The sequence below is a fragment of the Phaseolus vulgaris genome, chromosome 3, assembly GCF_051622355.1.
Source record: "Phaseolus vulgaris cultivar YP4 chromosome 3, ASM5162235v1, whole genome shotgun sequence".
In the NCBI taxonomy this organism is placed as follows: Eukaryota; Viridiplantae; Streptophyta; class Magnoliopsida; order Fabales; family Fabaceae; genus Phaseolus; species Phaseolus vulgaris.
The window spans coordinates 6892971-7036002 of NC_143500.1; the positions used below are offsets into that span (position 1 = coordinate 6892971).

At 30.4% G+C, this 143032-nt stretch overlaps 12 protein-coding genes, 6 non-coding genes and 1 pseudogene across 45 annotated transcripts; 6 read left to right on the top strand and 13 right to left on the bottom strand.

Annotated features, from left to right (window-relative positions):
• Positions 1–3874: 3874 nt before the first annotated feature.
• AFP1 (ABI five binding protein) lies at positions 3875–8454 on the bottom strand. Its single transcript, XM_068606432.1, has 2 exons — positions 7034–8454; positions 3875–4477 (listed from the first exon to the last, which is right to left on the bottom strand). Exons 1-2 carry the CDS (start codon positions 7836–7838, stop codon positions 4062–4064), a joined length of 1221 nt encoding a protein of 406 aa, XP_068462533.1. The 5' UTR covers positions 7839–8454; the 3' UTR covers positions 3875–4061.
• Positions 8455–25989: 17535 nt separating this feature from the next.
• LOC137806369 (uncharacterized) lies at positions 25990–29732 on the bottom strand. 2 transcript variants are annotated; one of them, XM_068606434.2, is made up of 4 exons: positions 29456–29732; positions 27189–28127; positions 26616–26765; positions 25990–26343 (listed from the first exon to the last, which is right to left on the bottom strand). In XM_068606434.2, the coding sequence occupies exons 2-4, from the start codon at positions 28070–28072 to the stop codon at positions 26121–26123; spliced, it is 1257 nt and encodes a 418-aa protein (XP_068462535.1). In that variant the 5' UTR covers positions 28073–28127; positions 29456–29732; the 3' UTR covers positions 25990–26120. The 2 variants fall into 2 exon arrangements, with proteins under 2 accessions (XP_068462535.1, XP_068462534.1); XM_068606433.2 differs by lacking the exon at positions 29456–29732 and having other exon boundaries at positions 27189–29361.
• A 5664-nt stretch (positions 29733–35396) lies between these two features.
• Positions 35397–40551, top strand: MGT3 (magnesium transporter 3). 3 transcript variants are annotated; one of them, XR_016519392.1, is made up of 7 exons: positions 35397–35710; positions 36494–37094; positions 37408–37478; positions 38702–38840; positions 38923–39258; positions 39553–39600; positions 39707–40551. XR_016519392.1 is itself a non-coding variant. In XM_068606440.2 (7 exons), exons 2-7 carry the CDS (start codon positions 36668–36670, stop codon positions 39935–39937), a joined length of 1242 nt encoding a protein of 413 aa, XP_068462541.1. In that variant the 5' UTR covers positions 35397–35710; positions 36494–36667; the 3' UTR covers positions 39938–40551. The 3 variants fall into 3 exon arrangements, 1 of the variants encoding a protein (XP_068462541.1); XR_016519391.1 differs by having other exon boundaries at positions 38702–38830; positions 38923–39349; positions 39707–39860; XM_068606440.2 differs by having other exon boundaries at positions 38702–38830.
• Positions 39612–46565, bottom strand: LOC137806371 (putative inactive purple acid phosphatase 1). 3 transcript variants are annotated; one of them, XM_068606438.1, is made up of 13 exons: positions 45962–46565; positions 45507–45686; positions 45274–45365; positions 44902–44968; positions 44643–44765; positions 43584–43676; positions 43225–43354; positions 43041–43122; positions 42490–42622; positions 41812–42017; positions 41592–41717; positions 40661–40970; positions 39612–40406 (listed from the first exon to the last, which is right to left on the bottom strand). In XM_068606438.1, the coding sequence occupies exons 2-13, from the start codon at positions 45675–45677 to the stop codon at positions 40101–40103; spliced, it is 1839 nt and encodes a 612-aa protein (XP_068462539.1). In that variant the 5' UTR covers positions 45678–45686; positions 45962–46565; the 3' UTR covers positions 39612–40100. The 3 variants fall into 3 exon arrangements, with proteins under 3 accessions (XP_068462539.1, XP_068462540.1, XP_090156109.1); XM_068606439.1 differs by lacking the exon at positions 45962–46565 and having other exon boundaries at positions 45507–45948; XM_090299983.1 differs by lacking the exons at positions 44643–44765; positions 44902–44968; positions 45274–45365; positions 45507–45686; positions 45962–46565 and adding an exon at positions 44103–44215.
• Positions 46566–48028: 1463 nt separating this feature from the next.
• LOC137806370 (Pentatricopeptide repeat (PPR) superfamily protein) lies at positions 48029–52333 on the bottom strand. Of its 3 annotated transcripts, none has more exons than XM_068606436.2 (4): positions 51969–52333; positions 49014–51233; positions 48682–48750; positions 48029–48436 (listed from the first exon to the last, which is right to left on the bottom strand). In XM_068606436.2, exon 2 carries the CDS (start codon positions 51089–51091, stop codon positions 49124–49126), a length of 1968 nt encoding a protein of 655 aa, XP_068462537.1. In that variant the 5' UTR covers positions 51092–51233; positions 51969–52333; the 3' UTR covers positions 48029–48436; positions 48682–48750; positions 49014–49123. The 3 variants fall into 3 exon arrangements, with proteins under 3 accessions (XP_068462537.1, XP_068462536.1, XP_068462538.1); XM_068606435.2 differs by having other exon boundaries at positions 48919–51233; positions 51969–52332; XM_068606437.2 differs by lacking the exon at positions 48682–48750 and having other exon boundaries at positions 51969–52321.
• A 71-nt stretch (positions 52334–52404) lies between these two features.
• TRNAN-GUU (transfer RNA asparagine (anticodon GUU)) lies at positions 52405–52478 on the top strand. The gene has a single exon. It is a non-coding gene; the product is annotated as a tRNA-Asn (tRNA).
• A 3370-nt stretch (positions 52479–55848) lies between these two features.
• On the top strand, positions 55849–61822 carry RUS3 (root UVB sensitive protein (Protein of unknown function, DUF647)). 6 transcript variants are annotated; one of them, XR_011080337.2, is made up of 15 exons: positions 55849–56191; positions 56272–56329; positions 56480–56539; positions 56817–56855; positions 56942–57004; positions 57187–57243; positions 57414–57477; positions 58652–58735; positions 59015–59097; positions 59212–59341; positions 59945–60037; positions 60376–60497; positions 60911–60951; positions 61044–61231; positions 61429–61822. XR_011080337.2 is itself a non-coding variant. In XM_068606441.2 (15 exons), exons 1-15 carry the CDS (start codon positions 55959–55961, stop codon positions 61522–61524), a joined length of 1428 nt encoding a protein of 475 aa, XP_068462542.1. In that variant the 5' UTR covers positions 55849–55958; the 3' UTR covers positions 61525–61822. The 6 variants fall into 6 exon arrangements, 3 of the variants coding, with proteins under 3 accessions (XP_068462542.1, XP_090156569.1, XP_090156570.1); XR_016519564.1 differs by having other exon boundaries at positions 59212–59336; positions 60359–60497; XR_016519565.1 differs by having other exon boundaries at positions 59212–59336.
• Positions 61823–63093: 1271 nt separating this feature from the next.
• On the bottom strand, positions 63094–67041 carry LOC137806374 (pentatricopeptide repeat-containing protein At5g50280, chloroplastic). Its single transcript, XM_068606442.2, has 2 exons — positions 65757–67041; positions 63094–64488 (listed from the first exon to the last, which is right to left on the bottom strand). Exons 1-2 carry the CDS (start codon positions 66548–66550, stop codon positions 63180–63182), a joined length of 2103 nt encoding a protein of 700 aa, XP_068462543.1. The 5' UTR covers positions 66551–67041; the 3' UTR covers positions 63094–63179.
• Positions 66709–67669, bottom strand: LOC137806376 (7-deoxyloganetin glucosyltransferase pseudogene; annotated as a pseudogene).
• Positions 67670–75142: 7473 nt separating this feature from the next.
• On the bottom strand, positions 75143–78662 carry LOC137806377 (ureide permease 1). The gene is made up of 7 exons (XM_068606444.2): positions 78101–78662; positions 77594–77732; positions 77191–77365; positions 76734–76771; positions 76536–76639; positions 75775–76149; positions 75143–75494 (listed from the first exon to the last, which is right to left on the bottom strand). The coding sequence occupies exons 1-7, from the start codon at positions 78326–78328 to the stop codon at positions 75342–75344; spliced, it is 1212 nt and encodes a 403-aa protein (XP_068462545.1). The 5' UTR covers positions 78329–78662; the 3' UTR covers positions 75143–75341.
• A 6557-nt stretch (positions 78663–85219) lies between these two features.
• LOC137806378 (putative ureide permease A3) lies at positions 85220–90140 on the top strand. Of its 12 annotated transcripts, none has more exons than XM_068606451.1 (8): positions 85220–85502; positions 86504–86809; positions 87610–87748; positions 88198–88372; positions 88707–88732; positions 88829–88929; positions 89073–89447; positions 89715–90140. In XM_068606451.1, exons 2-8 carry the CDS (start codon positions 86573–86575, stop codon positions 89886–89888), a joined length of 1227 nt encoding a protein of 408 aa, XP_068462552.1. In that variant the 5' UTR covers positions 85220–85502; positions 86504–86572; the 3' UTR covers positions 89889–90140. The 12 variants fall into 12 exon arrangements, with proteins under 12 accessions (XP_068462552.1, XP_068462551.1, XP_068462555.1 ...); XM_068606450.1 differs by having other exon boundaries at positions 85395–85623; XM_068606454.1 differs by having other exon boundaries at positions 85395–85623; positions 88710–88732.
• A 9174-nt stretch (positions 90141–99314) lies between these two features.
• On the top strand, positions 99315–105831 carry LOC137806379 (alpha/beta hydrolase domain-containing protein VTE7). Of its 2 annotated transcripts, none has more exons than XM_068606456.2 (10): positions 99315–99882; positions 101038–101132; positions 101209–101306; positions 101415–101464; positions 101802–101897; positions 102016–102105; positions 102472–102564; positions 103711–103806; positions 105189–105254; positions 105453–105831. In XM_068606456.2, the coding sequence occupies exons 1-10, from the start codon at positions 99694–99696 to the stop codon at positions 105609–105611; spliced, it is 1032 nt and encodes a 343-aa protein (XP_068462557.1). In that variant the 5' UTR covers positions 99315–99693; the 3' UTR covers positions 105612–105831. The 2 variants fall into 2 exon arrangements, 1 of the variants encoding a protein (XP_068462557.1); XR_016519669.1 differs by having other exon boundaries at positions 99316–99882; positions 102003–102105.
• A 6150-nt stretch (positions 105832–111981) lies between these two features.
• Positions 111982–114330, bottom strand: LOC137806381 (PLASMODESMATA CALLOSE-BINDING PROTEIN 2). The gene is made up of 4 exons (XM_068606457.2): positions 113871–114330; positions 113327–113566; positions 113175–113211; positions 111982–112545 (listed from the first exon to the last, which is right to left on the bottom strand). The coding sequence occupies exons 1-4, from the start codon at positions 113920–113922 to the stop codon at positions 112275–112277; spliced, it is 600 nt and encodes a 199-aa protein (XP_068462558.1). The 5' UTR covers positions 113923–114330; the 3' UTR covers positions 111982–112274.
• An 11470-nt stretch (positions 114331–125800) lies between these two features.
• Positions 125801–131577, top strand: LOC137806382 (Tetratricopeptide repeat (TPR)-like superfamily protein). Of its 4 annotated transcripts, none has more exons than XM_068606458.2 (7): positions 125801–126475; positions 128019–128241; positions 128635–129114; positions 129388–129594; positions 130349–130486; positions 130566–130754; positions 131114–131577. In XM_068606458.2, exons 1-6 carry the CDS (start codon positions 125904–125906, stop codon positions 130749–130751), a joined length of 1806 nt encoding a protein of 601 aa, XP_068462559.1. In that variant the 5' UTR covers positions 125801–125903; the 3' UTR covers positions 130752–130754; positions 131114–131577. The 4 variants fall into 4 exon arrangements, with proteins under 4 accessions (XP_068462559.1, XP_068462560.1, XP_090156381.1 ...); XM_068606459.2 differs by having other exon boundaries at positions 125809–126475; positions 131100–131577; XM_090300255.1 differs by having other exon boundaries at positions 125825–126475; positions 127114–128241; positions 131100–131577.
• A 1726-nt stretch (positions 131578–133303) lies between these two features.
• Positions 133304–133418, bottom strand: LOC137808859 (U5 spliceosomal RNA). Its single transcript, XR_011080757.1, has one exon. It is a non-coding gene; the product is annotated as a U5 spliceosomal RNA (small nuclear RNA).
• A 2650-nt stretch (positions 133419–136068) lies between these two features.
• LOC137808861 (U5 spliceosomal RNA) lies at positions 136069–136184 on the bottom strand. Its single transcript, XR_011080759.1, has one exon. It is a non-coding gene; the product is annotated as a U5 spliceosomal RNA (small nuclear RNA).
• A 1828-nt stretch (positions 136185–138012) lies between these two features.
• On the bottom strand, positions 138013–138127 carry LOC137808860 (U5 spliceosomal RNA). The gene has a single exon (XR_011080758.1). It is a non-coding gene; the product is annotated as a U5 spliceosomal RNA (small nuclear RNA).
• Positions 138128–140349: 2222 nt separating this feature from the next.
• On the bottom strand, positions 140350–140464 carry LOC137808857 (U5 spliceosomal RNA). The gene has a single exon (XR_011080755.1). It is a non-coding gene; the product is annotated as a U5 spliceosomal RNA (small nuclear RNA).
• Positions 140465–142479: 2015 nt separating this feature from the next.
• Positions 142480–142594, bottom strand: LOC137808858 (U5 spliceosomal RNA). Its single transcript, XR_011080756.1, has one exon. It is a non-coding gene; the product is annotated as a U5 spliceosomal RNA (small nuclear RNA).
• Between the last annotated feature and the right edge of the window lie 438 nt (positions 142595–143032).

Sequence of the window (143032 nt, forward strand, 5' to 3'; positions counted from 1 at the left end):
TATATCTATACTCATATATCTATCTATTATACCTATATATAAAGAGGATTCTCCTCTCTAACTTTCCTCAATTTTGTTTTCTATTTTATCCTTACATCAATATTGGATTTTATTTCATTATTATGGACATTGCGTCATTTTCTATTTTGTCAAAAATTTTAAATTTTTAAAGCCTTTTCAACCCTATAACAACCAGATAATAGGTTTTTTGGGAGAGTGGATGGACACACGAGGATATATCGATTTATACACAATGTTCAGAGAAGGTAGATATCTTTGTAAAACCATTAAGATCAGGTATCTTCTGGTTAATGCAAATACTTCTTATAATATATTGCTCGATCGATAGTCTATTAATCACCTCAATCGTTTCATGTTGACCAAAAAATAGCTCAGAGTGCTATGTAACAAGTTTGAAAGTCAAACCAACCAATTGACTTCATAGAGCATCACCACGCGGTTGGTTAAGCGGGAGAAGAAGACACTCACCAAGGTCGAGAGGGTCGACCAGATATCAGTCTCGAGATATGAGATCTCCAAGAAGAGAGCATATGGTGGCATTAGTTGACTTTGATCCTTCACTAAGTGAACTCGCATTGAACCAGATGAAGATCTCCGCCCATTACTCGTACGTAATGAGGAACATACGTAACATATAGGGACTTCTTCTTTAAAATCGATCGAGAAAAATTAATAAATCAACATTAATTGACAATATCGATTTATTTAATTAAACAAACTCATATATACCTGGATGAGTCAGAATATTAATTGTGAGATTTGATTTGTTGAAAATAGAATTTTCCATTTCAATTCAGAATTTCCAATATGACCCACCATGTAATCAACAATAAATTTGAAACAACAAATAAATTATTAATTTAAATTAAAAATGGTTAACTTGACAAGAGTGTTATGTTGAGTCAAAGCTCAAAAGCAATGCTCATAGTGCACAACCTTCTATAAGAGCAACTTTTATCTTTGAATTAATTAATTGGTTTCCTTCAATGTTCTTCTATTCGACATTCATGCACAAACACCAACCCACCTGAACCTTCCTTTTAAAGTTTCTTAAAATTGTATCATCCTATGTTAACCTGAAAATTAGGTAGCATCCATGGTAAAGGAAAAGTTTCCTTTAAAAAGCTGTCTCTATCTTACAAATATTCTACTAAAAAAAAAACCCCAATGATGGTGATGATGACATTAGGGAATTAAAGCAAGAAGCACAACAACATGATGCATGATGTTGAGTCACCACTTTAGAAAGTTCATTTTGGTATCTCATAGTTTAATAAAAAAAATACATATAATATAGTCATATCTAGAAAATGGTGCAAGAAATAGAGAACAAAGAAAATGCATATGCCAACTTTAGATTTTCCAAACCCATGATTGAGATATTATTTGGGTATGTGAAGGTGAATAATATCATGAGGAGATCTAAGTGAAGATAGGAGAGATGAATATTTGTGTAACCTCTTGTCAACTTCAGTGTGAAGCCAAAGGATGAGTAATAATTAATTACACTGCCAAAGTTTAAAAGTTTGGTCCCAGCTACCACAACTTGATCAAAAATAGCTTTATATCATTTAAAAAATTAATGGATAGGAGTATAGGGAAAATGACACAAAGTGTATATAACTTTTTCATATTTTTTTTAAGAAAAAAACTAGATAGGTTTGAGATGGATCAATAGTCTTATAGTTAATATTGTTGCATTGGAATATTTTTTAAAATAGGCTTAATTATCACTTTAATTTTTATATTAAAGATTAAAAGTTAATTTAATTTTTTAATTTCTTAAAAAAATTAATATAATTTTTATTTTTTAAAAACAATTCAGCGTGTTTATTTCTGTTATATATATCTTTATTAAAAAAATTATTTTAATAATTTTCTACTGTATATTAAATATTGAATGAATTATTTACATTTATTATCATATTGAATCCTCTTCAAAAAAATGAACCACTATGTTGAATTGTTTTATATTTAATATTGAATTATATATTTTATTATTATATTAAATCATTTTAAAAAAATTTGGAATATCATGTTGAGTTATTTTAAACAATTTGATACTACCACCTTTAATTGTTTTAAACAAATTAGGATTATATTGAATTTTTAAAAAATAAATGTGATCAAATTCATCCTTAAAATTTTTTGAACAAGTTTGAACTTTGTAAAATTTAAAATATAAAATTAATTGATAACTCTTAATATAATAAGAACTAAGGAATAATAAGATTATTAAGCCTTTAAAATATTTTAGAATTAACCATTTTTACATTTTCGATAAAACACGTAATTTAAACTTACTGTTTAGCTTTAATTATTATATATGACCTTTATAATAATCAAACTTATACCCTTACTTTTTAAGATAATTTTTCTTAATATCCCTTCAAATATAATTTATTGAAAATCAGTTCATTGAAAAATCATTAAGTTTAATATTGAAAAGTAAAGTTTTTGTCACTGTATATGATGTCACACATATAAATGTAGCATGTTGAGATACACATATAAATGTAGCATGTTAACATATAAATTTTAAGTGATTACTTACTAACACAGAACAAGTTGAGATACACTACATGACATAATAAAAAATCATTTTAAACAATAAATCATAAAAAAAATAAAGACTAAAACCAAGATTAATCTTGTTTATAAAAACTTAAAAAGTATTTAAACATTTTATATATTCTTCCTGTTTCATTATAATTATAATATTCGTTTAAAGCTTTTTCGCCTTATCAAGAAATTATTTAATATTTTATTTTTAATATGATTTTCTAAGCAAGTAACTAAATTCTAACTACAAAAAATACTTATAATTTATAAGAAAAAAAGCCTTTTAATTACTCACTTTTAAAAGTAAGTTAATTAGAGTGTTAACTATACTATTTACTGAAAAATAAATAAAACTTTCCTATGGGTTATTAACATATTATCAATTAAAAAAATTGTTTCAGAAAATTAATTTCAAATATTTAACAAAGTCAATTAGGTCTTAAAAAGATGGAATGATAAAAATTTAGAAATAAACAACCCTTAAAAGAATCTGATAGATGAAGATGCAAAAGTAAAATAAAAACAGGATAAAAAACAAAAAAATATTAATTTTTTCACTGATGTGTACAATGATAAGAAGAATAATAATAATGATTGTAAAAATGATCTTAAAGATGGAAATAGAAATCTACCCTAAGATATTAAAGGAATGAATAACAAAAGTACTCTTTAATAAAAATTAAATAATTTCTTTATTTATTTAATTAATTAAGTAATTAAACAACCTCTCTTTTACTAAAAAATAACTACATAACTTCTTTAAAAAGAATCATCACATATATTTTTAATATTATTTTTACAAAATCATATACATATATTTCTAAACTCTATTATTTCATAACTTTTTAATAATATTCTTATAAAATTAAATATTTTTGAAACTGTATTACTTTAATAAAACAAAAAAAAAACACTGCATAAGAGGACAGATCTACATGTAGATAATAACAATGACTATGATGGTGAAAATCAAAGTATGAAAGTGATGATGTCTAAGACAATAAAGGTATAACAGTGATGATTATTCATTATAGTTACTACAATGAAAATCAAATGAAAATGGTAATGACAATGATGAGAATAAAGAAATCAAACCTTGCCTATCACTAAATAATTGACACATGGTTTAACAAGAAAGAAAGATGTCAAACCATGGTTTTTTATAAACATGTTCCAACTAAGGTTTAATTCCAAGTGTGTGAAATTAAAGATAACTTCCTTCAATTATCTATACCTCAAAAAATGTTAGCCTTTAACAATAAACTTGACACACAATGAAAAAAACCAGATAAAGATGGGAAATTTAATGCCACTTCACTTCCTGAAGGGAGACATGTCTATATTTAATATTGTTTCATTCAAGAACTAAGCAAAAATGGAGAAAAAGAAAAAAGAAGCTGCTGCCAAACTAATGTTTGTTCCCTCAATGTAAACTATATTACAGCCCTACAGTTGAAGGGAAAGAGGGAAGTCCATGACTAAAAGGGTGCAGCAGAAGGGTTGACAACAATGTGCCTAAGGGGGTGAGCAACATCCCCACCACCAGCATGCTTAACAAACTCAGCTGGAGAGAGGAAGTTTCCATGGCACACACACATGATTCTCACTTCCTCTCCTTTACCATATTTGTACAAGATTCCCTCAATCCTTCTTCCATTAGGACCATCCCCTTTTGTAAACACACAAGGCATGTCTTCAATTGAGTTTGTCCCAATTTGCTTTCCCATTATGTTTTGGGAAGGATGGAATTTCTTAGATGGATTCTCCACCTCAGCTTTGGAAGTTCTAGCCACATTCTCAATTGTCTTAGCCCCTAATCCCACAGCTTCCTGGCTGATTCGTTCTTGTGCTGAATGATTACTGCCAGGGCTTGCTTCACCACAACTACTCGATCCTGTCATTTCAGCAAACTACATAATCAAATCTTGCTTTTCTTAACTTTGGTGTTATCATTTTCAGTTATGTTATAGAATATATACAACCACAAATTCCATCATTCAAAGAATAGGCACACTTGCTCTAATATCATGAAGTAACAAATTCCAATTGCATAACACAACTGATGCTTCAAACAAAAGGTCAGTTCAGAAACAAATCTACCTAGAAATCAAATGCAAGAAAAAGTATATTTGCTCCTTTTGATCCTTTGTTGTTCTTAAATTTTGTTTTGTTTTATTCTGCAATAAGTGGTGATGAATCATGAACATCCTTTTAATACCATGGAAGGGTTTAAACATCAATCAGTGCATATTTAGAAAGTAAATGAATGAACTTGAGAAACAGTCCAGAGAAAGGTTAAGTTCATCTCTGATCATTCCAGACAAATTATTTATTGTATATCTGACACACAAATCCAGCAAAAATAAATTATTCTAACAGAACCAGATGCATGCACACATTGGATTCAAAACAAATGCAGTGTCTAGCCACAAACATGTCATTTATCCTGAATGATATTTTGTTTTCTTAACACGTCAAAATAGTCCACTAACATTAGCTAGTTAGTTGATATATGTTAAACCATAATGAATCTGAACAGTGTTTTGGTGAATGAAGCTATTATCACATGTTATACCAAATATATTTTGTTCATAAATGAAGTCAATCAAACCTGACAAGACATACTTAATTTGCAACTATCACACCACCGAGAATAATCTATTGTATTTATTTAAACAAAGTGAAATAGATCAATAGAATTGTAACAGTAAGATTCAGAAAAAAAATCAGAGAACAACACAGGAAAAAGAAAATTCCTACAATATCCAATGCAATGGTTCTGATTTCTATTCCAGTCAATGGCTCCCGCATATTGCATCACAGGAAGAACAAATGAGGAAGAATATAGGGAAAAAGGACAAAGTAATCTTTTTCAAACAAGGCCAGCAATTTAATATTGAAGTGAGCTAGCAATATCATGGACATGCACAAACACAAACCATCTAGTACAAACTAACATGACATTCAAACTGTTCTCTTGATGCTCAACAGCAAAAAATAGTGCAAGAAGTAGTGTCATTGTTAATAGAAATGTTCTTGCCACACAGATATACAAAAATTTAAGAATTAAGTATAAGTTTCATGAATTTAGTCAAACTTCAGATTCCAACACATCATCCAATCATTCCAATATAGTTTTTTTAACTTTCATGAGTGAGCATTGTAAGGGCATTTGACATCTAGAAACCAGGTCAGGATGTAGAGTCCAAACCTCAGTAAAACTCACATAAGAAGATATTATCAAAAATACAAAGTGTACTGAATTACTATTTTTCCCACCCAAGTATAATAAATAGTTCACTCTTATATTAGGTATCTTGAATAAGTTTTTAAAAGATAACCATTTACTCCTTGAAAAATAAACAACAAATTCCAAATATCTTAACAATAAGAGGAAAGTTAATCAATAACTCAATATTTAACTGCTTATCTTAAAATACCAGAGCTTAAAATGGAAAAAAAATAAGATTAAGAGGTCATGACTTCAATATAATTGATTATCAATTATCTGTCCAGCAACCAGTGATGACACAATTCAGTTCAATGCTACTATAAAAAGATGAGCATATTATCAACTTGAAAACCCGTAAAATCATACCATTGCAAACAACATTTACAGTGACAATTGATCTCAACTAACATCCAATATATTCAAGAGCTTTATTTAGTAAAGCTAGCTAGCATCTTCACTTCCATTTTGGTATCATAGTTAATTCAAATATGAAGCTTCAAAAAATGGTATCATGTGCAAGAGAAACTCCCTAGTAACAAAATAAAAGTGACGGTTTCACTGTGCAAGAATGGTGAAAAAGAAAACCTCACAATCACATACAAAAAATAATTCCTTTCAGTGTGTTGTGGCTTCTAGTTGATTACTAGAATACAGAAAGGGACTAATGCATTAAATGAGAGACTAAAGGGGAGAACTGAAGGGAATCGCCCCCAAGTTTATGATCATTCCAAATTTCCAAACATACAGTAACCAAATAAAATGAAAAACCACACAAAAGGAAGAGATTAACAAGTTAACAGCTTCAGTAAGTAAAATTCAATCAAGTAAAGACACTCCTCATGGTTGAATCTTCAAAACATTAAGTCCCCTTACAAGTAGCAAATAATAATAGTACTTTGGTCACATACGTACTCATCAAAGAAGGAACAAATGACAACAAAATGAAATATTTTGTGCTCTTTCCATCCTCATTCTTGTAAGCAACCATTAACAGAATCAATTAAAACTTTAAAACAAGCAAGTCACATATAAAAGGATACACAAATCACAAATACACATAAGAACAAGCCCTCATGAACCATCACACAGTCAAACATAATCACCATCAGAACCACATAAAGCAGCACAATGACAAACTTCAACAGGCCACACCAAAAGTTGACATTCTATTCTAAACAAGACAAAACTCAACTCATATATACAGTAATCAAAATTTACCTAAAAAAGCCTTGCTATCCATTTCGGACAACGATGAAGAGCTTCCACCTTGTGAATCGGCCGATCCCTGAGAAGATGGTTGCCCAAACAGACCTTGAAAACCTTTTCCCTTCCCCAACACATCACCAAGAACAACCTGCTTCGGCGCCGCCACACCCCACCCCAGTGGGGGTGGAGCCAACGTGGCAGAACCAAATCTGGTCAACCCCATTGTCGCCATACTGCCACCCTCAGTCTCTTCGGGGGCGGCGCTGCCGCCACCGACTACGCCTTCCCGGGAGCCCTTCTGCTTCTCAGACCGGCGTCTCTTGGCCTCCATCCGGCGCAGAGTCTGCATCTCCTTCCTCCTCCGCCACTCCTCCTCCGTCTCGGTGGGCAGTGAGGACGTCCTCATCAGGGAAGGGAACGCTGCGAGCGGCGGAGCCACCGCATCGTCCTCCCTGAACAGAGGCATTGTCCCCACCACAGAAGAAGAACGCATAAGTTTCTTCTTTTTTGCGTTCTTGTCCACTCCGAATCTTCCTCCGAGAGATAGACCAAGGTTCAACTCAAGTTCTTCATCCTCTTCCTGGTGTTGGGGTGGTTGTTGCTCATGCTGATGGTGATGATTATGCTGGGATGTGATAACGTTATTCATGTTATCATCCCTAACGGTAACACCTCTCATGACAAATCCCTGAAGCAAATCCCTCGGGTACCTATCCATCCTCTCAGAGTTGTGGTTCTGATTCAGCTGTTGGTGTTGCTGAAGATGGTTTTGTTGATACTGCTGCTGGAGGTGACGGTTTTTATAGTCCTCCATCATGAATGCCCGTTACAAAAAGACAACAACATAGAACATCGTGAAGTAGTAACACCTGTTCTAACGCATGTTCTTCACACAACCCGCGTGTGCAGCAGAAAAGAACAAACCTTGGTGGGGTGCCGAGTAGCAGTGATTCAAATCAGCAGTAAAACCCATGACACGAAACATGCCTCCTCATCAAATGAGGCCAAAAACAGCACACAGAACACACCTGGATTGCAAAAACACTTTCTTTTCTCTCAAAAACAGTCGAAATTTAATGCAATTAATTGAGAAAGAATCCTCTTTAATTCTTCCAGCCAGCAATCAATCCCCACCCAAAACAAAAATCAACAAAAATCAGTTTCCTTTTACCCTCTTTCCTTACACGTGTGAAACCGATCAAAGAAAGAAAGAACCAACTAATTATGAATGATTCAAGAAGAAAAGTGAGGAAAAAAAATGGAGAAGAAAGGAGAGAAGGAAAAGGTGTTGTTTTGTTGGAAGAGAGAAAAAGAAGATAGAAAGTGAAAGAGGAGGAATAATATTTATTTGAGGACAAAAGTACCCCTGGGATGTGATGGATTGAGTGAGGAGGGGGAGACAAGTGGGTAGGGTGAGAGAAGGGCGCGTGGGTGCCATGTGGCGACAACGACATGATTTTTTTAATGTAAGATGAGATTGCTGTCGAGAAGGACACATGTTAAAAGGAGGATGGAAACAGACCAATTGCCACGTGTCGGTGAAGATCCCGGCAAAGGAGGATGAGACACGTGGCTCCAACATTAATAATGATTTATTCTAGTTTGATTGTCGTGGTTGTTGCAGTCTCGGGTTATGTTGTGTTGTGTGTGCATTAAGTCGTGTCGTGTTCTCTTAGGATAGGTCTTTTGCGGTTCCACTTTTCTTCAATTTGTCAACCTCTTTCTGTTTAGTCACTCACTGCCACCCATGTGCAAACCTCAACTTAACTCACCATCGTTTTTTTCTTCTTTTAGCTGTACTCCATCATTATTTAATAATTTTCCAATAAATCTCTTATTTAATAACTTGTCAAAATTTATACACGTGGTTACTTAAGGGTGTATTAAAATAATAACACTATTTTCTACTACAATTCTTGTTAATAATGGACATGTGTATTCAGTTTCTTTCTATTGTTGTTCTTCCTTAAATTACAATTATTTGTGTGGGTATGTAATTTATAAAGTCAACTTTATTGTATTTGGTAATGTGTAATCAAATTATAATTTTCTATTTTGTTCATTTTTATACATTATTAGTTAAAGATAATTTTTAAAATAATTATTATAATATTTGCAGGTAAAAAAAAAAGGATAGTTAGAGAATATTCAAAATTGTTAGTAAGGTTTTCTAGTGGATGAATATTTTGTATTAGTAATATAATTATAAAAATGATAATTCTAAAACTAATTTTGTGATATACGACAATGTAATTAAATTATATTTTTTTTAATTTTTATACATTTTCAATAAAATAAAATTATTTATATGTTTTTTAAAATGATTATCATAAAAATAAACTTTATTATATATAGTATTTTAGTTAAATGATTTCTTAATTTTTATACATTTTCAGTCAGTTAAAAATATTTATGAATATTTTTTAAAGTTGATTATAGTTTAATTTAATTTTATTATATATGGCCGTTTGTGATTTAATCATAATATTTTATTTTGGTTTTAGATGTTAATAATTAATAAAAAATTATTAATTATGAATGTATTTAAGAATTTTGTAAATATTGAATTTTAGTTTAATGATTAGAAAAGTCAACTTTATTATTTATTATATATGGTAATGTAATTAAATGTTTTATTACTGTCATAACAATTTAAGGAAAAATTAATGGAATTTTTTAAAGTAATTATTATAAAATTTAATTTTATTATATATGGTCATTCTTATTAAAGGATAATATAACTTCTTAAGTACGTTTAATGAATTTAAAATAATTATTGATAATTTTTAAAAATAATTATTACAGAAGTCAACTCTGTTACCTATAGCCATTTGTAAGTAAAAGACAGTCTAGAAAAACACTTACATTCTCAATACATATGGAGTTTTCTTTTGTTTGTTAGGAAAAGCCAAATAAATTTCAGAAATAAAACATCCATTTTTATTTTCTTCTAATTCTTGTTTCAATTTTTTTTATCTCAAGCTCTTTTTCACATCCATTAGTATTGAGTCTCATTGAAAAAAAGAAATTTAACAATGTTTAAGTTTATCAATTAATAAGTGTGGCATAAATCTATCAAAGATTTATTAGAATGTATATGATTATGGGTCTAAAAAAAACACAACATCTATTTTTTATTTAATCATTTTAAAGACAGTTGTTCATTAATTAAAACATTAAAGACAATTTATTTATTTTAATCTCTCTTCTATAAATATTTAATCAAAATTACTAGAGATGATTTTCTCATTAATGTTTTATTATTATTTTAATATATATATAAATTTGTTTTTAAGGAATTCATTGAACCTAATATACTTATTTTATTTTATTTTTTACTGTTTTATCATTGAAATTAATCATTTTTATTCCATCTAACATAATTGTAATATAATAATTTTATTTATTCATATTCAAAAAATATAAAGGTTGCTTCAATTTTTTTTTTTCATAATATAATTTTATTTGTGATGTTATAACTAAGAAAGTATGGATGTAACTTTAGTTTAATGTTTCGTACAAGCATGAATATGTGCATCTTTGTGCATGTGATGTAATCACAAATGTCATCATATTTTTTTTTTTAATGTGTTAAACTCTAATAAATAATTGTTTGAATAATAAGTTAAACTCTACTAAACAACTGTTAAATATGTAATGAATTTGTGTGATTGTAACAATTAAATTTAATAAATATTTTATTTGAAAGTTTTATCCAAAATTTAAATTTATGCTACAATCCTATCCAACATCACAAATATAATTAATAAATAAGTGTTAGATATAAATGATTTATCACAAATATAATTAATAAATATTTGTTAGATATAAATGATTTATATATGGATATTTAATTATAATTTTAATAATAATAAATAATATTAAGTAAGTTTTGATTATGGTTAGAGTAAAACAATAAATAAACAAATAAAGCTTAATTATATATCTTTTTAAACATTGAGAGGTAGGATACAAATTCAAGACATATTTTAAAAATATAACTCTAAGTTAGTTCTAGTTAAGTTCAGGATGTTTTTGTCCGAATAAGATAAAATTTAAACATGAACTTCAGTTACATGGAAGATTGTTTTATCCAAAAGAGAAATCTCATTGTCATTAAAGAAGATTTTGACAATCACATAATTTATTCATGATTATGTATGTTTAGTGTGGTGTGGTTAGAATAGTAAAGTATCTACAAAGAAAGATAGGTTTTCTTTCAATAAACAAAAGGTGTCAAATAGTAAAAGTATTAAAAGAGAAACACCTTCTAAAAAGACTTTTACTCAGAGGGACAAACAAAGACATTTAATCACAATATTTTTTTAAGGTCAATAAATACAAGTAAGGCTATGCAAAAAAAAAGTAATGAAAGAGGTATCTTTGTAAATCCTTCATTGTTGTAAAGTATTATGAAGTGAACTTTGAGCTTAACTCAAACTCATAAAACCGACTTATGAGGTGAGGTTTGCACCCACTTATATACAATGAAATGTCCTAATAACATATTATGGGTGGTCCGATAACGGTCCGATAGCGGATGACCTGATAAACCCAACAAACACTCATTATAATAGACTCAAAATTACTCTGATACCATATTACAAATGGACTTTAAGCCTAACTCAACCCTATAAAACCGGCTCATGAGATGAGGTTTGCACCCACTTATATACAATGAAATGTCTCTAGTCGATGTGGGATCTCCAACATAAAGTTAAGTTCATGTGACAAGAAATGTGCTAAAGTCTTTGCTACAACTATACTAAACTAAGATAACACTTTTATTGCTTCATTCATGTAGCATCAGTACTCAATATAGAGGAATTGCTTTTGGGTCAAAAGCGGGTCATGTGCTATTAAACGAAAATACATGCAAACTAAAAGTCCATTACATAATATGCCACTAGCTCATCACATGATAAAGTCTTTCATTTATGTAGATTTGTTCGATTGCGTGTGAGCCTAAAGTCTTTCATTTATGTAGGTTTGTTCAATTGCGTGTGAGCCTACTGGTTCATGTTGTAACATCACCTTTTAAGTTGATTTTGACTATGTAGTCAGTCAATGATGGTAAGTGAGTGATGAAGTCCATAGATAGGTCTTCCCATAATTGAGTTAGATTGGGAGCGTTTTGAATTAATCCTTAGGATTTTTGTGGCAGTATTTGTTACGTTGACATGTGGAACATTGCTGAATGAAATTTTAACATCTCTAATCCAGTCGAGCCAGTAAAAAGAGGTTGCAACCCTTGCAAGAGTGAGTTTAAGACTCGATGACCCGCTGTGAGTGATTCATGCAATTCGCGAAGGACGCAGTGGTGAAAGTCTTGGGTAGGTATAAGAAAAAATTGGTGGTGGAAAAACAACAGGTCGTGGTGCTTGGAGAAGAGATTGTGCAACAGTTGGTCATGGGTGCAAACTCGGATTAATTGGTATCCTTCACTTGTGGACAAAAATTGTTGTAATTCTTTGAAGATGGTTGGCAAGGAGAGGAAATGGTGAGCAACAATGAAAGAGTTGTGGATCCTTGGGGGGACAGCGAATCGGCTACAACATTGTATTTTCCAAGTTTGTACATTATCTGAAAGTCATAGCCTTGTAATTTTTCCATCCATTTTTTGCTTTTCTGGTGTCTGAATCGTTGGGAAAGGAGAGTGTTGAGACTCTTTTGATCTGTAAATTTTTTAAAATGATTTGATTTCCAACAAATACCGACGACATTTCTATACTACTTTTGTAATTGCATACATTTCACGGACATACACTGATGATGCTTGCAAAGCCACATTTTTTTACTGGGAATGACTTTCTTGCTTGAGCATTGCACCCACGTTTTAAATAATAATAATAACAATAGTAATAATAATAATAATAATAAATAAGAAAACTTTGGTATGTATAATAAAGTTCCCAAGTACGAAATATGTATTAGACCTTCAATAAATGTCTTCAGTTTTGTTAGATTTTGTCCTCGATCAACTTTAAACGTGACATGCAATAAATGACACAAGTTTGGTAATGCAAAGCATGCTCGGTTGGAAGTAGCTACTTTTGGTTGGATGCAACAGGCACAACAAAACAACAATCTAAAGTTTAGGGCAACTAATAGGATGTTTGTTATCAATGGAGTTGAGACTTCACAATCTAAGAGTTTGGTTAGAAGTATATGATCTATAACAAAAGCACAATCATCATTTTTGTTTGATTATGAGACAACCAATTCTTTAAATATTCTATGAGTTGAAAGACTTAAGTTGTCTATTTATGAGTTAGAGTTTGATTTGTTGGTGTTTACACTAACTTATGGTGTTATAGTAACATCATTTATATTGCGGAATGTCTGGTGGTGGTGGTTGATCAAGGTATAAGATCAATCTTATATTTATGTCTTTGGAAGGTCTAGAAGTCGTCCTGGTTATGGATAAGTCATTTTTCAATTATATCCTTGTAGATTGTGGCCAAAAGAAGTTTATCTTTCTTGGCTTATGAAAATCATCTCAGGTCAGCAAAATTGAAAGTGATGTACAAGACTGAGCATAATGCTTTATGCTTTTGACTTGTACTAAAGAAACATATGTTTATGCATCCGAGCATATGGATGATTTTTTCGAAAGAGATTCTATGACTTCCATCTAAAAGAGAGATAAAATTTGCCATAGATTTGGTTCAAACAAGACCATATTTGTTAGGCAATATTACATTGAAAAAATATGTGAAAATTGTTTTCCTCATGTTTCTTAGTAAGGAACACACAGAACACGTAGACAAACCTTTGTACTAGATCTCTTTATCAATGGCATTTTATTGTGCAACAACTTTCAACAAATCAAAGTTTTAGTAGGAGGAATAAAATTTGCCCAAATGAACTTCCCCATCATAAGAAACATAAGAATTAAGAAAGAATTTCCTAGCAACTTTTTTACTTAGCAAACCAGAATCATCCAAATATATTAATGTCAGATGAAAGAATTTCACTCTCACTGAATACTAGATATTAATGCTAGACCAGATGGAAGAAGACTTATACAAAACCATATTCTTATATTTAGTTTTTAAGAATTTAGTTCTTACCAGTAAAGTTTAAGTCATAAAGCTATAAGGAAAATCTCAGGTGAATCTAAACAAGTAAGCCTTTTTTTTTTGCCTAAATATTCAACACAAATAGACCACGTTTAAGTTTACTAGTGCACAATTGACTTCATTTAACAATAATCAAACATGACTTATTAATTTCTTCAATCCAAATAAAGTTTATAATCCATCTATCCACCTCTTTAAGAAGATTGATTCACCACTTATAAATATGAAAACTATAAGGAAAAAACATCAATAATATTTGAATTTATAAGTTGAATTTCATCCATCATACTAAAAGTTTTACATTTCTAAGAAGCAAGCTTCGAATGAATGATATCCGCAAGAGAGTAAATTTTGTGTATAATCTAGTTAAAATTATATTTTTATAATTTTAAAAAAATAATATATAGAGATTCTACATTTTAGAAAAAAGTGATATTAAAACATAATTTACACTATATCTTAATACTCTTTAATTTATTTTCTTATATCTACTAAATATTGGATGTAATTATAGTTTCTTTATCTTGTTTTCATCATATTTCAGTATATATTTTTCTGTTAAATTATATCATGTTTATCAAACGAGTCATTAAAATTGTACCTTTTAAATTGAGTATTTTATTTAAAATATAGAAATAATTTTATAAGAAATTCGAATTAAAAATATTTAAATATTCTATTTATGAAGATATTCATTAGTTAACATGGTTTTCTCCACCATAATGTTTACTAATTATCTTATAATTGGAGAAAAAAAATGTGGATGTGTTTTGAAGAATTTAGTAGTTAACCCATTCTTCAAAGTATAGATGATTTCAAATATTCCATGAGAACTCCTTTGAAATAAACTATGTTTATACCATTCAAAATATGACACCTATAAAATAGAACTTTCTAGTGATGCTTATGTGGGATTCTTCTTATGTAGTCAATGCAAATTAATTGAAAATTTCTCATTTCAACTTTAATTTTCACTTTATAGAATTAGATGTGGACACATAGCACTAGCCTCTAATCTATGCCTAGACCATCATATTAACAATTTTAACATCTATCTTGCATTTATTTTTTTCTTTCAATTTATTTATCTCTATCTATATTTAGTCATTTTTTTATCAACTTTTTCTAAAGATTATTTTTCATTAGAAAATTTGACTGCCCATTTTCATTTTGATTTCTTTTTTTAATCACATTTTATCTCTATTTTATAGACTATTGAGAAAATAAATTAGATAAAATGAATACAAATAAATAAAAGTTTAAAAATAAAAAGCTATATATAGATTCCACTATTTTTAACCTATATATATGTATTTACACTCTTGTCTTGAGGAAATGGAAGAGATTGGGTCAAGAGAAAGAGTAATAATTTTGACGTGGTAAATAATTTATAAAGATTTTTTTATAAATTAATTATAAAATATTGGAATAAGTAAAAAAAAAAAAATTCATAAATTTGTTTATCATTGTTTAGATCGAGCCAGCAAAAGATATAAAAGAATTCAAATTAGTTTCATAAATTCTTTTAAACAGTTTCGTAATTATCTATATTCTATTAAATTCAAAATCATTTTTCAAAATGTTTGTTGTTCTACCAATTTTTAAGGAATAATAGTTTATCTAACGTATTATATGGGTATATTTAAAATAAAAATAAAATAAAAATAAAATAAAATGTAACATAATATATAATTGTTATTAAGAAATAGTAAAATATTTTATAAAGGAAAAGTAAACTGTAGTGAAAAATATATTCATTATTAATAATGAACGTTACATTTTATTTATTGAAAAATGAAAAATGAACGTTACGTTATTTATTAATAAGTTTGGAGACTGAAATTTTTTAGTTCGAAAAAAATTGGTGAAGAAGAGAATAAAATATAGTTTTTTATGGAAAAGTAAAAAATGAAGAAAAAATGTTTTTGAAAATAATAATAGTAATAATATGTAATAAAATTTATTATAGTTAATCATATATTTTTAATAAAAAATATACAAGTTTTAATATGTTATATACTAGAAAATTTATTTTTTGACAACCAAGTTTTCTATATCACAACTTTTTTTAGTAATAAAATATTATATTTAAGTGAGTTAACTAATAAGCCAATAAAAAACATGTTATTTAAAATAAAAATTACTTTTATATTAATAGTATGTATGATAAATTATCAAAATATCATAATTCAACAAAAACACTGCTAAATTAAATTTATCAATAAATAAACTATAAAAATATAAAAAAAAAGTAATTGATATTTATCTCTAAGCAAATTCAGGTAAAAAAATGAGAGAATATCCCACCAATAATTTAACGCATGTTTAATAAGACAAGAAAATCAACATATCTATTATCCTCTATTTTTATACACGTTGTGAAACTTTAAACTCTTAGTACAAACTATATAGTTATAAAAAATCTCACTACAAGCTACTCCCAATGAAGTACCATTAATTCCATTTAACCTAATTATACTAAAGGGATTTCCAATTAACTTGAGTTTGAGTTTTATGGTATAGAAAAATCTCTAATAATAGCAAATTCCTAAATAAAAGAATGCATGCTTTCATTAGATTGATTAATAACTATATTAAAGTAGGTATATATAATTGTATCAATCAAATCGAGACTCTTAAATCACAAATAATTAACATTAATTAAACTCTCACTCCAACACTCTAAAGCAAGATCAAAATGAGGACTTGAGACAAAATCATACATGTTGTCTGAAGATTAACCGTGAAAATCATGTTAATACAGGTCCATGAACTTAAGGGTCCGACTTATTCTTATAAATAGGTTGACCAACATCATACCAATGTACGCATTTATTACACTCAACTACCTAAGATGAGTACTAACTTGACCATAAGAGAACCTTTTACAAATATCCTTCCAACGTATCGACCGAAAAATGAGACACATGACGAACGATAACCACACGTATAAGGAGAAAAAGACCTTCCCGATCCGAATAGAATCAATAACATTCAAATTTTATTTATATGACCTACCAACGTCATCAAATCTAATAAAAAATTCTATTAAGCTAAATTTTAAAAATAACATAAATAAAAAAAATCTATACTTCTTAGAATCAAAGGAAATTTGCAAGAACAAAATTATTGAATTGGACATTTATTATTAAACCAAAAGTCAGAAGAATATAAAAAAGTTATAAGTAAATTTTGTAGTTAAATTAAGCATTAAGAGTGTGTATCATACTACATATCTCTTTGAACTATTACCAATTAAGAAATCTCTCTAAAATTATCAAATCTATTGTTATAAATAGAATCGGACACAGTAAGCTCACCATGTATCATAAATCAGAGAGAATAACATGTAGATATTTATTAAATTAGAAATAATGTCTAAACTCTCAACTAAAGTATTATTAATTCATTCATTTAATCATAAATTATTTTTTTATTACCATTGTTCCAAGTGCATTATCAACAACTAATATCCTTAAAATTTGATGTAATATCCTTAAAATTTTAATGAAATATTTTAAACTTTACATAAAGTCTAGTCCAATCCTAAATTTTACATAATAAAAGACTTTACAAAATAGTTTCATCTTTAAACAAAATTTCACTTTAACTAAAGCAGATATGTAATAAATGTGTACAAATTCAACACTATCAACTAAATTTTAGCTTTGATTAGTATTATTATTAAAATATAAATCAATATTTTTCTTTATGTATCAAATACAACCAATCATAGTTGGAAGAAAAATAAATACACAAAAAAATATACATATTGTTGGTATCTCATAATCCATTCATATTCAAACATTATAGATTCGTAGTAAATCTAGACACACAAATAGATAATAAATTATTATAGATTCATAGTAAACACAAATAGATAATAAATTATGTCTTTTGAAATATTTATGTTAAAAACTAACATTCAACACAGTCTAAAATTTTGATCAACAAATATAGAAATAAACTATTAGGATAATTTCACTCCATCAACTTTTTCTTATGATAAAATAGATTTCAAAGTGTGCAAAGAAAGTCTTTCTCCCTCAACTTCTCATCATATAATATTTTAATTTATGTAACTTAAATTATTATTATTGAAGTAAAGAATTTTTGTTATACCACATGTTCCTTTACTTAATTACTCAAGAATGCATAGACAATCGACACTTCATCCACAAATATATGACTAAATCAGTTCTAATTCATTTATATTATATGATATTGATATATACTCATATCTACTATCAATACTTAAGAACATCTATTATATCTAAGTAAATTAAAAATAATTAAAATGGTGTGTAAATTCTATATACATGATAATATTAGAAATATAACATTATTTCATAACCAATTAAATTTATTTTTAATAGATATTCTTTCCCTTTCAAAATAATTGTAGTTTTGTTCATAAAAAAGTTAAAATAATAGTAATTTCAAATTTTTAAGAAATATTATATTTATTTTTTATTTTTTTCAAAATAAATTATATTAAATTTTTAATTTATAACAGATCAAGAATAATATATTTATCAAGAAAAAAATTATTTTAATAAATTACATCAACAGCTAATATATTTATTGTTATTCTTAATAGTTGAAAATTATTAAACTAAAATGATTTTAAAATAAATAAATATAAAATTAATCAATTTTTATATTTAAATTGTGAAAGAACTGTTTTTAATGAAGAGTTCCTCCCTTGAATTTTTGGTTTTACGAAAAGAATTTACAACTTTCATATTTTAAAAGTATTACACACACACACTTATAATTTTAAAAAAAAAACACTTTACATTTCTTATATTTTTAATTAATAAATTTATATATTTTTAAAATGATAGTCATTTTCTCTTATCTTATTTATAAAAATGTGTTTCCTAAATTTTCGTTTATGAAACTTCTTAATTTTAAATTTTTAAATTTTATTAAATATAATATTTGTAATTAAAATAAGACAAGAATAAGCTTTAATTTATTAATAATATAAATTACGTAAGTATTGTTTTTAAAAAATTAATATAAAACGTGAAGTAGCGTGTAAAGAAGAGTATGATTGACCGAAATGAGCGTCAAAGAAGAGAGAAAATGGCAAAGATAGGGTCAACGAATGTGGCAGAGCGTAGTGGGGGTGGGTGACCGGGAGAAGCGGTGGAGAGAAGGAGGAGGTGACACGTGACATGGTCCCAAAGGGAGGGTCATGATGGAGATGGGACCCACATGTCAAGTTGCGCTTATTTCGATTAAATGGAAAAGGAAAAGGACATGCAAAAGGACTGGTGTACGTGGGAATGCCACGTGTGTGAGAGGCAGAGGGTGACACGTGGCGCTGCGGGTGAGGGGAGTGTTCTGTGCCACCGCACATCAATCAACTACATCTGAGAGCGACCCTTCGGTGTCCCTTTGAGCCACCCTCGTGACGTCAGCATGCGCACGTGTCACCCTTACCTCACGTTTTCCAACAAACTATAAAACTTTCCTTTTTTTTTTTCTTTTTAATCCAATGGACTTTCTTTGCTTTGCCATATAAAAAGAGAGAAAGTTTCATGGAGCTTCTCTTGTGTGTGGTAAAAAAATTCAATTTAATATTTTTATTATTTCCATGTATCAACAAAAAAAGAAATAAAAAAATAAAATACTATATTAAAATTATAGAATTATTTTATAACTTCATCTGTTATTACGTCTTTCATTGTCCAACAATTAAAATTTTATATTAAAAACAAAAAATTAAAATGTTTAAATTATTGAGATAAAAAAAAATATTATTTTTTCTAAGGTCTTCTTAAATGGCATTTATATACCAGGTTAAAAAAATATTATTGGTCATAAGTCATATTATTTCAATTTATCTCATAAGATTTAAGTAGTAATTTGATTAAAAAAAAATCTTTGTTTTGCAATGAATATCCGTTTAATTTGAGTAATTTTGTATATTATTTTTTGTGTGTGTTTTTTTTTTTTTTAGTCTTTTATCTTATTATTAGATTATTAACAAGTTTATTAGACTTAAGTTTCTATTATAATTGAAATTTTAAGTTATTTTTTATTCACATTTCTTAAGTTTTTTCTTTTCAGGTTTTTTTAAATTTTGTCTGAGTTTTGAGAATTTATTTTGAGTTTGTTTTCTTAAAAAAGTTTTAAAAAAAAATCACACAAGTAGATTGATATGTTGTTCGTATCCAGTCCAAAAATCAAATAGTAAAAGGCAGAACATTTTTTGTCCAGAAAAACAAGTTTTAATGTGATGTTGTTCTCGGTATAAAAGTTACTGCACCTTACTCCTTGAATTTTTTGATCTGAAATGTTTTACCAAACATTGTTTGATGTGTTTCGAAGCCAGGATAAAAATTGTAACCTCAAATTCTTCATACATTTTCTGCAGTAAAGTTTTGAATCATCTTTGTCAATGTTGAAAAAATAGTTTCAATTTTTGAATACTGGTGTGTTGTGATGTTTGATTTATTTCTCTCAGAATACACATCTGTTTGACCTAAAATTTGTTTCGTTTGATCACATATTGTGTTGAGATTCTCATATGAAAATTTCTTACACAAAATGTTTCTTGATGAATATTTAGAAATTTTGGAAGTTTCGGTGTCTATTTATTTAGTCTAGAATTTTTATTTTGAAATTCATTCTAGTGTTATTTTTAGGTTTCCATTTTGTGTGCTCACTGTTTTTTCAAACTTCATTTCTTGTTTTGTGTTTGACATATTACTCTTTAAAAATTTCAAATTAATTCCATTTGAGTTTATCAAATTTTAATTGGGTTTTTCTTGATTTTTTACTTGTTGGTCTTCCTAAGGTGAATTTCATCTTTAGTAAAATTTAGGTTTTGGAGTTGTGAAGCTAATTTTTCTCCTTGGTGGTTCATTGCTAAGATTGTGCTTATTTGGAGAGTGCAACAATTGAGTTTCAAGAATCAAGAAAATACCAAGTGAAGGAAGAATTTGCCAAGTGAAGAAAAAAAAAAGATATTTGTAATTTTGGCATTGTATCACAAAACCTTTTAGTTCATTTTGTGTCTTTAATTTTCTTGCTTTCTTTGTGTTTGAGAAAATTCTCTCAAAGCAATCCCATTAAGACATTGAAATAGTTAATTCGCACATTAGAAAGTGAGAGTATGTCAAAGGGCTTTAAGTGTCACTGCAATCTCACCTAGGACACGAATAATTTAGTTTTTGCATTTTTTCTTGCTTTTTTTTTAATTTGTGGTACGTAGGATCTTTCCTTCGATTGTAGTTAATCTTATTTTGATCATTAGGAAACCTTGCACACATACCACAATTAGGAAAAAATGTATTGAAGTCTCTTTGAGGCAAATTGGTTAAGACTATCTAAGGTAAGCTCTGGCTAAGGAAAAATTTGGTACTTAAGTGGTCCTAGTGACTCACCTCTCTTTCCTGAGAATGAACTTAGAGAAATATTGACTTGTGGATCTTATTTGAAGCTTCCCCAAAAAAAATAATTCAAAACCTATTTGTGAAAATCTTTATCATTCAATTTTTGAATCAAATTCTTTGTGAAAACCTTTTTCTTTTAATTAAAAAATGAGTGATCATCATCATTCATCTAGTATCCGTGGTAGTAGAACTTCAATTTTTTATGGGTGGAAAGTAGAACTTCAATTTTTCAAGGAAAATTTAGAAAAACAAATAGAGAAGACAAATAGAAAATTTGATGACTTTAGAAATGAAATTTAAAAAGATACAAAGGACTTGTTGACCCAAATGGTTCTCAACCAAAATAAGGGCAAGGGACAGGAAGAAGAAGAACTTAGGCGTAGAAGAAATATTGACTTTGATGAGCACTCTAAGAGGAGGTTTTGTATTAGCTCCACAGACTTCAACAAATAGATAAAACTATAGAAGAATACAGATAGAAAATGAAGTTACTTATGTTGATGACAAGAATAAGGGAAGAGTCTAGACAAACCATTGATAGATTCCTAAGTCGTCTAAACGTAGAAATCTGGGATAGGGTTAAATTTTTACCTTTTGATGATTTGAATGTTTTGGTTCATTTCTGTGTTAGGATAGAAGAACAACTCGAGAGTATGTATGATTTTAAGGAAGATTATCCTAACACATCCTATTCCAGGAGAGAGTTTAAGAGGGAGGGTTACCCCTCCAAATTCAGATATGAAAGGTCACGAGGAAGAAAGAGAAAGAAAAATAGAAAAGTTTTTGTCTGGAGCTTAATCAGATATTGATAACATTTTACCTTCTATTAACAAACCTTGTGAGGAAGTGCTTAAAGAAAAATCAGTGTCTGGAATTGAACCAGATATAGATATAAATTGTTCCTCCACAAAAAAGATAAATGAAGATTTGATTGAAAAAGAAGAAGAAGAGGAACCAAAAAGGAAGAAAAATCTCTTATGACACCCCTGCAAACATAACCAAGAAAAAATCATTAAAGAGGGATTTCAATACTTTGAATTTTTTTTTTCAATTAGATAATGCTAATTCTTCTTCATAAAAATCTCAAAAACAACACTTTGATGTTGTTGCCTAGTTTAGGAAAAGAACAACATAAAGTGAACAAAAATATTTTTGAAAAGGACCCTATTTTTCAAAACTTGTATAAAAATAAAGGATCTTATTTTTGTTCTATTTTCTTTTTCTTTAATTTTCTTTTAAAGAAACTTATTTCATGTTTGTTTGATGTTTATTGTGGGTGTATATTTGACCCTGAAGGAAAATAACAAATAATCAGATGCTGCTGTCATTGAACATCATTTAGGACAAATCCTTCTCAAGAGTGAGGGAATTATGAAAACTCATCCAGACTCAAAATATTTGGCTAAGAAGATTGGAAGCAGAAAAATGAGCTAAGAAGACTTTAATCTCGGGGAGAATTAATTATGGTCTGCTCTTCCATTTTTTCTCTAGTTTTATAAACATTGTATAGAGTAATATAGGCTTTATTTTGGGCCATGTTTTGGAACAATTTTCATGGGCCATGTATTGAACCAATTAGAGTAGGGTGTGTAAATAGAAAAAGAAAGAGTCTAGCTAGAGTTACAATTGGGCTCCAATGCAACTATATACCATCTAGGGTGCACAAAAAAATTAGTAGAGTGCAAATAGAAAGCATGAAATGACAAGGAAGGTCCATATGTCATCCCCTCAATGAATAGGATTCCTACCAATACCAAAAGACCATTTTTCTTCATGGGAATGAGAGGATTCTCTCCAATTAGAGGAGGATACTTGTCAGTCTCTAATTTGAGAGGATATGATCCAATTAGAGAGAGTAACTTGTCCTTCTATGAGTGGATATTTTTTAGAGTTAAAGCTTGCACCTTGGCGGCCCGTAACACTATAAATACAAGTGATATACCCCTTGTAAATTAACTTTGAATAGACTATTGCATTGCTGCCAAATTTCAACCTTAACTAGTCTCTTAGCTCACTCCTTGCTAGTCTTATTTCTAAATGTTTTAGCATGGAACCTCTTACGAGTTGACCTAACCTCTCTTGAGCTTCATTACCATTCTCTACACATCAATACTTCACGATTTCTTCCACTCATTTTAGCCACCAAATCCCACCAAATTTCACACCCAAAAAATATAAAACAAAAGACATAAAACCATGCAAACTAGGATTGCATCACAAGACTTCAACACACGCTTCCTTACTTGTAGATGAAAGTCTACTATCAGAAGCTTTTGATCCGACACAATTTACTCAATGAATGAGTCACTATCACTATATGACCCAAAAAAAAAAAAAAAAAAAACACATGCTCCATGAAACCATCTTATACAACAAAACATCAATTTTACTATATCAATTTTTAACATACTACTTCTTTATGTATAGTTGTGTGTAGTTCTTCTAGTAAATTATAAATAGAAATACTAAATTATTTAATATCATATTTAAATAAACATATGAAATAAATAAAATTACTAAATTATTCAAAATTTTAAAGAAATATAAATTTTAAATTATTTAATATTATATTTACATAAAAATATAAAATAAATAAAATTGTTAAATTGTTAAAATCATAAGTAAATACAAATCGAAAATCATTTAAGATCCTATTTAAATAAAATTTTGAAATAAATAAAATTTCTAAATTATTCAAAATTCTAAATAAATAGAAATTTAAATTATTTAATTTTTTATTTAAATAAAAAGTTAAAATAAATAAATTTCCTAAATTATTTAAAATTCTAAATAAATATAAACCTTAAATTATTTAATGTACTAATTATCTTTCTGATACGAATAAACATGTGGCTTTCTTCTTCATTTCACTTCACATCCTAAATCATGTTCATCACTTTTTTTTCCTTTTTTTCATGCTTCCATTTAACACCAAAATAAACAAACTTTTTCTTCGAAATCAATTTCGGTAAAGAGTGTTCATTTGAAAACAAACACAACATTATTTTTTTTTTTAATGTAAATATTTATAATATAGTAATAATAATAATTTTAAAGAAATTTATATATAACAACTAACCAATAATATATCGCTCGAGACTCTGAGAATTTATAATTCTATAAGAAAATGATACGAGAAGAGGATAAGAAAAATAAAGATGTCTTAGGTCTTGTATGCCTCCATGTACAATAAATATATATATATATATATATATATATATATATATATATAAAAGTGTACGAAGATTTTATCTCTACAAATTATAACTTAATTAGGGTAGGATTCACTAATCATAAGATCCTATCATCATTAAATTAATTACATCTAATTGCGTACAGTACAATAATTACATATAATAATGACGTATAATTTGACAATTATTATTTTCTTAATAGATTAAAAATTCAATTTATAAGGTGAAAAATTTTGTAAATTTTTGTAAGTTGTGTTGATTTTGTTCAAATCAAAATTGTTACTTCAATATCTCACATTCAGTTATTATTTTTAACTTTAATATTTATATTTATATTATAGTAAAATAAAAGAATTAATTATATAATATTTTATAAATAATTGTTATTATTAAAATAAATAATAATAATATAGAATAAAACAAAAATATTAATAATAAAATTATAAAATAATAATAATAAGATAATTAAAATAATAAATAATATAACTTTCTCTCGCATCCTTTACAAACTTTAATAAACTTTCTCTTCAATTTTCAGTCTATTTACCTTAATCTCACTTTCATATCTCAAATTGAAAACATCACATATAACTATTATTTATTTATATGACTAGAATGCCATATAAAATTCAGAAAAAAAAATCAGAGGATATCGATCTAACTTAGTTTAATATTTATATGGTGAAGTCTCACTTCAAATTTAAGATTTGAATACTAACATCTGAGGGAAGAAAAAAACGCTATGGAGATGAATATTTTACAAAATAGTTCATACACGACACGCACCATGATATTTTATTTTCACCAACTACATTCGTTATTCCTCAATATTAACATAATTTGGAAATTTTTAATATATTAATTTCATGGTCAGATTAGTTAAATTTGTCAGTGTGTTAAATTTTATACTAATGACAATTGATGTCTCTATGATCCAAATTGTAGGATTTCATTGAAATAAATCAAAACAATCTCTTGATCTGTCTTCGAATTAAGTCCTCCACAATTATAGAAGGATTTCTCAGATAAACCTAGCAATTATCTAGCAAACCAGTACCAGAAACTTTAAGTTGTTCAATTTTTAGAGCATAGTCAGATTGCAGGTTCATGGTAATTTTGCTTTATGTGAGCTCCTATTATACCCAAACACTGTTAAGAGTTTTGGTATAATTGGCTTTTAGTCCAATAATTGAATGATTTCTAGGACACCAAGGGAGAGTAAGAGAGAGAAATAATTTCTCAGTAAGTGTCAAAACCATTAAATTTTCGATGATATAAAGCACTTTGAAGAGAAGATTGGCTCATATAAAGCTCTAAGATACGTGTTCATTGCCATGTGATCAACCCTATGTACCTAAAGATGGTGGTAAACTATAAACAAACGGGGCATCTGAATTCTGTAAAAGACCCCTCATCAGCAACAATTGGAAGAAGGGTTCCATGGACAAGATAAAGAATGGAACCAAGTGGAATTATTGTCTTTTGAGTTGGAAGGCACTTCAGATTCTTCTTTAGTTTGGATGACATTAGTGTCCCTAGTCATTCCTGATTCTTGTTTATCTGATTCATGTTTACCCGATTCTTGTTGTGAAACATCCATCTTCGTAGAACCATTTCTTTCTGCTTCTTCTGTCAAACTGCAATAATTCCAAAACAGATTCAAATCAATATGCTTGTACTGTTAGAGATGAAACTAAAAGAACTTTTAGAGAATTTCAATTATAATGCCTCAAAGCATGTGCAAACATCAAAACAGATAATACTGAATGCGATCAGAAGAAATATGGATAAAAACAAGGTAATTAGAATGTAAAAGGAGACATGTAGTAAGAACCAAAGAACAACTTTAAGTTGTTTAACTTGACGTGTAAATAATAAATGTGACATCGGTGAAGAGGAGGAAACATACATTTGAGAGGTGTGATGATGATACTCTGTACGATTACAAAGCCCACAGCAGAAGAATGGTGAGCAACAACTCAAACACTTGCAGCTCGAACACAAATTGCAGAACACCCAGCTACAACTATAAGAGTAGCCTTTCCGTGATCGCTTCTTTCTGCAATGCACATAAGGAGATATTCCTCAATAATTGGATTTAGCTCTGAAGTTTGAATATCTATAGATGAATGTCCTTGTAATTTACCATGCTAATAGTGAATATATTCTTGTCTATAAATTAGTTGTAAAGGATGAGTACAAATATAAGAATTTCCAAATGGACATGCATGTTTGCTTTCTTGGTCGATAGTTTTTTTTGTTAGCAGGTTTGGTTTGGTCTCCCATTTTGTATTTTCTTTTTCTTTTTTTTAATATAGTCTGAGAATGATGTAGATGATTAATGCTCGTTGAGATGCTAAGCAAGTCAGTATTGTAATCAGAATAGTGATGCTTTAACATTCTTGTTTTTTTTTTTAATTAAAAAGGTACTATCCATAGAAAATCTATATGGTTAAAGAATTAAAGACGAAAATGAACTCACAATGGAGGAACAGGTAAAATTCCATTGTCACTATGAGAAAGAATAGACACATTGGACTTGGATGATTTCACACTTTTAGTTCCATGTGAAGTCTTTGTTTCGTTATTGTCTTCAGTGTCTCTTTCTCCTTCAAACTTGAAAGATCCATATGATGTTGGTGCTTGCAGTTCCTCTACATCAACATTCTTTTTGGTAGTATCTATCTCTTCTAGAATAACTGATGGGGCTTGTTTATTTAGCTCAACAGATTTGGTCAATTCTTTTGATAAGCATAAGTCACCATACTTAAGCGCTTTTTCTCTGGAGAAACTTGGTTGTATTTGAATACTGAATAGTGATTCGTTAGAAGCAATACTCCATTCTGAAGGATTAGTATTTGGTTCAAAAATTGAAGATGGAAAAATAGATGCATCATAGCTTCCAGATCGATCCATCACTTGGACGGAAGGACTAGCAGTTGGTGACATATCCATTTGGATGTGGTTCAAATTGTTAACTTCATATGTTGATGTTGGAACTAGAAAGTTGTTTTCAACTTCAGACTTGTCAGAGCTCTCACAGCTAGGAACATTATCTTTCGCAGATTTGGTGTACTTAAATGCTTCCTCCACTGCAATGAAATCTTCTGAGGATGATTCCGATGAAGAGCAAGAACTTCTCTTTCTAGCTGATGAAGATATGCTTTTAGTGCCATCAGTATGTGTGTCAGAGTCTTTAGTGTTATCACTTTCAACTTCACTGATGAGATATATTTGCTTTTCTGAATCACTACTGCTTCCACTCTCACGGCTTGAATCTTTACTTCTCAGACTGTCATCGATAGTTTCTGAAAATACTTTTTCTTGCTTATCTTGCTTGCTATGATCAAATTTCTCTCCATCCATTTGAACACTTTCTACTTCTCTTCCTTCACAAGATTTCGAATCCTCAGAACTTGGTCTGCAATGCCCCAAATCCATTATAAATTTTACTTGAGTACACTTGACCTACGTTATACTATTTCTCCACATTTCAGTGTCAGGATATTGACATGTAAACTTGAAGTACATTTCCATGTGTACTGCATGAATAAGCTCAAAAGCTCGTATTTTCCGAAAAAAAAAACGAAGATATTATAGAAAGGTGACAAAGAGTAAATGGTGTTTCAGAATTAATAAATACCACATGCTAATAAATAATGAATTATGTCACGTAAAACATTGAAATTTTGGAATTTTACATGTGGCCTAATAATTATAGAAAAGCCAAAAGACCTTGCTTGATAATAATATATTTGTGCAGACTAGTGCTAAATTTTAATGACTTCAAAGCATATCAGCAAACAATATATGAGACATTTTTCCATGCAGATCCACCCTAAGATTAATGATTAATAATCACATTAACAAGACACCTTGAACATCTAAAACTTAATGTAAGTTCCAAAGCTTCAAAACCCAAACGGGGTTTTAAAAATAATATTGAAAATCATATATCAACTAGTGATATGTCAAATCATAATCTATAAGTGAAATGCAAATCCCATCTTATAAGTTTATTTGGTGAAACTGAGTTAGATAAACTCACTGATTAAGATAGTATCAAAAGTCATTCAAAGCTTATTCTATAAGTTTATTGGAACTAGTGTGTCACCTGCTATTGGACCTCTCTTAGGCCACCCATAAATATATGCTTGAGATGTCAATTCCTTGACGTGAGGAGTTGTGTTAGTATGATCAAATCATAATATATAATTGGATACAAATCTCACCTTACAAATTGATTAGGTGAGATTAAGTTAGACATAAACCCATGTCCTAAGAAAGGATCACAACGGTGATTTCAAGGTTTTTGGGTCCCAAAGGCTGCAACACAACTTCATCGGTTGTATTACCTGCAACTTTAAGCAATATCAAGGATTGCAACAAAACCACAATTAAAACCTTGAATCCTTAATCTCATTATTCCAGCGTCCAATTCCAATATACGTTTCAACAACTCAATAACACTAAATTCAATAAAACTGTTATCATCCAATGTCTTGCTTCATTTCTCACGTTACTCATCTCCAAAATAAAAAACGTGTTCAAACTCAGATACCCCTTTCCAAAATTCTAGCTCCCTCTCCATTTCTACATCCACATTGATTCATTCGGTGGTAAAAACAACAAAAAACAAACACAGAGTAATCGAAAAACAAAATGCATAAAGAAACACACACAAAAAATCTAGAATTTACATAAAAATTTAAAAACTGTTAAAACCCTAGATAAGAAATTAAAATGCACCTGAAAAATCAGACGACTGAGAAAACAACTTTGTGTCTGAAACCTTCGTCGTTTATTTGACGTTGACGATTGCAGCAAGCAACAAAGAAGTTGTTGAATTTGAAAGGTGGTGGCGAAGAGAGGGATGAACAATTGATTAGAAAGCGAATCGAAATGAGAAATTAGGGTTTGCAGAAGAATCAGACGATAAGAGGGTTGTTGCGAGAATATAGGAACTGAGTTTTGGATTCCATTCTGTGAACAACTATTCATTTGTTTCGCGCCAAATCTCCAACCAATTGTGTTTGGCACAGTATATGTCAGGTAACTTCCAGTGTTATTCTTTTATTCAATATTGTAATTAATTTTAATTTATTTTAGTTTTATGGTTGATATATATATATGGAAAACGAGAGAGATAACATAAAAAATTATTTAATTAATTTTTAATCCATGATGAAATTTAGGAAAAATATGATTTCTACCTTTTTGATGAATTTTATTTTACTCTTTTAAATTTGTAAAATTATTATTTTAATTCCTTAGTTCATTAAATTTAATATTTAGGGACAACAAAGTGTACCCAAAATTTATGTATACCGATGTATGTATAAACAAGTTTGTATAAAAGAGCAAAGTTTTGGTTGAGTTGCATTCTTTTCTTTTGCTTTTTACTACAATTTTTCTTCTTCTTTTATTTTCTTGTTCTCAAATTCAAATAAGGAAGTAACTAAAAAAAAAATCTCTAGTTGAAATTCCAAATATCAAAAAGCAATTGTATTCGCATGAGCAATTAATTTAACAGAAAGAAATGGAAAAGGAAGATTTATATCCACCAACACTAGTATAAGGAGGAAAATTGTTTTAGAAACTTGATAATGATCTAAAGTAAATCAAGAACTCAAATAAGGAAGAACAAACGAAGATGCTCATGATTTTCATAATTTTAGATGTTTAGAAAATTTGCAAAAATTTTAGGTCTATTTATAATGGAATGAGAAATCTGTAAATTATCTTAACAAGACTCTAAACAACTTGGAAACAAAATCAAAGCTAGACTATGATAGCTAAGTCACAGAACCAAAATTAGGTATGGTAGGTAAGTGACAAAACCAAAATTAGGTAAAGATCTTTGATCTGGAAGTAAGGTGTTATTTATGAGGTTCATACATTTCTTTTTAAATGGTGTATCCGTGTCGAACACACGTATCCGTGTTGACATTCGTACGACACTCGTATGATCTTTATCGGTGAAGTGTTCAATTCAAAAAAATATTTGTTGGATTTTTGAAAATTCTAGCACGGTTCTAACACAATTTTAAAAGGTATAAATACAATAACTTTCTAAAAACTCAAATTTATTGTATAAATTTTTATTATAATTATAAAAATAAGAACAAATTCTTTTGAATCAGTCATGAAAAATATCTTTCTGCTCCCAAAAGAATCTTAAACATACTTTTGCATATAAATATTTATTTTCAATTTATATAATTCAAAAAGGTATAAATACAATAACTTTCTAAAAACTCAAATTTATTGTATAAATTTTTATTATGATTATAAAAATAAGAACAAATTCTTTTGAACCAGTCATGAAAAATATCTTTCTGCTTCCAAAAGAATCTTAAACATACTTTTGCACATAAATATTTATTTTCAATTTATATAATTCAAAATTATATAATATATAGATCTGTGTCCTCGTATCCTACATTTTAGAGATTATACGTATCTCTGTGTTCGTATCCGTGTCGTGTCAGTGTCCGTATCCGTATATGTGCTACATATTTTACTTGTGAGATGTCATGATGATGATTGCCTCTAAGAACAATGTCATCAACATATAATACAAGATAGATACACCTAAGACTCGAGTGACGATAAAATACTAAATGATCTGCTTCATTGCAATTCATACCAAATTGTTGAACAATATTGTTAAATTTTCCAAACCAAGCCCTAAGAGACTGCTTGAGGGCATATAAGGATTTGCAAAGACGACATACCAATCTAGAAGACTTCCCCTGAACAACAAAACTGGGAGGTTGCTCCATATAAATTTCTTCTTGCAAATCTCCATTAAGAAAGACATTTTTAACATCTAGTTGATAAAAGGGTCATCGTCGAAGAGCAACCAGGACTATGAATAAGTGAACAAAAACCATATTTGCCACTAAAAAAAAAGTATCAACATAGTGTAGACAACAAATTTGGGTATAACCCTTAGCCACAAGACGAATTTTGAGACGACCAATAGTACTATCAAGACCAACTTTGATAGAAAAAATCCACTTGCAACCAACAACAAATTTCCTAGAACATAAAGGAATAAGTTCCTAAGTTCCATTATTCTAAAGTGCATCCATTTCAGCAAGCATGACCTGACGCCAACCAGGATAGGCTAAGGCATCACCTACAAATTTTGGAATGAAGAAATAGACGAAAAGCAAGTATAAAAAGCTTGAGATAGTTTATTGATAACTCAAAGAGGTATAATGTGGAGAGAGATTAGAAATAGAACATATACCTTTACGGATGACAATAGGAAGTTCAGGTTCAACTGTCGGAGCCAGAGGGGGTGGAGGTGTTGGCACTAGAAGAGAGTCATCTGATGGATGATGGGACGTCTGACGACGACTATACACCTGAAGAGTTGGTGTCGGTGATGAATCTTTAGAAGCATTGGGCACAATAAGAGGAATATTAACTTGATTAGACGAAGACACATAAGGAGAAGGACAAAACTTAAAGTAAAGGGAAGACTCACTAACATTGGTTGAAATAAAATAACAGTTAAGAGAATGTGAGAAACATTTATATCCTTTTTGTGATCTAGTGAACCCCAAAAAGACACATTTGTGTGACCTAGGAGATAATTTATCAAGACCAGCACTAAAATTATGAACAAAGCATGTGGACCCAAAAACTTTGGGAGGTAAGGAGTGGAAAGAGTCATGTGGAAACAAAATAGAATGAGGAATGTTGTTCTCTAAAACAGAAGATGACATGCGATTAATGAGATAACATGCACTAAGAACAACATCACCCCAAAAACGTTGAGGAACACCATCATGAATTAAAATAGTATGAGTTGTTTCAATAAGATGTTTATTCTTGTGCTCAGCTACCCCATTTTTGTTGAGGCGTATAAGCACATGAAGTTTGATGAAGAATACCATGAAAAACCAAAAATAAATAAATTAAAAGAATGAGAAAGATACTCACGCCTATTATCACTGCGCAAAATTCGAATGAAAAATCCAAATTAATTTAATTTCATTGTAAAAGATTTGAAATATCGAAAACAACTTAGAACGATTTTTCATTAAAAACACTCAAGTACATCTTGAATAATCATCAGTAAAAATATAAAAATATTTTGAAATTCTAATTTATACTTAATACAACTTGGTCCCTAAATGTTAGAGTGAACTAAGGCAAAAAGAGAGGAAACACATTGTGAGACACTACTAGGAAAATAATTATGGATGTCTTTCCCTAACTGGCATGACTCACACGATAAACTTGATACATTAGACAAACTTAGAACAAGTTGTTGCATCTTGACAAGACTAGGATGACCCAACCGAGCATGAATGAAAGATGGAGAATCCATAATTGTGCCAACATGTGTAGAGATTTGTAGTTGATAAAGTCTATGAGACTCACATCTGGTGTCAATCCTCCGTCTCGAACTCTGATCCTATAAGGAAACATAATATTTGGTAAAAGAAATAACACAATCAAGGGAAAAAGTGAGACGACTAATGGATAATAAGCTAAATGGAGACTTAGGGACATAAAGAACATTATCAATAGATAAAGAAGGAACTCTGATACATTGTTTACTAAAAATAAATGAATTTCATCATATCTAGTTGCAACTTTCAACATATCTATTGCACCACCATCATTAACTAAAACATGCATTCTATCTTCCAACACAAAACAACCTCCACGTGAATACCAAATCTATTATACTATTAAAAACCTTATCTCTTTCACATTGCCTACTATTTGAAAGTAACTCCATCTATCATAGTTACAAGATCATGGTGGACCACAAGGTCAAAAAAACATTCATACATGATACCGAATTTATAAAAGGTATCCCTGTAAAATATATATATGGACAGAAATACCAAACAAATTATAAACCAATCCTTCATTTAATAAACTAAAAAGCAAATGTTGGACCACACACATACAAATTTTGCATATGGGGGGACCATAAACCCTAAATTATTGTAAAAGTTTCCTTAAAGTAATCAACTACACAACATACAATATATAAAATAACCAAATCAAATAAATAACATTTCAAACCCACCTTAAACCCCCAAATCAACCAATTGTTGAACATACACGGTGAAAACAAAGATCACCTAAGCTTAGAAATCACTAAATTGCCCCACAAACGCGTGAACACCAACACCAACACTACAACACAATCAATAATCCAAAATACCCAAATCACCGTAAACTCAAATCACTGATTACAATTAAACAAACCATAATCTCCTAAACAATCTCGTTCCCAATTTTGTTATCTTTAACACTCTCCCAAACCCTCCAATTGCCATGTCAGAAAACCTCATTATAAATTTGTCCCATTTTCTTTTTGTAACTCTTAAAAAGATGGATGTAGTAAAAATTTATTTTCTTATGTATTACAAGCTTTTATCCATCATTATAACAAAAGTTTAAAATTTATTTAAGAAAACTATAATTTTTATGTATCTTATTGTTAATATATTTGAAATAAAAGTATGATTTTTTTTTGGATGATTACATTAATGATATTTTTATTTGATAGATAGTAGAAAAATATACTTATATACATCTTATTATTATAAAATTTAATGATTATTATATTATTTTATACTAAATAATTATGTTAATTTGTATGAATCATATACGACAGAAATCTTGCATTGCCTGAGAAAAACATTGTATAAATCTACCCCAAAATATTGTTTCTCTTTCCTGAATACATGTTAATGTATTCTCAAAAGGCGACACCTCATCTAATAAACTTTTGGGGTAAAAAAAGTGCAGAAAAAATCATTCAATTAATTATTTTTAGTTATTCTGTTTATTTTTAAATCTTATTTTTATTATATTTTAATATAGAAAATTGAATTATAAAAAAAATATTAAGAAATTGTTAACATTTAATATAAATGATTTAATTCAAACATCTTAGAAAAAATATTTATAGAAAATTAAGTAGAATAAAATTAAATTTTAAGTGTCTATTTAAGCATTAAAGATTGAGGATTAATTAGAAAAAAAATGACTGTTTAAAGTGTCTACGTACAAAGTAAATAAAATTTGAGGATCAATTAAAATGAAATAAAAGTTTAGGGTATTCATTTTGAAAAATAAAATTTATAAGAGTTAATGTTATTTGCCTTTAATAAATTATATATGTATAGTTAATATTTCCCTTCATCATTAAATTAAATAGTTAATTTTATTAAACACTTATACTTTAATTAATCAATTTATCGACTTCAGATTTTATCTTGGGTTTTTTGTGTGTACATTGTTGTTTAAAGACTAGTTATACATAAACTGGTAATTAACAATATCATAGTTGTAAAAAATTATAATTTCTCAACTATTATTAGTTTCCATCTTTTAATTAACTTTTAGGCTATAAAAAGGAGATAGAAAAGAAAAATAATTCATAACCTTAGTATATACTAAGAATTGCTGGAATTCTTTATTAACCTGGTGAAATTTTATCTCTTAATTATTTAAATAGGTAATTTAAAAAAAAATATTGAGATAGATAAATATGAAGATGATATGATATAACTTTTAAAATTGAAAATCGAATCATTTTAAAACATATTTTCACTTTATTTACTATTTTTAAATTTTACCCATTTTATTAATTAAGAGTTATAAAAAATTCAGTATTTATATTTTATGAGACAAAACAAACAACTTTAGGAATCTTCAGACACCACAAGAGCAACCCTTTGGGAACAGGATCACAGATTCACACGTACAACTTATATATAAAGCTGTCAAGCTGTTCTGCTCTTTTTTCAAAACAAATAAAAAAGTTAAATCGCAACCCAAAGAGTTCATAATCAAATACTTCAAGCAATTCACATGAAAAGGGCTTTGGTTCATAATTTCTGGTAATGCAGTGTTCGTAATCTTCTTCGTCTCTGTTCTCTGAGAATAGAAACCTGTTCGCAATCTTACTGCAACCCATCTTCCAACTTTCGAAGTTTTCTGCATATTGTTGACCTTCAGGTAACTTATTCTTTTATGGGGTTTCGATTTACTCCACTGTTTGAATCTAATTTGATAGAAATCTTTAATGGGGTGGTGGTATTTATGCAAAAGATGAAATCTTGTATGAGAGTTGGGATTGGTGGGTGCTGTCAGTAGAAGGTTAAGGAGTGGGGAGATGGGTGAAGTTAGGATTCTGAGTGTGAGATTTAGTTCAGATGATGGAGAACTTAAATGTTTCATTTTGTTTGAGTTGTGTTGAATGAATTGAAGGACTCTCTAGTGTGAATAGTTATTTTGGCACAACGTTAGTGTTGACAAGTTTCAAGGAAAGTGGATGAAACTCAGCTACTAGTATCTGGCTGAGTTTACTGGTAAAGCAATTTTTTGAATTTGAAGATATACTATGCATTGAATCATGGTAATTATCAATTTATCACAGCATTGGGTTTTTACCCCTTCAGTTTTGTTTTTGTTTAATTGATTGCTTCCTTTTTTTATTCATCGGTGATTTAGGTTAAGTTTTTATTATTCTATTGAATTGAAACTACTTGCTTGCTCCTTCAATTAAAGCGTGATATGTTGTTAAAGTGTAACATTCTTTTTCCTATTTGTTAGTTTTCTTATTTGTTCATGCGTCACTTTGTTAGTCTTCTTATTGGTTGCATTCAACTCTCCTTTAAATGGAGTACCTGATTATGACCTCTTTCTGTACTTCTTATTTTTTCCATTGTCCAGTACTTTTCTTCTGGGTGCTTGTTCAACTAACTAGCACATTGGTTCTATCTCATCTTCCAATTTCAGATTGTATTTTGTGAAAGGCACAGCGTATGGATCACCTCAGGTGTGGTTCTTGATACCGGTTATCACCTGTATATCAAGGTTGTGGTGGAAATGAATGCTGAATAGTGAATACTGATGGAGACTACCTCAGTTCTGTATCAGTATTGCAAGTGAGAAAATTATAATGCAATTGCTATGGATGAAACACAAGATCATTACTATTCTTCCAGTCTACCTATTTCTTTGTCTCATGATGTCGGTGAGAGATCTTATTCCAATGCGCAAATAAATCGTGGAACTGGTATATCAGGCCTGAAGAAGAGAGGTCATGGAAGTCGCTCTTGGATTAAAATTGGTCGGGATGGGAATTTTCAGACTGTGAGACTTGACAAGGCAACTATAATGAGACATTGTTCTTTGCCTTCTAGAGATCTCCGGCTATTGGATCCTATGTTTATTTATCCTTCTGCAATATTAGGACGGGAGAAGGCTATTGTAGTCAACCTTGAGCAAATCCGATGTATAATCACTGCTGATGAGGTCATCCTGATGAATTCATTGGATGGTAGTGTTGGTCAGTACAGGTCAGAATTATGCAATCGCCTTGAGAATGAAAAAGCTGGTAAGGAAGGATTGCAGCTCATATTGATGTAACATATACATTTAGGTGCAAGGAAGACTCATGTCCAAAAAATGTCTTATATTTATCTAGGTTTATTATGACGATTTGAACTTACCTAATGGTCTTTTCTGTTTGGACACTGTTAGGGAATGGATGAAGAATGATAAGGATAGACATTCAGTTTTTTTAGCTGTGAAGTCTTGTCTTCGTAATACTTAGATCTGCTATATTTCCGAGCTATTAAGAGTTTTTTTAAGCTTTGATGGAGTAATTACTGCATAGAATTTCTTACTTTGTCTGTGATTTTGGACAGATGATCTACCTTTTGAATTTAGGGCACTGGAGTTGGCTCTAGAATTGACATGCACATCTTTAGATGCTCAGGTATAAATTGACCTAAAGGTCTACTTTCTTTGTGTATATGATCTTATATTTTCTAAATTTTTCTATTTTACATTGAAATGGTAGCGATGAGTTTATAAGCTTGCCAGTATTATGGTTAAATTACTTCAGGATTTATCATGTTGGAATTATTTTCATCATCCACTCTAAGTTTTCCCTGCAAATTCAAATAATCCACATATAACTTGACCGTGATTACACTTTATTGACTGCCCACAATATTTTCCACCATTCACTGCAATCAAGATTCAGGCTGGTTAAAGCCCTAGGAAGCAATATAGGGAGACAAAAGAATGTGCAAAGAGATCTGAAATACAAACAAAAAGGTGGTGGTCTTCTAGCTAATATCTTAGGAATATAAGAAAACTTCTATTTAAGGAAACTAAATCTCTTATTACAGCCAAGGGATCTATTTGTATAGTATGAAACCCATAATAAAAAAACAAATACTAACCCTTAGGTCTATATCCAAATCATCTAAAAACCTGTAGAAACTAATAGGCATAAATAGAATAGACTCAGAAATCCATGGTAGTGACTAGTACATGTCTCAGTGAAGGAAAACACTTCTCAGAAGAACTAAGGCAGCATAACTAGGAAAACACAAGAATCCAATGAAAGAAGAGAGGAAAAGAGAGGAGAAGAGAATTTCTGGTGTATGCAAAATCTGTCTTAAAAGAGGTTATTTATAGAGTGATTATGTGGAATAATTCCCATTAATCATTAAATAAGAAATAAAAAGGAAGATAAAATGTTGAATACCAAAACATTAGTACGCATTAAATTGAAAATATATCTAACAGACTAATGGCTCAAAACCATAATGTGACACTTCGAATAATGGTAATATTTGAAAACGTAATCTGACTCAAAAACCAATGCAAGATTTAAAATTAACATATGAAGTTTCACAATGTCCCCCAAGAAATACGTATGAGTGAACGTTTATTACTGCTCTCATATCTTAATTTTATATTAGGACCTAGGTCATTTTAGTGTAAATTTAAAGGGCTCAAGACTAGGTATAGTCGTATAGCTTGTATTTTGTAAATGGTTTTTTCAGTTTGGAATTCTGACCATTGTGTTTATGTCACATTATATGCATAGCTGAATGCATAGAAAAAGATGTTGTATAAGCTTCCAGCCTTATGCAATTAAATTGTCATCTTGAATCCTGTATATTAAGAAGGATTTCGATTTGACAGGTAAACGAACTGGAAATGGAAATATATCCTGTGCTAGATGAACTAGCCACATCTATCAGTACTCTAAATCTGGAACGTGTTCGGAGATTTAAAGGTCACCTGCTTGCTTTGACTCAACGAGTTCAGAAGGTTGATCAATGTAGAATTATTATCCTTGATTATTATTCTCAATTTTCTATCTTTCTATCTCCTGCAACTAGTAAATTATTGTTAATTCCCAGGTTCGTGATGAAATAGAACATCTTATGGATGATGATGGTGACATGGCTGAGATGTGTCTAACTGAGAAAAAGAGAAGATCTGATACTTACACTGTTAATGATTATTTTCAAACTAATGCATCTGGTAGAGTGATTTCAAAGTCAGCTCCTGCTTCACCAGAGCGAACATTTAGTGGAGTCCAGATGTTGCAAAGGGCTTTCAGCAGCATTGGAAATTCTAGTAAACATGGTAGCTCAATGAGCTCAGCTGATAATGCGGAAAGGATTGAGCCACTGGAAATGTTGCTTGAAGCATATTTTATTGTCATTGATAATACTCTTAACACACTATTGTCGGTATGAGAAGTTTGACCTACTCAGCTGCAGTGTAGCATTAGAATCTACCCATGTTGCTTATAACATAGGGTATTGGATATCATAGTCTTTGGTAATATAACTATGGTACTTATATTAACATTAAATTACCTCAGGCATGCCTTCACCCAATCAGCTGTTGCATTATGATTTTTTTTGTAATGAGTAGCAGCCACACTGACATTTTATGTTAACTAAATAGCATATGATTTCATTATTTAGGCATGGTGCTTCATGCAAATACTAAGTATATTTTCTTTTCTGCTGGTACTGCAGCTCAAAGAATACATTGACGACACAGAAGATTTTATCAACATAAAATTGGTATGCTGAGATTAACAATTTGCAATATTGTGCTGAACTCTTTTATTTCTTTGATGCTCTAAACTGTGTTCACAGGCAACATTACTTTTCACTCTATTTATTACAGGGAAATATTCAAAACCAGCTAATACAGTTTGAGCTGCTTCTTACGGCTGCTACATTGGTAGCTGCAGTATTTGCTGCTGTAGCAGGTGTATTTGGAATGAACTTTGAAACCACTGTTTTTGACTATCCATCTGGATTCAATTTGGTTTTGGTAATTACTGGTATTGTTTGTATAGCATTGTATTTCGCTTTCCTATTTTATTTTAGGTACAAGAAAGTGCTTGCAGCTTAAACTTCAACAGCAATAAATTGAGTGTGCGTTCTACCAAAGCCATATTGGTGAAGGTGACAGCTTGCAGCCGAATATAACATCTATCTGCATGTGAAATAGAATTTACTCATAACTCACTGCTTCAATATGGCTGGATACATTGAATCTTTCACCATTTCATCAATCAAGATGCCATTGTTATACTTGGGCAACTATCCATGGTGCAGGCCAATATGTCTCTATAATCACGTGATATATTGAAGGAGTCATAAACCTTCCCATCTCGGCTCTTCTTGTACTCAAACAACAAATTTGAATGATCAAAAGCAGTTAATTTTACAAACCCATAGTCATAGTCCTTAAAGATGCTCCATTTGGTTTTGAGGGAAGTAAATGTTGAGAGGCTTGCTCCACCACCACCAGCAACAATATGTATTGTCCCCTTTAAGGTTCCCTTATAGTGGTGTTTCTCTTCATTAGTGCAGATATTCTGTTGCAAAATGTAAAAAGGTACTTGCTATTAGAGAAAACACGCATTCTCGTTCCAATTTTCAGGTTTAAATTATGCTATTTGTGGCATGTAAAATGGTGTTTATTTCATTTTTGTCAATAAGAGCACAGTAGGGATCAGGGAACTTGACATTTTTTTTTCTTAACGTTTAATTATGAATGTTGTGTTGTTACTGCACGTATTAGCTTTATATAAAAAAAAATGAATGGAATAAAGCACAAGGTTGAAGAAACCTGGTATATGGGGCATGTCCTCTGGTAATTGTGCACGTGGCCATATATGGCAATGTCCACCTTGTATTTCTGCCATAGCTTTTGAAGGCTCTCTCTCCCCATTGGTTCAGCAAATGATCCCTCTTCTGCATAACAGATACAAGAGGAGTATCCAAGTACCCTATGTGCAAGGAAAATTAGCCACGGCTGTTTTTGTCTGTCAACTGAAGCTAGACAATGCTCAATGAACTTGTATTGTTCTGTCCCTTCCCTCCAGTCATGTTCAGTGTCAGCAATACAGAAGCGGAACATGCCATAGTCAACTGAATACCTAGTGAAAGTGTGTAGAATTGTATCATGTTCCAAATACCTGATGAATTATGTTGAATATTCTCTATTACCTAAAGCTTTTAAACCAAAAGCAACCATTAGTGAACTTTATTATAAAATTATGACAATGGCTCATTACTTCAACCTTTCAATTTTTAAAAACTGTTTTTTTGCCATAACTAAAATAAATGATAGTTCCGTATCACTAAGCTTTACATATTGAACCTACCTCATAACCTTTTGATACTTCCAATCTAAAACTGAGTATGAGTGAACCGTTAATTTTGATCTTGATGCAGAACAACTCAGACTAATTAACTGCATATTCTAGGAACTGATGATAATATGTACAAGGTGGTGGTTCTGTTTGCTCTGCTATAGTAGTTAAAAAAAAGTAGCATCATTAACAAAAGTTGAAAGCCTCAATGCTATATATCTTTCCAGAATTAATTTGATTATTTACTCTTCATTCAATGACATTGTAATTATTTTGTTCATACCCAAATCATGAAAAATCATTAAACCCAACAGAAGATAAACTTTCTACACGGGAAAAATCATACAATTTACAAAATTTATTATAGTGATTATCATCTCAAATAGGGGGGTCATATTATCATACCAAACCTTAGCCCTGTTTGCAGCAGGGGTGTAGAACATAGTCTGTGCCAACACACCACATTCCCCTCCAGAATCCTTGTTCTCATAAAAGGATCCTGTTCCAGGCCAGTCTCGCTCATGGTTCCCACTGTAAGGGCAAAGACACCACAAGAGTATCATTATTAAAAATAAATAAAATAAAACACATCCAAGGCTAACTTTTTGGTAAGCTGTATAAATACCTTGCAATCATGTAAGGAACAGCTGACGCAATTGGCTCCACCTGTTCTGTAAATTGATCCCATTGAGAAAGGTAACCATTTGCATAACATATATCTCCAATATGGAAAACAAGATCAATGTTTTTCAGGTCCTGAATAAGCTGCATAGTAGTGTTAATTGAGCCATGCTGGAAATTGTTGTATTCGTTGGAACCATCAACTTCGTGCTGCATGGTTAACAATGGATCAAATACTCAGAATTGATCTCATAGGCACAAGGTTTTAAATTATAGTCGTGTTTAGTCTCATTAAGATTGTTGATATTGAGGGAAATTGTAGAGAAATATGGTTGATGCAGCCACAATTGCAATTTGCAACTATTTTATTGTTAACAATATATCTTACACCTAAACAATTATACACTTAATATGCAGAACACGTGAAACTATGGCTGGCTCTAGAAGAATGAGTAAGGAAACAAGTCTTATCATAAGCATTCATGCATTCCATAGTGTATTCTTTGGTTTGAGACCATAGACTAGAATTTTGAATGGCCAAGAAAGATAGAATTGATATAATATACTAGTATCAGCATATATCACAATTTTAGATATCAAATTATTAGCGTCGTCACTGAGAAACATGACAAATGCTATCCATCGAATATATGCATGCATACTTTTTCATTATAGTTCAAACCTTCCCCATATCTCCAAATATGACTACACGCTGTAAGGACTTCTGTCCAGGAAAAGGAGGTGCTTTGAACTGATAGTTTCTGCTCCAGATAAGCGTAGCATTGTTTAATTTGTGTCCTATCTTGTACTCATATCTGCTCAAACATCAGCATGCACAGTTAAATTATCGTGACTTCACTATAACAAACATAATTTAAGTAGAAAATATGGTGCAACAGTATAGGTTTTACCTAGTTAAGAGCTCGATAACAAAAGGACAGTTGTTATTTTTCATTGGCTAATAGGTCTAAATCTACCTGAAATCTATAGCATATAGTGACAATGCAACAAGATAACAAGAATCTACTAGGTGGTGTTCAACCATAGTAGATAACAGTATCAAATAAAAATTGATGGCTTCAGAGTGGTGAAGTTCTCACAAAATTAAGGGAAAGGTAAATGTACTATAAAGTAAAACAAAATCTGAATATCAGATTTGTGGATATGCTGTACACCTTTCCAAGGGAAACATAAAATTGAAAAGTGACCAGGCCTAAGCTAGAAATAACATACATTCTATTGGGCCACAGTTCTTTTAGATGACTTGTGTGTATGTATCCAGGGTCACGCCATCCCACTGTTCTTGCTGGTGCACCTGTTCATAAAAAGATAATGTTAGTGTGCAAGAAATGAGAAATCTAATCCATCAATCTGAATGATGACTGTATAAATTTTACAGGTAGATGACTTCCCTTACCGCACATGCTTTCGCTAGTTAAAGTCAGTGTCTCAGCAGGTGAATGCATATGATCCCCTCCTTTTGGACCCCATTGAACAAGAGGTTCAGCATCATTGATCCCGTATCCACTTGTCCAAGTTACACTCATCTGATTTAAGTCCAAAACGATATTATTTTAATCTGATACAATGAAAGAACCATTTGAAGAAAAGTAGCAAATGTAACAAAAATAGAATTTAAAGAAAAAAACAAAAAGAGATAGTTGCAGCTTGCTGTATGCTTTTTTTCTTCAAAAGTTCACATAAACATTTCCTTACATAGGGAAATTTTAACTGTGTAAGTTTTATGCAATCTAGAACTGGAGAAAATGAACTAACCTCATTCCATGACTTTCCTTGTGCCAGGCGAGGGTAAACTGGAGCATTAGGATTAGCAAAAGTTATTTTATTTGACACTGCCACAAGCTTTGGCTGTCATGAGGTAATTCAAACTAATGAGAAAAATTGCATTTAGATATTTCACAATTGATGAGCAAATTAGGAGTTTAGGAGGACTTCAAAATTGTTACTAAATATGTGGAATTGGACACTGTAATTGAAATTACTAATTAGGATTATCATGTAAACATACACAAGTCCACAAGAAATGTGTGTCATCCATAATACCAGTATGCAAATGAGGAAAATGAGGTGAGGGAGCTGGTTTTTTTGCGTAAATGTCAGTCAAACTGTGAGCATGAACTGTCTTTGTGTGCGTGTGTATTTGGTTGGTGTTCTATGAATATGTCTTAAAACTACTTTTGATTAGTTGAAAGGTATGACATGGAATATATTGGTTGCCATTGTTTGTATAGCTAAAATAGGGTGGAATAGAATGAAATCTGTTCCATCCAATACCTGTGCTTTCTCTCCTATTTGGGGATGGAACCAACTTGCTGTTTAATAGTCTCCTTACCGTTCTGTTCATTTCTTGAACAATGGAATGGCATCTTTCCTACATTCTGTTCACATATTCCACTAGCTTATATAGAATGCATATCAGGTGTGAAATGAAAGCATAAGAGGAGCTAATCTTAACAATTGATGTATGCATAGATAGAATGTGAATAGAAAAATCTGAAAAGAGGTAATGCTAAGACTTCCACAGTATCTAAAGGAAAATATGACCGCTACAAAAGCAGAGCAGAAATGAACAAAAAATGCATACTGAGAGAAACAAATAAATATGATAATTGATACTCATCTTTCGAAGCAGCATGTAAAGGAATTTGTTTAATTGTATTCACTGTTCAAAATAAAAACAAAATATGGCAATATTCTCATGGACCAAATCTACTTCGAAATGATTTGTCAATGCAACTTGATTTGTAGAAGAATAAAAATCATAGAATATTAACATCCACTTGATCAAACAAGTTCAAACTAATGATGACATACATTTGACAAGCCACCAGAAAATAGTGCAAATGAGAAATCTGATCTCTGATTGATCAGCCGAAGCTTCAGAAACCCTTTTCCATGTTCTTTGTATAGGGGGCTTGAGTAATTTGCATATTGATACTGCACAATGGGGTAAACATTCATTAGACCTTCACTGCTACTTTTTCTTTCATAACTTTCCCTAACTTCAAGAAAAGCTACGGGAAAAAACAGTTGTGGTAATGTCATTACAAAACATAGTACTGGTCACTGGTACCTTAATGGGCGCAGAACACAATAGTGGTGGATAGACTCTACCATTTTCTTTTGGACATGTGGAAGCACTGAAATGCACAAAACAGGAGTAATCAATTAAAACTCAGCAGCAGGGTTTGGTTGAAAAAGGCAAGAATTTGATCGAAACAATCAAATAGAACCTTCAAATAAAGTTTATTTGACACTCTAATAGTAATAACCAACCCTGTTTTAGAATAATATTACATTATAATATTTTTTTAGGTGTCAAGTGGATGAAACTGTTGTGAAGGTATCATTAACCAGAACCTTTATATGTGTCAAGGTATCATTACCCAGAACCTTTATAGGTCTCCAGGGCAAGATTTAGATAGAAATCTATTTTGAATGTTACCTAAAGTTTGCAGGAGAGAATACTCCAATCCAATCATCAATTGATGGAATTGGAGAACTGTACTCCAGGGTTATCCACTCAGCAGTTTGCCCCTATAAAAGAATCCAGTAAAACATACATCAGCAATGAGGCAATATGCACTATAGCAATAATATGGAAACTAAAAAAAGTTTGTTACCAACGAGAGAATTTACAAGTGACACTCCTGATGAATTTACAGTGTGAAAACTTACTTCTTGTCCAAGAATAGCAGGAGAGGCTTTGATGTAAGCAAGATCAAGAAGTGACACTGTTGCCTTATGAACAGAAACTTTTGAAAGAGGCTGATCTCCATGTGACCACACCCTTTGGAGCACGGAACAAACCAATAGAAAAGTCAAGGAGACAAACTTGGATTCTCCCATTTCAGATAGCTGTTTGAGCACAAGCTCTGATTAATTACACCACATCCTATATATGTAGTCACAAAAATAGGCTATATTCTTGTTGCAAATTCTAACTCTAGTTTCATAAAACTTGGTCATACACCATCAAGTATCTCTTATAATATATACTATATGCTGCTTATCCTTTCCCCAACTAACCCAAAGTCATAAAGTAGAAAAACAAAAAAGATAGTGGCAAATTATAGAATATGAAAGGCAACTACAACTTTTTTAACAAGTAGATGAGATTAGAGTTCACTTGCCAGTCAAAAATCTTAATTGGTTTGTTGAAAGTCAAAAGGGTGGCTTTTGAGGGAAAGATGTTTCACAGGACAATGGTTTGAGAGAGAAATCCTGGGAACAGAACCAAAGATGCCACTTTCACTAAACAACAATGTTTTAACACCTAGGCACACGTGGACCACATATTTTATCCGTCAGATATATTATGTTTTTAATAAATGGCTGAAATTTGTGATCTGCAATTTGTTGAAAGGGTGAGGTGTGTGTGCTATTTTTCTGAAAATTGCTTACTCGTCCCTAATCAGAGTTGTATTTATCATTCATCTCATCATTGGAGACTAAACTCCTTAAATGGTTGATCTTCCTTCTTTCCTTTTTGCCATTTCTCAATCAAACACACACAAAAAGGTTCTTTCTTTTAGCTGAGTTGGGTTGATTGCGTAGAAAGAAGCAATGGAAAAGGTAAGAGATTTGAAGGAAAGGTGAGAAATTGTGACAGCTTCCACTAAAGGATTGGCCTTGCCATGCACAGAGGCTTGGTTAGGAGAGTGCATCTATTGTCATCTCTTCCAGCAATAGGTTCAATTTTCTGTTTCTAAGCTCTGTTCTGATGAAGTTGAAGTTAAAGTCTTCATCTTTTTCTCTTTTTTTTGGTTTAAAAATAAATCATTTGTCTGTATTTGGATCACAATAGTTAAGATTTTTTTTTCCTTTTCATTTCTTTGACTCATCTTTCTAAGGAGAGAATAATTTTAGTAAAATTATTTGTTAAATAATAAGTCTTTCTATAAATCTACTTGTAAAAACTTTAGATAGAAAAAAAAAACAAATATTTTGTATAAGCTACAAATAACTTGAATAACCTTATTTGTATTTTTTATATTGGTTTTTTAAAAATATTCTAATTTATATATAATATAATTTTAGTGTACAAGAAAGTTTATTTATTTAAATTTTCCCTAACAATAGTTGGTATAAGAATCATGTTGGAAGAAAATCATTATAATGTTTTTGTAGTAAATATGCTTGAACAAAAAGTTTATGCAAAATTATAGAAATTTATGGAAATATTTTGATTATCTAAAATTATATAATTTTATGTTTTTAAAAAAATAAAATTTAAAATTCTTCCTGCTGTTTTTTTTTTATCTTTACATGTCATGATATTCACTACTTAACATGGATTTAAAGTAAATTTTTGGAGAAACTTTTCTATAAGAAATTTTAAGAAGAAAAACAATAATTAATTTTTTTATAAAATTAAAACTATTTTATGTATAAGTTTTTTTTATAAGTTTTTTATTTTTTAAATTTGTACATAAACTAATATTAACATAGGACTAAGTTTACCCTATTTTTTCAAATCTAGAAGTAATTACCAAAAAGTTTATCATGAACTTTATCTAACAAATATGGAATTAAAATCCGAATCACCTTGACAAGTTTGTACAAATTTGTACGAATAATATCATATCAATCTAATAACATTAAATTAAAAAAATCATTTGCGACTAAAAGTCATATATCCTATTTCATAAATATTCTATATCAATTATTTACTGAAGTGTGTTAATAATTCTACTACTAATATTTTAGCTAAATTTTTAAAAAAAAAATACTTAGCTTTTGTCACACTAATAATGATTATATTAAAGTCTATATAATAGCATTCTTATAAAAAGGAGTAATATTTCATATTTATTTTCACTTTCTACATTACAACTACTCAATTTCTTTAAGAGAGAGGAGAGTTTATAGCTTGAATGCCATTTTTGAAAGCTAAATTTTGTTGTTGTTTGGAGCTTGGTGCAAGAGTTTTACCCTTCCAACAACTTATATAGATACACTTTGTTTTTCTTTTCTATAAGTGCATTTGGTGTTTATCATAGAATCTTGGTAATTAACACAGAATGTTGTGATGAAGGTGAAAAACCTTTGGCCTCACTATTTGCAACCGATATAGTCCACTGCAAATAAATTCTTAATTACTACCAAACAGTTTTGAGCTATTCAAGAAAAAGAACAAGACTGAATCAAAATAGTCAAAATATAAAACCTGAACATAATGTTCAGGGAAAAAACCAATCTCCTACTTCAAACACTCTTCATTTTTAGAGCTTAAACATAATGATTTAGATAAACATAATGATTTTCTTTAAACAACTCACTAGAAACACACACAAAAAGGGGGAAAAATTGATCTCTACTATGTGTGATGGTATTAATTTGTGCCTTAACTTACAGGTTACTTCATCCTTTCACATCCTATCCTATAAGCACAAGAATGAGAACATAAAAGAATAGCAGTAAAACAATTGTTAGCCTGATACTTTAACACCAGTGGAGCGTTTTCCTTCCACACCATCCTTGTACCAAAAGGCAGCACAAAGAATGGAATTTGCAAGAACAGGGAGGGGCTGAAGCAAGGTCAAACTGGCACACATCACATACGAAAATGCAAGATTTGATTCTTGAGTTCCCATGTGTGTTCTAATCTGCAAAACATGCCAAGTATTGAGGATTTATGAACAAGGAACGTTTGTATCAAATTAATAGCGAATAACTCAGTGTATGCTTGGCTTATTTTGTATTTAGAACAACTTATAAACAAAAGCTTCTACAAAGAACTTTTGAGAAAATTAATTATGTTCTACAAAAAAAACTCCAAAACAATATTCTCCCCTCTTGAAAATCCTATTTTATTCAATCAGTCTAAACTTGATAAATGAAGGCAAATCACCTGATTTAGTTTGCTAAAACATAAAAGTTTGGTGTAATTGCCTTTCCAGTCATATGTCCAAGAAGACAGCTGAAGACCACAATCAACCACCAAAAATGGGGGACACCAGAGAACAAAATGGAAGAAGAAATTAATACATTTAGCACAAAATGAAAGAATTGGCTGACTAAAAACTCACTGAATGAGTGTCAAATAATTGCTTTCTGTAACATCAAGGCAAAAAAAGGAGAAAAGAACCTTATTGAGAAGAACCCTCCAAGCCTAAACTGAGTGTTATTATTCAAGTAAATAAAAAATTGAAGTGTTCCAAAGTTGGTGAAATTGAAGCTCACTTTTTGAAAGAATCTACAATATTGAAACCATCCTCAGCCTTCATTTTGAGTTATTTCTTTCAGACATGATGGTTTAATCCCTGTGATATGAAGTAGCCACTGTAAAAGGTTCAGGCATTTAAGCCAGCCCAGTTCTTGAAAGCGATAATTGCTTCCATTTTTCTAAAATTCTTTCTCCTTAACTTTGCCACCCTGAGCTTTTTATGGGTCTCCATGAATGCTTGCTTGTATCTCCACTTATCAACAAATATTTTCATCTCATTAGCTTTCTCCACAACTTGCATAACAGCATCAAAGAAACCACCCTTGACCATAGCATAAAGGAATGCATCAACCAAATTCTGGTCAAACTTGATCCCCTTCTGCCCATCCATGGATAGCTTCCTCTTAACCTCGTTCCACAACATCAGCACAAGAAAATATTTCTCTGCCAAGACATATCCATTAATCATAGACAAGTATGTCTGATCATTTGGCTCAAACTGCAGGAAAGTCATCCTTCTAAAAGTCCTTCTCGCATCTTCTAGTCTCCCAGCTTTACAGAAAGCATGGATGATAGAATTCCAATCATGAGTACCTACATCAATCCTAGGATCCTCAACCACCTCATCCAAGAAAGCTGCCATCAACTCCGGCCGATGCTTCTCCATCAAACCTGTCATTATAGTTAAGTAACTCCCTTTCAAGTCAGGAATCCTTGCTTCTCTCATGTCCCTAAACAGTGAAAACGCTGACTGAAAATCTTGGCTGCACATGGATGCTTCTATCAAAGCATCATAGCTTTCCACATCCAACTGAAGACCTGAATTACTAATCTCCATCACCAACTGAGTAGCCTCAGCAGTTCTATTTTCTTTACAGTAAGCCTTCAAGATAGGTATATAGACCCCAAGACCCGCAGAGGCCCCCTGAACATTCATCTCATCAAGAATACTATGTGCTTTATCAGATAGTCCAATACTAACACAGGCATTAACAATACCATACCCTATAGACCTATCAATCACAATATTTGAACCCTCTATCTTCTGAGCATCAACAATCAAATTGGCCAACCCCTTGACATTTCCCTTCTGAAAATAAACCTTAATCACTTCACAGAAAGTTTCAACATCAAAACCCCAATCCTTCCCACCTCCATCATTTAGATATCTAACAATAGTTGCCTCCACAGAAGCCAAATTCTCTGACTTAACGTAACCCCTAATCAAATTACAATAAAAACCCTTTTTGTTTAAACAGCCAAACCCACCCATCAAAACTTCTAACTCCCTAATCTTCTCTTCCAACCCTTTGAGTGCATACAAATACCCCAGAAACCCAAAACTGGACTCATCAGGCCTAACCCCTAAATTTGACATTGTCCCCACAACCCTCTCAGCATCACTTACAGACTCAAGCTCAAAGCAGCAACCTTCCAATGCTGCATTGCAAGCAACAACATCAGGCTTCATGAACTCAACTCTCTCCTCAAGAGCTACCCTACAATTCTCCTCAAAGAGCCTCAAGAAAGCAGCAAGGTTACCACAGTCCCTACTGATCTCAACAAGCACAGGCCCCCAAATATGAAAGGGAACAAAGAACCTGAACCTGAGCATGGACCTGACAAGGGCAAAGGCAGGGGCCGCAGTGTTGGCACCCTTCATGGAGAGGAGCATGTGGTGGAGGGTGTCATGTTGGAGCAGCAAGGGGTTCTTCTCCATGAGAAAGAGAGCAGAGGCAAAGGCCCTCTTGAGGTTGAGGGTGTCACCAAGGGAGGAGAGGTGGGAGAGGAGGGAGTTGGTGAGGGGTTTGGGAGGAAAAGCTTGGTGGGTGGTGAGGGCCTTGAAGGACTTCCATGCCTCATCAGTGTTGCTGCTTATGAGGGACTTGTGGAGGGTGGTTTGGAGAGTGGAGAGTTGGGAAGTTGAGAGGCAAGTTGGGGCCTTTGGGGAGGCTTCTGAAATGGGTTGCTGCTTGTTTTTGGTGAGGGCAAAGATTGAGGGCTGAAGGAAGGAGTAAAGGGTGGGGGTTTCAGGAGTGGAGGAGAAAAACAAGGCTCTGTAGGGAAGAACAAAGGACACAACTCTTTTTCCCATTCTTCTTCATTCACCCAATCTTCATCCTCCTCCTCCTCCTCATCATCATCATCACTTCTCTTTTCTTAATTTTCACATTCTCAAATTTCATCAACCAATGTGCTAGTTAGTCGATCAAGCACATACCCCCAGAAGAAAAGTACTGGACAATGGAAAAAATAAGAAGTACAGAAAGAGGTCATAATCAGGTACTCCATTTAAAGGAGAGTTGAATGCAACCAATAAGAAGACTAACAAGTGACGCATGAACAAATAAGAAAACTAACAAATAGGAAAAAGAATGTTACACTTTAACAACATATCACGCTTTAATTGAAGGAGCAAGCATGCAGTTTCAATTCAATAGAATAATACAAACTTAACCTAAATCACCGATCAATAAAAAAGGAAGCAATCAATTAAACAAAAACAAAACTGAAGGGGTAAAAACCCAATGCTGTGATAAATTGATAATTACCATGATTCAATGCATAGTATATCTTCAAATTCAAAAAATTGCTTTACCAGTAAACTCAGCCAGATACTAGTAGCTGAGTTTCATCCACTTTCCTTGAAACTTGTCAACACTAACGTTGTGCCAAAATAACTATTCACACTAGAGAGTCCTTCAATCCATTCAACACAACTCAAACAAAATGAAACATTTAAGTTCTCCATCATCTGAACTGAATCTCACACTCAAAATCCTAACTTCACCATCATCAATAACACTCATCTCCCCACTCCTTAACCTTCTACTGACAGCACCCACCAATCCCAACTCTCATACAAGATTTCATCTTTTGCATAAATACCACCACCCCATTAACGATTTCTATCAAATTAGATTCAAACAGTGGAGTAAATCGAAACCCCATAAAAGAATAAGTAAAGTTACCTGAAGGTCAACAATATGCAGTAAACTTCGAAAGTTGGAAGATGGGTTGCAGTAAGATTGCGAACAGGTTTCTATTCTCAAATTTCATCAACCATCATAGTTCAATCGGAATTGCAGGGTTAGGAAGGAGAAAGAGCTGGAAGTGGACTCCATTGCCCAATCTCTTCTCTTATGCTATTATTTCGTCGAGTACTCAAAACAAGATGAACAAGCGAGAGGACAGAACCTCACATAAGCAAGCAGTTCGGTCTACTCGCTTTTGGCTTGAGCTTTGCGAATGGAACTTGCATTCTCGAAAAACAGGGCTTCTAACTTCAGAATGCTAGAGGAATGGTTGACCTAACGCATGAACCAACCGAGATTCTGCCTTCCGCTTTGAAATGACCTTATTTATTTTAATTGTATAAATTAATTTAATTAAAGTTAATAAATGTAAGCTGGAATAGCTCAGTTGGTTAGAGCGTGTGGCTGTTAACCACAAGGTCGGAGGTTCAACCCCTCTTTCTAGCGTTTATTTTTTCTATTTTCATTTTACATTTTCTATTATATATGTAAGTGTAAAAACAAAATATCATGTCAATTATTCATATTTTTATAATATACGTCCCTAAGTTTCTTTGTTTTTATAAAATATTTTTACTCTTTTTTTTTCATTGATCATCATTTCTAACCTTGGTTTCAACAAATTTGGTTCAATAGTTTGTGATATCTAACAAATTTACGTGTAAAAAAATAACGCAATTGGTTCATTGACAATAATTTTAAAATATTTCATGAACATTCTTTATTACTATTAAATTATTAGATATGTTGGACTAGTAAATGTTTCTCCTTAGAAAAATTAATATGTGATGTTAATTTATTAAAAAATTATGAATTTAAGCTTTAACGCAAAAATTACCTCTATGATTAAGAATATTTTAAATAAATAAAAAAGAATGTATAATAGTGATTCTTATATTTAGAAAATTATTGTTAAACTAATAGATAAATTCAAAGTTGGATTTAGACTTATATTAAATATGGGTTAATTTTATTTCTAGTAGATAAATTCACTTTACATAGATAAAATCTATTATGAGTTCTCATATATATTGTAAATTGTCAACTACGTATAAAGGATCTATATAATTAATAAAATTAGAACCTTAAACTTTATACACAGTTTTTTATGGAACTTATAGAGAATTAAGTGTGGAGATGGAAGAAGAATTTGTTTTTAGAATAAGTAAAATGTTAAATAAAAATGCTAGCTCTAGCAATGATATTTGAATAAAGTTTAAAATGCTTGAAAAAAAAATTCAAAAAGTTCAATTGCAAACTAGTAAGAGTTCATATGATGATTTTCAAACAAGTTCAAAATAGTTTCCACAGTCGTTTAGACGATAATTCAGAGTAGAGAAACTTGTGTAATAAACAACAACAGTGAAAATGTGGATTTATACTAATTTATGTCAATTGTAGGCTACATCGAATTCTCTTTTACAATCAGAAAGGTTTCTTTTATTTCATTGTTGATTATAAGCATTATCATTGTCACTTCTAGCTTACATAAGTCACTTCTAGTTATTTGTTAATCTTTCTCTAAGATTAAGCATTAAGCTCACACACCTCTCAAGCTAAATACACAGAGTATCTCTATGATATACAACAACAAAAATATTTTATATTTACAAAAAAAAACTCTCAGAGAGAATATTATTAATAAACGTTTATTTCTTCTAGAATCTTAACTTCACTTGGTGGTGAAAGATTTACAATATGAGTTCATTGTAAGGTCATCTCCATTGTTAGAGTCATTATATAAGGTCTTAATTTATTTTTTGTAGGTTCCATTGTGCCACGTCATTTTTAGGATCTTTTTACAATTCTTACTCCAATGCAACAGTCTTACCGAGACTCGTACTTTAATTACTATTTTATTGGGTTGTGTTGCAAAAATATATGCTTTTAAGATAGGAAAATATCTTTTAATTATTATAACTCATAGTCTTATTCAATGTCTTACATTTTATGTCATGACAACATACTTTAAAAGAAAAGTATTATAATGTCTTACATTTTATGTCATGACAACATACTTTAAAAGAAAAGTATTATAAGACCCAAGTCTTAAACTTATGACCCTGAATATGACCCCAACAATGGAGATGTCTTAAATAGTCCATGGAAAGCATTATAACGGCTTATTACTTACAAGCTTTAAGACTTAAGCTTTCATGAAAAAAGTATATGTAAGATGTGTGTTTTTCAATTTTTTTTTTATTAGTCGTATATGTATGCAGATGTTTCCTTTCATATACATCCTAAATTGTTAAAACTCGTGAGTTGTTGTTTGTCCTTGTAATAGAGTTTTTTTAGAACATGTTTGAATTTTTACTAACATCTTTTGTTGTAACAATTAGAATGTTGTAGAAACGACAACCATTTTATCTATTACTCATCTACTAGTCTAATAGCTCCACTTTGAACATACAAACTCATACGTACAATATTATAATCATCCTTGGGATTGCATCATATATTAAGATTAAATTGTATCTAAATTTTTTCCACACTCAAGTTGTTAGATACACAAAAAGATGTTATTATTATTATCATCAAAATATGAGTGTATTGGACATGACATATAGATTAAAATTTGAATCTTATCAAAAAATACCGTTTACCCTTTAACAAAAAATTACCAAACTGATGATAGATTTATAGCACAGGTGATATGTCAATGAATTTTTTTAATAAAGATTATGTTCAATGAAAATATGTTAGATGCAATTTTAAGTTTAAAAAACTCACTCAAAAATGTTTTTCAAAATACATTAGACTAATGCACATAATTGATAACATGTAATATAAAAGAGATAAGGAGAAAGAGAAAAACACAAGATATTTTATATTGGTTCATTTGATAAAGCATGTTACATCCAATTCTCAATCAACAAGTTATACTAAGCAAACTAATGCAAAGTACAAATCGAGAATTATTTTGACTCGTAGCCACTCATAACTAACTCGTTGAATATTCATCGAGCTCGTAATCGCTCCTGGCTAACCCCTTCAAATATTCTTTGGAAACATAGTCACTCCCAAATAACCTCTTTGAGTATTTTTTTTGGCTTGTAGTCACTTTTGACTAAGTATTATTTGACACTTAGCCACTATTGACTAAAATCGAGTATTCTTTTCAATTATACTTACCCCTTTCTGATTCGTTTAACAATATTCTTTGAACATCAGCCACTCCTAACTAATAATTGAGTATTCTTTGTCAAACCGTCACTCCTTGCCAAGATAAATAAATTATCTTAGTAGTGATCAACAAATTACAAGGTTGCTTCTTAGAGAGGGATAACACCTTTTGATGTATACAAGGTTTATGCTCTGTCTTCTAGTTTGCTAAGTTAACACGAATAATGTTCTCTATAACTTCTTATGGCACAAAAATTTGAGCATTATACAACTTGATCTCTCCTCCTCTTCTTATTCTTCTTAATGAACGACTTTAAGTAGGCGATAAAGAATATAGTCGTTGAAATCATTTATGCTCATTGAGCAACTTAACTCACTTGAATGTCTTTCTTGCATCTGATAAGCTCTGTCGTAAACGATGCATTAAATACACTTCATGAAACATTAATGTTCATTTTACACAATATCTCGATAGTTTGATATACTTATCTCTTATTAGACAATGTGCTCTTACTTGAATTTATGTTTTGAATTTTGTGTAATATTATATATATCCAGTGAAAAATATTTATTAAACAAATAAAAAGTAGACGTTATAAGTTATATACTATTTATGTAAGAATATATAAATATAATTAATATATTAATAAAAAAGTATATAATAAAACTGTAAAACTGATTCCAATTGGTGAAAGAACCCGGATATAATTTTAATGTTATGAATTCTTTAACTAAAATCCGAACCAAACCCTGCCTGAACATCTCTACAAATTAGGCGTAATTTAAAAATAAAAAGTTGTAATGTGGTCAAAGTTCGTATTTGTGAGTCGAGTTTTGAGATTCCACAGACAACCTGCGAACTGCAAAGTGATCAAGGTTTGGGTGGCAATTCAACTCTTTTATCTGGGCATGGAACCATCTTCATCTGTGTCCAATAAGACCATAACTTTGGAAGAATGGAACGGTTCATCCCCCACAAAGCTCTCCAAGACTTTCACCATCAAGGCTTCTTCTTCCTCTGTCACCATTACAAGGTACTTCCCTTTTCCCATCATCACCAATTCACCATCTTCAACACCCTTCTTTCACCCTTTATCTTTCTCCTTATTCACAGATCTGGTGCCCGCTTTAGCCATGTTTGGAGACGCTTACTTCAAGCTTTTGTCCCTGAGGCAAGCTTCTATTTTACTCCACATCTTCTCTTAGAAATGAAAAAGAAATGAAATTTTGTATGCCACTGCTATTTCATCATCCGGGTGTTCTTTAAGTTCATCGTTGTTAAAAAGGGTTTCTTTTTTTTTCTTGTTGCTGATAACATACAGGGTTTTCCAAGCAGTGTGACTGCAGATTATGTTCCTTTTCAAATATGGGACTCATTGCAGGTAATACCAAATGAGAAACATTGTAATTGAGTTATTATTTTGAATAAATAGTGTATGTACTGAGGGTGCAAAATGTAAATGGTTTTAATTGTCTAATCACAAATTGTGGTGTATGACAAGTTTGTAGACTTTAACAAATCGCCTTAAAAGTCAAGCTTACCATGATTTTTTATTGGTTGATAGTGTAAAAATGTTTATACTTGCATTGCACAGAAATTAAACTCTATCATTATATCAAAATCATGTTCTTGAGTTAATCATGGATTCACTGTGGCAGGGCCTTTCAACGTATATAAGGACCATGCTTTCTACCCAGGTAAGGCCCTGTTTAACTGATTATTTGGTTATAGTGTTTGTCATAAAAGACATAAGTACATGAGTGATCAATGAAATTCCTTTCAGGCTCTCCTGAGTGCTATTGGAGTTGGTGAAAAATCAGCTACTGTCATTGGTGCCACTTTTCAGGTATTAGCTGTTATATTCTGTATTTACAAATGATTGAAACCTAGTTTGTTAGATGGGGCTTGTGAGTTCAAGTTCAAGCCTTTTGTGTTAACTTTATCTTGTTTTGGTAATCTTCTGGGTTTCTTAGGCTGCAATTTCTTATGCATTGACAGTAGGATATTGAACTTTGAAACTGTTTCCAGTGGTTTTTGAGGGATCTAACAGGTATGCTTGGAGGAATCTTGTTCACTTTTTACCAGGTATGCGTCTCCCATACAAACATTTCCATCTATCCTTAATAATTTTGAACTGAAATGTGTGGTGCTAGCTTTATGTTTACCATCCGATTGGCTTATGCTGGTTGTGTCATTTTGAATGATTCTGAGACCATTCGTTTTAGTTATATTTATATTTATCCTATATGCTGCAGGGATCAAATCTTGATAGCAATGCAAAAATGTGGCGTTTGGTTGCAGATTTTATGAATGACCTTGGTAGATTCTTTCACATTCATCTTTTAAAAAAAGTAAAAATATAAATAAATTGTGCAGGCATTTTCTACATGCACTTCTGCTCTCTCTCTCTCTCTCTCTCTCTCTCTCTCTCTCTCTCTGTGTGTAGTAGAGACATATAGCCAAAATAGTTTTACATATAGTAGTCTTGGTTTATTAGTATGTTGATTCAAGGATTGAGATTGGGTATAATTAAAGGGTTGGGAGCAGAAGTATGGATAAATTTGTCAACAAATACTTCAAAGGAGTAAACTTCCCTTAAATCATTTGAGCACAAAATCTATTTGAATGTTTTAATTTTTTTCCAGGTAGATTGAAGGTTGAGGTTCATACTTGTTTCATTCTCCACTTGCCACAGAATAACATTGTCCGTTACAAGTTACAAACTGATACTTTAAATGTAACCCCAATCCATATTTGATATCGTGTCAGAGTGCATGAGATTTATTATATGTGGAAAATACTAATCAAAATGCTCACATCACAATTATGCCATATATCTAGTAGAGATAGTTATACATTGTCCAATATTTAAGAGGAAACGTTTAGATTTGCAGGATATGGCTGTTGTCAGAATGGAGTCAGTCTCTTCTCCTTGGATAGTGAAGGAGGAGAGACTTCCCTAATTTCTTCTAACTGTTACTATTTTATTTAACAAATTAAAAAACAGAATTAAAGAGTTTATCTTCTAAGAAAACAATTTGAGCTTAGTTTTGTTTTTTCTTTTGGAAACTTATATTAGAACTACTATTTTTTTTAATGGAATGATGTTTTATGTGAACATTGACCTGGTTATGCATTAGCAGTGTCTTCCAAATTGGTTGACCCTGTTGGATGTGATTTTTTATGTTCTCAACTAATATGAATATTGCTGCAAATTTGCATTCATTATATCTTTGATTTCACATAGGTAGAGTTGGATATGCATTTCTTGTGAGCATATTGATAATATACTGAGACTATAAGTAAAGGAGAAATTCTACTTGAAACATACTTTACTTTGCTACTAATGTCTAAATTTCTTTATATTTTCTTTGTTAAACAAAATTTAATAGTAGCTCAAAAGGGTATCTTTCCAAGAGGCTGCTTTGTGTTAAATTTGATCTTTCATATTTGTATATCACATGATTTGTTAAGATTTTTTCATTATTTGCAGGAATGTTAATGGACCTCATTTCTCCATTGTTTCCATCAGCTTTTGTGTTTGTTGTTTGCTTGGGAAGCATTTCAAGATCTTTCAGTAAGTTCCTATATTGCTGGAAGTTCAAAACAATCACTATGCCATTTAAAGTTAGTTGGTGGCTGTAGGTTTTTTTCCCTCTTTTTCCATGTAAGAAATATAAGCTAGTGGGACATTACGCGTGATCTGTCATTTCCTAATAAAAAAAGCTGTTCTGCAGAAATATATGTTGAGTTATCTAAGATTAAGACATTTTTATCTTTTATTTCCTGATTGACATTTTATTTGTTACTAATTCCATTTTGTTTATATTTCTCTCCAAATATGATTTTGAAATAGCTGGTGTTGCAAGTGGAGCCACTAGAGCAGCTTTGACTCAGCATTTTGCTCTTCAGGATAATGCTGCTGATATATCTGCTAAGGTCCAAGTAACATTTATTATGAGAGTTTAGATTATTAGCTGATAATTATGTCTTTGTTCTGTTGGACATATTCTTTATATATGTATATTTTGACTTGTTAAGATTTACCTATAGGAAGGAAGTCAAGAAACTATGGCCACAATGATTGGCATGGCATTGGGAATGCTTGTTGCTCGCATTACCATTGGATACCCACTAGCCATTTGGTTTTCATTTTTATCTTTGACAGTGTTTCACATGTACGGTGAGTCTCTAAATTGTAATTTGTTTCATGCATATCCTTTGCATTGTAGAATTGTGAAGAACAGTCTGATATTAGGTATAAACCTATCTCTGCGATACTGCTATGGTTGTACAAAGTACAAAAAAAATGAGGGGAATCCATGGGTACATTTACCATTCCCAGTAGTAAAAGGAGGTTTAAGATAGATGTTATTAGCTTGCAAACAGTGATATAATTAATCCATTTTCTTACCAGTGTGTTTGCGACAAATTTGTAATCCATTTCTTTCTTGGATAGACTACAGTTGGTTTTTATTGCAACTAATGTTTTAAATCTTGTGATGTATGTTAGTGGTTTGTGATAGAATGAAGATGGAATGAGTATTTGCTGCTTTCAATCTGATTGTGCTATATTACTTTCTCAGTTAATTGAAACATTATCTGCTCATCTTAAACTATCCCATTTTATTTCTGATGTTAGAGAACTTATAATTTCAATCTGAAGGTATATGACAGCCTTTTTCCATGCGTACTCTCCTTAACCCAAAATACACCAGCTAAATCTGATTACCAGCATTATATATGAATACCTGATAAATACAAATGGTGTCCCTTTTCCATGCAGCAAATTACCAAGCTGTTCGATGCCTGGCATTGAATTCAATAAACCCTGAAAGAAGCTCTATTCTTTTGCAGCATTTCATGGAGACTGGCCAAGGTATTGTCTGTTTCCATTCTTCATTGCTAGTATCCACAACATGCCTTTGATATTTGAGAATTTATTCTGTTTTTTATTCTTACCATAAATTTGGCCACATCTAAGAACAATTTTGTCACCTTGAGACAAGGTATAGTCTAATTTTTTGTTGGAGATCCCACATTGAGGTTTCTGTCTGGTGTATCTTTAACCCATTCCTCAACCATCTCCTAAATTTTGCATCTTATACATGGAAACATAATTCCATCATTTTAATATCCATATTAATCCTTTTTAGTTATTGCTATGTATATTAATACTTGCTTCTAAACTTCTTGCCAGTTCTCTCCCCTGAACAGGTCTCTTCACAGGAGCATGTTTTACCTATAAGGTTCATTTCATGGAGCCCAAGGAATACTACTTATATGCATAAGAAAGTACGTTTAGGCATGAGGATTTCTTCATTCGATAACAGAGAAATGTGAGTGGCTAAAATTTGGTCTGACTCCCAATTTGTTTAGAAAATAGAGTTGTTCTTAGTGCACAGCTATAGTTTTGCAGTTATGTTCTGTATTACCTGAACACCTGATCATTAGTAGTCTCTTTTACATTACCAACATCCCAATGGCATTTAGGTAAATGGTAAACCATGTTTTGTTCTAACTTCTAATAACTCAAGTCATAATATTGCACTATTATGTTGTCATCGTTAGCTAGCAAAGCGCAAGCGAGTAACCTATTCAATCTGAAAGTCTCTTGGCCTGCCTATATCAATGTTATTGACTCAAAATTTGAGCTGTCCATGATTGAGACTTGATAATTGTGCAATAGAGCCTTTGAAATGTCATTACCCGGGCTTAATGATCAAATTCTTTTTCCATTTGACATTAACAGTAAGGAGCATTTGCTTTCTGCAGCATCTTACTACACAAAAGGTTGAGTTTGCCTCATTATTTTTACTTTTGATTTTCTCCATTCCATCTGCAGTCTAAAATCTTGTATCACTCTTTGTTGTTTCTGTATATAGCCAAGTATATACTTGTGGAAAGGAAGGGAATCATTGATGTTATTGTGCATAAAGATTCAAATGCTGCTGATGTCTTGAAGTCATTCTTTCATGCTCTTGTCTTGGCAAAGAATGCTCATAAAAGCAAATCTTTGCATTCAGATGGCCAAAAATGGGTAGATAATCAATATGAATTATTTATTAAGAAGGTAATTATTTAAGCTTCTAGTTGAATTTGATTTTGCTTCTTCAATATTTTTGGTATTTTAACAGTACGATATACTAGTATTTTTCCTTTCTTGATATGATATGGGAATTAAACTAAAAATTGATAGCATGTCACCTGCTCTTACTGAATTTCATATCCTAAATGGTATATTAAGAACACTCCGTATGTTATGTGCAGCTCAAGTCATTAGGTTGGAAAACTGAACGGCTTCTAGCACCTATAATATGGAGGGCGTACTGGAGCTATGAACCATTGGAAGAAAAAAATGATTAGGGTCATCACATTGTCCATTAACATTAGCTGTGGCTCTGGATCGATTGAGATTATTTGATTAGGAGTTGAATATAGGGCCTTTATTCCAAAATGGAATGATTATTTATATGTTTGACAAAGTTGGTGAACTTTTATCAAATTTATGATTTCACCAAAGTTCTGTCAAGGTTATTGCTGCACTTGCACCCCATTTATCTCCTGTACTAGTACCAGTTTTAAGTTTAGAAAGAAAACATGGCTTTTATATATACATGTCTCAGGTCAACAGAAGTTCCCTTTCACATTCCTGGTTTAACAATTTTTCTTGTGATGGATGCTAAACCTTTTCAATTCTTCTCACTTTTAATTATGTTCTGCTGTATAAGAGAATCAACTGTGTTAGGTATGAAGCAACTTATATGGAATTTGGTATGTAGGATTATTTCATGGTAATTCAATTTAGAAGGACACCAAAAGCCAAACAAATCATGCTTACCGTGCTGAAGTAGTTAGGATTTTCTTTTATTTTAAAAATTTAAATAATCCTCTTAGAATCTTGGGATAGAAACACCAGATTCATCTCATTTATGTCTTATAATTTTATTTTATTTTTATTTTCCCCATATCTTTGAATTATAACCAAAAATTTGTTATTTTTCTTACGTAGCTTAAACTTATTTATAAAACGAGTATTATCACTTCTGCTAAAGTACATCCTATGTTTCATGCCTTGATGTTCTTAGTTATGAAGAATGTGTACCAAAGAAGGAAGAGGAAGCATTGACAATCATGGATTGTATGGCTTTTGACATGTTTTTACTTGAAGGACCATTGATTCATCCCAATTTTTAGTCTCCTTTTTGGTTATGTGGTTCAGAAGTTGGATAAACAAGCAGCATTCCTAGTTGTTTAGGTTACCCAATTCAGTGAACAAACATCCATTTTCATCTAATAACTGTTTATCATTGGATCACAGCCTAGTTAAGCTAAAAAATATCCACCATTGCCAACCACTTCTGAACTTTATTTAACCATGTTATAGTTTATTTTTAGAAGTTTGTTTCTACATGTTTTTAGTTGTTCATATTAACCCAGGGTATTGTTTGGCCAAAAAGCAAAGACTATTTTCTTGAGGTGATGTTTAAAAAGATAGTCTGGCAATTACGTCACAGCATGTTTATTTAAGGTTTCTATTTCTATGTTGAACCAAAGACAACAAAAGTTGGGAACAATTGTAAGTTCGAAACCAAGTTAACCATGTTAAGTGATGTGAGGTATCCAATGCCAACTTCATTAGGTTCACCAGATAACCCGCAAACATAACGTTGAACAAGGCAAAAGAGATTTGTAAAACAATTAAAAGTGACCACGTACGATCTTGCAGACAAAATTTATCAATTTTTAGTTTGAGAGTATAGTCAGAGATTCAATCCAAGATTTCCATAATCTAAATATCAATATTATATGAAACACAACACGTCTTTGACACATTAATTCGTTCTATTTATCATTGTTGACAAATATAATATGTGAAAGATACTGCTGATTGAAGAGGCAGCATATAATGACATATATTCTTTACAGCTAATATCAAGAAACTCCTAATATTCATTTAGAGAAAAGAAAAGTGGGCCAAAATTGAACCTACAATTCTTACAGATCATTGGATCCTTAACTTACTGTACACTCACATCAGAACTATTTTTTCTTACATGTCTTTTCTTGTAGTACTTCCAAAACTCATCTTTCTGCCTAATCACTTTCACACGCGTTCTACTTTTAACCTTAGTAAGCAAGGCTCTCCAATCCTTGTTTTTCCGAGCAGCTCTAGCCTCCAGAATGGCCCGAAGAGTCTGATAAGAACTGACATCCATAGTCTGTTTACTCTTGACCATCTGCGTGTGATAAAAAAATGCCCTCCTAAAATCATGAACTCTGACAAAGGCAAAAATCATAGTTGAGTAAGTTACAGAATCTGGTTGTAAATTAAGAATTGCCATCTCTTTGAATAGCTGTGGCAGTTTTGAGTGTTGCCCTCCCTTTGCATGTGCATTCATCAGCATATTGTATGTCACCACTGTTGGTTGCATTCCAAGCTTTCCAAATTCAGATATTACACTTCTTGCCTCCATGTAGAGACCTTGCTTAGCAAAACCATCAACAAGAATGTTGAATGTCGTCCGTGTTGCTTCGATCTTGTCATTCTTCATCAACTTCCATATTTCCATCAGTGTTTGTGTTTCACCGGCACGCCTAAGCACGTCTAGTAAAGTATTGTAGGTTTCTACGGAAGGTTTAATACCTTCCATTTTCATGTTTTCAAATGCTATGTAAGCTTTCTCGTGCAAGCCATTAACTGAATATGCATGGATTAGTGCTGTATAAGAATGTGAGGTGGATTTTATACCAACTTCCTTCATCCTCAAGAATGCATCTGCAGCTGCCAGGTCAGTCGCGGTTTTTTGCTTACCATATGCACTGATTAGACAAGTATATGATTCGGCATTTGGCTTCAAGCCAACATCTTGCATTTCTGCCATTAGCTTTTCTACAATCTTGGGTTGCATTCTTCTGCTGTATGCAAGCATTAGAATGTTGAAGGTAGCTACAGTAGGCTTAATCCCTTTAGCTCTCATCTCCTCAAAAAGGCCTTCAGCTGCTTCTACATGGTTGTATTTACAGTATGAATCCATCAAAGTGTTGTATGCAATTGCATTTGAAGAAACCCCTTTTCTATCCATTTCAGATTGAATGACAAGAGCTACCCGCATCAGACCCTCAGCACAAAAAGACTTTATTAATGCACATAGGACTTCTTCACTCCATCTGACCCCTTTTCTATTCATTTTCTCAAAAAATTGCCATGCATCTTTTGCACTATGGCCAAGTTCTCTCATAACGGTAATCATAATTGAGCATGTCACATGATCTGGATGAATATTCTCTGTTTCCATTGACTCATACACCTTCCAAGCATCTTCACACCTAAAATAACAACACAATATATTGTATTGAATTTCACACAAAAAGATGCTGCCCTAAACAGTGTAAGATCATATGTAGTAGGGAGATGAAATAACTTTTTCTAAGATCAAGTTCTTGGTAAGGAATTAAATGTGTATATTATAATTTAATAAGTATTTTCCCAACGTAGAACAGTTTTATGCTTGAAAGCAGTACCTAAACAGGTGAAGTGATGTGAGATGTCATAACTTTTTAGCATGTACCTAACTAAGCTTCATAAACTTTACAGTCATTTATAACCTTCTTAATAACAAAATAAGCAACAAGTCATAAGACCAAGCAAGCCCAACAAGTAAAGAACAAGATTTTCATCTGCCATAAGTGAAAAACTAAATCAGTAGAAGAAAAATGGGTATGATTTGCTCAAGCCCTAAAATAACCAATACTAGCCAAATCTTCAACGTGGTAACCGACTAATGATTAACATGCAATTAAAATTTTAAATTATATTCTATCAAAAACCAAATTAAAACTATATTTCCACAATTGGACACTTATAACAGAAATACAGAAACAGTTAAAAAAAAACAAACATTTGCGAAAATATGCACTTCCAGTTCTGCCTTAATAGAACAATATACAGCAACTATGGTTTCCCACCACAGAATTAATAGAGTTTTGAAGCAAAATTATACCCCTTTAAGAGAACTTGAAAAGAATATAGACAACCTAAAACATCATGCCAAAACTGATGCACTAGTATCAGTACAGGGAGCGAATATTCATGTCATAAATCACAGCATTATCTTGTTTGGTCTTAGTTCAATTTTCTAGATATCGGCATTAATAAGAATTACAAGACAAAACATAAATGAGATCGGGCATCATGCTTTAAAATAATGCTTGCTCAGATAACAAACATGTAGCACACAAGTATTTTCTTCTTTTCCCTGGAGATGGGAGAAGGACAATTAGAAAAATTTTAATAGTGACACAACTCAAATAGTATGCAAGGAAAATGTGATATATCTTATCTAAGCAAAAAACAAAGGTTTTAAAATATGATCCAGGACTGATTGTGAAAGCAATGTCAAGGATTTTGGGGTCTCCACAATATTCAACCACAATTGAAGTCGTATATCAAGGATTTCAATCAAGCTGCAACACAATTTAAAAAAACCTCAGAAAAAGGTACAAGATTTCTAATTTTAATTAGAATCCTTGGTACTTTAGCTAATCCTACCAGTCATAGGACCCACAAACCATATAATTCTGCAAGAATTGTATACCTGCTACCATACAGAAGTCCTGAAATTGTGGCATTATAAACATGAACATCTCTGAACTCCACGCTAGATGGCAAGTTTCTGAACAAATCCATCACCTCATCACCCATCCCTCCTTTTCCCAACAATGGAAACAACACAATACAGGCCCTAGGTGTAACAAACGTTGGCTCCTGCAACCTCATCCACTGAAAGAAACACACACAACACAGCAAGAGGCGCTCCTCCCCAAGTATTTCTAGAACCTCCCAACAATCTTTCTCATTGACCCTTCCTTCATACTCACCCAAAACCTCCTCCAGAGTCAGATTTTGAGGCAAGTTCCTTGCAAGTTCTACAATTTCCCCCACAACGCCCTCAGCCTCACGCAATTCCCTCTTTTGACAACACCCCATTTCTTCATTCTCCAAACTCATTTCAGGTTCTTCATCGAGGTGCCACGAGGTAAGAGGGTTCTCCTCAAGGTACAATTTTTCTTCGTCTTGAGGGTCTTGGGAGGAAACCCATTCGTCGTTGTCGGAGAAATTGTAGTTTGGATCATCTGGGTCATGACCTTCTTCATCTTCTGTGTCTTCTTCTTGTTGTTGTTGGAGATGTGAGAGGGAAATGGGGGTTGTAGAAGAGTGACGGGCACTAGATGGAGATGCACATAGAGAGAGTGAGGACAAAGAGGTTTTGGATTGCAAGAGAAAGAAGGGTTTTGAAAGAGCGTGAGTGAAGAGTGAAGAGGAGTGAAGGCAGAAGATAGAAGAAGAAGAAGAAGAAAGGGGTTTATGGTGGAAGAGGCTCAGAGACATGTTTCGTCTCTATGTAAATGCAAAGGTTATCTTGTTGTAGTTTTATTCCAAGTTTAAAAATCTAATAAACTTAAAGGATTGGAAAGAAATATAATTAAGATGGAGTTGTAATTAAAATGTGCATAAAAACATGTGTCATTTCGATGGAGTTGTCTACCTTAATCTTGTTTCCAACATAACATAAGACAAGAGTCAAAATAAACGAAAATGATGTTTTGACATACATAGGATGAAGCTTTGACACTCCCAAAATTCACATAGAGAACGGAATTGGGTTGCTGTGAATCCAACCACTTGAGACACTCACACTCTTCCTTCCACAAATTACATCTCATTGAACCAAATTTGCTCTTTGAAGTTTGATTAAGGTGCAACTCCAGTGGGCCTATGGTGTATAGTTTAGGAAACATTGTGGAGAGTGCATCCAACATATCATGCTCCAAGGCATCAAAAGTTGGAAGAATAACAACCCAAGCTTCTGAAGTTGCTTCAATTTGTTCTGCCACAAAGATCAAAAGTATATCAGAGTGATATCCTGCAAGCCAGGGAGGTGTCTAGATGCCCATTAGTACAATAGCTTGCATTTGAAAAACAATACCATAATAAAAAAGAATATATAGATATTTTAATAATAATTTGAATGAATTTAGAGTGAAAATTGGAAGGTTCCACGAGATTCTTACATTTTTTGAAGCTCATGAAACTGCAAGTACTGTGAGTCCAAAAGAGTATGTTTGGTAGCTTTGAGTGTGAAGGACATCACATCATCAGATAAAATGCAAGTTTTCAAAGGAACATCACTGAGAGTGATAAGTGTTGAGATAAGGTTGTAGAAGGGGACCAAAGAATTCTTTCTGGTACAGTCACACAAGGTTGGGATGATTTGAGTTGCATCCATGTTGGTTTGGAAAGAGACCATTAGGAATGGCTTTAAAGTGGAAATCTGTGAGGCTGTTGAGGGCATTAAGGCCTCTACACTTGAGGAGGTGTCTGAGGTTATGTGGAAGCCTTTGTTGTGGAGGAGTTTGCTAGTTTGAGAAATGGATTTATGTGACCTTGTGATGGAAATGGGATCAGAAGAGCATGTGGCTAGTTGGTTCCTCCTAGTAAATCCATCTTTGAGATGAATTAGTTTTGGGAGAGGATCTGTAACACATTTTAATTGCGATCAAAATTTATGTATGTCATATGATCAAATGTGTATTATTATGGACATTGAATACTATTTACTTGAGTGTATGTTATGATTTTTTGTTTCTTATATAATACTTACCAATATTTACTTGAATGTTATATATTTTGAAGCAATGTTGACATCGTAGTATGTCGACAATCTTAATACTCTTTGAGCCTATGAATAAGTACGGAAGCTAACCAACTTGCATGTATAATTGTGAGGGATGTTCAAGTGGATTAGTTTTATTAGAACAGTTGTCACCCTTGGAACGTGTTCCATGTCATGCGTGATGGACTTGCCAATGTCATCACGAAAGTTTTGCTTACGTGAATAGTGTTTCGATGGGAACGATCCTAACACAAATTTAGTGGATCGGGTTGCTTTGGATAGTTATCACCAAGGTTATCAGACTCGAGAGTTTACTCAGTAAACCGACTCGTAGACTTGTAAGAGTCTACTTCAGATGAAAAATTTAATAAAAAAATATTCATATATCAATTTCATATTATTTTACAATTTTTTTATTATGCTGAAACATCAAATCAATAAAAAATAATTTAATCTTAATTCCAATTTTATTTCAGCCATTTTGAAAAAAAAAATCCCCAAATTAGCTTAAAAGTAACTCCCAAACCTAAATCCAATCAGCATAAAAATCCCCAAACCCAACTCAATCTAGAAATAATTCTCAACCCTAAACTCAATAAAATAAAGTTAAAAATTCTCAAACCCAACCTAAAAATAACCTAACCCAATTAAGTTAAAAACTCCAACCCAACCCAGCCCAAACAGGTTCAAAATTACTGACCCAACCCAACTAAAAAATCACTCTCAACCCTAAATCTAACCTTCCCCCAATTAACCCACAAACCCACCTCACTCTCAACCCTAAATGAAGAAGACGCGACAGTGCGGCGACAACGTGGCGCGACGAGGCACGACGACAGCGAGACGCGACACGGTGAGGCACGACGACAGCAAGGCAAGGAGGCGAGGAACGGTGATAGTGAAGCGTGACGACAAACATCTCAATTGTTTGGGGATTTTTTCATAACTCGTTGACTCGGCCTCGAACTCGCGAGTTTACACCGAGTTCAACGAGTCTGTCCGAGTCAACACCGAGTTTGCCAAAAAACGAGTTTACTCACGGGTTCACTCGCCAGGCACCAGTCAACTCGTAAACTCGAACGGGTTTAAGGGTTCACCCGCGAGTTTGATAACCTTGGTTATCACCCTTGAAATGTGTTCCCTACACGCGTGAAGGACTTGTCAATGTTAACACATAAGTTTTTCTTACTAACACATGTTAAACATGTGTATGCTAACACACCTTACACCAAATGTCACTTCAAACACGTGCATATTGACACATCTTACACCACATGTTACTCAAAATGCATGCATGTTGACACATTTTACATCACATGTCAGGCAAAACACACGCATGCAAGTTATGTTCTCATTCCCAAGTTATGATAAAGCTTCACAATAAATTTTTGTTTGGAGTTCTCCATCTTTGATCTTCATGTGCACACTAAGTATTCAATTTCTTCTAAGCAAATGATTTTAGTATATGTCATTGTGCACTACGACGAGATAATGATCGAGTGTCCCATTGAAGTTTTTCTCATAAAATGGACCATATACAAAGGATGAAAAAAATCATCCTCAAAAGACTCTAAGGAACTAGAAGAAAGGGTGACCACGATGCACTTCCACAACCTGAACGAACTCAGTGGGGGGGGGGGGGGGGGGGGGGTGGTAAATCATTACACCGTCATTGAGATGATTGAGGACGATGATATTGAGGCATTCTTTGATATCTATGACTCCATTGGACTCCAAACCGAACTCGATTTATATGTCACATTTCAAACATTTGCATCTTCATCTACACAACCAAACCTACAGACTACTTCCCATCACCATCATTTCATTACAAACACTTACAATAACTTCAACCCTCATATGACCACCAATCACAACTCTTGTCCCACCAATCACTAGATCGTTCCACATTCAACCTCAATGCACCCACTTACCTATATTTGTGGGACTGGGAAGACAACATTGTTGAGATCTAGAAGATCTGTCTAGACAGTCTATTAAGTCCTTGTTCAATTTGATTAACTTTAGACAGTCTATGAGTCATGTCTTTATGTTTTGATGATAACAAAAACTGCTTGAATGACTTACTTGTATAATGAAATATCTAAACAATATTTCTACAACTACAATATTCGTTAGGCGATCATCTTCTAGTGATGGTTAGACGGTCATCGTCTAATGGTATATTAGACGGTTTGTTGACTAGGATATCATATGTGGAATTTGTGTTTTTATGTTTTTATTATAACTAACTGGATGGTTAATAAGTTCTTAAGTTTAGTAATTTTTATAGATAAAAAGGCATGTAAATTATGTAAAATATGTACAAAAGTTAGTGTGAGAGACATGCCAAAAACCTCTAACTATAGCTGCAAATGAAGATGAAGAAGAACAAAAGAAGGGAATTACATAAATTCTTATAGAAAATTGCAGAAAAACAAATAAACAAGAATGGAGCAATAGAGCCAATCTGCCCAACACATGTAGAATGGCTCAACAGATTGAGTCCAGAGAGCAAGCTCCATGTAAAACACTTAAAAAGCTAAGTGCCTTTACATATGTTGAGCGGATTGAGACCAGTACATCAAAGGATTCCAAAGACCAAAGGGAAGAACGAAAACAAAAAGGTTTAAAAAATTAGCATACTTAAACATGAAGAAACCAAATTTCACTCAAAGAGGGCTCAAGCCAGCATGCATCAAATTTGGGAAGAAGGAGATTTCACTTGAAGCCTAAGCCAAACCAATCTTGCTTCATGATTAAGAAACCTTAAGGATGGAGAGGATTTGAGCGAATCTCTAACAAATCTTTGACTCTAGAATCTCATGTAGCCCAAAAATTGAGGATTGAAGCCTAAAAAGATTGTTTAAGGATGAAGAAAGTCAATCCATTGAGCAGATTGGCTTGCGCTAAGCAGATGATGAATCTCCTTGAATCCTTTTTAAACCCATTCATAGAATCTATAAATAGAGACCTTGAGGCAGTATTCTAAGCATTAAGAGGCAATAAGGGGCATTGAGAGATCTCGAGAAATAAAAAGACATTGAAAGATATAGAGATTAAGAGGATCAAGTGAGATCTTTAAAGAGGCTTAGATGTAGAGGTTATGCTTTTTAGGCTTAGAAAGTTTGAACTTCAGAATCTAATTAGGCTATCAGGCCAAAACCTCATAAGAAGTGGAGACTGATATGTGGAGAAGGAAACCTTGAAGTCAAGCTGGCCATAATATTCAGGGATCCATGTTTGTTGTACTTTAGCTCCTCATATTGAATTTTCACTATAAGATCTTATCATAAGTTGCTAAATATATCTTGTTGGGATGTCAATCTGATCTTTTTGGAATTATTGTAGTTTATAGATGCATGTTTCTCTTTTATATTCAAATTCCCTAGGTAGTGTGTTTAATGCTCAATGGTGAAGAACGACTATTGATTGTCCATAGGGCATAAATGAGGTCAGAAGGCGATTTCATGTTTTTGAACCCTATTTACCCAGCCATAGGATTCAATGGTCACAGAGTGTAGAGTTGAGACTATGGTGAATTGTTCCATCCTAATGCATATTTAAGTCATAAGATTGACTTTTTTGTTCTAGATAACCTTGCACGAGGAATCAACTTGGTTTGGCCAAAATAGGAACATAGATTTTGAATAAACATTGTATTTATAAATAATAGTAACAAAAGAAATTTACAAAGTTATTTTAATCCCAACATTTGTGTCATAGTGTACTTCATTGCTTTAGTGATTTGTCTAAACTCCACCTCTCAATATAAATATCTAGTAGTATTATTAATTTATGATTTGGCCACTTTTGGAAGTTGTGGTGTACTTTGTGCAGGTTCAATTTGGTTTTTTGGTTCCCTCTCGTAGGGTCGGTTTGTTGGTTTAGGCACTTGGATGTTTGGTGTACTTTTGGTTCTGGCAAAGTTTTTGTTTAGTTGTTGGCTTTTGTATCCTGATTAGAGGGTGCGTTTTCTTTAGGGCGTTGTTGTTCTGTGTTTGTTGGGATCTTGTATCTTGTTCTGGTTTGTTATTATGATTATTGTGTTGTAATGTTTATCGGTTCCCTAGCTGGTTGGGTGTTAGGAACTTGATTTGGGTTTTTGTATAAGGGTTGGGACACCTCTGAAGTGTCTCATTTTATTTTATTTATTTTTTGTTGATAAAAAAATATATATTTATAATTGTTATTTATAAATATGACATGCAAATTATCTCCAATTTACATATCACTTCCTTTTAAAAGATAATTATTCTTTGATATTATTAATTCTCTATGGATACAACAACCCTCAATTGTACTACAATTGACTGGATTTGCTTGTCGAGTAAAAAAAGTGGGATTTAACTGAACTGAACTTGATTTAAATTAGCCCATCACCATTGGTTTAATTGTGTCATGTTTAAGCTAATAACATTTTGAAACTACAATATAGAGTAGACCCTTCAAGCTTCTACAGTTATGTTCACATTAGACAGTTTGACAAACGTGTTGAAAGAGTAACATGTTTTGATTACTTAAACAAAATCTTCTGAAATCATATATTTACTAAAAATGAATTCAATCAAAGAATTTTTATGTAAAAGAAAAGCAAAGATTTGACTGAAAACATATACTCTCCGTTCATCCTTATTTTTCATATATCTTTTAAAATTCATCTTTTCTTAAATAGTTTTGTTCGAATAAGTGTTACGAATATCTTCTTGATATATTGTGAGTATCTTCGAATCTTCTTTAAACATAAACAATTTGAATAAATTGAAAATCTCAAAATAGTCTATTTTAGTATCATGCGTTATCTAGAATCAAATAATTTTCTAATTATGTTTTGATTTGTTCATACTTACTCATATTGCAAATACTTTTGAATTAGTTTCTTAAATAGATTTGAAAGTGAAAACAAATAAGAATAAAAAGAAAGTAAAAAAAAATATTCACTACAAATTAAATAAAAACTATTTAAAAAATTAATTAATTAATATATTAACTAAATTAGATACTATTTCATAAACTATACCAACAGTGTTATCTAAAGTAGTTTTAATTATTAATAAAAAATAATAAATTAGTTTCTAAATTGATATATAACTAACTAGTAAACAAAATTTTAACTATTAATTACTTTATATTATAAAAATGTGAATTTAAAACTAGTATATAATGTTTTATTAATAATAAAAATTACTTTAAATATCAATAATTTTTTAAAATATAAAATAATTATTATTTTAATTAATATAATAATTAATTGTTTTTTATCTCTAAAATTATCTTATATTTAAAAATTGGTTTAACTAGAATATAATTTTTTATTAGACTTTAAAGTCAACATTCAACAAAGAACCCCACCACTAATTGTATCATTGGAATCTTGCTAATTTATGTCTTTTAGAGAATCTAGTTGACTAACATTTGAAATTAGACAAAAATGGCATCTTGAAATTTCTTCAAGTCCAATCAATAAATGCCAATAATTAACTTTCAAAACTACACCAATATTGCAATTATTCAACTCATTGATTATAAAGTCATGTATTCCAACAATCCTGCAGAAGTTAAGTTTTCTTAATTTCAATTTTGTTACATGTAGTTGCGTTTGATCTTCGTCTTCACTCCGTTTTATTCATATTAATTTCTTTAATCTTCAGATAATTTTACAGTAAGAATATTATTAATTATTTTGTGGTAATGAAAATTACATTTTATCCCATTTTCTTAAAGTATTTAATTATAATTATAACTAGAAGTAAAGTCGCAAAAAAAATCATCCAGAATAAGACAACTTTTTCGGTATCTTTTTTGCAATATTTTATTTTTATTAACGGAAATGTTTCACGGAGGCTTAGTGAATACCATTTTAAAACTTGTGACATTGTTTTTTATAATATTATTAATTAATGTTGAGTGATGAGAAATGAAGCTCTGAGTCTCCTCTTAAATGGAGTGTCGGTGTTTGTATGACACCTGTAGGACACGTATCCATGAAGTGTCTAATTCAAAAAGTATTTATTAGATTTCTGACAATTCTAGTACGGTTCTAACATAATTTAAAAAAATAAAAATACATCAATTTTCTCAAAATTCAAACTTTATTGTATAAATCGTTATTATGATTATAAAAATAAGAAACAAATCATTGTGAACCAGTCATGAAAAAACATTTTTCTGCTCTAAAAAATAATTTGGAATATACTTGTGCACATAAATCTTTATTATCAATTTATATAATTTATAATTATATAATATATAGATCCGTGTCCCCGTGTCTTACATTTTAAAGATTTTACGTATTTCCATATCCGTATCATATCTGTGTCGTATAAGTGTCAGTGTTTGTGCTACATAGGTCAGGAGAGTCACTTCTTCTCTTATTGAAGAGGATTTTATTTATAAAGGAAAGAAAGAAACTAAAAAAGGAAGGACTGAATTAAGAAATAACGAGCAAAATGATAACTGGGACGATAAGTAGAAAAATAAATTTATTTAGTTAATTGCATAATTATAATCCACTTAATTACATTTTAAAATTATGTTAATCAAAGTTTTTAATAGTCATCTATAATGATATAATGAATATAAAAAATGTCAGGCTCAAAGTCCCAACTATTAATAATAATTAAATTATTTTTTTCAAAAATTATTTAGTTAGTTACTCATATTTTTTTAAAGAACAATGTCTATTTTATCAATTTCTCAACATAATTAATTCTTTCTGTTTTTTCTTTGTTTTGTGATTGTTTTCTTTAATCTGTCTTGTATTTTAGGGTTTAAATGATGTTACAGGTGATAAAGCTTCTCAGTTAAAAGCTGAATGATAAAAATGTTTTATTTTCTTTTAAATATTTATTTTAATTTTATGTAAATATTTAAAATCTTATCAAGAGACTTTTTTTTTTTTTACAATACGTTGAGATTGGATATACAACATTTACTACTTCCACCATATCTCTTTTCCTAATTCTTTAGTATTTTATATTCTTCATTCTACGTCAAAAAAACATTTATTTTTTATAATAAAAATAAATTCAAATCTCTATGCATTGAATATATTAAGTGAGTATTTGAACATATCTTGATGTACTGTATCATTACTCTTTTATCAATTCTCAAGCTTCTACTTCAAACTTTATCTTATTTATATAAATTTTGTCTCTAAGATATCTTCTACCACTATAATGAAATAACAAAAAAAAAAACCCTTTAAACTAGGATTAAGAAACTCGTAGTTGTAGTAAGAAATATAGTGCAATGTATAGTTTTGACATGCATGCACGTAATTAGCAACAACAAAAATTAAGCTATAATTAGTAAGAAAATTTAGATTATGTTCCTATAGTTTAGTTTCTTGGTCAAATACACTCTTATTCCATATAGTTTGCTATGTTGTCTCTGATCAACATCATTCAACTTTGGGAATACTGAAAACATCTTATGTTTTTGGAACCATAACAAATACCCTTTGAGTACTGAATTATAGTGATTTCAACATCCTTAAAGTGTTGATCATTTTCGATGCCCTGATGATGCCATTAGAACAGAAACAGCGACAATGAACATAAGCAACATGCTCCCAAGTAGTGCATATGTTCTTTTTGATGATTTGCGATACTCCCCAAACAAAACAATGCCCCAGAAGGTACTCACCAGTGGAAGTGCCTACCAAAACACCATGTATCTTTAGTTTCTATGAATTGGTTGTTTGAAGAACAAAGCACTCTTGTCAAGTGTTTGGTTTCAGTTGAAATGTGCTGGTGGCAGTTCAAAATGTAAAATTGAAAATTTGATCAAACTATAATGAGTTTTGGCTCAATTTTTTTTTTGGAACTTGAAAAGAGAGTTGCTTATGGAAACTCAATTTGTAAAATGCAGTTAAGTTTGGAAATTTGAATCTAAAGATGCAGTAGTTTATGAAGATGAATGAAAGGTAAAAACTGACCTGAACAGCATCTGCTGCTGCATATCCTGCAGCCTGACCTCCCATAAATTGGAGGCCATTGCCGAAGCCACAAAGGAGACCAGCCAAGAAAGCCCAGCCTCTTCCATTCCAGTCTCTCAAATAAGCCTTCAGTGATGACTTTGGTAAATTTAAGACAGGGTGGTAAAGGAAGGTGATGTTAAGAATGATGGCAATAACAAAGCAAGAGACTGAAAAGTAAAAGAAGGCAGTGTAAACACTCAGATGGTGAACCCCTTCCTTCAGAGTGTGCCATTGGTCATTTGTTGCCAAATTGAATGCTGGAGAGAAGAGAGAGAAGCAAACTCCAGCAAAGAATGTTATAGCCAATCCAATGAAACTGTTCTTCCCTAATACCTGCAAAAAGTTTTACCACAACACCATTATCATGTACATCATTCTTCATCACCAATCACACCAACAAATCCTTTTAAATTTGTGCAGTATACTTTATTATTGGTACATTTTAGACATCTTAGCATTTCTCCATTCTTCATTGTGCAATATGCAACATAAATGCAAAAGGGTATGTGAAAATTGGATTTGATTTGACTCTTCCAATGTGAATAAGTATAAAGTAGTAATCTCAGTTGCTATGCATGTATACTTAATCTGTACCTTTCATTTTCTCATTCATGATCATATTTGCTTATTTTATCCTATAAAGTGAGCTACTCACTTTAGTGAAGATAAATCTGTGAAAACTGTAATGCATAAATTCCCTGAAGCATAGTACCACTTGCCTTGATGGATCTTTTTTTCTCAAGTTCTAAAAGAAAAGCTGCAGTTCCTGCTTTGGCTTTGTGTACAGCAGCAGCACTTCCATCCTCTAGATCCTTCGAATCAACTATATATATGTAACAAAGGAGACGAAAAATTCCAGCATTTATCAAATACAGCATTTCCATTTGGCTAAGCTAGCTAAAGATGGCTATAGTTACCTTCACTTGTTTCTATCGAAGTGGTCATAGTAGTGGTCCTGAGAAGAACAAAATTTGGTGGTGAAATCTTAGCTATAGATTCAAAAAGAAAGCTCAGTAAAAATCATTACCCAAAACAAAATCAGCAGTAATCAAGAAACTATGATAACCATTCAAACCAGAATTCAAAACCAAGTTAAATGCTTCTGCTCCAAACTTTGTTCCATGTCTTAAAATTGATTGAGCTAATTGTGAAGGAGTTACACCTTCTAATCTAATATCTGCATTGATCAAATTATCACCTAAACCTAATGTCCATGACAAAATACACCAGCAGAGGTCAATTTCATTAACAAACATAAGCAAGAAACATTTTCTCTCATACGTTTAGGAGGGTGGAGCAGGAAAATTTGGCGGGAGTACCAACAATGGTCAACTGTCATATCCCAAATTAGATTGTCAACAAACAAACACATACTTAGCTGCATCTTTGTAATCAGTTGAAAAACCATTGAGCTTGGCCTTGTTATCAGCAGTGTTAGATGAATGAACAGCAGAACCTAGACATACAGCTATCAAAAAGCAAGCAACTCCTGGGAAAAGAATCTCAGCTTTGTTGATCTTGTCATCCAGAAAGTAATTCAAGGTTGTGCCTGTTACAACCACAACAGAAATAGTGCAATGACGCTAAGTATTAGTCCTTAGCAAGCTATAAACCAGAAAGATATTGAAACTTCTCTATGAGTATGTTAGGATCCATTGCAAGGTCACAGGAGTTGAGTCCAGTAATGGTTAACTTTTTTGCTGTGTTTCTTCCAATGTTCTTATCAGAGTAAGCAACACAGCACCAGAATCTAAGAGGGTCATCTTTGGTGGTATACCTATAACAACAGTTATGCTTGATGTGATCACTTCTACAACTGATAAGCCAACAAAAGCCCAAGCATATTGTGTTGACAGATTTCCAACACTGAGTACCACTCCACCCCCCATGGCAAACAGAACTGAAGGCCAGTTTTCCTGCATCAAATATCATATTAGGTTGGTCACATAGTTCGATTTGATTGAATATTTGATAACTGGGAAATGCCTTCCCTTTTCTTTGATTGAACCATAGTAATAATTATTCATAACAATTTGTGACAGGATAGTAATATAAAAGTGTTTATACTATAAAGAACTAATTTACAATAACTCATATGTCATATACACTTATCATAAAACTAAACCATACATCATAGATAAGAATGTAAAATCCATACACTGTCAGCAGCTTTGAATAACTTTTTCAACACAAAACTAATTGAAACCTGACATGAGGCAAAGTAAGTTGGTGTACAAAATGTTTGTCTTCTTCTCCCTAGAGAAAGAAGAGAGAAGAGAAGCACCTGATGGAGCTGAGACAAGAAGTTGGGGGCAGTGTTGCCAATCTCTCCAAAGGTGAAAGCAATGATAACAGCAGCCATGAGGTTGGTGAGTGTGTAATCAAGGTAGGTGTGCTGAGGAAGACGACCTCTCCTCTCCAGCATAGTCATCACAGCAGGCCATGTCCCCAAGAACAACAGGGACACCAGCATGCACACTATGGCACCCCCCTTGCTCTCCACCAAATACATTGAAATCAACTCCAAATCAATCAATCAATGAAACTCCAAAACTCACTTCACAACACAACACACAACACAACACAAGATGCTACGCTAGCTGATGCTCTCATATTCATACACCACTCCAAGTCAACCACACCACAGGGCACGAATCTTCAAAGCCAGGTCACATTCTCAATAGTTATATAAATTTACTCAAAATATTATTAAGTACTCCATTACGTGCTTCATTATAACCAAGTATCCCAATATGATTACAACAGGCTCAAAATCCCACATCGCTATCTATAATATTTAGATAATTGATAGATCTATAAATACCTAATACCTCAGCTAATTGAATTTTATTTCGCCCGGTTGAAAATTTCTCATTTGTCTTTGTTGCAACTTGTAGTAAAGACTTCAAAAGTAGTACAGTCAAAGTAATTTATTTTAGTTTATTCCTATCTTTATAAAGAAAGAACAAAACTGTCACGCATTTATTAATATTTATATGAATTAAATTACAATAAAGTGTAATCAAAATCTTTAAATTTCCTAGATTCTTGTGACAGTGCATCCTGTAACCTCTGTGCCTGACAACACACCGACTAAAATCTAGCATTTTTTTTATCATATATGCAATAAAAAATGTCTACAAACTAACATTTTTTTTATCATATATGCAAAATTAGAATTAAAAAATGTCTACAGATTAATTTTAATTTCTAAAATTATTTTATTCTTTTCTAAAATGTCTACAAATTATTCTTTTCTAAAAAATTCTTTAAAAACTGAGGTTGTCAAAGTTTGTTTGAGTTGAAAAATATCCAAAACTTTAAATAAAATAAATTTAATTAATTTAATTTGCATCATCACTTCATGAATATCCATACTTTCTGATTTGTTAAGAGCACAAATTTATAACTATAACATTCTTTTTATGACTGGTTATTTTCAAACACTATGGTATCTCTTTAAGTGAGGATTTCTCCACATTTATATTATTAATATTTTGCTACAAGAGAAAATCAAATACAATTCTCATCAATATACATAGAACTTTCATGAGAATTTTTAATCAATGTACCAACAAAATTGATATATATTAATAGTATATAAAATCTTTGGGACTTCTTTTTAATTAGTTTTTGTTTTATCTTTCAAAGTGAATTAGGTGTTATGAAAGTGAATATAAGACTAATTCACGTAGTGATGTAAGAGGATAAGAGAAAATGACCAAAAGTAGTGTCATGCATTGAAATTTTTGAATTGTTTTATGTTTATACTTAGCTAAGTCTAACAAGATTTAGAGAGTTTTTTTTTCTTTACTGCTTAAAATAAGAGCAACTAGGAAAAACGTGTGACTAATAAACTCTTTCTTAATTTGTCTATTCTGTTGGATTTGATAAGAATATTATTATTACTTTTCATTTTTTGATATTATTATTATTATTTGAAAAGACATTGTATTTTATTATATATATATATATATAAAGCTTAATACATTAATAATTAATTTTTTTTAATTTATTTTTTTAATGTTAGTTGCTTGACTATTACTTGATGGATTTTTCATATGATTTAACGTCTGAAAGCAAATTGGTCGCTAGATATAAATATATCAATATAAGTTAATGATTTAATTTTAATCGTAAAATTTTTATAAATCAGTGATTAAATTTGATTTTCGTCACTATTTTTTATACTTAGCGATCAAAATTAAATTAGTCACAAAATATAAATATATATTTACAAATTAACAACCAATTTGATTTTGATTGCTAAATCTCTACAAATCACGGAACGAATTTGGTTGGTTTCTATTACTAATTTACATTGATTTACTGAATTTCAATGGATCCCTAAATACAAACACATTACTACAAATATATTAATAATAATAATAATAATAATAATAATAAAAAAGTATTATTATTATTTTTATAATAATAATTAATATTATTATTATCACAAATATTATTGTTAATATTAATAATAACATTAATAATAATAATAACAATAATATTAATAATAGTAATTCTGAAATAGTCACTAAAAATTATTTAATTTTAATTATTAAATTTAACTTCATTACCAACTGAATTCTCATTAATTTTAGTTACTGAATTGGTTTTCTAACATTTAGGTGACCAAACACTCTATGATCAAAATAACAACTAATTTGTAACTGATTTTTACTAAGTGGTGTATGACTAAAGTTTTTGCTATCACTTATTTTTTTTTATATTTTGGTTGTAAATTAGTTTAACGATCAATTTTAGTGATTGTTAAAAGACAATTTTTCTAGTAATATATGCATAATTTTTTTTAATATATTTGAAAAAATCACGTAAGATTTGTTGATGTTTAAAATGATATTTTGATTTTGTATACTATATAATTATTAGAAAACTATTATGCTAGTACATGTTAAGATATTCATTTCTTTAAAAAATTCAATATATTTATAATTTATTAAAAGTACATTATAAACGGCTCCTCTTCTCTTAGGTAATTTTTTTTTAGTCACCAAACTTGTTTAAGAAACTAATAATTGTAATTTACTAAGAAACTAGTTTTATTTTTTTTATTTAGCTAATAATGTTTAAGAGGAGAAACGACTTGCTTACTACGTCTATTTTATCAATTGCAATTTATTTTTCAAAATGATTATGCTGATCACATGTATGTATACTAGAAATATAATGGGGCCAAAATAATGTCCATAAGAAACAAACAATTTTGAAATTATTATCGATGTAAGATTTCAACTTTTACATATTATCTATAAAAATATATAAAAGTTTATCTTCTCACATTTCTCCCCTCAATTTTTTTATTTTTTATAATAACTTCTTAGTTTCTTCTTTCTATAATTTTGTCCATTCTAACATTCAATATCGTGATACACGTTCTTATTGCAGGTGACATTAATTGTCCGGTAACAAAAATCAAGTGGTTAAGTCACAATTGACTAATGCACTTAAGTTATTACACTTTTAAGTATAAAACTTGTTCCTGACTATTAATTATAGTTTTTGACTTAGTGATAAGTGTTTAATCCAATAACTTCGGTTAAAGGATATGTGGACTTGCACATTGTGTCAAACAAGATGCACGATACGGATGTTTAATCATGCAACTTCCTTCAATTGAAGAATGTAACTGGAGCATGTAGGAAGAAGTATATGAATATGGTGAATCCATTTGGGGATGTTGTTGAACAAAATGAGTTCTTAATGTTTAAAATAATAAAATTGAGTATTACGAAAGAGTGGACTTTAAGCCTAACTCAACCCCATAAAACCAGCTCATGAAGTTGAGGTCTGCACCCATTTATATATTATGAAATGTCCTTATCTCTAGTCGATGTGGGATCTCCAACATTGAGATTAATAAATGGTATGTTAGAAGTGGACAAGCTAAGAAAATTAGGATTATAGTACAACAACTTGTGGATGACCTTAAATTGACGAAAGTGTCTTTTTAAATTGAAACATGATTAAATGTTAATATATGATGAAACTTTATAAGTCAAATTTTGAATAATAATAATAAAAGGAAGAAAAAAAGAGTTCTATGTCCTGAGGCATCACAATTACAAATAATGCTTCAATATTTAAGTTAGTAAAACTGTAACGAAAGCGAATATGAACTAAAATGGAGTTATTATATAGAAAGATGTTTTTATAAAAACTCTTAATTTTAGAATTAAAAATATAAATAAATTACCCTCTTACTTATTATGATTAATATTATATTCAAGATATTATATTTTAAATATATATATTGAATACGATTCCAAGTCCTTATCTAATCCTAGATAGTTTTCAATGCTTATCCTTGCAGAGCACCTCCTTATCATCATAAACTTTGCCTCCTTCATTCAAAATTTGCAAGGTTCTTCCATTGTTAAACTTCTTGATAAAAAAATCTTATCATAATTCATTTTTTATATTTCTTATTTCTTCCTATTAGGGTGAATTATAACTCAATGTTGTTGTTCTAATGGTACACTTGAAAGATAACATAATCAATAAAATTAAAATCTAAAGAGGCTAATATATGATATGATAACAAGTTTCATTATTAAAAAATCATTAAATAAAAATAAATTTTAAGAATAAAAATAAATTAATTATTATATTAATTAAATTAGATATTATTTTAGAAACTAAAAAAATTATTGATATCTAAATATTTAAAAACTATTTATTAATAATGATAGAAACTAATCTAGATACCAATAATTTTTTTAGTCTATCTAATTTAATCAAATATAATCAATTAATTATTTTTTTTTAAATTATTTTTTTATTTAAAAAAAATTTAATATTGTTTTCTTCAAAAACTCAAAGAGAACCAACTGTGTAAATTAACTCAGTGATTAAAAGAAAAAAAAAATTCCCCGTAGTAATATTATACCGATTTTTTAACTAAAGCAATTCATTATTTTGAAAAAATCTCATGATTTTGACAATATTCAATTATTAATCCATTTTAGATGAGTTTGAAAATTTTCAGAAAAGAAAATTCCAAAAATAATGTATATAATTATTAAATATATTAATAATCATTAAAAATTCAATCACTCTTAACAAAATCGTCATGTAATAAGAAAATATTGGAATATAAAAAAAAAGTTAATACAAACCTCACTATTAATTAACCGTTACCATTAAGAATATTTTTTTAAAAAAAATTAGGCTTTTTCAAACATGTGCTCCATACGTAATTGCAGTGATTGCAACCTTTATTGTTCATTATGAAAGGTCTTTTTCAAGGAAGAATTCGAATATTTTGGAAGTTTTATGGAAAACTGGTGGAATAATTAATGGGTGGTATTTAAAATTTATATTTTAACATATTTTTAAATTTTAGAATTTTTGTTGAAAAATAATAACTATTATGTTTTTTATGGCCAATAACTATTATATTTGTTATATTGAACTAAAATCTTTATGTTTTTTTTACTAAACACGTCTTATAACTATTTAGAAAAGCACAAATTCTTAGGGACATTTTCACATAGTGATATAAGTTATTTCTAAGTTTAAAGAATTAAAGGAGGTTGCGTGATGAAATTTGTTCGTAATATATATAAACAAGTAATTTTAGTTTTTAAACATTTTTCAGGAGGTAATACAAAAATGGATATAGATAAATGGACACGTATAAAAGAGATAAAACACCAAAATGATTAAAATTAATATCAACAAAATAATTCAAAATATTACATCAATCCTCTTACTAGAGAATGTTTAACAATGCACAATGTAAAAGATTTGATGGTTGCATAAAAGTAGTATATATTATCTTCCCTTTAAATCCTCTCCCATAAAAGGGGTCATTCCATTTAATTTCAACTTTAATACTTGTTCTTTATATATTTCTTCAAAATTGTAATTTCTACTACTAAAACATTTATTTTCAAGAAACAACAAAATAAAATCAGTAGTATAATCTAAAATAAAGACAATGCATGATAAAATAAACCAAATAATGTAATTATGTATGCAAGTGAATTAAACTAAATTTCATATATTGACAATTTAAGCACATGATGCTCAAGCAAAAATGTTGTGGATTGAGTGAGGAAGGTTCAATAACCTCTCTCCTATTTTAAATAGTGAAGGTTGATCAAGTTATAATTGTTTATTCAAGCGACCTTAAAGTGAAGTTAATGCATCCAATTAATTGTGCAAGTATGTAATTGTTTGATGTTGTAATATTTGAGATTCTTAAGCTTGTTTTTGGGTAATTATACGAAAAGTTATTGAATGGATGTATGTATTTCTGAATTGAATTATTTGAGGTCACATTCCTAAGGTAATATGTTGAGCTATCTAAAGTTTGTAAGAACCCATTATTGAAAGGAGATATCCTTATTTTTCTAATGGTATAAATAAAGTAGATTAAGACATCAAGTGGCGAGAAGTTGCAAAAGAGTTCTTGCATCAGTGTTACATATGTTTGATTGCTCAGTTACTAGTGAATTTACTTTGACTTATAAAGTTGAGGTCCGAGTACAAATCAAAAGTGCTTAGAATGAGTGAAATCTTAGTCTCTAATGGTAGTGAGATATAACTAATACAAGTTCTATGGATGACTTACGTTTTGTTATTCTATATTAATTGGAATTGAGATTTTTAGACTAATTTAATTTTGAAATGAATAAGATGGATTTGGATTAACAGGGATGTATATTTTCTTTATAAAAGCTTAGTAAATTTGATGGATATATTATAACTAAATTTTATATATATATATATATATATATATATAAAAGAATAATGAAATTTTTGGTGTATATATTTTGAAGATAGTATGAGGTGTTACATTTTACCTATTTTATATTTAAAAAATGTCTCCTTCCGTAATATATTTTTTAGTTGTGTATTTATTGTATTAATTATTTTAAAAAATAGTAAATATTAATAATTAACTATTTTCTCTTTATTGTTAGAACTGAATAAAAGATATAGTTACTTGAAAAAATGGGGGATGATTTATTTAAAAGTATTAAGAATGATTTTAAAACAACAATACACAATATTAACAAATTTAATGTAAAAAATTAAATCAATCATTTTTATAAAAATATGTGAATTAAATAAGAGAGTTTTATATGTTAGGACAGAAGGAAGGTGTTATTTTATATTGATACCAATTTTCTTTATAGAAATATATTTCTCTAAGAATAATATTTAAGATACTTTTTAGTTAATTGAAAATTAATATTTTTAATTCATGTATCAACGTTGATAACTTTCCTTCTTATTAGCATAAAAAAGTTCTTAATTAAGATTCATTCATGCATATGTGTTAAAAGAATGTTACTTAACATTGATATGTAGTATGAAAAGAATCTTAATTAACATTGATTATACATAAGATGTTTCAAAATTCAGATTCGATGGAATCTAATAGATCCGATTCAAAGAAAGTATCTCTCGAATTTCCCACCATAGCTGGTTACTTTTAGGATTTGACGAAAAGAAAAGGCACAAAACAGTGTATTTTTCTTCATCCAATCAAAAGCAAAACAATGATGAATCATTAAATGTTATTAAAATGTGCAATAATTGACTTTAGGACCAAAGAGTTGGAATCATCCTGTGCCAAGATTCCAGTTCACGATATCAATGAAGTGTTCTAACAGTTCAAAATTCTCATCATTTTGGTAGATATTTTTTCATTGGTATGTCACAAAGAACCATTACCATTCACACAATCACACCCTCTCTTCTCTTTTTCTTTCTTGTTTACAGTGTCCGTACAATTCTTGGTTAAAGTACTTCCAAAAATGCAGATTGGCAGAGGTGGAGTCTTCTCACCCATGAATAGATTTTTGAGATTATGAAACCATTTAGTGCTTCAAAGTTTCAAACATTTCTCAATCATTTGGCCCACTATTGGTTTTTTTGTGTGGCTAGAAGCAACTGGGTGAATTTGTATTCACTGTTTGAGCTTTATTTAATGCATGATTGGGTACCACAGAGGCTGTTATCTTTTGACTTCTCTTTTTCTGACTACCTCTTCTTTCTGATCCATGGATTCCAAGGTAGTTGGTTGCTTTCCCCCATTCAATGTGCATCTCCATGCTTGACTTTCTGAAGATTCTTCGTCTTTTACTTCTCTTGTTACATTTGGGTGCTTCATGGTTAACTCAAAACTGAATTTTTACTCGTTTATATAGTTACCCCTTTCTTCATATCAGTGGAGAGGATCAGCTGACTTGTTAAGGTTTCAATGACTTATCATGGATGCCCTGATTATCAGTCTCTATTTTGAGTTTTTTTCTTAAGCAATCCTATTTGAAACACTGTCATCTGTCAACAATAAATGTAGACAAGACACTCATTTAAGGATTCAAACCTTATTCACCAAATTGTTGGAACTTGTCCCTTCTGCTAGATTTACCCCCTGCCGATCTAAGACCTGATGGTTGTGTTTGTGTGCACAATTTATCACTCCTGTTCAAATTGAGTTTTTCATCATCAAAAAGTAACTTTTAAGCCGTGTTTATGCAGTTCTGCACAATTTTCTTACAGTCTCAAAGAGATTCACCTCCTCCTTTATCAACTTGCATGGATTTCTAACCCCTTTTTGTGTGGATGAACTTTTTGCTTCTGGCATGCTAGTAATAGCTCATTCCAACTTGTACTTTTCTGAAGTGTGACTAATTCATGCTGCTTTCAGGAGTTTTCTGGTATTTGCTCCTTGGTTCCCTCATTATCTGAGAGCAGTTTGTGCACTACTGGATTGAAAATGTATTTGGTGGAGAGCAAAGGAGGTGCCATAGGATGCATGTTCTTGGCTCTTTTCTTCTTGGGAACATGGCCTGCCCTTTTGACCATGTTAGAGAGGCGTGGTCGTCTTCCTCAGCATACCTACCTTGATTACTCAATCACCAATTTCTTTGCTGCTTTACTCATTGCCTTTACATTTGGTGAGATAGGCAAGGGTAAACCTGATGAGCCAAATTTCTTAGCTCAACTTGCTCAGGTATATATGAAGCCTATTTTCATTGTATTTTTGCTGTTGTTATCATCATAGAATAAAGGGTAGATTGCGTTTTGGTCTTAGACCTATGCAACTATACTTTGAAAATGATAATTTTAGTCCTTTTCATTCATTTTAGAATAAGAAAAAACTTTGATTCAAGCTATTTCCAAGTAGTACCTATCACTAATCAGAACTGAAGTTTATTCTCTCAGTAGTACGAGATAATATTTAATGGGATATTCTATAGTTTTCTTAATGTGAAATTTTGATTTTTACAAAAATTTAATTATACATTTGGTTTTTCAATATTCTAATATTAAACAATTCTAGTCCACTACTAATGTTTTTTTCAATTCCAACCGCAAAATGCTGATCAAATTATAATAACAAACTCCTTCCTTCACTGCTTGTACCAGGTTTTCCACAATCCTTCTTTCTAATTTTGATAAATACACTAATCCTTTTCAAAAGTGAAGAGAGCATGTACATGTAGGAACGATCACAAAAAACTAGGGAAGGTTGGAGTATTTAGCTTAATATTCCAATCATTTAAAAGAAAAGTTGTTAGGTGACAATGAAGTATCTCGATTTCTGCTATATAATCAATGTAATGGATTTTTTCTTGTCAGTTGTAAAATTTAAAGATTTCCCACCTAAACATTAGTTCAGAATCTTCTAACAATTTCTTCATTTAAATTTAAACTCTAGTAACATCTACCATGTCTAATTATAATAATCTACAGCTAAAATATATGTTTTTGACTTATTTATTTGGCTTACCATTAAGTTATTACATGCAGGATAATTGGCCCTCAGTTCTTTTTGCAATGGGGGGTGGTGTGGTCCTTAGCCTTGGGAATCTATCCTCACAATATGCATTTGCTTTTGTTGGGCTATCGGTTACTGAAGTGATCACGGCAAGCATAACTGTTGTTATAGGTAATTCAATCTCACAACCACTCCATGATAATTCAATAACTATAACAACAACAAATGGGGTTGGTTATTATCAAAGACATGATATCAAAATCATTTAAAGTTTATCCTAGCGAGAGTTTGTTAAACACTCGCTATCAGACCATTATCGGATCATACATAAATGTATAATCTCGTGCACGAGTTGGAGAGTCTCGACATTATAGTGGGGTGTGTTGGAGATTCCATATCACTAGAAATACTTATAAAATTGAGTTGGACTTAAAATTAACTTCTTAATATATAGAAATCAGATTATGCCAATAAGTTTACAAACATAACTAAATGTTCAAGAAAAAATACACTCCATGAGGTGTGCATAGGTTATCTAATAATAATTTCTGACTTCTGTGATGATTTTCAGCTTGTTCCATTACTGAATTATAGCACTATCTTTGTTCCAATTGTAACAGGCACAACCGTGAATTACTTTTTGGATGACAAAATCAACAAAGCTGAGATCCTTTTCCCAGGAGTTGGTTGCTTTTTGATTGCAGTTTTTCTAGGTTCTGCCGTTCATTCATCCAATGCTTCTGATAATAAAGCAAAGCTCAACAATTACTCAAATGATTATAAAGAAGCAGCCATGTATGTGTTGTTTGCTACTGATAATGTAGTTTATATTGAGAGATGAATAGTAGTTAAATTTACTGTTAATGCACCTTACTGATTCTCTATTATTATTATTATTCTTATTATTTTGTCAACTTGCTTTTAGTCCTGTATGTTTGTTTTAATCCTATTTTTTCTAGGGAGGGGGTGTGTTTTTCCTTGTTTTGAGCCCCTTATGGATTCCAGTCTTATACCTTGCAACTAGATCCTAACTCACATTATGTCAATGATGTATATTTTGATGTTGTCTTCTTTTGCCATCTAAATTTATCTGTGTTGCTAATTCTATCTGCAACCTTTTTTTTGCCAGCAGCTCTTCAAAGGAAAGAGATTTAGGTAAGAAGCTCTAATATGGTTCAATATGTGAGAAGGGAATTGTTATGTTTGAAAACATGTCAACTTATTCTACCTTTTCAACATATATTATTGCAGTGAAATCAAAAGATCTGGAGAGGGGAAGTAGTTCTGCAGACAATGTTGAAGCAGGAACTGCAGTTTTCCTCATAGAGCTTGAGGAAAGAAGAGCAATTAAGGCATGTAACTATACTTTTTAATATGTTTAATGTGGTATGGGATAATGACTTAGTCATGCATTCTACTAATCAACCTTGCATGCCACATACACTTGTCAGAAACCAAATCCTTGGCCTAATATCTCACCTAAATTCTACTTCAGGTGTTTGGGAAAAGCACTTTGATTGGATTGTCTCTAACTTTCTCTGCTGGACTTTGCTTCTCTATGTTCTCACCAGCATTCAACTTGGCAACAAATGATCAGTGGCATACCTTGGAAAAAGGGATTCCCCATTTGACAGTTTACACTGCCTTCTTCTATTTTTCAATCTCTTGTTTTGTTATTGCCATAATTCTAAACATCACCTTCCTCTACCACCCTGTCCTAAACCTACCCAAGTCATCATTGAAGGCTTATTTGGCAGACTCTGATGGCAGAATGTGGGCCTTGTTGGCTGGTCTCCTTTGTGGGTTTGGGAATGGTCTCCAATTTATGGGGGGTCAAGCTGCAGGATATGCAGCAGCAGATGCTGTTCAGGTTAGTCTTGTTACTTCTTTAAAAAAAATGAATTTAATTGAAATGCAGTGACATTGTAAAAGTTGTTTGCATTGTCATTGAATCATATATTGTAGTGTATGATAAAATTAACCAAACATCAAATGACCTTAAAACAATGTAGCACTTTGTTTGTTATAAATACAAGTTTAACAACTGAAAATGAAAGTAAAAACCAGCCAAAAACCACCAAATGTAATAAATTATTGAATCATTTCATCATCTGAACAATGTGTGTTGATCAAACAGGCACTTCCACTTGTAAGCACTTTCTGGGGTGTTGTTCTATTTGGAGAGTACAGAAGATCATCAAGAAGAACATATGCACTGCTAGGAAGCATGTTGTTTATGTTTATTGTGGCTGTTGGTGTGCTGATGGCATCATCAGGGCACAGAAGCAGTTCTCACACTGCCAAGGAATAATTGGCAGCACATAAGTTAGTAAAATAGTGCCTAGTCCAAAGGGAGAAGCATTCTCTTTGTTCATTGGTGTGAATAAGAGAAGGGAAAAAGGGTATTATAAGAAAAGGGTGTAGAAGAAGAAATAAAGCAGGAACATAGTTGTAATATTGTTATTGAAATATATTTATCTTTGTTTTTGCAGAATTTTTGTGAATATTTCAACTTTCAAACTGCAATTTGTACCATGAAATATATATTGTTGTTCTGGTTGTATTTTATTGTTTATTTATTGCCTTATTACATGCTTTCAAAATACTAGTCACTACAATATTCAAAGATAAAAAATATTAAACAGAGCATCTATATTGGTCCAATTGAAAAAAGTCTCAATTTATCAGACAAAAATGAACAAATCTTGAGAAATAAGACGGAAAAACATTGTATCCAAAATGAATTTCTAACACAACATATTATCTACATTCTCATTGTCCATTGTTGAAGAGAAGTAGAAGACTGGTTTTGTAATTATTTTCCAGTTAACATGACATACTCACATCATTCTTGTATACTTACTATTCATTTTCTCTTTGTTTTTCAAAGCAAATTCGAATATGCCAGGAGGCAAGTTATGATGAAGAGAGCACATGATTATAAAATACAAGAAAATCACGAAATAAAAACCAATTTTAGAGACAAAAAATAATTAGTTGCTATAGTGACTAAATTTTTGTAGAGACTAATTTTTATTTTTATTTTAAATTAGTTTCTATTATTGTTAAATAATTTTCAAATTGGTATCTAATTAGCTACCACGGTTTTAACTACCAATTATTTAGATTCTAAATTTGGGAGCAAAAACCTTGGAAGCTAATTAGATACAAATTTAGAAACAATTTAACAATAATAGAAGCTAATTTAGAAACCAAAAGTTTTTTTAGTTTCTAAGTTGATCTCTAATTTAGTCACTATAACAACTAATTATTTTAGTCTCTAAAATTAGTTGTTAATTATTTTAGTCTCTAAAATTAGTTTTTATTTCATGATTTTTCTTGTTGAGGTAGTGTTGCAATTGGTGAGGGATTATGGCACAAAAGAATAAGAGAATTTATGATGAACTAAATAACCTATTACTATTTAGATTAAATAGGACTCCTATTATTTCTAGTGTTACCTCTATTAAGCTTAACACTAACTGAATTTAAGTTTGGATATATTAACATTTAATTCGATTAAAAAAATGGATTGAGCTGAGTTGTGTTGGATTTTTGTATTTATTTTCTTAGATTTAATCCAACCCAATTTAAATTGGATTATTTTTAATTTAACTAACTCAACATCTGAAAGTAAAAACGATTTAATTTTACTTGTTAATCAAATTTAACTTGGTATTTTTTTTTTGTTCTATTTAATTTGGTTTGGTCAAGACAATCTAAACTCAGATAGTTTTCTCACAAATTGGGAGAGAAGAAATTATTGTCTAACATAAAAAAAAGATATTATTTTTCTTATCCTTATATTTATCACTGGAGAAGGGAAATTGTGAAGTTAAAAACCAAATAAGCAAATGGAGATATTGTTTGGTGAACTTAATAAATATTGTACATTTTTTATTGAGTTAGTTATAATGTCTTTGAGTACTTTTCACTCACATGTAACCAACGTCTTGTACCACTGATGAGGGGATGTCTACAGTTGTTGCTGGGAGATATGTACTAAGGAATCATAACAACATTTGTACTTGCTTAAGTGTGAATATTTGAGATCTTCTTTGATATTTATTCTAGTTTTTTTAACTTTTATGATTTTTGTCTTGGTGTTATTTGATATTAATATCGTACTAGTTCTTTTATTATTTTTAAATTTAATTTGTTATTAGGTAGAGATGGTAGTGTGGGATTGACTATGTCGATCGATCCGCAGTCTGTTATTAAAAAGTGAGACTGACTCACTAATCTAACTTGTTGATCTGTTTAGGTCGACTCTGCATATCTTGCAGTCCGTGGGAGCCACAATGGGTATGGTGGATTGACCCACATAAATAAAAAAAAATTATTTTATTTTTTCTGCAAAAAAAAATCATACCCCACTTACTCATTATTATAGTGTCACCTTCATTTTATTTTATTTAGAATAAATAAATTTAATGTACTAAAACATGTAACGTTTTATTTTAACCATCTAATGAGTTAATATTAAGAGTGGCGTTAGATTTAGTTTTAAGTAAAGTCTAATATTTAAAATTTTATAATAAAAAAATAATATAAAAAAGAAATTTCAATAAAATACTCTTTAAAAAATTATTCATCTTTATTAAAATATTTATAGAAAAACTTTGTTTTGATAAGATACTTTAATACATTTATATATATAGGGAAAATAAATGTAAGATAAAACTTTAATTACTTTTACCCATATTAGTAATTTGAGAATATAATTGCACCAATGTTTTTATGTGATTATATAAGTATGTTGTGATAATTATTTTATTTACAAGAGGTTGCAAATAGAAAAAAAAGAAAGTCTCTTTTTAATTTGTAAAATATAATTAACTACTATTTTCTTTTCCTATTTTATCATTCATGTTTTTCTTTCTTATTTTCTTTAAAGTTTCCACATCTAATTATTCTTGCTTTTTATGAACTCCTTCCAAGAGTAAACATAGAACACCCTAACTTGATGCTTGATTTGCATGCAAGGATTTTGAGGTGTGGAGAGAGTTGATTTTGATTCTTGAAGTGTTAAATGAATAGATTTTATCTCTGTGAGGTGATTCCTTTAACCTAATGGTTTTAGTGTAATAAAATTGGCTTGTTTTTTTGTTTGGGTTTTAGGCTAAGATAGTTTGTATAAGAATAACAAGAGAAGAGATGGTGAGCTTTATGTCTTTGGTATTGCGGTTGGTGTTGAGAGAATAAAACTCATTATCTTTGCTAACAATTACATTTATAATACTTACAGTAATTGATTCTTAAATGCTTTTATGAGCATTTATTTAAAAATATTAATTCAACAATTAAAACAGAAGAATAAAATATCATGTGCACTTATGTGCATTTATGTGCAATTACAAAAACACAATATCTAACACTCTCCTTGGTTTTTGAATTGCAAACTCCAATCTTCTTTCTTAAGCATTCAAATTTGCTAATTGGAAGTGGCTTGGTAAACAAATCTGCAATTTTTTTTTCTCTTTTCATCCTCACTTTGCTTAATCTCCATTCAACACCTTTGAATTTGACATAAAGTGCAAATTCAGAAAGACTTTTGTCAAAGCCTAAACTGAGAAGATAATCATCTTATACCATGCTCTGAGAGCCTATTTTAAGCCCTAAAGAACTTCAGACAGCCTACAAACTTTGTATTTTTTTCCTTCCACAATGAAACCTTTAGGTTGCTCAACATAAATTTCCTCTTCAAGAAATCCATTTAGGAGTGCTGACTTGACATCCATTTGATGTACCTCTCTATCTTGAGGTATGTCAACAAGCTCTCAAGTTTTGTTCTTCTCAATCATATACAACTCCTCCTCCATTGCTTTTTTCCACTTTGGGTCATTGATAACTTCTGTCAGGTTCACATACTGCAAGGTTACATCTCTGATATATGTCAGAGAGTAATCGAGTGCCTTTAATTGGTGGATCATCTTTCATTTCAGATTTTTGCATCGTGAGAAGCCCTTGACCAAGTTTCTTGTGCCATAACTCAACAGTATTTTTCTTTGTTGAAAATATTGTTTGCTCCTCTTGAAATAGATCTAATGAGAAACTTTTGCCTCTCATTTTTACCTTGAACCCATCTTGTCTTATAGCATCATTGATCAAACAAACAGTGGTTATCTTCAAAAAAAACACCTTGAAGCCTTTTTGTAGCAACTGACCAACACTCAATATAACACATCAGTAATAGCTTTAGTGCCTGAATGTGTTGCTACAACAATGGTTCATATTCCTTTTACTGGAATGTGACCCCATGACCCCATGGCCTATCTTGACCTTTGAAACTTTTGAAGGCATCAACTCCTTGAAAAGTTCTTTGTCATAAGTCATATGATTTGTGCATCCACTGTCAAATAGCCAAGATGCACTTGAAATATTGTTGGAGAAACCAGTAGCAACGAAAATTTCATCCTCCTCCTCATTTGCAATTTGAGCATCTACGTCTTGTTGCTGACTTTGGTTTCTACAAATGACTGCCTCATGCCTAAGTTGATTGCACTTGCTGCACTTAGCATCAATTCTTCTCCAACATTTGAATGTTGGATGGCCTTTCTTTCCACAGTGTTAGCAAGGTTGATAGGTTTTCTTTTTATACCTGTTGTAATGATTTCCTGTTAAGGCTCTTTCTACTAGTCTATCTTGTCTCATGACTCTTCTTTGTTCTTGTGCTTGTAAAGCATTTAAGAGTTCTGCAAGAGAAATCTTTGATAAGTCCTGTATGTTTTGCATGATTGTTATGGTGGCTCCAAACCTCTTTGAAACTGTTACAAACATTCTTTTTTCACAATTCTTGAATCATTTAACATAGATTCGATTAGTCTATCAGAGTATTTTTTTTACGGATTCTGATATTTCATTCTAATATACGCTAAATATTCAATAAATAAATTAGTCAAATAATTCAATTAGTCAAAAGATTAACACATAAACTATTTGGATTAGTTAAGTCATGATTTAATGATCATGCTGATCCGCTGACGTTTCACAAAATATAATAGATTTTTTAGCTAATTCATTATAATCTTAATAAAAAATTAAAAATTATCCAATTTATTCTATCCATTCAGTTTTTCACCCGTTAACTAGTTTAGAATTAAACTATGTAAATTTCATCGTTTTTCACAATTTATTAACTATTTCTTAAAAAATATATTATCATGATGTAAATCACGTTTTTAATATTATTTTTTCTATTTCATGACCATTTTATTACCGATTAAATCCTTAGTTAACTTAAAAATTATATTATCTAAATAACATTTTTTATTAAACTTATTTTTTCCATTACTTTAACAACATATTTAAGTTGTGTGATGCATCCACGAAATTAGTTTAATGTCTTTGTCACACGTCTATATCATCATATAGAAGAAAACTTCAAATTTTAAGAATTAAGAATTTCTTGTTGATTTGATATATTGAATAGTTTGACACTGTTCATGATTTTTATATTATTGTTTTCGGTTAATTTTAATAAACAAATTACACACAGTACAATAAAAAAGAGTATATTGCTTTTGGTTCCAATAAAAAATCAAGAATTCATTTGCACATTTGATAAAAGAAAATATATTATTCTTTAATCATTCTTAAGAAAGTGTCGTTATTTTGTATGAGAGATTAGACGTGTTATCAAATATCTATCTTCTTGATTAGTAAATTAATTATGATTTGTTTATTATTGAATCAGTATCAAATATATGGGTTTTTCACATAAATTGATTATGGTTAAAAGACTATTGATTTCCTGAAATGAAGAAATATGGTTTATGTTATAATTCGAGTTTAGATATAATTATTGAGTTAGTTAAAGATAATTAGGGGAGACCTTGGTAAAAATATAGAAAATTATAAGTATATAAGTGAGTATGAGAATTGAGGGAGTACTTTGTATAAAATTGATATGTATTTATAGATTTTTTTTTGGGTTTGAATTGTGGTGCTCAAAAAATATGTAAAATAAATAAGAGATATTTATAAATATATCATTCAATCCATTATTGCTATATAAATATCTAAGTTATATGATTGCATATGATTTGATTGGATTATATCCAATTTTATTACAATACACTTGATTTGATTAGATTTTTATATTATTATGCATATCTTCATGCATTTCGGATATAAGTAGGTAGATAGGTCCTCCTTTTTTTTTAGCAAGGATTCAAGTGACATCATTTCACACTTGAGATTTTTAAAGATGCAATTATAACTGACTCAATGACTTTGATACCAATTTTGGTTTCTATTTCATGATTTTCTTGTAGTGTAAAATCTAACTCAACCCCATAAAGCTCATGAGGTGAGGTTTGCACCCACTTATATACAATGAAATGTCTTAATCTCTAGTCGATGTGGAATCTCCAACCGAATGTTTGTTTAAATTCGATTTGTATGATTTGATTGAATGTTTAATGCTTGATATGTGAGGAATCATCATTCATTCCTTTAGAACTTGAATTATGTTCGGAAAAACATTCATTTTCTTAAATCTTTCAAATCAACCAAGCATGTCAATGTTTAGGAACGAAATTGAGTAATTGGCTTAAATTGTTCCATCTTAATGTAGAAACAGACTAATTATAAGTTAAGAAATTGATTATAATAGTCTGTTGTTCTAGAAAACCATGATTAAGGGATCAACTTGGTTTGGCCATAAAGAACAATGAACTTAAAAAACAAGCATTTGTAAGTAACAACATCAAAATATACTTACAAAGTGATTCAATCCCAACACTTGTTCTAAATAGATTAACTTCTTCTTTTTACATCAAATTTTAATCTCGCTATTTATATTGTCTATAATCTATCTATCAAATATCACCTATAAAAATAAAAAATCATTATATCTTTACTTTACTTTGAAAGATATTACTATCTTGATTATTTGTATTTCATGTTGATAACTAATCACTTTTATCCATTGTACTATCTTTTACTTAGTCTATCGGAGAAAACTCTGATAAATCAATCACACCAATAATATTTGTTAATATCTTTTCTAATGTTGACTTGAAAAGCTTTTGACCAGTATTAGTTAAAAATAATAATTCTAATGTTAGTTGGAAAAAAAATTCAACAAACATTGATAGAAAAATCGACAAAAAAAAATACTCCAACCAATGACAGTGCAAAAATAATCATAATCAATGTTAGTTTAAATAATTATAATTGACATTAAATAAAAATAATCTTAATCAACGTCAAAAAAAAAATTAACAAAATCTTGATAAATTTGAAGTAAAAAACAACACTAATCAGGATCAAACAAAAAACAATATTATTATTTCTAAATTATTAACAATTATTTAATATTTAAGTATTTTTTTATTTAGTAGTAATTAAAATAATTTTTTTAAAAAAAATAAATTGTCTTATTCCAAATAAAATAATTGAAGAATGAAATAATTTGAAATAGTTAAAATGTTCTCTCTAAACTTAAAATTAAGGTCAATGATAGAAAGAAAAGAAAAGGAAAAAAAATTAAGAAAAATAGATAAAAAGTATAGGTAAATAAATAAAAATTGATTTAGAAAATACATAAAATAAAAAAGGAGTAAATAAAAATAGATCAAATGTATAATACAAATAAAATTAGATTTCTTTATTCCCTCATATTTCTATTATCAAGTATATAAAAAAAAATATTTTCTTGGTACCTTCTCCTCCAACCTATTTTTCTTCTAATGAATAAGGAGTAAAAAACCTTTATCTATTCAAATTAAACATAAAATATATCTTAGAACAGCAAAGAATATTTTTATCCAAGTGAGAACCCTAGAATTTCACATAGTACTTAGTTGCCTATATTTAGTAAGAGAAAATCAAAGAAAAAAAAAATATTTAGGTAACAGGAAATAGTATGATTGATTTATTACAAAGTGGACTTTAAGCTTAACTCAACCCCATAAAACTAGCTCATGAGATGAAGTTTGCACCCACTTATATACAATGAAATGTCCTAATCTTTAGTCGATATGGGATCTCCAATATACCCCTCACGTCGAGAGTGACAGTTCGTGCGTGGGATAACATATTATGGATGGTCCGATAACGACCCGATAGCGGGTGGCCTGATAAGCCTAACAAACACTCGTTAGGATAGACTCGAAATGACTCTGATACCATATTACAAAATGGACTTTAAGCCTAACTCAACCCCATAAATCTGGCTTATGGAGTGAGGTTTGCACTCACTTATATACAATGAAATGTCATAGTCTGTAGTCGATGTGCAATCTCCAACATAATTAAATTCAAAAAACTATTTTTTTATTTTATTTTTTAACTTGACCAAACATTAATGATCATGAATATTACTTATAAAAGAAAGACTTAAACACCATTTTTAACTCAAAAATCTTATAACAATAATTATATGTAAGTATTTGTTTTCTAATATATTATTTTATAAACTCGTTTTTATTCCATAGTAAAACTGAAACTTGAAATCTAACCTTAAAAATGGTTAGGTTTTCATCTTTATACACACAAACACACACAGAAGATGAAGCATGTACTTGGCCTATACCCTAAATGAAGATTTTTTTTGCAGAGAGAAAGACAAAAAGTTAGTTCCAGAAAATAAAAAAATAAAATTCTATTTTATTTTATTTATCTTCTATATTTATTTTATCTGACACCACCACATGGAGTTGTTGCTATAACAAAACAAGGGAGCATCCAACTTCTTTAATAGTATAAATTAAAAATGGCAAAGAACAGTGAAACCTAGCAAACAAATATGTATAAATGGTAAAGTACAAATACTCGTATAAAAGACTTCAATTGCCATACATGTCTTTATTCTGAAATTCTCATATTATTTTCACTTTGCCTTCTGTTATTAAACATTTCTATCAAAAAACAGAAAACAATGTGTTTTTGTCTATCTTATATATATAGTTCTTTTTATAACTAATGTGATGGGAAAAGACACAAAATAAAAATTCAAATAAATGTACATTTTTTCTTTGTTGTTCTCAAATTACTCATATTACATACTTTTTGTTTTGAGTTTGTTTGTGCAGGCACTTGTAGAAAAAATAAAAATAATTTTTTTCATAAATTGAACTAGAGGAACTACATGTGTTTAAATAAGTTTTGGTTTTGTAAGAGAAATTATGAAGAAAAGATATCCAAATCAAATATTCTATAATTTATAAAAATAATCTCATAAATTTATTTCATATTTTTTATTCTTAAAAACTGTATGGGAAAATTGGTCTAATCTTTAGATAATTTTTACAAATGAACTAATTTATAAGTTAATCATAGTTTTTAAAGAAACTTACTCCACATCTTTTATATATTTTTTAAAATGTTTATATATAAACTCCTCTTATGGTCCAAAAACAATGTATCATTAATGTAATTTCTTTGATATTTTCAATGACTAAATTTGAATATAATTAATATTTTTTTATATAGATCTATGACTAAATAAAAATGTTTAAATTAGTAACAAACACCAGACATTAGTCCAATCAAACACAACACAATCACATGTAGCAATAAAATACTGAATCCCCACAAATCAAACACAGATGTTCTTTGAAGATGTCACTTTTCCTTGTCACACTTGAAAGTATTTTAACACAAAAGATTTCTTCATTTTTCACTTTCTCTGTACTTTCTTCAACCGTATACTGAAAAGTGGGTGTAATGATAACAATGGACATTTTTCCAAACTGAAACGCTTATGTACAGAAACACAGCACAAGTTTTGTGGCATTGCATCATGTGTCATTAAATGCAGACAAGAGAAGCATTTGAACAGAAATTGGGGTAGATGGAAGTTATTTCACTATACAATAATAGTAATAATTATCACTATTGACACAACATTGTTCTTTGATATTGAGTTGGCAGACTAAGGTGGAGAAGTACCTTAGGGAAGTAGCCACCTTTAACAAGGGTACCTACCCTACAACACTCCTTCCATAAACACCACCCCACATGAGCTACCACCTTCCAACACGTAGTCTCAACTCTTAAGCCACTCCACAAACAAATTCTGCATGTCTGACACTGTGACTGAGTGACTGTAGCATAGCATAAGAAACGACACCGCTTCATCCTCCTCTTCCTTGCTGCGCCCGACCAACATGTTTTTTTCTGTGTCCATTGGCTCTTCTGCGGCATTGCGTTTTCCACTCAGATGCAACGCCAAAATCTCTTCTCCCCGGGTTGTTGCTGCTGATGCCTTCCCTTCCTTTCTCCCCAAAGAGTTGCACACCATAGAAGACCCTTTTGCCAGAAAACTCGCCATGCGGATTCAGAGGCTACCTGTGCCTGTAAAAATATTTTATCTTTTTACTTTCTTCCTATTTCCCTGACTCTTTGTTTGATCTTATGCACAGTGTTATTTGCATCTTCATGGTGTAAAGTTAAAAGGGTATCTGAATCTTTTGTCCGTTTCAAGGAGGAGAATTTTTTTATTTATCTATTTATTCACTTTATGCTTTTTTTAGTTTAGGAGAGTAAATCTTTGTTTCTAGCAAAACCAGTAATGTACTAAAGCTTTTGTAAACGAAGATTTGAAATTTGGAAGGTTTTATTTCTTTTAGTTTCCCAGAATTTTATTAACACAGTCATTTTTAGGCACTATCAGTCCTAATTGTGATTTGAGAACACCTCTTCGGAAAAGAAAGATCAAAATTTGTTGTCAGAGGTTAGCTTAAACCCATTTTGATTTGGTTTTTACTTTTTATTTTGGGTCCCATTCTCTGGATGTGAGATTTGCTTTAGTTTCAAAATGGTTTTTGCAACGAAAACTTGTTGGGTGGAGTTATATTTGGAGAGGTGGAGCAGATTGGATGGGTTTGTATTTTTTTGGATTTGGTCCAAAATATTTGGTAGGATAATTGCTGTGTTGTGGACATTTGGAATTTTTAATGTTACTTATGATTAATTCATGGTTGTTGTGGATCCTTCCACACACTCCAGAGTATCTTCTTGGCTAGGACTGAAAATTGTATGTGCCTCTAGGATGTGTCGTTTCTTGCGTAATTTATTGTGTAATACTATTAATGGAAGTATTTTGCATTAGAAAATGATCTTCATTTCACTTTCTGTGATCTCTTAATTCCTCTGTTTAAAATTTGTAACTGGTCCTAACTTTCTTGCATGGACACAGTGTGATACAATCAATCAAAAGCTTCAGAAAATATTAACCTAACTTTCAACATAGATTCTGTTTTTTTGTTTATGGACACTGAACTGGTAATTGATCCATCCATGAACACAGTTTCAAGGTTTGTTCCACTATGATGCTTCTTACCTGCCTCACTTAGAGTACCAACAAGTGGACCACGCTATTTAACCTTGTTCACATTCAAAAGTTGATTAAGTGGTGCCCTTGTGCTTGTGGTCATCCATTATGGCCCATTGAAAGTAGACAATGCAAATCATAGGGCCTCACATTCAAATAAAATGTCTGATTTAATTAGGTTAGGTTCTCAGAAAATCCCATCATGAGTAGTTGTGTGAAGCCAGTGGTGCAGAGCAAGGAAACTCCAGTTGTTCTTCTACATGGTTTTGACAGGTGCTCAAAATATGCAAATTTATTTATGCATTTTATGCTGAAGTTACCCTGAAACTCACGCTGCATTGTTATTCAGCTCTTGTTTAGAATGGAGATATGTACTACCATTGCTTGAGGAATCTGGTATTGAGACCTGGGCCATTGACATTCTTGGTTGGGGTTTCTCTGATTTAGGTTTGGTTTTTATTACTTTGACTATTGTATGTTATTTATTACTCACCCTTTTTGTTCTGAGTTTTTTAAGATGCTTTCTCTTCTCGTTTTTCATTTTTTGTCCATCAGAAAAACTTCCTCCTTGTGATGTGGAATCCAAGCGTGATCACTTCTACCAGGTACAAATGTATAATGTACTAATAAATGTTGTATCCCAAAGTTATAATTAAACTTGAAAAGTGAAAACTCAGTTGGAGTCTGCACAGCTATAAGATGGTGTATAAATCTGAAAAATCTACTTCACCTAGTAAATTATTTCCCTAAATTATCTAACTTAATTGGAGTAATAGATAGATCAGTTAAATTATAGGCTTTGACTAGTTCATTCATCAACTATGGTCTAAAAAAATGGAATAATGGATGCCTTCAATAGTAATAGTTTCTTTCTGCGTCTGTTTTATTTCTTTCCATTTGTTGCATACTGTGTTGAGACTGAATTAAATTTATCTATAACAGTTTTGGAAATGCTACATCAGAAGGCCAATGACATTAGTTGGACCAAGCCTTGGCTCTGCTGTTGCCATTGATTTTGCGGTCAATTATCCCGAAGCTGTACGTGCCATCCAATAATTTAACTTCTAAATGCCCACCATGATCCAGTTTGCAAAAGAGTTCTTCATCAAATGACTCTGGTGTGCTGTGGTTATTTATTTGCAGTTCATCTTTTCAGGTGGAGAAGCTTGTTCTGATTGGGGCTAGTGTATATGCAGAAGGAACTGGAAAGCTGGCAACCTTGCCCAGAGCAGTAGCCTATGCTGGGGTGAATATCTTTCCAACTTACTATATTATTACTGGCACTGGAGATTAACCAAAAAAACAAACCAAATCCCATCTCTCTCCATGGAGTGTTTCTCTAGCTGAAAAAGTTCATTTGTACATTCAATTAGGTAGAAAATTATTTCAAATGTTCATCAGCCCCCTAAAGTGAAGTCGATGGAATTTTTCTGCTTGTTACTTTTGGCTCTTTATGATATAAAGTTTCTTAATATGACATTTAACTTTTGAAAATGGCATCTTTGTTTCTTCATTTTGGTTTAAATCGGTTGGTGTAGTTATGAGAGGATGAGGAAGTTAAGGACTTCAATTACTCAAGTTACAACTCATCACTGGTGTTCTTTTGGATCAGGTTAATTTATTGAAGAGCTTTCCATTACGCTTATATGCCACCTATTTGACCTTTACAAACATTTCCTTCGGCACTAGCCTTGATTGGACTAATGTGAGTTGCCTGATTCTAGAATTACTGTTTTATTTGTGTAACCTGGTGTACATGTTTTTTATGCATTCTTTGCTTCACAATGGGCCATTCGGCACTTTACTTTTGGATAACTCAGTATCACATGGTCAAGCACTTTGTACTAGGTTGGTTGTAGGATGGCAGAAAATTCTAAGGACTATTACAACCTGTCACTGTTAAGAGCTCAAGATTACATGTCTATTGTGTGATCCCTATGTGCAAAGACCCCAAAAAACATAACTGTAACAACATTTTCATAGGAATTGTTGGTAAGAATGAATCTTTGAAGGATAGAAGAAAAAGAGATAAAAAAGAAAGTTGTGCATCATGTCTTTAAGGCATGGATAGGCACTTTCTTTTAGGCTATGTCTTTCATGAATAGTTGATGTCTATTCATGCTCTTATTCCATGAATGGTCACATCATTTCACTTTATCAGTAGAACATGGGTTGAAAATATGCCTTAATATCTTTAATTTGAAAATGAATTATTGAGTATTTTAGGAATCTGTTTATTAAGGCTAGGAGCAATGTTAAAAACATGCCTAAATATATCTATTGTTTTAAATTGAACAATTTAGTCTTTTTTAGGAATTTTTTGTTTATGTTTCAAATCTTTAAGATGTGTAGATTTGAAGATATTAATTTGTTTCCAAGATTAGGATGTTGTAAGTATTTAATTTTGTGTTACACTTTAGTTCTATATATAGAGCCCAAGAATAAAAGTTTAACAAGCTCCTTTGTGTAACATATCTTCTCTTTCTCTAAAAATAATTATTCTAACAAAAAAATCTCAGCATGTTCCTAGAGTCAAATGATGTTTACAACTAAGTTGTATGAAGCATTATATTTATAACCATTGGATTGAAACTAGAAAAGACAATTCTTCATCTTGAATGAATCAAGAAAACTCTTTAATTTAAATGAAACAAGATGAATTTTCATGTTTTGGAAATATCCCACAGGAGAATTACATGCTTGGTATCTCAATAGTTATCTCCTGTCAAGGCATCACATGTCTGTCCAAGGATATATACAGAAGTCCCATCACACAATGAGCTTCTCGTACTATGTGATTTTGAATGTACAAGAATGAATAATGCTAACAGTCTTCATATGTTCTGCATAGGTGGGGCGATTGCATTGTTCATTGCCTTGGTGGAATGATGCTACTGTGGATTTTATGACAAGTGGTGGTTACAATGTTGCTCCTTTGATAGGAAAGGTGTGTGAAGCTTTCCAAGTTGTTGATAAGTGCTGTATTTATTACCTTATTTTTATGTCATTTGGACTATAGAAGTGGTTTAACTCACATGAATACTCTGAAATGTGAATCTTCATCTAACCTTCTGATTTTTGCATGAGATAATATGACTGTTCATCATACCCTTTTATCATGCCATGATCTGCTTTTGGGTCACTTAATTTTTAGTTCTCTATTATGTCATGTGCTGATTGGCTGTTGTTCACTTCTCAATGTTGTCCTTGCAGAGGAGCAACAACTGTATCTGTGTTCATAAGCATCAGTCATATTTATTAACTGCCTTATGGCTTCAATTTGTACTGCAATTAATTCCTTAATCTCCTGGAATGAGTCATTTCTTCTTTATGCTTCCTAAGAATAGGACTTAAGGTTCACATGGCCATAATTTCAAATTTTCACTTACAATTCTTTATATATATATGTATACACATATTATAAGGAAAAAGCTTATGATGATTAATTTTACATAGCTTTTTCAGTAAAATTTAGAATGAACAATTCTCAGATGGAGACTGTTCTGCAAATTTGTCCATTATTTGAGCTTTGTTAGATTTAAATGCTACAGCTACATATACCGAAAGGTTTGGAAGGTTGTCTGCATTATTTTGATCACTGTTTAAAATTTGCTACTTTGACCATTTTTAAAATTCTGGGCATACACACATTTATTTATAATCATATGTGCAGGATGATTAAGGTAACAAAACAAAATAAAATCACTACATATCTACTAAATATATCTTTTATCCCTGTTTACATTCAACCTAATTAAATCATATCTTCAACAAGACTCGATCAGAACCATTCTTTCCAGGAAAACAAAGTAAAAGTAAGTTTTTAGTCATTGGGATGAAAAATGGGCTTGGAAGACATATCAGTTGCATAGAAAACTAAATATTTTGATGAGGTTAATGTAAGAAAACATAACACTACCTGAAAAAACCATTGAAGGTTGAACCACCCATATATGCACAACTCCTAAAATCCATTTGTTATGAGCAAAGAAGTTTCATTTCCTTATTTGCCTACACTACCCTAACTCAAATGATGTTTGGTCTTTCAGACACCAATGAGCCCATTAACCAACCCATATAACGAACCTGACACTACCCTGACTCAAAACCTTAAAATAATGAGTTTGTGTGTCTTTTTCTTATATATTACTTAATATTCTTAAAACCTTAAAATAATGAGTTTGTGTGTCTTTTTTCTTATATATTACTTAATATTCTTATTGCTTTTTAACATGGGATTCAGACTCACTTGAATTCCTAAGAGATGGATCACCTTTTTCAAGAAACTTGGTTTCATTCTCATTAAGATGTTCTGAATTTGTCTGACAGGTAAAACAGAAAACACTGATAATATGGGGTGAGAATGATCGCATCATCAGCAATAAGTTTGCAGTGGTAAGTTACCCTGTGGCACTATTGTTCCAACATTGTGATCATATAGAAATGTTCAAAATTTGTTTGACATGCTGGAAAGTCATGATCAAGAAGCATAATTCTCTCTCACTTTTGTTTCACTTTATTGGACTGCAAGGGAACAATATTCCATGCTAATATCATAACTGAAGTTGGCTTTTTGAACTTTTTCACCTGCAGCAACTCCACTGTGAATTACCTGATGCATCTATACGCCAAATACCCCATTGTGGCCATCTTCCTCATCTGGAAAGACCAGATTCTACCATCAAATTAATTGTTGAATTTGTGCAGCAGAGAGAGGCTAAGAAATTGAATCCATATGTTGCACCAGTATGAAGGTTAATAAGAAATTCTCCATAATTTGGCAAACCTGAAGGTTATAGAAGTAATTCAGAATTTGTCCTTCCCCATTTAGAGGAAGATAGAAACAATGTTGCTAAAGTAACATGATATTGTTAATATTATATGTCTCTTTCTCATATTCTCATTTTATATACACTGATTCACACTCTTTTGATATTGAATTGTTTTCAATGATTAATATTCTTCATGGCCATCTTTAAGTAGCTTAGCACATAGCATCATCATCTTTGATTGTTCCAAGTGATTTTCATCAAAAATCATGATTTGCCAAGAGTAAAGTGCTATCTTTTTTTTATAAGAAATAAACATAGCAGTACCATCACCCTGGAAAGCAACCCAAGATAGATAAGCTTCTTCTGGTGCCAACATGATTGATTATTTCTTGATTTGATAGTGATAGAACAATGTTTTTTTTCTTTTTAATTTCTTTATTTTTCAATATATTATTGATTTTTGTAATGATTATTTTCTGTTAAGAAAAATTTAGTTGATCACTGTTGGAATTTTTTCTTTCTTTTCTGGTTTTTTTTTTATTATTATTTAGAAGACTAATATAAAAACTTTGTTTAAAATATTCTTACATTGTTTTTTTCAATACTTATAGCCTCGATTAGAAGTTAGATAATTATTTGACAGGTATAGTTGCTTTTAAAAAAAATAAAGTTAAAATATATAATATGTATTATCAAATTTTATTTTTATTACAATAACAAAAAATTAACCTGTCTTCATGTAACAATTGTAATTTTTGTGTGGGTTTTAATCGCATTTTAATTATCAATTAACGTGCATTTTTGGTTTGAAGAGAAAAAATTATGTTTAGGTTTCTGCTTATGTTTAGGTTTTATTCATATATGTTAACTACTCAATTAAATGTTTATTTGTACATTTTCAAGTGTCATGTCAGTTACTTATCTATACAATTAATTATGTGACTTTTTTTTGTATTGTTTTAAACAAAATAAATTCTTTAAATACAAAATTATTTTTTCATTCAATTAATTTTTCAAATACTTTTTTAGAATTCAAAACTGTTGAGACTGGAACATATGAGAGAAATAGGGGGAACAACAAAGGAGATTTCAACAGTTTTGAGTTATTAAAGAAGGAATGTTTTAAAAAAATTAATAAATACAATCATGTTTTTGTATTTATATGATTTATTTTAGTTAAATATAAGTAAATAATATATCATTTATCTTTTCAACCTGAACATATTTAAGTAAGTAGTTAACTGATCAATTAATAAATGTGAGTTAAACCCAATCCAAATTATACTTATTATTCTATTAAAACTAGTCAATTCTTTTACCATTGTATTAAAAACATAGATTTATTCCCTTTCTTTTTTTAAGTTATTTTTCTAATTTTTTTTCTCTCACATCTCTTTTTCTAATTTGAAGATTTAAAATTGTTTAAATATGTTGATATTTTAAAAAGAAAAAGTTGAGAGTGATATTCTAAAGAAAAACAAATAAAAAAATTTATATTCCTTATTAATGTTCTCTAGTTTGATAGCTTTCTGAATGAAAATTAATATAATTAGTACTTTCTTCCTTTCTAAAATCTCACTTTTAGTTATATCTTCTTTAAAATATCATAAATATATTTTAAAAGACAACATTCTGAATATGTTTATGTTTTATTCTTATTTACTTTTTATGACCTACAAATATCATTTGTTAAAGATAATCTTAAGTAGATAATATTATGAAAAGTGCTACCTTTTCATTTAAATAAAATCAATTAAATTAGTTGGGATTTGAAGGTTTAGGTATTATTCAATTTATATAATCAATTTAATTTTTGAAAACCATATCCTTTTAGAAATAAGCATCGAAATGTTAATTTTTTTCAAAGTTGATTGTTAAACTAAATTTTACTGTTTTACATAAAAGCTTATCTCAGTCATTACAATTCACAACACAACACAAAAATAAGGGTAAACTAGTAAATTTTATAACATACACAATACATGCAAAACAACAAACCAAATTACATGGGTCAACTTTTTAATCAAGATTGTCTTCATTTCATTCACACTAACTACTCATGTCTATTTTCATTCACAATACTGTGATTTCCTTTCAACCCCCAATACTTTTGATTTCATTTCAATCATAATGATTGCATATAGATTTTATCGTCTTCTGAAAGACTCATTAAATATGTCCTTACTATAGACTAACCTCTAACTAACACTTCTAGGATTAGGGTAAGTCCAAACATCCAATATTGTGTGTCTACATTGGTTACAGTATGTATGAAGTCTCTCTTCAACTTCTCATCACCTGATACCTCAGTTTACATGACTTAGCTCATCAATGAAGCTAAAGAATTTATGTTAAAACATAGAATTTTCATACTTAATGTATCATCACGCAACATTTCATGTTATCCCAAATGTATGGCATCAATCTCATACAAGTTTCACCATACAATATCATCCAATCACATAACATTCAAGAACTTTTATAACATCAAAAAACAACAACTACAATTTACAAAATGTTAAATTTATAAAATCATGATTACAACAAATACACAAACCACTCGTGGTTACATTTCTTAATCTCCATGTCAAGGCGCTAAGGAAGATTCCTCTCTTAGAAATGATAAATAGTTTAACTTTCTCACAAGTGAATTACTTTAAAAAGTGAAGGATACAAAATTATCACACTCTCACTACAAACAAGATACACAAGATAGTATAAACTATATATACAAAGATTATAAGTAGAATGTAAAATTTGATAAGCTTTATGTATATTATAGGGAGTCTCTTCATATTTATAGTATCCTTGGATATGATCATTGCTTGAGAAACCATCTCTTGATATTATTCTTCATAATTTTGATAATGTGATCCTTAAGATATGTTGTGTAGATTTATTTCAATTAGTTTTTTTCACTTATGGTCTCCTTATAGAAGGTTTTGTTTTCTTTTTAAGTATAGGTTAGATAAAGATAAAAACATATTATTGATATTATTTTTTGTTTCCTTTATATAAGTTGTTGCAAGCATTTAAATTGATATTGTATAAATTCTTTCTATGTTGAGTGTATATAGTCATTATTGTATCTATTAGACTCTTCATATAGAAAGTATAAATGTGTAGAATGTTATTGCAATGTTTAGCTTAATTCAGATTGTGTGTATTACCAAATATGTTTGATTATAGGTATAATTACCTTATTCGTCCCTACATTTAATGTCAATATTCAATTTAGTACAGTGGTTTTAAAAAAAAACAATTTGGTCCTTATATTTTTTAAAATGTATCCAAATTGGTCATTTTCGTTAAGTCACACCTTACTGCGTCAAGTGTTGCTTATGTGACAGAGAGAGGTGGGATTGAGAGATGTGAGGTGTCAAGTGGCGGCATCCCTAAGGCTATAACCCCCGCATCGTCACCGGCGGCATCTCCTCCCACTGTTGTGGCTCCTGCTCCAGCGACCAAGCCTCCGGCAGCGTCTCCTCCGACTGCGGCGCCAATGAGCTCCCCACCGACTCCAGTTCCGATGAGCTCTCCCCTTGCGCGTGTGCCTACAGCTGCTCTCGTGGTGGTGGATATGGACTTATAACAACAATAAATCACAGATCTTATGCACATTGTACAAAATCAGCATTGAAAGAACACAGTAAAGATAAAACATATCTCATCGTTGGCAAAAAATGCAGGTGTAGGGGAAGAAGCATCTTCGCTAGAGAAGGGGATCGAGCAATGATGGTAAAGGTGTTGGAGCACCGTGCTTCTTACCCTTCTTGTTCTTTCCTGGAGCCGGAGCCGGAGCCACAAGGGTGATGGGCGCCACCACGGGAACAGTTGTAGGCACAGGCGCAGGGGAAGAGCTCACCGGAATTGGAGCTGGAGGGGAGCTCACTGGCACTGCAGCCGGAGGGGATGCTATGAGAGGCTTGGTCACTGGAGCAGGAGTCACAACAATGGGAGGAGATGTCGCTGGCAACAATGCGAGGGTTACGACCTTAGGAGATGTCGTCGGCGACAATGCGAGGGTTACAACCTTAGGAGATGTCGCCACTTGACACCTCACATCTCTCAATCCCACTTCTCTCTGCCACATAAAAAACACTTAACGTCATAAGGTGCGACTTAATGGAAATGACCAATTTAGATACATTTAAAAAAAACATATGAACCAAATTGATTTTTTAAAAATCATTGTACTAAATTGAATATTAACCCTAAATGTAAAGACGAATAAAGTAGTTATACTTTAATTATATATATATATATATATAATTTTACATTTATTTATAATTTAGTTGATCATTTAGTAGTTAAATGATTGGACTAATTGATATTTTATTTTAAATATAACACTCTTGTGAAAACACGTGATTTGTATATTTGATCAATGTAGTAAAAATATTATATGGTATAAACATGTAAAAGATAACTAATTCACCAATTAGTTATATTGATATCATCAAAACTTCAATTAAAAAATAATCTAGTGTTTATATTGGATTGTCTAGGCCTTAACAAGTTAAAACTCAAGATCCTTTAAGAGAGATCAATTTAGGTAATAAAACAAAAGATTATAAATGTATACTTTAAAATGTTCTTATAAATGTATACTTTGAAATAGTCACATATTACCTTTGGTAAAATAAAAACTTGACATCCAAAGATTTAATGTTTCTAAACTTCAAATAAAAGCATGACATTTAAACTTAAATATTTGATGTTTTTTCAACACCAATATGCTATGTTGATCAAACTTGTTTACAATTTTGATCAAAATAATCTAATAAAAATTACTCATTCTATTGCTAAACAATTTCATATGAAAATTTTAGTTTTTATATCTCATAATTCTATAAAACTCTAATAAAAGAGAGTAAAAAAAATCAAAAATCTATCTGGTTTTCTCTTTTTATTAGAAATGCACTATTTTTGAAGTTAAATTTACATGTTCCGTCTTAACCATGATAATAATAATTATTAAATTCTTAATTAATTCCCTCTAGTCTTTCTTTAATTAACAGGCATTTAATTTTCATTACTTTTTTTAATTTTCAATAATAAAAAAATCATAAAATAAAAATTAATTTTAAAAATAAAAAATAATTAGCTAATTAAATTAGAAATCATTTTAAAAATTAAAATAAAAAATTTATTATTATTAAAACTTTTAAATTGATATCTAATTAACTATCAAGATTTTAACTATCAATTATTTATATTTTAAATTTGATAGAAAAAATTTAGTTACTAATTATAATTAAATACCAATTTAAAAACTATTTAACAATAATAAAAATTAATTTAAAAATAAAAATATTTTTAGTATCTAAAATATCTCTAATTTTGTAAGTATACCAACTAATTATTATTTTTCTTTCATAGTAGTGTTTGGATTAGCTTATCTTTTATATAATCATTAAAATCTAATATGTATAAATGGAATAGAGAATACATTAGATGGTATTGATTCCCATTTCCTTATTTTGATTCTCTACAAAAGGAATGCAATTGAGGAAAAGCATGCATCATTATTTATTTCTTACATATGTCGGTCAAGCAATTATTCATTCTCTTTGAGTCATTCGGTGCCTCTTCACATCATCAACTCATAAAGTGGTCCTCATTATCATCAACTTCAAAACAAATACTAAAAATGCTCAAATATTCAACTTTCAAATTATCTCCTATTATTACTCATATACTAAAATATTCAACTTTTAAACTATATATATACTATTGTGGATCGAATGATAAAACTAAATAAATGTCAATAATAACATTTCAATAAATCAAATATTATATAAAAAAATTAATATAAATATAAAACATTGGAAAAAAAAATAAAAATGGTATTCCATTCTTGAATCAACTTCGAGCAATTTCACATTTGTGGAACAAGATGAACACGTGGAAGAAAATGCATGTTTGGAGTAAAAATGGAACAATGAAACATATCAACTCATACACTAACTCTCACATCAACATCTTTTTTTTCTTTCACTCAAGTGTTTGTATATAAATTAATAATCACATTAACTCTTCCCATTCCCATTTTATACATAAAGATTAATCTAAGAAAATAATTTCTGATTCTTAAATCTTACGCCACATTCCATCCAAATTTCTGAATTGTTCAGATCGATGACTGAGAATTTGAAAATCGTGCCAAATCATCAATGTCCAATGGAAAACGACGAACGAACTCACGGACTAAACATTTAACATATATGAATATCATCATCAAGTTTGTGGAGTTATGAAAACGTTGAGAAATGGTCCAAAGTTTGCAAAACCATTGTGAGGGAAAAATAGTTCAACAAAAGAAAAAGTGTAAACATCAAACACATGAATTAAATAAAAAAAATAGTGGCTATTAGATAATAATATACAAAAGGAAACCGATGAGGTTCCACCCCATTTGCAGTCACATATCAAATATTCACCACTGAAAAGGAACCAAATTCCCTAACTTTTTTTTTTGCTTAGGAACATAACAAAAACAAGAAACAGGAGGAGGCTAAAGTGGGGTTTGCTTCTGGATGATTCCAAGTGATGAAATGACATGAACACCCCTTCTTCTGTATTTGCAAAATCTCATCCATAGAAACCACAAACCCCACAAGATTTCCCATAACTGCACCATTTAGACCCTTGACACTAACAAAAAGGTGAGAAGAAAGGACAGTAGCAACATGCATGTGTCCTTCAAGTGAACCACTCCTGTGTTTGGATCATTGAAGCTTGTTCCAGTTGAAGATGTTGGACTAATTCCAAACACATTAGGGTTACCTGTGGTGGTGCCTGTACCTGTGCCTGTGCCAGTGCCAGTGGGAGTGGTTGGAGTTAAGGTGGATGGTGTGCCTGTTGTTGGTGTAGTGGTTGTTGGGGTTCCTGTGGTGCCTGTTCCTGCATTGCTGCAAATGGAAGCCAAAAAAATTAGCTTATGATCTTCTTCACAAAGACCATAATAGTATATTAATAATTTAGTAAACTATATACTAAGTGTGGAGTTGGTTTCATTAAATATTATATGACCTTGGATCTACAATCTACAGTGTGGGAATGAAGTGGACAAAACAAAAACAATTGTGGAACATCATAATCATGACAGCTAATGTTTCAAAAGGTTCATCATGATGTCATGGCTTGTGAGTAAATCTGATTCAGGCGGTGGATACATGGAACCCCAAAAAATGGCCTTTTGGCTAATGTAAACTAAAAGTGTGTTGTGTTGTGCCAAAAGAAAGATAACAGATTGCTTTTGCAAATGATATAATTGAAGTTGAATCTAACCAATTCCCTCTAAGGGCACCAAAGTAGGCAATTGATTAATGAAAAGCCAATTAGAGAAGAAAAAAATGGCAAGAAGGGTCAGGGTCACCTTCATGTTCTGTAAATGGGAAAAAAATGGTTTAATACAGCATGGTAGCAACCAACAACTTGGCATTAGCAAAAAATTAAATTGAAATTGAAATTCAGAGAAATGAATGAATGATTGTGGAATAATTTAAACAAATCAGCAAGATCCATATCAAGAACATACCCAGGACTTGAGGGGTAAACACATGAAGATGTTGAAGCTGCAGATCAAAGAGGTAGGGACAACAACAGACAGAAAAATTAGAAGAAAAAAAAGGAATTTTGTCAAGAAAGTCCAAATTTTTTTAAGGTGGCTAGAAAATGGTGGCCACTTACTAGGTGGGTTTTGGCTTGGGGTGGCAGCACCAGCAAAATCACAGCTTCCCTGACCCTGACCCTTTCTCTGGAAATAGCTATTAACAGCATAGTTGCAGTGATCCTTGACAGTGTTGGGTTGGAAACATGCTCCATTTTGGAGAATAGGGGTGCAGTCAGCTCCTGCACCACATGCATAATCTATAGCTTTCTGAAGAGCTTGATCACCCACCCCATCTTTACATACACAGTAAAGAGCACCTATTCAAGAACAAAAATGCAAAAAAAAATGTGAACAGAAACAGAAGATCAGTCAGTCCACTAAAAATCCCATCTTTCCTTAAAAGCAGCAGCCTGAAGTAAAACAGAACAAAAATAGAAAAGATCCTAAACAAAATCCATCTCAAAATCTCAACCTTTAGTACAAAACAACACAGAAAAAACAGCAAGACAAAGCCATCATGACAACAAATCTGAGAGTTCAGATATCATGATTAAAAGCCCCATTAAACCACATGCTGAACCATGAAGCTTGAAAAAAACACAGGAAAATCCAGGAGCTTACTTGAATGGCCAGTGAAGGCAAGAAAAAGCACAAAACACATGAGAAGAGCCATGGTTGATGGCGGTGATGAAGGATGTTGAGAGGGTATTAGAGAAAGTTATGTGAAGGAATTTGGAGGGAATAGAAGATGGTTACTCAAAGGGAAAAAAGATAGAGGAAATTGGGAAGAGTAGAAGCAGTTTTGCAGAATGGAGAGACAAGAGGTGAGGTGTGGGGAGGCTGTCTGGTACACTTTTCAAGCACCTTTATGTGTTGAACATTATGTGCATAAGTATTTTATAATAAAGGTTAATAAATTAATAGAGTATTAAGTAATAAAACTTTATGTATTCTTCACTGGGGAGTGTGTTCTGGGGAATTGTACAAAACTCAAGCTTTTATTATTTTTGTTATGCTTACATTACAAAATATAATATAATAAATATATATATAAGTATTTTAATTTTAATTTTAATTTTGTCTATATTTTCAAACGGTCAAAAACTCAAAAGGGTAAGTGAGGTGGTGGCATTGTGAATGGGAAGTAGACAATTTCGATGTGGGCCTAGTTAGTGTGGAGATTCCCATAGATCTTTTCCTCTGGTTTTGTGTTGGCACTAGAACCATCCATTAGTGACAAGTCACTTTGGAGTATGGAACTTCTAGTGTAGTTTCCATAGATTATCATTCCCTCTTTTGAGTTGGAACTAGTTTTTTCTTTTTGTATAAATTTAATTAATTATACATTTTAGCAAATAAAATTGTATTAATTGTTTGAATTGGTATTTTCAGATTAAGTTGGAATGGGGTTTAGTTCGACTAATATTATTTAAGATATTTTTTAAATATTAAATTAATGTAATAATTAAATGTATTTAAAAGAATGATATCGTCCCTCAATTTTGGACAGGTGGTAATTGAAATATTTCATTGTCTTTATAGCAGATGTCACATCTTTTTAGTCATATCATGGTTAGAGAGAACAATATATTCCTAATTGGATTTTAAATGAGTCTGATAATTTCACTCTTAAATCGGCTATGATTTTTTTCTTTGATCCGGTATTAATACTCGTACTAGTAAAGTTCTTCGTCCTTTTCTTGTTAGATGTGAGTTTCCTACATCAGATTGGGTTAAAATTAGCACTGATGGGACTGTTAGGGATATCCTGGTCTTGCTACTTGTGGAAGTATTTTTCGTGGGAGTATGGGAAAATTTATTGAAGCTTTCTATGCATTTCTTGAAGTTCTGTTATGATTGCTGAGTTTTATGTGGTTATACATACTATGAATGAAGCTCAAAAGATGGAGTTTACTAATGTCCGAATGGAATGTGATTCTGCTTTGGTTTGTGCTCCGTTTATTGTTATGACTAATGTTCCTTGAATGTTTCGTAATTGATAGAATACTTGTCTTAATTACTGTGGAAAAATCAGATTTAGAGTTATTCATATTTTTCGTGAAGGAAATATGTGTTGGTAAGTTGGTTAATTTAGGATTTATTCATAGAAAATCTTTTCATTGATATAATAGGCTACAATAGTTTGTTCTTAAAATTCTTTATGAATAAATATAGTCTATCTATGTATCGTTTTTTGTTAACATATGGGTTTTGGTTAGTTTCCTCATATTTTTATCTTTTTTTTTTAATAATATTTTTTCATGTGATGACATATTATTGTTGTTGTTTGAAATGTTAGCATAACTGAAATATCAAGTTGCATTGTCATACCTAACAAAGCTTTTAATTTTTTAAAAAAAATTATTTAAAAAAATTCAGTTTTTCTACAATTCAACTCAATAGTATTAATTTGGTTCCGTTTACATATTTGTTAATAGCCGGTTAAAATGGATGAAGTGCATAATGACTTAAATGAATTAAACTCGAATGCATCGTGATTTCAGTAAATTAACTAAATTGAAGTAATTTAAAATGTTTAAATTATATGAATTATTTAAATTATTATCGGTGATAAATAAATTTTGAAGTATATCTTTTAGTCTTATAAATTATAGTCCAGTTCAGTCAGTTCACATAGTTACATTTAAGAGTAATTAATTCTTTAAAATTAAATTTAGATAATAATAGTCCAGTTTACTATTTAAGAGCAATTAATTTTTTTAAAAATTAAATTAATATAATAATTGTAACCTCCACTTACACAGCACATCAAGAGAACATTTTTCTCTCTCTAAAATTATAATCTCTTTTTTTTTAACTCTTTTTTTCTCATTACATCATCTCTTTCTTTTTTTAACTTTTTTTTTCTCATTATATCATCTCTTTCTAGTGAATGCACTCATTTCTTTATAGTGAATGCACTCAATGCTATGTTAGATAACTTTCTTTATAAAGAGGTTGAGTTCAAAGAATCCTCATTTTTAGCTAACCAATAATGATTTAATCAAAAGAATATTCAGTCCGAGTCAGGAGTGAGAGAGTCTAAAAAATACCAAGTTATAGTTAGTAGCGGTTGAATCCAAAGAATATTCAGTTCTAGCTAATAGTGGTTGGATCCAAAGAATACTCAATTTTAACTAAAAATGATTGGGTTTTAAATAATACTCAATGGATTAGTTAGGAGTAGTTACTGTCAAAATAATACTCGAGACTTTTAGTCAATAATGGTTGTGCACCAAATAATGCTTAGAGCTTTAGTTAACAGTGATTGAGTGTCAAATAATACTTGAGTTTTAGCCATAAGTAAGTGGGTTCAAAAAAATATTTTTCTTGTACTTCGACGACATTAGTATTATTAGTGAAACTTTGTTAGTTGGTCAGAAATTAGCTATATTATGCACTATCAAATGAACCAGTATTAAACAAAGTATAAATCTCTCTAACCCTTTATCTCTTAAATTTCGTATTATTTAATTGTAAAGAATATTAGAAGAATAAATTTTACAAAAATAAGTTTTGAAAAAAAATAATTAGACAATCAATCTATTTGAAGTTGTGTCTCGCATATCTCTTGAGATACATTTTTTGCTAAAAATGTTGAGAGATGGTTTGTCTTATAAAACTGCTATTAGTATCATATGATATTCATGAAAATTTTAGAATGACAATTCAATCATAAGATATATTTTTCTATTTCTTCACAATTCTATAATGATTTAGAGGAATTGAATTCAATTACATCATAATTTGAGTAAATTAAAATAAATATAAATAACATAAAATACTACATATATACATATATTGTTTAAATTATTGCAAATATATATCTTATTTTCATATATATTTGTCAGTCTAATAAATTATAATCTTTTTGATACAGTAGTATAATATTATATTATAATTTTAATAGGTATGATCTGATATTATAATAATAATAATAATAATTTTTTATATTCTGTATTATAATTAAATATTTAGTTTTTTCAGTGAAAAATTGTTTACAAAAAATTAAAATATGAAGACATGTATATCCTAGAATAAAAAAATAAAAATAAAGAAAGGCAATTTTTTTCTCTTCTTCTCCCTGATAAAATGTAATAATTTAACGTTCAGACTAACATTCTTCCTTGTAATTATATCAATTCAACAAATTTTAATTTTAATAATTTTTTTAAAAAAATTAGTTGAATTTTATACATTTTTATATATAAATATTATTCTTTATAAACGTCTACACAATTCATTTACCTTAAATTGATACAATTATTTTTTTTAGTTTTAAAATGTCTTTGAAAAAATGTAATTAATGTTTTTAGTTATTCAAATAAAAACAATAAACAGGGATTAATCCTCCAAAACGTAAAAAAAAAAAAAAAAAAAAAAAAAAAAAAATTGTAATTATCATTTGTACATTCATCACAGGATCTAAGTTTGAGGGATAGCAGATTCAATGATTATAGTTCACAAAGATAAAATTTATTCAAGGTTTTTTTTTTTTTGGATAAAAACAGTAAAATCATATAAGGAAAGACTTTTGTTGGAGATCCCACATCGACTAGAGATAAGGACATTTCATAATATATAAATGGGTGCAAACCTCACTCCATTGAGTCGGTTTTATGAGGTTGAGTTAGGCTTAAAGTCCACTTCGTAACATGGTATCAAAGCCATTTCGAGCCTATCGTGCCACCCGCTATCGGGCCGCTATCAGACCACCCATAATATATAGTCCACGCACCCACCCTAAAGTCGGTTTTATGGGCTTCGTAATAACTTTTTAAGCACTAAGCACCGTTTTTTTTTTAAATGTGACTATACTATTAACAAAGAAAAATAAATATATGCAAAAATATCAATTATTTAGATTTAGATAAGAAAATAAGATGATATAAGTATGATTAATAATTATATTAGAATGAAATATTTTTGAATTTATTCTTATTAAATAAATTTAACTAACACAAATATTTTAATAAAATGAAATAATAATAATTAATAATAATAAAAAATAATATAAATATATATATTTATTTATAATAAACAAATTATATAATATTATTATTATAAATATAATAGTACTATTTACATTTAATACAAAAATATTTTTTATTATAATTTTTGAATTTATGAATATTTAAATTATTTATTTTTATATAAAAATTGTCAATTTTTACATGTATTCAAAATTTTACATGTAAATTATTTTCTGGTCAAGTAACTCGTATTTTTTCATAAATTAATTATTGAACTATATCATATTATAATATTAATAATTTTAATTCATCCAAATTTACAAAAAAATACCTAATATTTTATTATTTTTAAAGACAAATGTAGATTTGTAATCTTACTTTTACACCTTTAAGAAAATAAAAATATCCTCACAACCATCACTCACAAACTTCAATAAACTTTCTTCACAAATTCACTTTAACATACCTCAATCCAAATACACTAACTTTCTTCACACTCTCCTCTCAAATCTTCACACATCCACACTTTCTTAAATCTTTGCACTTTCACTCCTCGATCAAGATAGAACCTAAATGTATGCATAATGTTAATCCGAGCACTATAAACCTTTTTTTTAAATAAAGTGTCACTAATGACTAAAATGGTCATTTGCAAAAGAAATTTCTAAAAAAAATAAATAAAAAAACTATGTCAAATTAGGAGACTTAAAATGCAATCATTCCTATTCCTTTTTATCAATCACCCTTTTTCCTTTATCGTCTCTCAAATCTGTTTTTTTTTTACTCTTATTTCTTCATATCTCATTTCTTTTAGAATTTGATTACACCTTGCAATAATGGAGAAGTTGAAAATTATTTCTATTTGATTTCCAAATAGAATAAATTCCTCTTCACACTAAATATTTTCTATTCTTTGTTGTTCTTTATGATTTTGTCATCGATTTTGGTGAAGTTAGTTGATAAAAGTGTTTCTCTCAATTGGTTGAGTCTATACTAAAATTTAGTGATGTTTGGATATCTTGTTGTCTTTAGATTTTGGAGTGACTTCTCGCTTGAGTTTAATTTTTTTAAAAATAAGAAATTATAGATAAGGGAAACTACTTGTGTTTTTTATAAAATCTTGAGATAGTTGATTTAGATAAAAACTTAATCTAGTAACTTATTATGCATGTTAAAGTATAAAGTAAGTTAAACCGATATTTGATTAAAGTTTGATGGATATGTGAGTTTGAATGATTTATATTATATTGAAATTATTCAAGGATGTTGTTTGAACAAATTATAGTTTGGATTAATCAATCTGAAATGTTTAGAAATTGTATTATTGAAATCTTTATGAAAAGATACTTGAAAACTCATTGAATTTGTTGTTGAGGTCGATTTTATGATATTTTCGCTTAAGTGAGAATAGTCATGCACTCAAATTCCATGTTTTCGCTCAAGCAAACAAATATTCGCTCAAGCGAAAATTAACCCTCTTGGTACTCAAACAAGTCCATCTTTGTTCAAGCTAATAAAAAACTTTTTTTTCCCTTGTCTCTTTGAATTGGATTATGCATGAATACTTTTATAAATGTAAAGAGAATATTAGTTTTATATTCAATTGATTTGTGAAATTCTTTATTGATATAGGTTGAATGAAAATAGTTACTGAGGATGGTGAAATTTGTATGAAATTTAGGTCATACATTTGAGATAACATGTAAGTCATTGTTTAGTTGTGTATTAAGTATGGACACTTATGTTCTAACAAATATTCCCTTACTTCACTGACAATCTAAGTTACATAAATTAAGATATAAGTTGGTGAGAAGTTGAAGGGAAATTCTTATACACCATGACATATGTAGATGTATTACCTGAGTTGTATTAAACTTACCCTGATATGATGACACTGAGATTTTCTTGTGAATCTAAAAACTATATTAGATAAGATGTTAGTATCTGGTAGGACATACTCAAGTCGAATCTTTTAGAAGACGTCAAATGATATTCCCCTTGTTGAATATTCTCGTTATATAAATTCATGTGTGGTATTTATAGTTGTTGAATGTTTTAACGTATAGATCCATGTGATCTATATGTGGTTGTTATGTTATAGTATTGGAATTAAATTAAATTTGTGTGGTTAATACATGAACTTTGTATGTCTATGTTTGATTGAAAAAAACAATGAATTATTTATAAATTACTAATCTAATTATTTATTTTTATATACATTTTTGTGTGTTAATAGTTTACCTTCTATATATTTACTTGTATTATGAAATGTAATAACTATACTACCTACACAAATAAATATATAAATATATATGATAAATTTTGATTTTTTTTTTTAAATATTTGTATTTTGATACATAAATTATTTGTATGTTTTGGATTATAATTTTGAATTAGTATAAAGTGTTTACTGGATTTTTCATATGTAATTCTTAGCTTCTTAATTGGTGTTCGTTACAAATAAAGTTCAACTTCACTTAATATCACGGTAAACAAAATTTATACCATTAATTAATTAGAAATTAAATATGTTTTTTAAATTAATTATTATGAAGGTCAAAAAACTTTCAACAATTTAAATTAAAATGATAACGTCAATTTTTTTATATATATCTTAGTATAATTTTAAATGTTATCAATGTAAGAATTTATTTGAACATTTTTCTATCATTGTTACTTTTTCGTGAAATTCAGGTATAAATAAGCTTTCCTTATAAAAAAACAAATTTGAAAGACAAATGCATTTTCACGATTTTTTTAATAATATTTATATCATAAAGAAAATAGATTATTCGATAATTTCATTTAATTTTATCTTTTCATTGAATAATTTTTGTTTTTAAAAATAAAAAATAATTTATTTATCTAATAAATAATAATAATTTTTTTTTATTAAATCAATATTTTTCTTAAAAGTTATTTTTACAAATATATATATATATATATATTAAATTGTATTACTTTTCTTTTTTAATTAATCATTTATAAAAATAATAATATAAACTATAAAAAAAGGAAAACTATAAAGAAGATACATCATTTGCTAACTTCTTTGTGTCATCTTTTAATTGTATAATTTTATCCTTAATATCACTAAAAAATATTTTATTTTTTTAATTAACTAAACAAGTAATTGAATAATTTCTCTTTATTTCAAACTAATTAAATAATTTATTTTAAAAATATTTTTTATAAAATTATATATATTATAAATTATATTATTATTTTTAATTAGTCATTTATAAAAATAATAAAACTACAAGAATATACCTTTGGTAATTTTATCTTGTGTCACCTTTTAATTGGACATTTTACCTTTTAATGATTAAAAAATAATTTATTGAATAAAATAAGTATTGAATTTTTATTTATTTCAAAATAATTAAATAATTTTTTTTAAGAAAAACAAAAATTACATAATTTTTTAATACTATTTTTATAAAATTATATATATTTTTTAAATTTTATTTTTCGATAAATATTTATAAAAGTAATAAAACTATCAAAATTATAAAAATTATAAAATTTTATATATTTTAATATAATAAAATTCTGAATACACATGAAATTACATGTGTTTTTGCTAACTTAAGTAAAGAACATGAAATAATTTTATAAATAACGTGTTATCTGTTTTGAAAAGTGTTGAGGTGGGTGTTGTGCTTTTTTTTTTTCACATAGTTAATTATTACCAATAATGAGATAATGGATTTGTTATACTCTGTAATGAAGTGTGGTGAGGACTTCAAAAGGAATAAGGAACTTTATGCTTTTTGTTGTAAGAGTCAAAGGAGCATTCTTTGGAATTTTATGATTGCTTTTAGGTCATTTTATTATGTGTCTCTAAAGTTCTTAATTGGGTTTAATGAAAAGTAGATGATGGAAGGGTTCATCACCACCCAACCCTAACTGTCAAAAGTCCATACCCACTTTTCTACCTTCTTTTCATCATCTCTTTCTTTTCCTTTATTCTTCTTCTCCATTTTCATATTTCATATTCCTTCATCAAGTTTTATAACTTTATGTTTTCTAGATATAAAAATATGATTAGTGCTTTGTTTGGAATACAAGATAAAAAGACATAAGAAGTAGAAAAAACAAGGAAATATAAAAGAGAAAAGAAAAATAGTAAAAAGAATGAAAGTAAAATTTATTTATTTATTATTAATATTTTTACTCTATTTTATTTATTTATTTAATATTATTGTTTTAGTTGTTAATTTTATTATAATAAAAATGTAATATATATATATATATAAATAGCATGATTAAAAAGAATTACAACTATTATAAATAATTTATTTTTAAACTTTGGAGTGTTAAATATTATATGGAACATTAGCAATCATATTCAAGGAATTTTAGAAAATACTTATGTATTTGATTCTTTATTAAAAAATGATTATATATTATTTTTAGAATATAGTGTTTGATAGTTGTAGAAGTCATTTATTAGTCAAAACATTTTATAGTTATATTGAAGTTGTTTAATAGTAAGTCTTTTGATAATTATGTGTTGCTCCCTTATTGAATTAGTAGTATTTACGTTTTGTTATGGTAATTAATTGTCATAATTAATATGTTTTTTTTTTTATAAGGGTAGATTGAGCTTTAATTTTTGTGTGTATAAAATGATTTTTATAAGTGTTCGACTTACCATTTTGTTGTGGGCAGGTGTTAGCAATATCTCCATATGTGTGGTGTCTTCATATGTGTGGTATGTGCGGTCATCTTATATGTGTATTGGGTGAAGGTCTTCGTCTAGCTCGATACAAGTATCATTCAGCTAGGGATCGAGATCCATTAAAACAACCATGTACTCCTTCATGGAAGTTCTTGGTTCTCGGGACCAGTCTCTGCTCGGCCCTCGAGACCTTTACGATTGTTCTCTTATGCGATCACGGATCGTTTGCACAATGAATCTGGTGCATGTCTGCCATCTCGATCCTTTTCTTTTCCTTTATCTCCACCAGTATCCACTCGAACATTATTGTGATACTCATGCAGTTCTTCTAGTTGCATAAATTTGGTCGCTCGTTGCCTGAGTTCGCCAGGGACCTTTGCTGGTTTTTTACATAGACTATTGACAAACGAGCCAGACCGAAGAGCGGTGACTAAATGATGCATGACTATTTTTGGGCTAAGACTTATGATGTTCAGAGACAATTTGTCGAACCTCTCCATGAATTTTCATAGTGATTTTCCTTTCTCTTGTCGTATATTGACAAGCGCTATGGATGTTAGATGATGCGGTCAACTTGTTGCAAATTGAGTGCCGAATTTGGATAAAGGAGTTTTGAAGCTATCCACTGAGTCAAATGGAAGTCTTGTGAACCAACTGAGTGTTCCTCCTTCCAACGAGGTGGAGAACACTCGGCACCATACTGGTTTATCTCATGTATAGAGACTCATTTGGGTTTTATACACATCGATGTGTTCATTCTGATATGTGGTACCGTCATACCGATCCACATTCAATCCCTTCCAATTAGGAGGGAGTTGTGCTTCCATAATTTCATCTGTGAAGGGATGTCCTTTCGGATCTTCCTTTATGACGACAATGCGCTCTATGTGTAGTCTGGAAGACTGATAAGTCTGAGTCCTGGTTGTAGTTCTCTGAGGAGAAGGTTATCTTTGTTGTCTATGCCCAACTCTATGCGTAGGATCAACTAGTTGTTGCCTCGTCTCTTCATTTTGTCTGTGAAGATTCACTTCTCCTTTTCGTTCTTCTTGCGGATAACCGCCCCCTCTTTGCTCTTTTGGCGCATTTCTTCCATCTCTTTCTATAGAGCTTGGAACATAGTGATCTGATCTGCCTCCAAAATTCTGTCATTTTCCATTTGTCATGTCGAAACCATCGTTGCTTGCTGTGATTCTACTCGGTTCATAGTGGACACCAATTGTACTTGCATGGACAAAGTGTGCCTAAATAGTACCTAAGATTGGTTGTAACTATTGTTGTCAATGTTGGTCGCTAGGTCATGCTCCCTTGTATTCTCGTTCCTCAATTATTTGCTCCTTCAGACTTCAACACTTCCTCTCCTTAACTGCTTAGTGCTCATTCAAGAGTAAACTTGCATAAGGTTATCTGATGATCAAGTAAGTACTTTGTATTGAGAGTATGTATTGTAAAACTGATAAAAACGTACCTTACTCCATTGTAGATGGCTTACTTATAGTGTTTGGTAATGAGTTATTTGTTTAATGGGCCATATATGATGCATATCATTTGGGATTTAGAGTAATTTGTTCAAATATTTATGTATTAAGGTGATATTTGAATATAATATTTTATTCTTGATTGATGATTGGTATTATCATTTTATTTGTAATGCTTGTTTCTATGATCTAGATCCTTAAATTTGACTCAAAAGTATTTCTAAGTTTTTGACTCAAATGATAATGCTTAACATATTTGAATGCTAGGAATAAATTTGAAATTTTAATTGATATCAATGTCTAATCATAATGATAAAAAGTTTTTTTATAAATATGCGAGCAATCAATATTTAGGAGACTCTCTTAATAATTTTATATGCGAGGAATCGATATAATGATTTTTATACGGGCATCGATATCAATCAAAGGATAGAATATTACCATGCTAATCAAAATACACAAGTGTAAGAAGGATGAACCCTAATCCCAACAAACTCTTTGACTAGTTTTCTTTTAATTACTGCAATCATAACAAACTCCCAACAAACTTTATTATTCTATTTTCTATTTAGTGAATCTTTTACTTGATAATTCAATTGTTCCTTGTGGGTTCGGTATCCGTCCTTAGGGACAAATTATTACTTTTGACAATATGGTGCACTTCTCGTAACATAATAAGAATTATGATTATATTGGTAGGGTCGCCCAACATAAAATGATTTTTTTATAATTTCCTATGGTTACAGGCACACTTACTTGGTTCTTCGTTATCATTCCACCCTCTTGACTTATCTAATCTAGCTTATAGGGATGAGGATGTGGGATAGTTTCCAGGGATAACTTATTCACTAGTTCGGATCTACAACAATTACAACATGAACCATTATCCATAATTACAGAACAAATTTTATAAAAAAAAATTACATATTGTATGGAATAGGTTATCTCTCTGTGATTGTTCTAATTCAACACTTTCGAATTATGGAGGAAATTGCTTCCTGCAACCAACACTTTTGAATTTGCTGCCAACACTTTCGAATTTGCACCCAACACAATTTCAAAAATTCTGAAAAATACCTTTATTCTGAAAATGAAAATTCAGAATTTAAAATAATGCATTATGGAAAAGTAAATCCGGAAAAGATTATTGTGTTACGGATAAAAAAATTTGAAATTAAAAATAATATATTCTGAAATTTTTTATCCAAAAGACATTATTGTGTTCTGAAAAAGGGAGTCCGGAATGTAATTTTATATGTATCCCATCCTTTTAAGGGTATTTTTGTCTTTTCGCCTGTAATTGGGTGTAGTGGTATGGTGCAGGAAGCAATTGCATACTGTGGATACTACCAGGAAGAGTTTGATTCGGGCCCAGCCCAACATACAATACGTACTTCCTTTGCAAAAATATTCAATTTACCAATCCTACCCTTCACCCCTTCCAACTCACCAAATCTCAACCCTAAACAACCAAAACAAAACCCTAAACCTGAACACACACACTCTCTCTCTGAGTCCATTGATGGCGTCGCAAATGGCGATCCTCTTTCGCACGCGCTCCCTCCTCTTCCCAAAACCCTCTTCCCTCATCAAAACCATATCCACATTCCCCTTCCTCTCGCAGGAGCCTCAGCTGGTGGATCCCACCCCTCTCCCGCCCAACCCCGCCTCCGGCAGCCCTCTCTACCACCAAAACTGGCGCACCCCTGGCCCCTCCTCCCATCCATCCGCCCACGCGCTCGCTCCCGTCGGATTCTACAACCGCGCCTCCTCCGACTCCTCTGACCCTCAGGCGCTACTCGACCTCTTCGGCGATTGCATGGCCTCGCACCAGTGGACAGAAGTCAAGAACCTCTTCGAGACCTGGGTCCGCGCCCTCGACAAGACTGGCAAGCCTAACCGCCCTGACGTCAACCTCTTCAACCACTACCTCCGCGCCAACCTCATGCTCGGTGCTTCCCCCTCCGACCTCCTCGACCTCGTCTCTCAGATGGACGAGTTCAACGTGAAGCCCAATACGGCGTCATTTAACCTCGTCCTCAAAGCCATGTGCCAGGCCAACGAAACCGTCGCCGCGGAAAAATTGCTCCAACGGTTAGTCTTCTAATCGCACTCGTTCATTGAATTGAATTCGATGCAGTTCTTAGCTCTGAAGGTTTGGGACTACGATTGTTGAGACTAGAGATTACTATATTTCATATAGTATATGAAATATATAAATGGGTGCGTTGAGTTAGGCTCAAAATCCTCTTCTTAAAAGGCTTAAAATCCTCTTCTTAAAATGTTATTATTTTCGTTGTTTGGAAATTAACTTCTCCTACTAATTTGTAGAACTTTATACTTTTTCTATATTTTTATTTTTAAATTGTGCAGAAGTTTAAGAAGTTTTTTTTATATATTTCTCGTAGAGCTTCTTATGGTGAAGCTCGTTCTAATAGACTCTCTGTGAAATGTTAATAAGTTTGGATGGAAATTTGCTAATTCTTCTTGTCTTGTTATTCTATTAGGGGCAGTTCTCCATAAGCACATTTAACAAAATGAAAGTTCTGAGAAGAAGAAAATAAAAGCATGTTCTACGTGAACTGCACACATAAGTTCAAAGAATATATATTCTTTAAATATGTTAATAGATGACAGAGCTTCTATAATCTTGTTTATGCATAAGCTAATTTTGAGTTACGGATAAGTTCATTTTCTCAGTAGTACTTATTGAACTCTAAACGATTTTACAGCCATGTGAGTGGTCAAATGACCCTGATCAAAATGAGCTAATGAGAGGGCGTTGAGCATTGACTTGTGGTTAGTCCAGTGAACGGTATTGTGAAGTTCTTAATTTGCACAAAGTTAGATCAAATTAAGGTCTTGGATTAACTTTTATGTAAACACTTGTAGGATTAGAACAATAAGAAAATAAGAATGAAAAGTAAAATAAGTTTCTTTCTTAAATGATGTAGCTTCTCCAAAGTACTGAAATTAACATGTGGATATGAGAGAATTTTATGGGTTTTGGGTTTGGTTATGGGAAATTAATGTTCTGGAATTGCTTGCAATACTGCTTACCAGGCAAGAGGTAAGTGTGACAGAAGAACCGCCAATGGTTTAAAATATTACATGTTTAGTTAATTGTTATTGGATCGAAAAAAGATTGGTTAGAAGTTTTTAAATTGTTATTGTTAATCTTGGTGTAGCGGAGAGCCCACACTTTTTAAAAGCCAAACTGTTAAATGACAATAATTTAGAATTTGGAGTTGTCTAATTTCCTGTTGATGTGAGATTCTAGCTTCATTGTCAACTCATCGGGTTTGAAAGATCAGTCTGTAAACACAAGAGGGTAGACAGAGTGGGTTCTATGTCATTTTATTTGATTTGATTTGAGGTAAGCCTACTCTTAATATCTAGTCTGTTACGAAGGCAGGCTCTGTACTTCAAACAAAATTTTGTTTTTTAACGCTCTACTGAATGGACCTCTCTTATAAAACACCAAGTTGAAATGCCAATAAGCACACCAATGAGAATAACCACTTCAAGATAACTCATTAGTTTATAAGTCAAATCTGTCTGTGGTATTTGTACAAGTAATTGGGCACATTTTTTTGTTTATGTATCAAGCTTTGCTTTGTTATTATGATATCATCAGGATGTTGCAGACAGGAAATGACTCTCTCCCTGATGACGAATCATACGACTTAGTCATTGGAATGCTCTTTTCCACAGACCATATTGATGCTGCATTCAAATATATAGATCTAATTTTGAAATCTGGTAACGTCTTGTCAATGAAAGTATTTATGAGCTGTGTAAAGAAATGTCTCAGTAAGGGAAGGCTTGATACACTGGTGACAATAATTGAAAGGTGCAGGGTGAGTAATTAATCTTGTTGACGCATAATAAACTTTGTCTAAATTGTAATTTTGTCCCTATATTTTTTCGCCATTTTATCCCCATATTATAGAAATTCTGTAATTTTGGTTCAATCCTCAAATTTCCGTACATTTATTTCTTTTTCATTTTAATTAAATTATTTCTTGATGATACTTGAAATGAATATATAAGGTTTAGCGTTCAATTAAATAAGAAGTAAAATATAAGCAAAATTGAAATGAAACATATCTAAAATTGGGGTCTTAAATATCAGAGGAAATATTGTAGTGAGCCCAAAATTGCAATTTAGCCTTAAATTTGTCTGTAACAGATTTACTACTAACTTGATGCCTGCTTCTGTTAATGTTCTCAAATCTCTTCGTTGTTTCCAGGCATCAGATAAGAACAAAGCTCTTTGCCCCAACTGGGACTTGTGCAATCTTATTGTTGAAACTGCAACTGGAGAGGATAATAGCAAACTAGCTTTTTTTGGCCTGGAGTATATGGCCAGATGGATTGTAAAGGGTGAACGTCAAAGACCCCCTATATTCCTGTCTGTAGATGAAGGTTTAGTTCTGTCAGCAATTTTGACTGCTGGTAGATCCTATAATTCTGAGTTGCTAGGAATATCATGGGCTGTTTTGGACCGCTCACTGAGTAAAAAGAAAGCCCCTAATCCTGAGTCATATCTTGGGAAGATATATGCCCTTGCATCATTGGGAAATCTACAAAAGGCTTTTAGTACTCTGAATGAGTATGAGTTGGCTTATGGAGACGCAGGTCAAGAAGCTGAAGAATTGTTCTGCCCATTTACTTCGTTACATCCATTGGTTGTGGCATGCTCCAAGAAGGGTTTTGAGACTCTAGATAATGTATATCTTTCTCTGTTGAACAAAATATTTAATACTACCTAACCTTTCACATTTGTTACCAATCCAATCCTTTTCTGATGCATATAGTTTTTATTGAATTCACTTGTTAATGTTTAGAAGTTATCATTTGGAAATAGATTACCCAGTTTTTCATTTTTGACAATATATTTAAAAAGGCTTCCATGTTACTGTGACATGTTTGCAACATAGATTATATTTAGTGTTTGTTAATGTTACATTCAGCTTCATCTAATCATGCTCTGTTCTATTTAGGTTTATTTTCAACTGGAGAGTTTAAACCATGCAGAGCGTCCTTATAAATCTGTTGCTGCACTAAACTGCGTCATTTTAGGATGTGCAAACATATGGGACCTCGATCGAGCTTATCAAACTTTTGAGTCAATTGGATCTACTTTTGGGTTGAGCCCTAATATTCATTCGTACAACGGGCTGATGTATGCCTTTGGGAAGCTCAAGAAGGTGATGATTCCTTTTCTCAACCTACTTTATGTATCTTGTTGCTCATCCTCTCCACTCCTTTCATGGACCCCACCTTTAGAAAGCCTACACTAGACATTAAATCAAATTTTCTGAGCTTTGAATGCATGGCAGTTGCATTTGCTACCTCCATCCCTTTTTATAGATGTCTTTTGAGAAACTTGTTCGTCCCTTTTCTATAGAACCCCTTCCAAATTGTCTTTTTCAATTATCTTTTTTTTATGAAAATACCCGTAATTACTTTTAACTTTTATTCAATACACAAACAATGTCATATGAATAATAAGATAATTTTTCTCTCTGGTATTCGGATTGAGAAAGATGACTAGCCACAAGATTGTCTAGTGTAGCTGTTAGCGAATAGGTGGAAAGATTGAGTTGACAAGTCACAATATTTGTAAGTATAAAATGTAAGCAAATTTAATGCCACTGACTATATGAACCGACTTTTAAAGTTGATTTAGTTAAAATGGTCGTATATATATTGGTAGTATATTGGTACCACTCAGTCTGGCTTTTCTTTATTGTTTCAATTGTTTTGGGATTGCATGGGTTAATAAAAATGGATGCGTATATTTGGTTGGAAGCTTATGTAGGAGGATTGGACACGTTTTCTTTATAGTTTTTGCTGCTTAATTATTGTGTGCTTCAGGCTTTCAAAAAGTTATGTACTGCTGCAAGATGTAGTGTATCAAAAAAGGAAAACCCACTTATCTCTTTAATTATCTTGTGGCAGACACATGAAGCTTCGAAAGTGTTTGAGCACCTGGTGAGTCTGGGTCTCAAGCCTAACGCAAAATCATATTCTCTGCTAGTTGAAGCCCACCTGATTAACCGGGATGTTAAATCTGCTCTTGCAGTGGTTGATGATATGGTATTCACACTTTTTCTTAAAAAAAAGTATATATTTGCCAGCAGCAAAGGTCATTGATGTATATAAAATTCTTTGGCAGATAACTGCTGGATTTGAACCGTCAAAAGAGATTCTGAAAATGGTCAGGCGGCGATGCGTGAGAGAATTGGACTACGAAAGTGATGAACGAGTACAAAAAGTGGCGAATTCCTTGAAATATATATTGGGTACAGAAGCCCGGCGGGATATTCTGTTTAATCTTGACTACAGTGCGGGTTATGCTTGAATGGTAAGTTTTGACAACTTAAGATAAGTTGACACTTACAAGATGATTTTTTTAGAAAATTTAAGGATTAATTGATACTGGAAATTTTCTTTGTTTTCATTTCTCGTTTTCACTGTTTCTTATGCAAACTTTTAAAAATAGGAAACCAAGTGAAAATAAAAATAAGAAAGAAAAAACTCAATTCAAATGGTCACATGAAAATACTTACTATCGGACTGTAGTATTCACACAAATACACCACAATTATAAAGGAGTGTCTAAAATTATTGTTTGTTTTCCCCATTGGATAACCTAGCAGTAGAATGTTGTTTAGCACTAAACCCACTCTTCATATTTGATATTGTATAGTTCTTTTTGGGCAGGGCAAGGCAGGTGCATTGTCTTTGATGTCCCAATGAATTATTGGAATGATTTGACATATCTTTTATTGCATCCATCCATAACCAAGGGAATCACTTTGTATATAAGTGGATGCTGTTCTGGTTGCCAGGTCTGGATGAAGTAAAATAACTCGCCATACTCTCTATTTTTGTATTTGTGTTTGTGAAGTGGGGAGATTATTGAAGATGGAATTCGGTTTCCTAGTGAAAACCAAAGCAGTGGATTTAACAGCTAGGAATTATCCAATTTTAGTAGAGAGGATATAATCAAGGTCTACCCTTCTGGTTTTTTTGTTTTTTGACACTACCTATTTTCAACAACCTAGTGTGGCATCGACTTCAAGCTGCAAGGATTTGGTGACTGTATTTATGGTGCTGTGGTTGTACTACACTCTACTGCAAATAATGGCAACATTTTCAATTTAAACAATCAATCCATTTGATAATGTCCAAAATATCTAGACATAAATGTCTTTCTATAAAGAATGTTTTGCTCGGATGGTGTTTACTTAACAGAGATAAAAGAAAAGAAGTGGATGGATGAGTTTGTGTTGTGAACCAAATTTTGTGAGCATTTCTAAATTATTTTAACATTACATACAAACATATTAAACTCAAGAAAAATAATTAGTTATAGTTTAATGGAATAGATGCTGTCTTAAATTATAATTATCTATTTTTAAGCAATAAAAGTAATTATTTTGTGAACTGTATAAATTAAAATAAAGTATGAATTTGTAATTTTAATATTCATTTTTGTTACTGTGAATGCTAAGATTACATGTGTTTGACTTTTTTGTTTTTATATTACTTTTGTAATAATTAAATTTATTTTTAAATCGTTTTGTAGATTCTAGTGTTGTTTTTGACATTGTTAATTTTTAATTTGGACTCCTTTAGGAATACTTTTAAATCTGGATTTTACTTTTTTTATTTAAATTTGTTAATCTCTTATTTTTAAAATAAATTATTTATCTATAAAAACTATTTTGTTCACAATTTCATCTCTTATGGGTTAAGTATTATTTTTTAAAAAGATTATTCTAAAATAATTGTGTATATATACAGTAATCTGTTTACTTTCTATATCCTTATTATTTAATATATTCTCAGTTTAAATTTTATTTTTTAATAGCAATTTAATCATTAGAAAGATATTTTTAATTGTGACATTGTTAAAACTTAAACTTGTTAATCACGTCATGATATAAGTTTAATAGTCTATCAGTGCAATTAAATGTCTATTCTAATTAATTAAATACAAATGCCCTCAATTATTTAATAAAATATTTGGAAAAGTTAAGTATTAATGTAATATTCAACTGTTAATTATATTTATAAATAATTAAAGACTGAATGAAATGAAAAATAAAAATATTAAATATTTTTTTGCTTGAATACTAATTATTTGTAAGGAAAAAAATAGCTTTTCATTACAGTTATAGTTATTATTACTTTATACTCTTTGTTGGAATTGCTGCATATTATAAATAAAATGTGACTCCTTAATATTAAATTATCAAAATTGTATGTAAATATATGAATCTACATCAATTCTATATTTAATTTCTTACAATTATAAATTATAGTAGGTTTAACTTTTTTGAAGAATTATCATTTAAAAATATATTCATCTTTATAATTGTATTAAGCAAAAGATTAATACAAAGCTTCAATCACATGATACAATTTGTCTAAATAACTAAACAGAAATTAAATGAATTACCATGCATCAGTAATAATCAATATTATAAAAACCAAAACTCAGTCTCATCCTAAATTCTGAAAATTTAGTTTCAATTGAATAATTTTTTTTATGGTTAGTTGGTAAATAATGAAAGGACAAGTCCTCCATATCTCTAAAAATGTAATTAATGAGATCAAACGTGAGATGTTACTAATGGAGTAGCAGAAAAAGAATTTAATCTAATAGAATGTTACTAACGGTTAGAAGAAGAATTAAATTCATGATGTCTTCTTGAAAGGGTAAAAAATAAATGTCTTTATAGCAAAAGATATTTATTAAAAAATAGAAAAAACATAATTCTAATCAAATAATTCTGTAAAACCAGAGGAAGGAAAAAAAGAAACATTCATGTCAGAGATAATACTTAAAACAAACTAACTACAATAAATCAATAGGATTATTGGAAAAGATTTGAACTTAAATGCAGGGTACCCGAAGGTAACCTTTCAAAAAGTGGCGTATGCCGCTTAATGTGACGCGAACACGGTATTCTTTAGTAAAAGGCGAAAGAATAATTCGCTATGTACTCATCACACGGCTCCGTGCCTTCCAATGCTGAAAACTCACTTTATTTATCTTATAATTCTTTATTTACTCTGAACAGACTCTTCAATGTGGGCTTAGTAAGAAACACAGACAAAAACACTGAACTCCTCCTTTATGTTGTGTGACTTCTGTGGGTGTCTTGTTGTGAAGCACTGAAAGTCCTCTCTTACTCTCACTGCTTCTGAAATTGCACTCAATCTGCTTCCAATTTTAAGTCCCTTAGGTTATATCCAATGAATGTTACTCAATTTTCAAAAAAATTTGGTCATTCATAGATACAGTCTTGTTTTTTATGTTTCTATACATGAAGGTACTGATGCCATATCCATTTTCACAGATGTAAGAAGTCCTAATTATATTATTATTATGTTAAAAAGTTTTAGTGCTTTGAACATTTCATGCAATGAGGTAAACACTTTTGCAGTATTATAGTTTTAGCAGTGACATTGATGAGCCATCAAGCACAAAGGTAAGTTCCATTTGCTGCTAATTTTCTGTCTAAGGTTCAAATCCTGGGTCCAAAAAATGTTCTCAATGTAAACACCTACTGCTTAACAATTTGATATTTTGGGAAAAATGTTCCCTAAGAGTTCTGTATATCTTATTAAAATTATTCCAGAGTTGATTTTTTTCTATAACTTTGTAAAAGTTAGTGAAACTAATAATTCTATAGATAAATTGATAATACTAGATGTAGGATCGAAAGATCTAAATCAATATAAATATATTTCTATTTTCTTTCCTGACTTATTTTTTTACAGTATTGTTGCACCAACTTTTCAATCAATTTTGATTTCACTTCTAATTACATTTTTCTTTAAATATTAAAGAAAGTAAATTTTTGATAAAAAGTTTTAAAAACTAATTCACTATCTCATCTTGTGCCAAGGCTTCCCCCAATGCCTAGTTTTGATGCATCAAACATTAACTCAAACATAAATGTTGAATCTGGAAGCTAAATAATAGGTTTAGTGGCCAGAGTCTTCTTCATGCAATCAAATGCCTCTTTACATTTCTTTCCAAACTCAACTATGGAATCTATTTGGCTAAAGTCCTAAATGAATATGCAATAAAAACAATGTCCAAGAAAATATCCAAGTTCTCACATATAATTAGAAGGATCTACCTTTATGCCCTTCCTAGAGATAATGTGGCCTTAGACTGTATCATGCTCTGCCATAAAATGACACTTTTCATAGTATAGAATAAGGTTAGTCTCAATGCAGCTATCAAGCACTTTACTCAAGCTATCTAAGCATGTATTAAAGGAGGAGCCATAAACTCAAATTATCCATAAAAGCATCTTTGCAATGCTAAAATAAACCAACAAAAATACTTATCATGCATCTCTAAAAAGTCCTAAGAGTATTGCAGAAACTCTCCTATTGTGTGCATCCTAGTAAGAATCAACATGTCATTCTCACTCTTTACCATTATTAACCTGAATTTCTTTAGTACTACTATGAGATATGTTACGTCTCCTTCATATTTATGTAATTAATATTTAATTTTAAAAGCATAATATTATAAACATATTATTGACTTAACATTTCTTAACTTCATATCTTGTTAGACGCAAGAGTTCCTTCTATTCTAAGAGACAATGACATGTTACAAATTAGTTTCATCTAACTAAATAGAAGAAAGTACATGTTACTGTAGCTTTGTGTGGTGAGTCAGATGTAAGCACATTCATGTGAACTCTTCGTCTTATGGAATATTTGGCCTACTAAATGATTAGAGCTAAATCTACATTTTTTTGCATTAAATCTACATACTTTATGGAGAAATTTATTAATAATATGCCTACCAAGTATTTTTCTGCATTTGTTAAACCAACATTCATTTCGTCATTAGAATATTTCATATTGTCCTTGTATATATTTTATATCGTTGCATTTGTATAAGAATTTCATTCACAAATATACATATTTACATATATTTATACAGTTATATATATATATAGACGTACATATAATTTGATTACATTTTTCCTAAGAAAATTAATCCAGTGATATAGTAATTAACATGGTGGTGGTTATCTAGACAATAAAAGTAACTCTAATAGTTCATGCAATAGGAATGGTGGTGGTTCCATTTAACAATTAACAATGTTATTAAAAATGATACTTGTCTTATGAAGGTGTTCACGCTCCACTGAAATTCAGGAAATGCAGCATGAACAACTTCAGTGAGAACATATGTGAAAGCCATTTATGTATATTTATGAAAGTTTTTCTAATTGTTATTATGAAGAAAAGACAATAAACATTAAAAAAACAAGAATAAATATGACAAATAGTTTATATGACAAAAATAATACTAATACAAGGTCAAATGTACTTTCTAATTCACCTAATAAAAAAGATACATTATCTTCGTAATTAGGAGGATAAATAAGTTCCATAGACATAAATATAAATAAAGTTATCTCACTTTGTTCAAATTTACTTCTTTCGAAGTCAAGTTTACCGATAATTATAAATCAAACAAAAGACTAACTTTACAAGAACTTAATCTAAAACTTAAATAATATACAAAATTCAATATAAATATATATATATATCATAACAATATAACTAAATAAATTGATAACAACCCTGAAGAAGGGGAATTTGATTGAAAAAATTTTGAACTTACATGCAGGGCACCCAAAGGTAACCCTTGCAAAAATAGGCGTATGCCGCTTATTGTGACGCGAACACGGTATTCTTTAGTAAAAGGCGAAAGAATAATTCGCTATGTACTCATCACACGGCTCCGTGCTTATACTTCAGGAATACTCACTTTATTTATATTATAATTTTTTATTTCGGGTAAACAGACTCTTCAATGTGGGCTTAGTAAGAGAAACATACACAAAAGCACTGAACTCTCCTCCCTTCATGTTGTGTCACTTCTGTGAGTGTCTCAAAGTCCTCCCTTACTCAATCTGACACTGCTTCACCACTTGCACTCAATAAGCTATGCCACCAAACGTTTTCCTCTCTCCCATTCACTTGTATATTCATTCCTTTTGCCAATTATATAAAATTATTGAATTGAAAATTCTGATCCCAGAATAAGACAAAAGCTGTACCGAACCTGGTACATGCAAAACAGCTACAACAGCTGCAAACACTCCACACTCAACCAAAAATCTGCAGCAGCTTGAAACCAAAATCCATGCACTGGAACATATTCTCTATGCAAATAAAGGTGCAAACAACGAGATGCAGCAGTGCTAAAAGAAAGGGCACAGAACATGCAACTCAAAACTGAGAGTACCAAAATGTGCAGCAGCAATATTCATGCGAAAGCAACAAAGAACATAGGGGTTTCTGTAGTACTATGATGAAGAAAACCCTTCATTATTCAGATATGCATGATGCATCCTTTGGCAAGGATTATTTCTACAAAATATTATGGTCTCACATGCAGCAGGAATAGATACGTACTTGCTATGCCACGTGAAATGCACCTGCGACTCCTTCATCTTATGAGATTTTGCTTATATAAACTCTAAGAACACTTCATGTACTATGTAATTAGTGCTAAATCTACATAGTTTTTATTAGATATAATTTTATTAGTAATATATTTACCGATTATTTTTCTACGAACATTGAAATTTTTCTTGTCATTGTAACATTTCATATTATCCTTATTCTATTTATATATATATATATATAGAGATACAAACAGTTTATTTCATTACATTATTAAAAGAAGAAGACAATAAACACAAATGAAAATAAGATTAAATATTATAAATAATTTGTATGATACAAATAATATTAATATACACACAGATAAACTTCTCCATTCACGTGATAAAAAATGTAATTATCTTTGGAGTGATTAATTAGAACAAATGAGTTTCATCACCATATATGCACAAGATTATCTCATCTAGTTCAAATTTACTCATTTAAATTCTCAATGGAAGTCACCAACTACACTTAATTTAATTTTTTTGTTTAAATGAGTACCATGTTAGATGTAAGGTAAGAATAAAAATACTTTATTCAAGTCTAAATTATAAATCAAATAGAAGAATGACAATATGGACAGTCATCAACAAAGAAAATTATAGTTTTAACAATATACATATAATATATATCTCTCTTATCTGGATATTTTAGAATTAGGATATCTAAGTTCTTTCTCTTCTCTTTCCTTTTAAGAGTATGGTTATATATTTATATTTAATTGTAAACTTTTATTTGTAGTAAAAAATCATTATTCTCTTGTCTTTTAAAAGTATGGTTATATATTTAATATTAACATACAAAAAATCAGTCTTCTTTTTCTTTTAGGAGTGTGATTATATATTTAGTTGTAACATCCTTTTTCTTATAGCCAAAAAGTCAGCCTTAAATGAATTAAAGTTTTGATAATTAATTGGTAAAAAGATAATAAAAGCTCCACATAATTCTAAAATTGCAATTAGGAAAATAAAAGAGAAGAAAAATAAATTAATTTTTTTTCTTTCAACATTTCTAAAATAGGACCAGAGAAAAATGAAACATTCTTGTCAGAGCTATACTCCAAAACATAGTACCACATTGAAATACAAGATTATTGAAATAAATTTGAACTGAAATGCAGGGTACCCAAAGGCATCCTTTCAAAAAGTGGCGTATGCCGCTTAATGTGACGCGAACACGGTATTCTTTAGTAAAAGGCGAAAGAATAATTCGCTATGTACTCATCACACGGCTCCGTGCTTTTCAACATTGAAAACTCACTTTATTTATATTGTAATTGTTCATTTACTTTTAGCAGACTCTTCAATGTGGGCCTATAAGAGACACAGATAAAAGCACTCAAAGTCCTCTCTTAATCTGTTTCAGAAGTTGCGCTCAATCTGCTTTGCATGCATATGGATATTTTTTATGCTTCTATACATGAAGGTATGAATGTCATATCCATTTTCACATAAATGGAAGAAGTCCTAATTATTATTATTATTATTAAAAGTTTAAGTGTTTTGAACATTTCATGCAGTGAGGTAAACACTTTGTAGTATTATAGTTTTAGCAGTGACATTCATAAGCCATCAAACACAAATATAAGTTCCATTTGCTGCTCATTTTCTGTATAGGGTTCAAATCCTGGATCCAAAAAATGTTCTCGAAATAACACCACTGCCTAAGAATTTATATATTGTAGAATAATTTGGTATATAAACACTTCTTTTTTATAAAACAGAACTAAAAAAAAAATAGATGTATAGTTGGAACTATTTAAATCGAAATCGTGATTAATTAAATAATATAATTTAAAATATAGTAAGGGTTGAATTAACCTAAATACTTGTCCAACATAAATTAACTGCAAATTCAAAAAATTTAGATAAACACAAAGGGGTTTGTAGTAATCTTTTATAATTAAAAAAAATAGAATTCAAAATTTAAATAAAAATAATAATTCAAAGAAAAACATATCAAAACAATTGATTCAATCATTAGTTAACAGAATAGCAAATCTTTAATTTTTTAATAATTTTGAATTAAATATCAAGCATCAATTAATTCTTGAAAATTACAAGAGATTAAATAACTCTATGAATCCTAATGTTTTGTTCTTGAAATTAAGCAAACTTTATTTGTTAAGAACAAAATACAAATTGAATTAAACAAACACCCATTTCTCATATCAAAACCCAGGTTTCAAGAAATTAAGGAAAATAGAGCTTTAACATCAAAACTTCAAGAATAATTGTGAATTACACTAGAGAATGGAGATTTTAGCTTTCCATGAACGATGAAGTATAAAATTCAACATTGTGAAGGAGAAGATGAAAACATAAAAGAGAAAAAAAAGAAGATAAAAAGAATTAACAGATAACATTGTCAATCTACTGTTCTAGATATTAACAAATAAGTCAATTGGCTTAAAATACAAAATTAAATAACAATTATAAATAAAGTCCAAATAATATGTTTACCCACTATTTTTTGTAGAGTTTAGTATATAATGGGTTATGGCATTAGTAGTCTGAATGATAAAAAAATAACTCTAAAAGGTCTTATTATAAAAATGGTGATGCTTGTAAAAGTTACTATATTATTTTAAATATTCACATAGCTCAGAAATGCATAAACTATTATAGTGGAGAATTATCCAACATATGTAAAAGTTATTTATGTGTATTATGAAGGTTTCTTTATCTTTAACTTTTTGTTAAAAGGAAAAGACAATAAACACGAAAGAAAATAAGATCAAACAAATATTATAAATAATCTTTTATACAAATAATATTAATATATAATTAAATGACGTTTTTTAATTTACGTAATAAAAAATTTAAATTTTCTTTGTAGCGATTAATTAGAATAAATGAGTTTCATAACCATATCTGCACAAATTTATATCATTGGTTTAAATTTATTCATTTAAATTCTCAGTGTAAGTCACCAACTATATTTAATTTATTTTTTTAAAATAAGTATCATGCAAGGTAAGACTAAAAATACTTTATTTAAGTCAAAATTATATAAATAAAATAAAAGTTATAAATCAAAACATTATGGACACATAGTGAACAAAGAAAATTATAGTTTTAAAAGTATCTCTTTCTCTTATCAGGATATTTGAGAATTAGGATATCTAGTAGTACTGCAAAGTTATATATTTAATTGTAAACTTTCATTTGTAGTAAAAAGTCATATACTCCTTTTTTTTGTGATTATATATTTAATTGTAAAGTCTTCCACATAATTTTAAAAATGTAATAGGATAACTCATTCTTGTTACTAATGGAATGATCTAATAATAATAGCCTAGAAAATAAAACATTAAACAAATAATTGAGTGCAAGAGGAAAAATTAATTAATTATCTATCAGTGAAAGAATGGTAAACTAATTCTCAACGTAAAATTAAAAATTGAGAACAAGCATGTAATGCAGGAACAGTCATACAACTTTGAACTTAACTGCAGGGTACCAAAAGGCAACCTTTCAAAAAGTGGCGTATGCCGCTTGATGTGAAGAGTCCACGGTATTCTTTAGTAAAAGGCGAAAGAATAATTCGCTTTGTACTCATCACACGGCTCCGTGCTTTAACACAAAGAAAACTCACTTTATTTATAGTCTAATGGCTCATTTCCGCTTAACAGACTATTCAATGTGGACTTCAGCCCTTGCACTCCCTTAGGCTTATATTATATCCAGTGGTTAATGAGAGATGGAGGAAATCCTAATTGTTATTATTATGTTAAAAAGTTTTAGTGCTTTGAACATTTCACGCAATGAGGTAATATAGCATAATAACAAATTTATATAACACTAAATAATTAAAAAAAAAAATATAAAAAAATATAATTATGTATTTTATAATATATATCATTTATAATAACGAAAATTATTTTAATTTTTTAAAAAATTATCCTCAAATGTAATTTTTTTTCACATAAAAGAATTTATTACTTACATAATTACATATAATATCTCACTACTATCATTTTGAATCTTTATCTAAGAAAATATTTTTTTACTTTATTCTTTGACCAAAAGAAGAACTAAATAAAAATAATGGTTTATCCCAACACTCCATGAATGCTAAGAAAAAAAAACATTTCCACAAAATAACTAATATTGAAAGAAAATTAACATTAAATTATAATTTATTTAAATAATATATAATGGACATTTTCTCATTTTGTGTTTATAGTTCATATTCATATTTACATTTAATTATATTTTAAATTATAATATTTTTAATTCAAAAAAATTAAATCAACACAAAGGGTTTTTTTGTGATTTTTTACAATTAAAAAGTTAATTCAAAATAAAAAAAAATATAATAATTCAATAAAAAAAACATCCATCTCTAGTTCTTCCATAATTGATTCAATCATTAGTTAACAAACAACAAATCCTTAATCTTTTAACAAATTTGAATTAAATATTAAGCATCAATTAATTCTTAAAAATCACATACAAAGATTAAATATCTTGTATGGATGATAATCTCTTATTCTTGAGATTAAGCAAACTTTATTTGTTGAAAACAAAATACAAATTGAATTAAACAAACAATCTTTTTTCACATCAAAACACATGTTTCAAGAAATTAAGGAAAATCAAGCTTGCGAGATGAAAATAGAATAAAATTAACATCAAAACTTCAAGAATAATTGTGAATTACATTATAGATCAATCTTTAATCTTAGCTTTCAATGGAGGGTGAAGTATAAATAACAATCATAAGTAAATAAGTAAAGTCCAAATAAGTTCAATGAGATGAATTTTAATTAAAATAATGAATTTAACTATAGAAAAATTAAGAAAAAAATACAATGCAAATACAATTAACATAATTATCAAGATATCTAAAATTTACAACCAGAATACAACATCCAATTAATCAAAAAGTAAAAAAAAAAAAAAAAATATTATAAATGATATTCACCACAATCTAACAAACAAGAGAGTTAATTAAGTTAAAAGGTTAATAAAAGATAATTGAATTTTCACAAAAATACTCTTTAACTCTCATGTTTAAATGTGTACATATTACTTTAAAACACTCAAATAAGCACACACTACAGTAAGTTTGACAATACTCAACATCCACAACAGAAACACATACAAAGAATAATCAAGAGGACTTTTTACAAGATGTGATGGGGGCAAGATAAAGGTAGAGAGATAATCAGAAGATAAACTTAAACCCAATAAATTATATGAGAAATTGAAAATAAATTCAAATAGATCTCAATATCACAATTATACTCCTCTCTATTTTTTAAAATCTTAAATGTTATTATTTTTACCACTTTCCTTTTATTTCTTACAATTATAGATCTATTTATAATTATATAAATTTTACAATTATAAATCTATTTACTATTATTATATAAATTATAGTAGGTTTAACTTTTTGTACTTAACCAAAAAAAAATAGAAGGGAATCAGTACATTCTAATTATTAATCATTCATAATAAATAAACACAATTATTTATAGATAAACAGTTAGTTAATTATTATATAAAATAAAACAGTTAGTTAATTATTATATAAAATAAAACTAATGGGTACATTGAAAAAATTTTGAACTTGACTGCAGGGCACCGAAGGTAACCCTTCCAAAAAGTGGCGTATGCCGCTTGATGTGACGAGAACACGGTATTCTTTAGTAAAAGGCGAAAGAATAATTCGCTATGTACTCATCACACGGCTCCGTGATTTTTCCTTTGCAATACTGACTTGATTTATATTATATTGTTCATTTCCGTTTAGCAGACTCTTCGATGTGGGCTTAGTAAGAAACACAACACAAAGCACTGAACTCCTCCCTTCACGTTCTGTCACTCTTTCTGTGAAGGACTCAAAGTTCTTCCTTTGTCAATCTCACACTGCTTCATCAGTGCACTCAATCTGGTCCCAGTTTTAACTCCTTAGGGTTATATCCAATGGTTGTTAGTCTATCAATTTACAAAAAGTTTTGGTCACCATTGGATGCATGTATACAGTTTTGTTTTGGTCATATCTACTTTCACAGATGGAGGAAGTTCTAATTATTATTATTATTATTATTATTATTATTATTAGTGACATTCAAGAGCTATCAAGTAAAAAGGTAAGTTCCATTTACTGCTAATTTTCTGTTTAGGTTCA

Bases quoted from the DNA above. Each gene is read 5' to 3' on its own strand.
- AFP1 (XM_068606432.1), bottom strand. From the start codon at position 7,838: ATGATGGAGGACTATAAAAACCGTCACCTCCAGCAGCAGTATCAACAA. The intron at 4,478-7,033 runs GTAAATTTTGAT...CTGAAATGACAG, and splicing joins GGATAGCAAGGCTTTTTTAG to GATCGAGTAGTTGTGGTGAA.
- LOC137806369 (XM_068606433.2), bottom strand. From the start codon at position 28,147: ATGGATTTGGGGCATTGCAGACCAAGTTCTGAGGATTCGAAATCTTGT. The intron at 26,766-27,188 runs GTGAGTTCATTT...TGTGCATTGCAG, and splicing joins ATTTTACCTGTTCCTCCATT to AAAGAAGCGATCACGGAAAG. The intron at 26,344-26,615 runs GTATGTTTCCTC...GAATTATTGCAG, and splicing joins CATCATCACACCTCTCAAAT to TTTGACAGAAGAAGCAGAAA.
- MGT3 (XM_068606440.2), top strand. From the start codon at position 36,668: ATGGATGAAACACAAGATCATTACTATTCTTCCAGTCTACCTATTTCT. The intron at 37,479-38,701 runs GTATAAATTGAC...TCGATTTGACAG, and splicing joins GCACATCTTTAGATGCTCAG to GTAAACGAACTGGAAATGGA. The intron at 39,601-39,706 runs GTATGCTGAGAT...TATTTATTACAG, and splicing joins ATTTTATCAACATAAAATTG to GGAAATATTCAAAACCAGCT.
- LOC137806371 (XM_068606438.1), bottom strand. From the start codon at position 45,677: ATGGGAGAATCCAAGTTTGTCTCCTTGACTTTTCTATTGGTTTGTTCC. The intron at 43,355-43,583 runs GTTAGTTCATTT...GACTTAAATCAG, and splicing joins AAGGAAAGTCATGGAATGAG to ATGAGTGTAACTTGGACAAG. The intron at 41,718-41,811 runs GTATTTATACAG...TTGCCCTTACAG, and splicing joins GTTCCTTACATGATTGCAAG to TGGGAACCATGAGCGAGACT.
- LOC137806370 (XM_068606436.2), bottom strand. From the start codon at position 51,091: ATGGGAAAAAGAGTTGTGTCCTTTGTTCTTCCCTACAGAGCCTTGTTT.
- RUS3 (XM_068606441.2), top strand. From the start codon at position 55,959: ATGTGGTCAAAGTTCGTATTTGTGAGTCGAGTTTTGAGATTCCACAGA. The intron at 56,330-56,479 runs GCAAGCTTCTAT...GATAACATACAG, and splicing joins TTCAAGCTTTTGTCCCTGAG to GGTTTTCCAAGCAGTGTGAC. The intron at 61,232-61,428 runs GTAATTATTTAA...TGTTATGTGCAG, and splicing joins ATGAATTATTTATTAAGAAG to CTCAAGTCATTAGGTTGGAA.
- LOC137806374 (XM_068606442.2), bottom strand. From the start codon at position 66,550: ATGTCTCTGAGCCTCTTCCACCATAAACCCCTTTCTTCTTCTTCTTCT. The intron at 64,489-65,756 runs GTATACAATTCT...TTGTTATTTTAG, and splicing joins GGACTTCTGTATGGTAGCAG to GTGTGAAGATGCTTGGAAGG.
- LOC137806377 (XM_068606444.2), bottom strand. From the start codon at position 78,328: ATGTATTTGGTGGAGAGCAAGGGGGGTGCCATAGTGTGCATGCTGGTG. The intron at 77,366-77,593 runs GTATACCACCAA...TGGTTGTAACAG, and splicing joins AAGCATAACTGTTGTTATAG to GCACAACCTTGAATTACTTT. The intron at 76,640-76,733 runs GTAACTATAGCC...ACATATATATAG, and splicing joins TTCGATAGAAACAAGTGAAG to TTGATTCGAAGGATCTAGAG.
- LOC137806378 (XM_068606445.1), top strand. The intron at 86,810-87,609 runs GTATATATGAAG...TATTACATGCAG, and splicing joins TCTTAGCTCAACTTGCTCAG to GATAATTGGCCCTCAGTTCT. The intron at 87,749-88,197 runs GTAATTCAATCT...CAATTGTAACAG, and splicing joins AAGCATAACTGTTGTTATAG to GCACAACCGTGAATTACTTT.
- LOC137806379 (XM_068606456.2), top strand. From the start codon at position 99,694: ATGTTTTTTTCTGTGTCCATTGGCTCTTCTGCGGCATTGCGTTTTCCA. The intron at 101,307-101,414 runs GTTTGGTTTTTA...TTTGTCCATCAG, and splicing joins TTGGGGTTTCTCTGATTTAG to AAAAACTTCCTCCTTGTGAT. The intron at 101,898-102,015 runs GTACGTGCCATC...TCATCTTTTCAG, and splicing joins CGGTCAATTATCCCGAAGCT to GTGGAGAAGCTTGTTCTGAT.
- LOC137806381 (XM_068606457.2), bottom strand. From the start codon at position 113,922: ATGGCTCTTCTCATGTGTTTTGTGCTTTTTCTTGCCTTCACTGGCCAT. The intron at 113,567-113,870 runs GTAAGCTCCTGG...GTTCTTGAATAG, and splicing joins TGCCTTCACTGGCCATTCAA to GTGCTCTTTACTGTGTATGT. The intron at 113,212-113,326 runs GTAAGTGGCCAC...TTTGATCTGCAG, and splicing joins CCCAAGCCAAAACCCACCTA to CTTCAACATCTTCATGTGTT.
- LOC137806382 (XM_068606458.2), top strand. From the start codon at position 125,904: ATGGCGTCGCAAATGGCGATCCTCTTTCGCACGCGCTCCCTCCTCTTC. The intron at 128,242-128,634 runs GTGAGTAATTAA...CGTTGTTTCCAG, and splicing joins CAATAATTGAAAGGTGCAGG to GCATCAGATAAGAACAAAGC. The intron at 129,595-130,348 runs GTGATGATTCCT...ATCTTGTGGCAG, and splicing joins CCTTTGGGAAGCTCAAGAAG to ACACATGAAGCTTCGAAAGT.